Genomic DNA, 144,179 nt, shown 5'->3' on the forward strand with positions numbered 1-144,179 from the left:
GAGGCCCTGCCTAGGGGATGGTGCCACCTACAAACAGCTGGGTCTTCCCACATCAATTAACTTTATTCAGACAGCTCCCCACGGACATGTCCACAGGCCAATCCAATGTAGATAACTCCTCATTGGACTAAGTTGTGTCAAGTTGACAGTTGAGGTTAACTATCACACCTCCTCTGGGCATCAACATCACCCCAGCCAACCCACCTTCCACTCTGAAGTCGGAATGAACTTTTCAAAACTCAAAGAAGATACTATCACCCTCTGCTTGAAAAAATTTTGACAGTTACTTAAAAACAGCTCACTGTGACCTCTACACCTCAGTATGGATGGGCTCCCCAGTAGTTTTCACTTGGAAGTAATTCTGCCTTACAAGGGCTAGTCGGCAACATCTGGAGCCATCCTTGATCGTCACAATGAGTGTAGAGCTACTACTGCATCTAGTGAGCAGACGCCAGGGGCGATGCTAAGTGTCCTACAGTGCACAGGATGGTCCCCAACAACAGAGAATTGTTCTGCCCCCAAATGTCCATAGTGCCAAGATTGAAAATCCACAGCTTAAATTCCCTTCCTTGGAGTGACTCTATTTGACCTTCTTGATCTAAAATTGGTTCCCATCTTCCAAACGTCCTTCCTAGTGCCAGTGACAACCCGCTGTCCACACGGGTGTAGTAAGCACACAGCAGGCTGCAGATGTGTGTGTTCTTAAACCTTGTTGCCTCAGCACCTTTCGCTTCGAGGATGCTTAGGAGGAACAGTGGGGAGAAGATGGAGCAGCGAGGAAACAAAAGGAGGAACCATGATCAAACAGCGTCCCTGGGGTCACTCTCTGTCAGCTTCTCGCAGCCACAACTCCCAGCTCCATTTCACGTGGAAGATCTGCCGATCCCACTTGTGTCCTCTTAGGGAATAAGCTGAGGGCACTCTGGAAACTTTCAAAGCTGGGTGTGGGGGGCTTGGCATGAAGCCGCATATCAGGATAGGCGTTGTTTCTGCCAAAGGAGGACACAAGACCGAGTAAAGCCGTGTCTGTTTTAGTGTCAGCTGCAGCCTCAGCATCTTGCATGGTACCTAGCAAAAGTGCTTGTGAATGAGTGGGTAAGCACCAGAGAACACAAACTCCAGCTTGCAAGTGCAGGGGTACAGGACGCCCACTTCTCCGACAGCCCAGAAACCCTTAATTCTTCATCCAGTCCCAGTTCAGCTCTTGCCCCTATTACCCATGCCCTGCCTTGAAGTTTCTCACACAAAGACGAAGAGATCTATGCTATTCAGTCACCCGAAGGCCTAGCCAACTCTTTCAAAGTTAACCGTCAACCACCAGCGACTTCCTCGGGCTCCCAGCTGGCTGCCTCGGAGCTTTGGGCTGGAGCTGCGAGGCTTCTAAAATGCTGTCCTTCCAGGAAAGACACCTCAAGTGTCACCTTTAAGCCCCAGAGGTCCATATTATCTTATTGGAACACAGAGTCGAGAGGGCTGGGCTCTTTCGGGCACCTTCTGCTTAATCTGCTTAGTTGCTGGGGTTGCAGGGAGCCTCTTTGTGGAATATGCATAGCATTTGTCGTGAGGAATTAAGGAGAGACGGAACTCCAACACACCACCCGGCGTGAATCACCTATCTTCTTTAGGCTGTGAAAAACCTATTGAGTAATTCTCAGGTCTATAACTTTTTTGCTCCCTATGGAGTCTACAAATAACATTGCTATTAAGAAATCCACTATAAATGAACCGCTTCAAATCCCACCTCGCCCTCACCCCCTTCACTCTCCTCTGCCCCCTCCCCAGATCTGCACTTTATTCTCACCAGCCCCACCTAGTGGCACTTCACATATTTTACGACTCCTAAAAAATAAACGTACCTGTCTGTGCTGATCATATTTATCTAGCCTATTCTAAAATAAATATAAATATTTACCAATTCTTTTCAAAATGATGATAATATGCCCATTAAATGTTTAACTTTTATTATTATTATTATTATTATTATTATTATTATTATTATTAGTTTTTCAAGACAGGGTTTCTCTGTATAGCCCTGGCTGTCTTGGAACTCACTCTGTAGACCAGGCTGACTTCAAACTCATGGAGATCCACCTGCCTCTGCCTCCCAAGTGCTGGGATTAAAGGCATGTCCTACCAAGCCATTTAACATATTTTAATGAAAAAAATATTTTCCAAAGCAAAACCAAAACAAAAAATTTCAAAACCTTATGAAGAGTTGTATCATTTGAACTTTTGCATCTCTCTTAGTGATTGGCTTCACAAAATGTCTAAATTTTCACATCCATTTCTGTATTCAGTCTGTTTCAGTGTCTTGTTCTGGTTACAACTTCTGTTTGGCCTACACAGATAGGAAGTTGGAAAAGGCGGAAGTATTTTAATGCCTTTTCAAATAATTGTGTGTATTCTTCTCTGATGCTACATTCAGACTCAGGATGTTATGGCTTCATTCAGAAAGCCTAGCTGAAATGCAGAATTTGAAAGCACGTCTATGAACTTCTTATACCGTGTCATGTTAAAAGCCACTGGTCTATCTTAAACTGTGAGGGGATTTCCCACAGCGTGTTGTGGATGTGTAGATATGTCTTTGCATGGACATGAGAGTGTGCAAGCATGTGTGTATATATGCATGCCTGTGGAGGTCCAAGGTTGATGTTGGAAATCATCCTTGATAACTCTTCCATCATAGTCAGTGAATCAGGGTCTCTCAATCAAACCCAGAGTTTGCTGATCTGGCTAGTCTTGCTAGCTTGCTCCGTGGGATCCCATGTCTCCAGAGAGGAACTATAGGCAGGCTGCTGCATGCACTCAGCATTTATGTGGGATTTACATGGATATTCTAGGGATCCAAACTCACATCCCCACATGCATGTGGCAAGCATTGTCACTGCTAAGTGACCTCTCCAGGCCCTTCTCTAGGTGAATTTTTTGTTGTTTTGTTTTGTTTTTTTTTGAGACAGGGTTTCTCTGTGTAGCTTTATGCCTTTCCTGGAACTCACTTGGTAGCCCAAGCTGGCCTCGAACTCATAGAGATCCACCGGCCTCTTGCCTCCAGAGTGCTGGGGTTAAAGGTTTGCGCCACCACCACCTGGCATGAATTTTTTAATAGATGAGTTTGTAACTTCATTTGCTGTCATTTGCACAATATTGGCTCATTGGTGCACGCAAATACTCTAAATATTGAAACATTACATTACATGGCACCAAAAACTCACATTCATGAATGTGGTTATCAGTCTCAACAACAACAACAAAAAATCCCAAGTATCAAGAAACTTTAATTGTTAAGTTCATGACACATTCTCCAAAATTCTTATTTTTGTGGAAAGGCTTATCTTCTGTTACTGTCAATAAATAGCTGTTTTACTTGAACTGGCAACCTTACTTCATTTTTTTTTTCAAGAAAATACTTGCCAATTATTGGAGCTGGAAAACCCATAGTTTGATTGACAATCATTCTTCTAAGTAAAAAAATAGTGTTCCATGAAAAGCAGCCTTCTGTTCCTTTTACAACTCTGCCCATCCGTGTGCATACCCTCATGCTTCACTACACAGCTTGAGTGTTGACGTGGACTTTCACCACACAGAATGCTTAAAAGATATCCTGGGGGGGAAGGCGGGGGGTGTCGCGAAGTCACTTAGTAGTTTAGGACTTGATTCCTGCTTTGTCCACGACATTCTTAGGTGCAGCTGACATCCCCATTACCTGGTGAGCCTGTGGTGATGCACACGGAAATGCTGCCCCAGTTGAGATCCGTGTCTTGTGCTAAGGACTTTACACACACCCTGTCAGCACACTGAAAAGGGCAAGCCACTTTGAGTGAGATTGGTCAAACAGTTTTATGGGAAGAGGGGTTTCTGATACAGGATCATGATAATTAGTCCAGCACCTATGCACAAAAAAGTGAAGCAAGTCAAAAGCAAGTACATGCTTGTAATCCCAGGGTTGGGGAAGTGGAGACAGGAGGCTCCCCAGGGCTTGTTGGTCAGTCAGTCTCTCCTAATTGGTGAGCTCTAGGTTCATTGAGAGACCCTGTCTCAAAGGAGGTAGACTGTATGGAGTGAATGAAGTCCTGAGTGGGTGTGTGTTGTTGACATGGGCATGGCCACCATTCTCCAGCTCCCTGTGCCATGTTCATGGTCTGAAGACTTCTCCCCTATAGAAACTGCTACAGAGATTAGCTAAACCTGCCTCCTCCTTCAGCTGGATATGGGAACTCTGCCTTCTTGTTTATCTATAGTAATAGCCAGCCCGCCTCCTTGTTCAGCTGTATGCAATGACACTACCTCCCTGCTTGACTATATATAAAAAAACACACTGAGTTTCCAGGATGCTAGGGCTTCTCCATATCAGGGCCCAGACCACCCAATCCTGTGGTTGTGACTGTCCTTTCTTCATTCCCTGGCCACCCCTGGTTGGGGTTGGGGTTTTTCAGTACGCAATCAGTGAGAGGATGTGGCAGTAGATCCTTGGGGATGACACCTGACCGAGTTGTTCTCTGGACCCCATATGCATACATGTAGGCACGCACATCAGATATTCTCAAGCAAGAAAATTAAGTTATTAGAAACATGAATACAGTTTTAAACATGAGAAAAGGGCTAGAGAGAGACAGAAATTATGAGGGGAATTGGGGAGGTAAGTTGGGAGAGCCCCATAGGTCATGGTGAGGAATACAGATCCATTCCTACAGACTTTGGGTGTCATGTGATTATTTTGACTTTTGAACAGAATCATAAGGGCTTTGAGTCACTTTACTTATTTTCCCTGAAATAACCTGCCTTTCCCGATTTATTTCATCAGTATAGAGTATAGTGGCTCCAGATATTGGTGTTTCTTGTACCATGTGAGGTAAAATCCAATTAGTTCTTTTATAAACTGAAGTCTCTTGCTTTTGGGATATTTGTTATTAATCTCTCCCAAAAAATTACTGTAAATTCTTTGTCAATGATCTTTTTTTTTTTCATAATGAGGAAATTTCAGCATTAGTAAAAGATATCTCAATTTTTGCTGGGTCTAGTCCCATTAATTGATGACGAAGTCTCAATTTTCCTTTTAGAATCAATTTAGAAAATTTTTTTACATAGTCTTTAATTTTTTTACTCTGTGTGGCAAAAATATCCATTCTAAAATATTATCTTCTTTCTGCATAAGAATTCCTGTGGGGCCGGGTGGTGGTGGTGCATGTCTTTAATCACTTGGGAGAGCCAGGCAGATCTCTATGAGTTTGAAGCCAGCCTGGTCTACAGAGCAAGATCTAGGACAGGCACCAAACTACAGAGAGAAACCCTGTCTGGAAAAAACAAACAAACAAACAAACAAACAAATTCCTTTGGAAGAATGACTAGAAGGTAAAATAAGCAGAATACAATCAAGCTCTGGATTGAAACAATCCACATGTGCATCTTGTAATTTCTTTTTTACCAAAGCCAATTCTCTCTCAGCCTCAGCTGATAATTTTCTTGGACTATTTAAGTCCTTATCATCTTGTAAGGTTTGAAATAAATTACTTAGCTCTTAAGTTGTTAATCCAATCCTGGGCCATAGCTAGATAATAATCTGTAGGGAAAAGGGGCCAGCTAAAGAAACCCAGCCTGACCCTGGAATCCAGAACCAGTAAAAGAAACACGACCTGGATCTGGAACCCAAGCCAGTGAAAGAAACACTTTATCCCTGAACCCAGAACCAAAGAAACATGCCCTGACTCTGAAACCAGTGCCTAAGAAACACTCTTTGTCCCTAGAATCAGAGCCAGTGAAAGAAATGTGCCCTAGCCTTAGAATTAGAGCCAAAAAAACTATAAAAGGCCAGTGAAAGAAACACAGCTTGGCTCTGAAATCAGAGTCATCTGTGCCCCTGACCAATGAAACTAACCAATCCCTGAGCAGGAAAAACTAACCAATCCCTGGACAGAAAATCTTCTCCCTGAAGAAACTCCTCCCCTAAGAAATCCTATATAAACTACCCTGCCTGTTCAGTTGTAGGCTGTTCTTTCCCACTCCAGTAGAGGCAGCCACTCTTCTGGACTCCTCCTTCCCAAATAAATCTCTTTTTCAAAAGAGTTTGGGTGTGAAGATCTTCATTCACCTGTGCAGAGAAGAACCTTGCTAAGATGTCCCTTAGGGGACTGAGCAGTAAAAAAAACCCAAAAACCAAAAACCTTGCAAAGACATTCCCTTAGGGGACTGAGCAAGGAGGAGCTGAACTGAAGAACCTTGTTGACCCGTCCCTTAGGGGACTGAACAAGGCAGAGCAGAAAAAGTAACAATTCCTTCCACCACAGGAGATTGCTACATTTCTGCAGGGGTTCCCTCTTTAGCAGAGTGAAACAGAAGAAGCAACATCTTGGGCTAGAGAAGAAGCAGAGCTCTACTGGGAAGCCCCTTAAGTGGGAGCTGAGCTTTGCTCAGCTGCAGTGGCTCTCCAGGAGAAGAGCAGGATGGCTATATCCTGTGAGGAGGCCATCCCCCGCTATACCCCAGCTCAAGGTATCGCCTGACTCCTCAAACAGTTAGGTTACCTTTCCCTCCAGAGCTGAGCTGTCCCATTGCAGCTCCAGCTCCCAGAGCTGTTCTAGCAGCTCAAGGTATAGCCTGACTTCCTGAGCTTCCCCACCTCCAGAGTTGTTAACATCCACTTACAATATCTCCGAGCAATTTTTGAAAATCATTGAGTTCATAATTAATCTTTCCCGACTTGTGCTTTCTGTGATTGATTTTTTTCTTCTATGTTATATCCTAGGTGATTAATAGAATCTCTTCTTTATATTTTTTTCAGGAGCAACTTGTAATTTCCAACAACGCAAAATTTTCTTTCTTCTTCAAACATTTTTTCTAAGGTATCTTCATCTGAATCAGCTAGTAAGATATCCATATAACAGTAAATTATAGATTGAGGAAACTGTTTATGAATTATTTTTAATGGCTCTTGTACAAAATACTCACACAAGGTGGGGCTGTTTAACATCTCTTGTGGGAGAATCTTCCACTGATACCTTTTAACAGGCTGAGAATTATTATAAGTAGGTACTGTGAAAACAATTTTTTCTCTATTCTGTTCTTATAAAGGTATAGTAAAAAAAAAAGCAATATTTTAAACTAATCACTATAATAGACAATCCTTTCATTAATAGAGAAGGCAGGGAAATTCCACGCTGTAAAGAGCCATTGGCTGTATTATCTTATTAATAGCTCTAGATCTGTTACCATTCTCCATTTTCCATATTTCTTTTTAATGACAAATACAGGAGAATTTTAAGGACTGGTCGATTCTTCAATACATTGAGCATTTAGCTGCTCTTCTACCAGCTGTTCTAGTCTGTAATTTTCCTGATGTCAAAGGCCATTGTTCTACCCAGACAGGTTTTTCAGTTAACCATTTCAAAGATAAAGCTGTTGGTATCTTTGAAAGATCACCAACTGTTGTGTCCTGCTTATGTACAATCTGAACAGTCTGTGGCTGTTCTTGATAATACCTTTCAATATTTTTCTCGGAAGCATTTACTTTATGGTTTGTTTCTGAGGTTGGAGGAATATTAATCTGTATTTTTCCATTGCCGTAACAGATCATGTCCCCATTAATTCATTGCTATGTAAGCCACATATGGTTTAATCTCCCAATCTGTCCTTCCAGCCCTATACAATTGACCTACTTTGTACTTTGTTTTACCTGAAATTAAGTTCAAATTCCTAGAAGCTGAATATTTACTTCCTGAAGAGGTCAATCTGGATGCCAACCTGGATTCATATTTTGGTGAAATTATTGTTACATCTGTGCCTGTGTCTAGCAAACCTTTAATTACAATGCCATTTATTTGTATCTTTTGTTTTGTTTTATTTGTTTGTTTTTTTGAAGACAGGGTTTCTCTGTGTAGCTTTGTGCCTTTCCTGGAACTCACTTGGTAGCCCAGGCTGGCCTAAAACTCACAGAGATCCGCCTGGCTCTGCCTCCCAAGTGCTGGGATTAAAGGCATGCATCACCACACACACCACCACCACCACCACCACCACCACCACCATCACCACCACTACCACCACCTGGCTTTTTTTTTTGTTTGTTTTTTGTTTATTTGTATCTTTAGTTTTGGTCTTCGATCATTTATAGCAGTTTGCCCAAATATGTGTTTTATGGCCACTCCTGAAATTTATTGAAGCTTTTCTATCATCCAGAGTAGTATGGTCTTTAAAACAGGCATTAGATCTTTTAATTTCTCTGAAGAGGAGTTTCCCCCAATGTCAACAGGGAATGATTGAACCAAACTTGACATTGGGGCCTTGAGAGAGGCCCCCAACACATTTCCTGATGGCAAAGTGTTACCTTGCTTGTCCCTTGTTGTTCTGCATTCATTAGTCCAATGGCAGCCTTTGCTGTACCTTTTATATATGCCAGAAGGATGGGGCCTTCTGTTTGGATCATCCTAGAAAAAACATAGTTTCTAGGAATGCCTTTGCCTACAATTCCTTTTCAGATGGCCTTGTTTACCACAATTAAAACATCTGTTTTTTTTTTTAATTTTTCTTGAAATTTTTAAAAATTACTTCTCCTATCAAAGCAGCATCATAAAGGTGAGACCCAATATCAGTCATATTTCTAATCCATCCATCAGTGTTAATCTTGCCTTTAAAAACCCAATCACCCTTTTAAAGTCTGAATTACCATCTTTAAAAGCCAAAGATTCCATTAATAGTAATCTGACTTCTGGATCTGATACTGTTTTATTTATAGTTGAAATCAATCTTTGTTTAAAAAAAATCAGTGAAGGCTTCTTTTGGGTTTTGTATAATTTTAATAAATGAATCAGACTTTTCTGATTCTTCAACCTTGTCCCAAGCATTTAAAGCTGCTGTATGGCATAGGGCCAAGGTGTGATCATCAAATCTAAACTATCTTTGCAACTCAGCATATGGGCCTTCATTTAGAAACTGATCTTGGGAAATATTAATACCTCTAACCCTATTCATTGTTCTATGATCCAAGCTTCCTCTCTACACCATGCTTACCATTATAACTGAGGACCAGCTTCCAATATTGTTGTAACTAAATCTTTCTAGTCTTGGGGGATAATTCTGTTTTGGGTTGCCCATGAATTTAACATCTGCTTCACATAGGGTGAATACATACTGTATGAAACAACTGCTTCCTTAAATCTCCTCAAATATAACATTTTTACAGGATTCCAGTTAATTTCTGCATAATCTTGAAGCGTGCCTGTCATCTGGTGGTCATTCTTGTATGGTAACTGGATAAACTAAGCTTGGTTTTCTAATAACCTTGGGCTGCCCCTCTTCAGTTTCATCATGCAGTAGTACAGTAGGTTTTGTCTAAATTCCTCTGTCTGTGACTGAGTTTTTTTTTTATTAGTAGGTCTGTCTAAAGCTTGTATCTTATCAGTTGTAAGTCTTTTTAAAGTTTGTATCTTATCAGTCAAATTTTCATATTTGGCACAGTCATCAAACCATTTTTTAAAGGATAAAATATGAATTACCAAACTGATAATAATTATGATCAACATTATATCAATCCCTGCTAAGTTGGTTATCCCTTTAATTTTTTGATTTTCAAAACATCCATTGTGGAACCATACAGCGATCTAAATTTCTATAACATAATATTGCTCTCCATTCTTAGCATGAAAAAGATCTGGTGTCTCACCAAATCTGCTAATGGTGACAGCGTAGACGGTACTGTGTGGGGGTATCCAGCTGTAGGAAGGGCGGGGCTGATGGGGTGTCCAGAGATGATATTTGGCTGTGTGGGCAGGGAGGGCGAGTGCAACAGAATGCCCAGAGCCAAGCTAACTGCATGCCTAGGCAGGGGGGGCACGGTACTGCTCATGCACCATGTGGGGAGAGGGAGTGAGCCACCTGAAAATCGAATCTGGGGAAATAGGTAGGAAAAGCCTGCAGCTGGGACACAGCATTAGAGGGGACAGAGCCTGCTGTGAGCGCAGAAGGCAGCTGCCCAGGGAGTGCAAACCCTGCTGACTGTCATTGTGCCTGGGCAGAGTGCAGGCAATGCATGGTTGAGGTAGGTCTGGGAAGATGGGGGAAAACTGTGGCAGTGATGGATCCTCACCTGCTTTGGTGTGATCTAAGACCATGATTGGATGCCAGATATTGTGGGTTCTTTTATTGTCTTATTAATAAATAAAGCTTGGGGATCAGATGAGGGTATTAACCTGATAGATTCACAGAAGGATGGAGAAAAAGGCTAGCTGCTTTTCCACCTTAGATTGAAAAAGCCTACAAATCTGTCCAAGCCCCTCTTTATGTCTCTCTCAATCTATCTTCATCTGAGTCCACCAGAAAACTCTAGTTCATTCAGTCCACCCCCTGACTCAAGGCCCAACTCCATTGTCTGTCTCAGAGCAACAATACAAACAAGTCTCCAACAGATGTGACCTGTTCCATATTTCCTAGGGCTGATCTTGTGTCCCTCTCCTTTCTTCTAAAGAAGTGCCCAGTGCCTCCCACAACAAGTTGTCCTGACTGGATGGCAGAGGAGGATCTGGGCAAAGCAGTAGATACCTCCCTCGCATACCACCTCACTTCCCTAAGTGAGTGCCAAAACACGTTCCGAACTTCACTTCCTTGTGCCAAAGACGTGTTCTCCAACTTCAGCCAGTTGGGCTAGATTGGGTGGGGACAGAGGGCTCAGAGGATTAGACATCACTCTTGAATGAAACACATTCCAGCCAGGTAAACAGGGTGTGGTAGAGGCCGACCCAGCCCAGCCTCTTTCTGAAGAGCTGTATGCTTAGGTCTGTTGTAAAAGCTTGCTCTCTGCCCATCCAGGCCCTGACATTCCTATGCAGCTGAGGCTTCTAGACTGGCCCAGCACCTCTAGACTGGCCCAGAACTTTCTCTGCTCACATGTCCTCTCTGAGTCCTGCTTGCAGTTTGTGGGTGATTCACATTCTGGCCACCCCTCCTTTGGGAGGAAGGAATAAAGAGGAGGGCTAGGAGGAGCTTCCACCAGGACTGGGGGCGCCCTTGCCGAGCTCTAGTTCTACCTCCTATGAATTAGGCCTTTTCAGTCACCAGGTTACTATTTAGGGCAAGAGGAAGCCTTGAATCTAGAAGTCTGGGTATTCTGGAATATCTGAAAAGAAGTTAGTAACAGAGAAATTATTTCCAAGCTACTTTCTTTGTAATTGCTCTACTGAATAGAAAAAAACTTATATTTATTGTAAAAAAAAAATAAGTTTAGAAAATTCTGAGAGCACTCTAAAATTATCCATGTTACCTTTCTACAAACATCATATTTGGTTCTTTCCAAGTCTTTTTGGTATGCCTATAAAAATATTTTTAAAAAGGTCTGAATATATATATGCATTTTTTTGAAACCGGGTTTCTCTGTGTAGTCCTGGCTGCCCTGGAACTCACTCTATAGACCAGGCTGGCCTAGAACTCAGAGATTCCCCCTGCCTCTGCCTCCCAAGTGTTGGGACTAAAGGTGTGCACCACCACCACCCTGCGAGACCAATTTTGTTTTTAATATTGTTTTTGTTTCAATTATTTGAGACAGAGTTTTATTGTGTAGCTCAGGTTGGGCTCAAACTTGTGAACCTCCAGCCTAAGCCCCGTTTGCTGGGACATAGGCATGTACACCTGGTTTTTGTCCTTGACAGTTCTTATGCCCCGCCTTTTGACTGCCCTTGGACACTTCCCTGTCTCCTCAGCTGTTCTTGAATAATCTTGGTGGTTCTAGAACAATCCAGTCAATGATAAATTAGACTGGAGCCAGGGATGAGCCAGGGTTTATTTTGAGAACAAAGGGAGGCATGAGGATGGCTGCAGGAGTGTAAGCCTATTACTTAAGAAGCTGGAGCAGGAGTCTTGGGAGGGAGGCTTGGGCCACACAGGAGATGATCTCAAAAACCCAAAAGAAACAGAGATTGATATGAGAGGATGCCGCTGCATCCTTTCCTTCCTCCTTCCCCCTCAACCTCACCTTCCTCCCCCAACCCCGTGTGTGTGTGTGGGTGTGTGTGTGTGTGTGTGTGTGTGTGTGTGCGCGCGCGCGCACATATGTATGTGGAGGTCAGAGGACCCTGGGTATTATTTCCCAGGTACCAGTGCCATCTGCCCTCCCCCCTTTTAGACAGAATTTCTCACTGGTTTGGATCTTTCGACCTCACCAAGTAGCCTAGACTGACTGGCCAGTGAGCCCTGCCTATCCCTGCCTTCCCAGCGCTGGCATTACAAGCATACACCACCACGTTCACCTTTTCTTATGTGGGTTCTGGGGGTCAAACTAAGGTCCTCATGCTTGCAAGGTACAACTGAGCTATTCTGTCAGCCTCGCTTCCACCCTTCAGGGCTCTCAGGGACATCTCTAGGAAGTTGTCTGTGAGGCCCCAGCTCAGGCTCCATCCAGTCCATAGTACCCCCCACAGCATCCCATCACAGCACTAACTATACTTTATTAAACAGATTTCTTCGGGCTGGTGAGATGGCTCAGATAATAAGGGGACTTGCTGCCAAACCCGATGACCTAAGTTTGATTCCCCAGAACGCCCCGCCGGAAGGAGTGAAAGGAGCCTTTTCTGTCCCCTGCATGTTAAGCTTCACATCCTTTGCCCCGTACTTACCACCCATCAGCATCCCTCTCTTAAGGCTCCTATGGTCAGTCTGGGGTCTCAAGAGCCCTCAGAGGTCTCTCACCCATGGCTTTTTTTTTTTCCTACAGCATCTTCCTATCACTCCATACTCGTTTCCTATGGGTAACAATTCCCTGGGAACAGCCTGGTTACTTGGACATCTGGTTTAATTAAAGAAAGGATGGGTTAGAACAAGTCACACAGGACCACAGCAAACCAGGAGTAACCATTATGACAGTTTTATTCAAGTCTCTGAGAGCCCTGGTGTTGGGACCAGGCGGAGATCAGCATTACACTGTAATACAGCGGGAGGCTTGGCCGCGGAACCAAGCCTGCCTGGCATCCCTCGTCACCAATGTACAGTACCTCGAAAGAAATGAAAAGAAAAAGCCAAAGGAAAGAACCCGAAAATAGACTTCCTTCAGGACACTTCCATCTTTAAATATTTCTGACGACACACAATAATTTAGATTCCAAAGGAAATGAGGGCTCAATTCGGGACACATGGAGAAGAGGGAGACACTGGCACAGGAAACTTGTCGTTAGATACTGGAGGACAAGACAAACAGGACGTTCACTGTACTTCCTAGACTCACGGGCCCTAAGGGGAGAGAGCCCTAAGGAAGCTTTTGCAGAAAACCAGGGCCCAACCAATGCCTCTCCTGCAACCTGGAAGAGAGCCCCAGACTGCCGTCTGTGGATGGAGCTGTGGCTGCGGACAGATGAGAAGAGAGGGTCAGCGGAAGCAGAACATTAGCGTTCACCACCTCCCTGCTCTGCTGCTGCAGCCGGGTACCAAGGCTCAAGGAGACAGAGGGACAGCGGCGTCATCTCCCTAGAAGACGGGGGCTGGAGTAGGCTTCCAAACTCAAAGAACTGGGGACCCAGGAAAGTGGGGCTACAACGAGGAACACCAGGGAAGCTAGAGCTGGAAACAGGAAAGAGAAACGGAGCCTTAGGTGGTCCTGGGAGCCAGGGCAGCTACAGACATCCCAGTGAGCTCAGAATCCCTGCAGAGGGGAGACACGTGAAGGAGAAAGAGCCTCCTCCATCAGCAAATGAAGTTTGCTGAGCTCTGGGGGCGGGGGGTGGTGGGGGGTGGGGGGGGTGGTGATCACAGGTCAGCCAGGGCACACAATACCTTAGGAAAAGGGTCATTTCAGAACCTACATGGCCCCAGACTGGCCTAACTTCACCTCAAGGCTTTTCAACAGTGGTCTAGAAATGTGCTCCAAGGCTAGCGTCATGTCTTAAACAGATCAGCGACCTGCTTCCCAGCTCTGTGACGCCAGGCAATCAGCATAAACTCTCCATGTCTGTTCACACATCCTTGGATGCAGGCAATACCCACCAACTCTGAGGAGTACTGTAAGACATCATGAAATGTCTGCACATTTGTCCAGACAGAGCCTCCTATGTGGATGATTTACTGGTTTCTTAAGATTTATCATTCAACTCCATACCTGGGCCAGGAAAAACCCATGTCTCATTCTGACAGTAATGAAGAAAATAAAAGTTATGTGCCCGTCATCTCGGCAACTGGGAAATGGAAGCAGGAGGGTCAGAAGTACAAGGTCATCCTGGGCTATACAGCAAGTTCGAAGCCTGTCTGGGCTACATGAGACCCTGCCCAAAGTAATACTACTAATAATAATAATAAAAAATAAAAGCCATAGCAGACATGGCCTTCAAACCGGAGGTAGAATAAATGATTGAGTGAAATGATGATGGAGGGTAACAATGGCAGGAACCTGACACAGGCGTGTGTGTGTGTGTGTGTGTGTGTGTGTGTGTGTGTGTGTGTGTGTGAAGGGACTATTTAGAAGGCTTGCTGGGTAGGGGTAGAGACTGCAAAGCTTAACGTGTGTGGGGGGCAGCAATGACAGAAATCCTCCATTCACTCACTTCTGAGATCTTGGATGAATGACGCTCTTCACTTCTAGAATTCCCAGAGAAGCTGGAGTTAAGAATGTACAGGCTTCTCTCTACATGATCACTTTCCTTCTCCTAGAATACACAAAACCCTGGAAAATGACTTCCAAGAGCTTGAAAGGCAGCCCGAGAACATGAAGGAACATGAAAGAAGGAAAAGTCACCCCAGTTGCAGGGCCAATGTTAAGAACTGGGTGCTTCACCACTGTATTTGAATGCAAGTGCTCCCGGGGGTGACGAGCGGCACTTAGAACGTGCTGTGTGGGGTGGAAACGAGAATAAGACATCACACCTATGTTAAATGTCACAGCCCCATCTGGAGATCCAGGAGACAGGCAGGCAGGGCCTAGACCAGGTTGAGATGAGTGAGGCACTTGTGTCGGATACAAATTTCAAAGGGATGTTAAAAATAAAATAAAATAAAATGTAAAACATCAGCAATCAAAGGCTAAACCATACTTCAATGTCACTTTCTAAAATGCCAAAATTAGTAAAACCACCCATGACATGATCAGTGCTTAGTCTTAAGGCCGTCTTGTGCAGGTAGCAAGGTGGGAAGGATTTCAGGAAGGAGAATAACATAGGACTTTTGAAAGACGGTCTTGAGTGACTGCAAAGCACACCATATCACTTCTGCGGGTCTTCACATGTCAGGGTTTCCCTTACAGCCGTTCTGACCTCTGAGCTTCCACCCGTCCTGCCCTAGTAAGAAAGGCTGGTCTTTGAACACTAGATTTGAATTTCCCACCCAGAGACACCACCTAGCTGTCATGTTCACACCTGGCAATCAAAGGGCATGACAATTAGAAGGGAAGCCAGGGGCAAGGAAACCAGAGCAGCACGGAGCGCCCCCTCAGACAACTCCCCTCAATCACCAGGATCTTCTCTTTCCAACACAAGACTCAAGGGGATGCAGGGACCAAAGCATAAGAAACCAAGAAGGAGCAGTCAGTCCCAGGGCAGAGCTCAAGAGAACCCAGGATCCTGAAAAGGAAGTCTAGGGTTTCCCCAGCAGCTCAGGGAGGCCAGGATGCCTCCAGGGTCCACGACCAGAGACGAGGGACAGAAGGGGCAGTGAATGGAATACCTGGAAACAGTCCACGAAAAAGTAAAAGAAACTCACCTGATCTGCAGAGCCAACCAGGACCCCGGGTCTGGGTTACACTAGTTAGAACCATATTAATTAGCCTTAATCAAACAAGATTCCTGCTGCTGGTTCCCACCCTTCAACTCAGTACCAGAGATGGCCAGCCTCCAAGCAGCAATGCCAGGAAGAGTCCAAGGAGAAGGGCTTTTCTCCTTTTGTGTGCTGACTTTATTATAATCTGTGAACTAGGAAAATAATGTTTTGCCATCTGGAAATGTGTTCCCAACAACAACAACAACTATATCTTGACAAGAAGTAGTGCTCAGGTCAAGCCAAGGACAGTGACAAGAGACACATGACTGAGTCATATGAAATGGCCAGTACTGGCCTTTGACCTCCAATCATACATACATTCATGCTTTTCTCCAAGGGAAGCAATCTTGCATGGTGGAGCTATCTGCACACTGGATGTGGGGCTCTGGCACCACACACTGGAGAGACAGGGTCTTGCTATGTTGCCCCAGATTGACATCACATCTGGAGCTGAAGCAACTGTCCTGCCCCAGTCTGGGTTTCTAAGAATGTATCACTGAACCTAGCTAAGATGGTAGGTTTCACAGTTAGAAGAGTTTTAAATAGGACAGTGAGCATCACCCCCAGCTCACAAAGGGGCTTCTGGGGGCCAGATACTGGCAAATTTATAACTTGAAAATGGACTGCTTAAGTCTCCAGGTTCTTGCCACCCACAACTCCCTGAGGGCCAATCTTAACATCTGCCCCTGAATCTAGTCTGGACAGTCAGTCTTCCCTTAGAGAAAGTCCAGTACTTCAACAGCAAGCAGGACCTGCCTCTCCTCCCAAGCCTTCTAGAGGCAATGAGATGTGTGCTTCTGAACTGTCGGACTGTGCTGTTCTTCACACACCAATCCAAAGGCACATGATCAAATACATACCTGATCGAAAGGTCAGGGTTCTGCATCCATGGTGGGGTACCACTGGACAGATGGACACCTAGGCCCTGAGGTGTCCACTCAACGGCCACCCAGGCTGCAGGGCCCTGCGTTCTTTACGCTGTTAAAAGTAAGCTTGATGTTGATAGGTCTCTGCCTAGCACCCGGCAGGTGCAGCTATGGGGAGTGGGTGGGTGTGGGTGGCAGAGGACAGAAGAGGAAGGGCAAAGGAGAGGAACTTCATGAGTTTCTCACGGGGCAAGAAATGTCGACAACATGGAGCCGAGGGAGGCAAAAGCATGGAGTAAGGGCCAGGTCTAGACAGCCGGCAATGTCTTGTGTCCCTGAGCAATATAGCCTGAGTGTAAAGGGGCTTTGTGAGGAGCCTCAGACTTTGGCACATGATGTCCCATGGGCGAGGGGCCCCTTTCCCAAAGATTCTTCCAGAAGTGGCCCGATTTCAAACTCGTATCAAATGTGACCCTGGGGATGACCCTAAAAGGGCGGGGACAGCTATCCCTATGGTGGCTTTCACCAAGCTCGCTCCCATTTCCTCAGAAAGACACAGACGGCAAGGACACCCAGCCGGCCAGGCTAAGTGGGGGAGGGAATGAGAAACGATGCTGTTGTCACCTGGGCTACATAGTGTGGCAGGAGAGCAAATGCCTGGCCCACGCACTGTGTCAAGCCAACCCCGAATCTCTCCTCTTCCAGAAGCCAAAGGATAAACCCGAGGGAAGATGCCCCAAGGCGAAGGGGGTGAGAGCCGCACTGTCGGCTCCAGCACATTCATCCTGCAAGGGAAGAGGCTGCCCCTCGAGTTGGTAGGGAGCCACGGGGTTCCTCTGCCCTCACAAGGGAAGTATATGAGAGGAAAATATACTTCCTTTTTACAAGGAAACCTGAGAGGGGTCAAGACACAGGACGGAAGTCATGCAAGGAAAGCAGAACAGAGGAGCAGGGCCAACCTGTGCTGTCTCAGAGCCTGGTGGCCAGACTCAATCATCCAAACAGCGTCTGTCTGTCTGTCTGTCTGTCTGTCTGTTTTTGAGACACATGTATCGAATGTAAAGGAAAACGATGTCATCTTGTAAAGGTCAGAAGGAAAAGCTACCCTATTCTGAGTTGTCCAGATGTATGCTATTGTTATTATGACGCCTACCAGACCACAGGGATGTCAAAGAATGCCAAGTTAAGAGCATCCGCCACAGCTTCCTAGAAATAGCAGTAAGGATAATGGAGGCATCTACTCAGTTCCAACTGTATGGATTCCCCAAGGGTAAGCACTGGGAATTGAAGACCTGAGGAGACAGCTAAGATCCTGTTAGCAGCCCCAGGACAGCAGCCGCAGGTTCAGGAACACCCGCTCTAAGCGGAAGGCAAGTCTTTGAGGAAAGGTAGTTGAGAGAAAGGGAGGAGCTGGCTACTGTCACTCGTGGGTTTATTCACAGGGACCAGGCCTGTTCCTAACCATGACCACAGAGGGAGGGAACCCACGTCATACAAGCTGACTTCCTTAACTTTCATCCCATCTCCAGGCTCGCACAAAAAGTGTGGCAGACAGTGGTCCAGCACTGCACAGGTTTGGAGGAACCGAACAGGAAATCCCCCCATCTCAACCCATGCTCATGGCCCTGCTTTCTCTTCTCTCAGGTACCATCATTTCTTTAGCAAAGCCTTCCTCTGTCTGAACATTGGGTGAACAAGAAAAGATCCCACCCATCACTCAATGGCAGGTAGTTATCACACAGTGTATATTCCATCTGCAACACCCCATCTTTCCCAGAAAGATGTCCACAACCAAACACGGACCGGAGAAAAACCCTGCGTGGGGCCGGAGCACGGGCTGGAGCCAGCTGCAGCCCACCTTAAAGCCTTAGTGCAGCCAAGGTGTGCAGATATATTTGCGGCTTGGGAACAGGGGTTTTCAGAGACCCAGAGAGGGGCACAGAGCAGACTATCCAGTCCTCACGAACAAAGCATCATCATTAGGTTGGTTGGGGCTTCTGAGGGGGCTCACAAGCTCTCCTCTCCTATCTGAGGAGTCGGACTGGTGGGGGGGGAGGGGGCAAAAGTAATCTCTTACATCCTCATTTCACAGAACCAAGAGGAAAGATGAGGCTCTACAGCCAAACCCTGGCTGACACCGGCAGCATCGCTTCCCCGTCGAGTCTAGGGGGCTGCGGGGTCACGCCAAAGGCAAATGGGCTCACAAGGAACCGTGGAAACCAACCTCACCCTTCCGTGCCTCAGTTACAGAGACACAGCAGGGATATGAAATCTGTCACCTGTCTGTCCCACGTGTACAGCTCTAACCCATGGGCACCCAGACAGCCAATACGGGAGCCTGCAGACTGACCCCGACACCACGGGGACTGTGACCCCGACCAAGCTGTTACTGTCACGTAAGGGCCAGGGCGCACATACAACACAGGGGGCCCAGAGGAGGTCGACAGAGAAGAAAATATGTGAGAAAGTTTCGACGAAGCTCAGTATTCAAGTTCAGGAAACACATACTAAACCGGTCAGCACTAGCCTCTCTGGTGGGCCTCGCTGTCCAGCTCACATGCAGGGCCCAGCACAACGGCTGTCTGTGCAGAGACAGGTGGCCTTGGTCAGCGCCCATCAGCGGACCACCGAGCACTTGAAGAACTGTATCACGCTGCTGCCTCCATACACCCAGAGTTATTACTAAGGGTTCCGTTTACTTCAAGGGTAGCACAAGGTGCCCAAGTCCGATGAAGAAATCCCCGCTGTTCCACATCCCAAGGTCCAGGACCCACCCCTATATGTTATCCTGACATACTTCGGATATGTCAGTGAGTCACATCGGACCTGCAGGCCACTGATTCCAGGAACTAGAGGAAAGAACAACAGAGTCCCAACAAGACAGGTCCATGCAGGAGCTGTGTCTGACCTCAGACCTGGCATCACTGAGTGCGTCTCCCAAACAGCTATTCCTGAGATGAATATGCTTCTATTCAAACTTGGTGTAGCCATGGCCTGAACCCAAGGGAGTAGATGGAGCCATTCAGCAGGTGTTGACTTCTGCCTCTGTTTCTAAAACCCAAACCGAAACCAAGGAGTGACTCTAGGGCCCTTTCTACCCAACCTGACCGTTTCCCCTGCCTGCCTCCTCTCCTCCCTCCTCACACTCTCAGTTCTCACTGGAATCTGCACAGGTAGGCGGCACCAGGTCTTTCAAGCCCATTGGCCCTCATTAAGGCCAACCTGTCCCCACCAGCTAGCACAAAAGGACTTCGGACACAAGACACTCATCACACACTAAAGGAGACACTGAGTCACGGGAAGACAAGCTAAATCAATCGCAGAACATCAGTACAGAACTCAGGGCTGACAAAGAGACTCCAGGACAGCTCCGGCTGGATGACTCTGCAGTGTCACCCTGAAGGTGAGGAAGACCGGAGGGAGGGTGGGGGACATGCCTTCCTTCACCTACACAGCCAGAGCTGACACAACCCCTCCAGTGAACGTGGAAAAGAGATCCTGCAGGGCAGGAGACCCCCCTGAAGTGGCTGGCCCTGCTTCCATCCCTTCCATCTTCAAAGTGCATTCTGAGTGCAAGGAGGAGGTCTGGATCCCAGGGGGCCTAACTGAGACAGGGCTGTGCCAGCCAGCTCCCTCCATCTCCTCCGGCTTCCCCCTTGCCCACCCTGACCCTTTTCACACTAAGACCAGAACTCCTGCTGGATCTCGTAAGGGGAAGGCCCGTGTGTGTTCAGTTCAGCTCTGCACAGGGGCACAGTGCTATCCTGGCTCTGCCCCTCCGCATCCAGGTCCAGAAGCGTCCGCTCAGCGGGGGGCAGTGGCCCTGCCTGCAAAGGGAGCAGGGCTGGGAGTCCAGGCCGCTCTTCCACAGTGCTGCTGCTGCTGGCAAAGCACGAGTCCAGGTTGCTGGGAGTCTCTGTGCTGGAGCTGTTGGCTGGGGAGGCGCTGCGGGCATGGCTGGGAGACACAAACCACCACGGGTCCAGCCGCTGCCGGTTGGCAGAAGGACGCGGCCGGGGCAGAAACTCCAGGGTCTTGGGTCTCTCTAAGGTGGAGTCCCGCTGTGTGTTCCAGCGCCTCGGAGTTGGGGGGAAGACCACGTTGGGGTCGGGGAGACGGGGGAATTCACCTGGGTCTCGGCTGGGGCTGGGAGTCTTCAACATTCCTGGTCAGGGAGACAACGGGAAAGACATCAGGCAATGGCATCATGTTTCCGGGTGAGATACACACCTTCCCCAGGCTGCCATATGCCTAGGCACGTGGGCCAAAGGAACTAAACTAAAGAGCACCTACTGTGGGTCATGCAGTGTGCTGCAAGGTGCTAGGGATATGGTAGTGAACTAGAAACCAAGTAGCCTTGGGTCAAGTAATAATAACATATGGGGGGGGGGGTCACATGGATAATGAACCAATTTAAAGGCAAAGGTTGGGAAAGGACTTTTAAGATGGTCACTTATGTTTGTAAGTCAAGTTTTATTGGGACATAATCTGGATACACTCCAAGGCTGCTTTCCATTTACAGTAGTATTGCTGAGTAGTTAAAAAAAAAATTGTACAATCCACAAAACCTAAAATATTTACCATCTGGTCCTTTCCCAAAACAGTTTGGGGGTCCCTGGTTTAAGGGAATGCCTGTTGTTCCGTGTTCACCTATGTAATAATCATACGACAGGAAAAGAGCTAGGTAGCAAAAAAAACGTAAAGATGATTCATGCTGTCTTTATTCCCAGAGAGGTCACACACCCGAGTGTAACAAACAAACCTGCAGGAGGAGGAGTCACACAAAATGGTGGGGCACAACTGTCACGCACACTTCAACCTCTCCAGAGGGGTGTGGCCACCTCTGCTTCTCTCACGGGGCTAGGGGATGTTTCTTAGGCAGACTCGGGTCTTTCAGGGAGCAAGGGATCAGGGCAGCAAAGCCCTAGGTTGAAAGCATGAATTCCCAGGAGTCTCTGGGGTCGGATGCAAGGCGAGCTCATGCACGTGGACAGCCACCCGCCGGACATGTCTCCGGGTCTGAAGGGACAGGGGTGATGACTCAGGGAGCGATGGCGAACATAATGGGTGAGTGGCAGCTGACCTTAGGTGTGTCTCTGAGCTCACGCCATAATGGCAGGGCCCAAGCATGCGGCAGAAAACGCCCTTCCTAGGTGTGGTCAAGATTCCTTCCTTGTAGCTGCAGGGTCTTTAGGAATAATAAGCTTGCCGCTGGGACCACTGCCCTGCACCAGAGCAGGGTCTCAGCGTGCCACTGGGTCCATGCTGGCTCTTCCTGCAACTGGCCTGTCTCCTTTCACAATCAGGAGAAGATGCCCATGGTCCACCAGGGCAGAGAGAAGTCAGCCAGCCCTGGACACCCTGCCAATCCCAGATCATATCTCTTGCATGGTTGAGCAAGAAAAGAAATTCAAATTTCTTTGGGCTTATCCAAATCCAGACGTAGAAAGAGAGCCACCTACAAACGTCTTGACTCCCTGGGGGCCACAAAAGAAGCAAAGAGAAAAGAGGAAGTGGCCGCGAACTCACCTGTCCCAGGACTGGGACTCATTCCATTGCTGGAGGGACTCCGACTCGCTAGCGCGGGAGGGCCTCCTGCTGGCTTAAGTGCCCCATCAGAAGGAGTCCGCCTGTGACCACTCGGCTGCGTGGGGGCTGTGAGGGTGACGTGGGTGGGCGTCAGGGACTGGTTGGGGTCTCGCTTGAAGCGCTCCACTCGGACGTTAACAAGAGGGTTGTGGGCGCACGAGGTGAGAGGCGGAGCTTCAACTGGACTGACTGGCATTTCATACACTACGATCTCATCACTGTCAGAGCGCAGCAGGGAGCGGGTCGAGTTGCATTCGGAGATGGAGGAGAGAGAGAGCAGAGTCAAGGAAGCAGAGTGGTCTCCTAGCAACATCATTGGCTCTTCCTTCTTGAAGAGCTTTCGGGAGGGGGGGCTGGTACTCCGACGGGGGCGGCTGGCCCTTTGGAAAAGACCCTCACGTCTCTTCTTCTCTTCCCGGGCTGGTGGCTCAGGCTCCTCTGGCGGAAGCAACGGGCACTTGCCAGCTTCCAGCAAGTCAAACCCTAGGCCCGTGGCTGCCAGAACAGCCCCACAACCAAGCAGAGCCACCTCACAGCGCCGGTGGTGGGTCCCGCTGCGCTTGAGGCTGTTGGTTGGCGTCAGCTGAGGGGTACTGGTGGCTGAGTTGACTGGGGTGGGCTCCTCATGAACTCCATCACTAGAGGGGCCGTCCCCATCCTCGCCACGAGGAAACGGGATACAGAGGTAGGACTGGTTGGGCGAATGCTGTAGGTGACTCTCTCCACTCCCTGGGCCTTCCCCATCTTCATCCTCTGTGAACACCAGATAAATGGCAGAGAAATACAGAATGAAGAGTCCAGTCCTTCTCCCAGCCTGACTCTGTGTCAGAGATACAGGACACGGAACTGGGCATTGAACCAATGGGGCCTGCTCAGTTCTGCCGCACTCAACTGAGACCAACATGGGAAACTTACCTGCATCCCAGGGCCCATTTCTCTACTTGCAGAAAAGGGGATCTGCCTCCTTCATAGGGACTCCTTTGAGTGTGTGTATAATGCCACAGACCACCTTACTCATGCTCGGCAAGTACATTGCCAAGGGGCTATACCTTTAGCCTCATAGGTACTCACTCTAACAAGAACATGCAGTATGCATTCCTACTACACCAGGTAAAAGAAACATTTCAAATATTTTTTGTCCTTAAAACTAGAGGAGCTTTGGATTTCTATCACTATGCTGAGCAACATGTCTTAAAGTTGGTCTGCACAAGAAATGAGAATCCTGTACATGGGTGAAGGGCAATCTGTTCCACTGATGGGCCTATTATGACTTGGAAATCTACAGAGAAAAGAATACCGGGGGAGCTGCCAGAGAACTCAGCCACCGTTCACAGCCAGAGAGTAACACTGGAAAAGCTTGGGAAGGGGAAAGGTCTGCTTCAAGTCCTCATCCTGGCTCACTGCCCTGGGGAGATGATTGCTGGATTCTTGGGGCAGGATAGATTCCAAGGCTATACTACAAGGAAACTATGGTTTACAATAAAATGGAAGGGACAGAAGAGAGGATCAGAGGGAAGGAACAAAACTGAGACAAACCCTACAGAGAATACTAGGAATCCTTAAACAATCCTGGAAGTCTGGTCAAGAATCCTCTAAGGAAACAGGGAGAAAACCAAGACAAAAGCTATACTTACCTATCTCCATAAGGCTGGTGAACCCAGGCAGGGCGGGGCTGCTCCTCGGACCCTTCCCCAGGTTGGGGGCACTGGATGACCACTGTTTGTATCCATCTACCAGGGACTTGAGGCTGAAGAATGAGGAGGAGACTTGTCAGCACTGGCTACTTCTCTCACTCTAGCCTCCACGGGCGTTCGGCAAACGTCTGTCCACTTAATCACACTGAGAAGCCTGGGGAACCAGACAACTCGTCCCGAGCCCACCTACTTCACAGACAAGTGCACATGCTCCAGGAGATGCAAAGCGGTGGTCTAACTCAGCCCCTCACATGCTGTGGAGCCATGGAAAGATCGAGTGAGCAGGCGGGCAAGCGGACAGAGCAAGGACGGAGCTTGCGGAAGGTCTCGTCTGAGCCCTTCTTCAGGGAGAGGCAATGACCCCACAGGATCCGGACACAACGTCACACTCATTACGTTACAAGTACTTCAGTGCAAACACCTGCAGTGCAAAGCAAGCATGGAGCAGATGAACCCGCAGAAATGGCCCGGGCCACTCCACTCATGTTTCTCAGGTTCTCCTTCCACGCTTCTATCTCGCATGCTTAAGCTTCCAAAGCCATTCACTCTTCAAAAGGAAAAAAAAAAAAAATCAAGCAACAAAGCTGCACCAACCCAGTGCACTTGGGACAGACATATATGGGGAAGACACTACGTGGTACTCCAGCCCTCCGTTTATCTGGGCACGGAGACAAAGGATGGCCGCTTTGATTTCAAACCCTGCCATCAGCTCGCTGGGAAGTCTGGCAATTCTCCAGAGATAGAATGGACTCCCCCATCGTCTCCCTTACAAAGGGGGATCTGAGGTCTGGAAGCACTGGTCTTTGCCCTAGAGGGCAATAAAAGGGAGCGTCGAGGAATCGGCACGTTATGGTGGCATTGAAAGCCTAGCCTATCAATCCTAGGGGACTCTGCCTGCTCACCGAAAGCCTGTTCTCTCAGAGCCCCAAGGCACCAGAGGGAGGGAGAAGCCTCAGTTTTCTCCCTGGCCTCAGAACTCTGTTTTAAGCGCTGCCAGGACACTGGTGACTTAAGACACATCCCAGACTCTGCTGGTTTCAAACAGGACACAGAGCTGGAGAGAAGCAAGTGGCTAAACCCATAGCCTGGGCCTCCTGACGGCAATGTTATCACATTTCCTCTAGTACAGGGCCCAAGGAAGCCCAGATCAGCAAATAAAAAAATTGCCAGTGCTCAATGATATATAGCCAAGCGGTCTTCTCTAGAAACAGTATGCAAGGAGCATCCCATCAACTGGGGTGGGTAAACAGAAGGATTTTCCCAAGGTGCACCGGGGTACCGCTCTTAAAAACACAATCAGCTCATCCCTTGCAGTGATGAGGAATGAGAACAAGGAAATGGTAGGGCGGTTGCTACCAAGACAGCTTATGGATGGGTGGAGAGCTGACTCACCCCAAGTGGAAATGTGGAGACTCTGACGGGGTACTTAAGCCATTAGTTTTTTCCCGTCTCTGGGGGGAACTTCAATGAATAAAGAGGATCAGCAAGAGGCAATGGAGACCACCGTCAGCTCACCCTCTCCCATACTCAGACTGCTCAGGCTAGACCAGTCAGGTGGCTTCTCCAATCAGCAAACCCACCCCAGGAAGAGGCTGGATAGCCAGAGGGCACCTGTAAGGGGCTGTGAATCAGAAAATACCCAAGCTGCCTACAGTGAACTATTGTTTCCTACAGGCATGTACTGCTGGATAAAAAGGGGAGATGGGAATTCATTTCGCTGAATTCAAGGTTTTTCTCATTATAAATTTTCTTCAGTCAACAGACACTAAAATTCTATCATGGAGAGATCGCTAACATTTCTGATATCAAAGAGATCTGGACTCAGGTTTGTTAGAATACACTTTCATTTCTTCAATAAGAATTGAGAATAATGAAAAAAGTCAAGGCATGTGCTTCTTAATTGCCTCAAAAGTCTGCAAGGACAAATCTATGTAAGGAGAAAGAAAAGTGTAAAGTTAGCATTTTGTAGTGTAAAAAGAAAGTCAACTTACTATTAAGACCAAACAAACATTAACAAACAAACCCCCAAAACTTTAAGTGAAGCAGAACAACCAGGAAAGTCACTAGAATCCTATCTGAGGAGAGAAAGGGACCTGCAAGAAAGGGTCAGGGGGGATGGTGGTGAGGGAGTAAGAAAAACTGTAATGATCTGTATGTATGAAAATGCTACAGTGAAACACATTGCTTTGTATGTGCACTGAAAAATCAGTGGAAAAATTTTAATTACCAGAATCCATAGCTAGCCTGGTTAACCTCAGAATTATACTAATGTCAGAAATAGCAAATGATTCGGGGTGACTGAGTGTCTCCAAGCCAGGTCACAAAGGACAGACAGACAGCAAGGCTCTTGTCCCTCCTCTGCTCTCCGGAGTGCTGTAGACTTGCTGACCTGCCCTCCAAGGCCTTAAGTTCTGCATTCACACACACAGGACAGGTAGCTTGTCCTCCAAGTGTACATTTTCTATTCAAAGGAGCTTTGTGGTTTCAAAGCCTTACTTGGCAGAGCTGGATCTTTAGAAATCAAATTGCTACTTTTCCCCCCTTGAGCTTAGAAGAGTTTGAATGTGAAATGTTAATATTCAAAAGATTACCAAAGCCAGTTGACAGGTTTGGAGGCCCCGTTCAGTGACCAGTGGGAAGTCACTGAATGCTGATAGGACTACTATCCTCACACTTAGACTAGCCAGGGGTATTCTAGAAGAAATACAAACCATGATGGCCACACTTTGGGTATTAAGTAGATGGCATGGAAGGCAGAGAATCATCATCCCAGCTGATAACTATGTATGTTCACCATGATCCAGCTAATTGATGCACCTCACAAAGAACCCTTACATTCACCCCACAAGCTGGGGACTAGTCTTAGGCCCATTCTGTAGGTGAGAAAACATGAGCTCCCACAGTTAGATGTGGAGCTGAGTCTCATGGCCAGAAGTCTTCCTGGTCTGTGAAAAACTGACACAGAGAATTCGACTCCCAGGTCTCGAGCCTACAAGTGAGGACACAGCACACTTAAGGCACCAAGACCCTTTGCCTGGAAGTGCACTAACATATGTGGTTAGGGGCCCCATAGTACAGTCTAGTGCACTATCAGGGCCGAGTTATGGTGGCTGCCTCCACCTAACAGGTTAACAGGCGGAAGCCCTGCAAACCCTGCTTTTTCTCCCTTTCCTCTGTTTCAGAGGAAAGACTCAGGTTGAAGTAGGCCACTCAGCCCAACTTCCTACATTTCCGTCCTATCTGGGCTATTTGCTGCTTTGAGATCACCTGTAGGGGGCAGCAGACCAGCAGACTGAATCCATTCCTGCCTGCCAGCTGTCTTCGTAAGGTCTGACTGGAAGATAGCTACGTGTACTCATTCATGTATGTACTACTCAAAGTCCAGGGAAGCTTTCATATGTCTCTGTCACCACTCGGACCCAGAAGCCTAAAATGTCATCTGGCCTTTTGTGGAAAGAGCTTGATAATTCCTGCCCTACAAGAGCTGGGAGGCTGGAAAACTCTAGAAAGGTCAGGAAGAGCTTCCTTGCACATTTGTAATTCCAACACTCAGGAAGTGGAGGCAGGGGGATGGAGAGCTTGGGGACAGCTTGGGCTAGTCTATCTTAAAAAAAAAAACAAAAAACCTGTATATTTTCCCAGAAAGTATTAAAATACACATGAGAGAAACAAAGTGTTTCCTATCGTATTTTAAAACGCTGTGCCCGTCTTTAAGTGAGAGAGAAGTTCACATCAGCTGGCTCTTACCCTTCATCTCCTGAGGTGAGCTCTTTCTGCCCAAGTGTTCCTGGTCCCCACGTCCGGCCCTTCTTCTTTGGGAGCCTCTTCTCCTCCTCCTCCCCTTCCTCTTTAGGGGCCACAGAGCTCCGGCCCCAGGTTTTACTGCTTTCACCTGGCGTCACTGTGAATAACAAGGGTTGAGTAAGAGAAGTCTCTCCAAACTGACAGACAGACCACACACACTTGCACACACTGATACACACACACACACACACACACACACACACACACACACACACCCTACACACACACTTATTTTTAAGGAAGTACTATAGTAAAAATAAAACCAGTCTGGGTTTGGCACATGCTAAAGCTTTAACAATATTTCTCAGGACCTAGGCTTTGGACAGCCTCAGCTTGGGAAGTACAGACTGAAAAAGGACAGTGATGCCCAACAGGGCCAACAGTATGGAGGTCCTCAAGGTGGGCACCAATCTGTATCTGTATCATTCCAGTTTCCAAAACTGCTTTGCAGAGATTCACTAAAGCGCCTCCTCTACCCACGAGCCCCTGGGCTGCTATCTGACGGCTGAAAGTGGAGACAGCATTGAACTTAACAGGGGACAAGGGGCAGGAGGGCTGAGGGTCAGCACATGGACCCGCGTGTGTGGACACACTGTTGAGGAAGGCGGCAGACGTTATGGCTAGAGCAAAGCCTGAGTTAGTCGGGGGCCGAGCAGAGCAGGGGCCGAGTGTCCCTGGCGTGGTCTGAAAAGCTGTCTCACACTGGATGGCTCGGAGGCGGGGGATGACGGTGGGGCTTGCTGGAGGGCTCGATCGGCTGCTGATGAGGCTCTTCCTTTTATCCATGGTCGGGGAGGCCTGCACTGTGAACTTGTGCTGGAAATCTGCTTGGGGAGAGATAAATGTGTGCGTTAGGATCATCACCCAGTTGAATTCATTCAAGAGATCCTGGCAGGCAGGCCTGAGGGACAGGCCTCGGTGTCCCGAAAAGCTTTGTTTATCCGGGAAAACGTTCTCTTTCAGAGCCATCTCTTTTTCCCCAAAGGGACACGTGCCAAGATGAACACACACAGATGGCAGTCTTCATACAGCTCCCTATTTAATGGATATAGGCGGAGCGATTACAAACGGGAGCTGCTTTTCAGTGCTTGTCACCTTGCGGATTATTCCAGCAAACGGTACTGGAAATTATGCTTCAGATGGGCTGTCACCATCCGTGCCCTTTGCAGGTACCAAACAGGAAGAAGCCTTTGATGCTGCTCCCAAAGTGCAGGCAGAGCAGGGTATTAAGAACCAGCCCATGGTGGGGATGCAGGGAGGGATTCAATGGAAATGGGGAAATGACCCTAATCCTCACGCACCTCAAAGGTTTTTTTTTTTTAAAGATTTATTTATTCATGATGTATACAGCGATCTGCCTGCATGTATGCCTGCAGGCCAGAAGAGGGCATCAGATCTCATTATAGATGGTTGTGAGCCACCATGTGGGTGCTGGGAATTGAACTCAGGACCTCTGGAAGAACAGCCAGTGCTCTTAACCTCTGAGCCATCTCTCCAGCCCCAACGGTAGTTTTGACACTGCGTGAAGAACATGCAACTTTAGCTCTGAAGTTCTGAGTTTCAGCCTCCTCGTCCGTCAGAGAGGCACTGGGGTCCGCCCACTAAAGACCAAACTCTCCCGCAGATGGGAACAACAGCTTCCTATCTGCATGACTAGTGCACAGCACAGTCCTAGCACAGCCTAGATGCTCCAGAGGCACCAGAAACCTTGCAAAAACAAAACAAAACTACAACAACAACAAACCCTGTGTGACAATGACAGCAGTGTATGCTCCCGTGAGCATAGCCTCTCAATTCAATGACTTAATTCCTTTGTCTGTGCTTAAGCCATCATCCCAAAGCTTAAACATCACCCACAGCCCCTCTGGCTACGCCATGTTTCTCTGCTTCCTTACACTTCTAAGAAACGTGCTACCCAAGGCCTTATAGACTTAGAACACGAAGAACTTATTTAATCTATAGAAATACTCACCTGTCCCCTTGGGCACATTACACTCCACCAAGATCCTAATTCACAGTTTCTTATTTCTTTGCATATCCGCCCCCCCTCCTCCTCCATAACATTACTGAAAATGTACCTTTATGGAGCCAATGTAGTTCTGACTAGCTATATATCAATCTTATAATATGAATTTTTACATATTAGCCTAATGTTAAGTGCACCGAGGGCTAATTATTAAAAGACACAAGACTAACGACTTTGTAAGGTTAAGATTTCTCATATGTGAACACCTCAGAATCCCCTCACCCTGATGATACCCATGCTTCTCCAGCTTTTGCCTCCAGTGAAGTGTGCTCTGTAGACTGCCATGCTTTGAGCAGATTGGGCCTAGTGGGTTTATCATCACTGTATACTCTGCAGTCACTCACAACGAACAGTTCCCCCAGAAAGCCTGCCATCCACTGAGCAAGACGGCCCACTCCAACAGGCTTTGACAGCCATGGTCTGCATTTCCAAGCACAGCCTAACTCCCGCAAACCCCGCCCCCCGCCCCACCCCCGCCCCACCCCCCAGCCCCGCTCTCTTTCCGGCCACCTACCGGAGGGGAGGCTGATGCGGTTGCCATCCTTGAGCTTCAGTCGGCTCTTCCTGAACTTGCCCTTGCGTTTCTTCACCCTGGGCTTTTCCTGGCACAGCTGGTGGATGATGATGTTGAGCTCTCGCTCGAGGATGTCAATCTCCCGCTCAGCCAGTTCCTGTTCCCGGCGTCGCAGCAGCTCCTCCTGGTTCTTCTGCTGGAGTGCCGCCCGCGTCAGCTCCTCTTCCCAGGTGCGGAGCTCCTATAGACAGGGGGAGCCAGCAGAGAGAAGAGGGGCCTCAGTACAGAATGCCTCAGGAGACAACCTACAGAGCTCTCCCATGGTGCCCGGGAGAGAGGATGCCCAACAGTTGGCTGGAAAGTGAACACATGCAAGCCCTGAGTGAAAGGAAAGTACAACACAGCCATATTGTGATTACAGCTGGAGAGGTTAAAGCCATGGAACAAGCCCGGAGACAGGGCTGATCCTTCCTCCAACAGTAGTGATTCCTTATCCCTGGGGAGCATGTCCAAGACCACAGGGAATGTTTGAAACCACAGACTCTTCTGAACCCTGCATGTTCTGTGTGTCTTCCTCTAAAGTAAAATTTAACCTTTAAATTAAGCCCCATAAGAGATTAACAACTAATAACAGAATAATGGTAACAATAGACTACACTAAATCACCAGCGTTACTACTCTTGTCCTTTGGAACCATTATTAAATAAAATCAGGGTTTTCTGAACACAGAATTGCCATATCCCAACAGCCAACAAGAAACCCAAGATCAATATAATATCTAGTTGGGATTGTGTGCACAGTGTCAGAAGGATGACTGTCCCCAGGAAGGGCAGAGCAAGACTGGATCATGATGCTTAGAATAGCGTGCAATTAGCCGGGCGGTGGTGGCCCACGCTTTTAATCCCAGCACTCGGGAGGCAGAGCCAGGCAGATCTCTGTGAGTTCGAGGCCAGCCTGGGCTACAGAATGAGTTCCAGGAAAGACGCAAAGCCATACAGAGAAACCCTGTCTTGAAAAACAAAAAACAAACAAACAAAACAAAACAAAAAAGAATAGCATGCAATTTAAAACATGAAACTGTTTACTTCTGGAATGTTCCATTTAATAGTTTGGGACAGTGGTTGACAGCAGTTAAATCAAGCCACAAGAAGCAAAGCCATGGATGGGAGCGGGGTGGGGAGGATTACTGTGACTACTTATTGACAAGATCCAATTTTAATTTTTCCTACTGGCTTGTGTAATTTATAAATTATGATTTTATCAATCCAAAACAAAGGTAGCCATGAGTGGGTGATTTAGCAGTCTTAACAAAAGCCAGCCCCTTGAGGAGGTTCTCCTAGCTGGGATGAGTAGTAGTGATAGGGACGCCATCAATGGCTCCCCCAGAGGGACCCCTAAAGATTCGCCATTAGCTCCCTCCAGCCACTACTGCATGTTAATGACCTGCCAAGCTAAGCTGTACCGCACTTGGAATCACTATGCTGTGAAGGAGAATAATCTCTTTGATTCAGATCCAGAAGTTATTTTTAAATCATTTGTGTCGGGGTATAACAATGGTTTTGCAAAGAACACAGGGCTTAAGAGTCAGATGGCTTTAATCCCAGCACTCGAGCCAGGCGGATCTCTGTGAGTTCGAGGCCAGCCTGGGCTACCAAGTGAGTTCCAGGAAAGGCGCAAAGCTACACAGAGAAACCCTGTCTCAAAAAACCAAAAAAAAAAAAAAAAAAAAAAAAGTCAGATGGCCCAGGTTCAAGGACCCACTTCCTCATTTACTAGCTCCACGAAGGTGGAAGCCACTGGCCCCCGGCTGTGAGATGGAAACAATCGCACCTGCCCCACATACTACCATACTAGCAGGACAAAGAGGTCTCGTGAGACTTTTCAAGTGAAAACAAAGTGAGAAACAAAATTAGATTATTATCACATTTCTATTTATTTATTCATTTAATCTCCGAGACAGAGTTTACTCTATAGCCCAGGCTTGAAATCACTTTATAACCCTGGCTGGTCTAGAACTTACGATGTACTCCAGTTTGGTCTCGAACTTACAACCCTCCTTCCTCAGCCTCCTGAGGGCTGAGATTCGAGGCCTGTGCCAACATGCTTGGCTATCACACAACTATTAACTCCCCCATAGTTCTATAGCACAGAGTGGGAAGAAAAAAGGAAGTTAGCCAAGACTTCTCAGACCTCTGGATTTAGCCCTGCCCAGACGGCACAGGGCATACAATTGCACAAAAACCCCGTGTGGACACTGGCTGCTAGGATCAGACCACAGAAAAAACAGAGGCGCCACTGGAGGAATGGCCACCAAACCCAGAATCAGACTCCAGCAAGCCAAGTGGTGCCAAAGGCCCCCAGATGATTTCGGTTTGGAACCTTTTCCATAAAAACGGGAAAACTTCCTATCCTGTTTCTGACTGACTCCAAAAGACAACACGAGATGCTCTGCTCGCTCTCCTTCATGGAACCGTCCTCTAGAAGGCCCTGTGGAACCTGGACACCCTTCCAGAACTGTCCATTTTAAGGTAGCAGGACGAAACACTTGCTGGCAGCCGCCCACAGCCGCTCCTGTGCTGTGGACAGTCAAGCCGACCCCAAGGAGGAAGGCACTGGCGTCAGTGGCCGGGCACACTGAGTCCAGAACCCCAGGGAAGCAGTTCTGCTAAGACAAGACATGCCTTTCCCTCTTCTCTACCTTTTCTTTGGCCCTGAGTTGGTCAAACATTTCCTGAATCTCATGTTTCCAGTCATCCTGCAGGCAGTGGAAGGAATCCTTGGGCATCTCAAAGAAACCAGACTCTTCTATGGTCGTGAGCTGGTCCAGGATACTCGTGAAAGATGGCCGTGAGTGGGGGTCGGGGTTCCAGCAGTCTGAACGGAAGAGGGGAAAGTGGAAGTCAGTTGCGCTGTCCTGTACGCTCTTGCTGAGTCAGTGCAAGGGAAGCGAGAACAAAGCTCCTGGCGCCCGACATCGCTGCCAGCTTACCACTCACAAGTGCACCAGGGGTGACTATGACCCTGTTTCCCACACATACACAAGCTGCTGTCCCCGAGAAAAGCATCAGGGTGAGTCAGAAGAGTGCATTCTACCCAGTCGCTGCGTGGCCACCAACACAGTAAGCCCTTTCCCTCCTCACTTGGCTCAGCTTTGCCTGTCTCACAAGTTCTGTTTCCAACTCAGTGATCTGAGAGTCCCTTTCTTCCCTGATGACCTTCAGTTCTACACACAAGATACTCAGGTCTGGGAATAAATGCCACTGTAGCTTATTTTGTATTACATAACGAGATACTGGAATGCAAGATAGCAGGTTTTAGTTACTAATTGCTACAGTCACTGCAGAAAGGAACCTGCTTTGGCAGGGTGTGGCCACTGTCTAGAAACAGCTCTCCCGACTCTTGCCCTGGGTGGCTAATACTCCATCAGCTCCTCTTTCTGCAGCAGACCTCGTGACATGAGGAAATGTCACCTGAGTGCTGTGTAAGGGCACACAGCCACCAGCTCTCCTCGGGCCAGGAGTTCCTTACCTTCCATGAGTTTGGCAAAAGGCTCTGGACATGTAGAAGGAATAGGAAGGGCGAGCTTGTTCATGGCCACTCCATAGGCCACTGCTAAGCCATCAATGCCGCGGAAGGGGACCTCACCAGTCAGCAGCTCCCAAAGCAGCACTCCGTAGCTGGGGAGAGGAACAAGGTAGAAACTACATAAGAAACAACAGCTACTACCTCATCAAAACAGCTACGGAGATTTATCCAGGCATTCCCACATCACCCTCAACCCATAGAACACTAATGGAATACACACACTAACATAAAGGGAAGCCACAAAGCCTACTAGCGAAAAGCAGAGACTCTGGAGCGAGGTACATCTGGTTTAAAGTGTTGGTCCATCATTCCCTACCCTCAAATCCATGGGCAAATCACTCCATTGCTCTGAGCCTGTAATCCCTCCTCTGGAGAGAGCAAATAACACTATTAGACTCACAGTTGCCGGAAAATCAAATGAGTCTTTAAGAGCTTAAATAAGTACTCAATGGCTACAGCAGTTTTATTGTTTCAGACAAGGTCTTACTGTGCAGCTTAGCCTTGGCCTGGAACTCCTAATCCTCCTGTCTCAGCCTCCTGAGGGCTAGGATTACAGGCGTGCACCACCATGATGGATTCTGTTAGTGTTAATGAAATATGCCTGTAGAAGAGACTCTCCCAAACAGAATCTTTCTATTTTTAAGACAACTTTTGTCACAGATACATTTTTATTTTATTTTATTTATTTTTTTAGAAAACCAATGAGCATTTATTTAACATGGATTTTGCTCCTGCAAAAGATTTCTTTAAATGTCTGCTAGTTAATACACATTTCCGACTCCAGATCGGTGCAAATAGGACCTTCATAGAAGCTTCTGTCTAGCTCTGTGAGTAAAGTTCCACAGGGTAGACTGTGTCAGCAGGGTAGAACAGCACACTAGCTGTGAGAACTCAGTGTCTCCCAACCTAGCAAGTCCACAGAAGCGTGTCTTTATCGCCGATGAGTCAGGAAATGTGGAGCACAAAGCATAATGGAAGAATTAGTCTATAGAGTCACAACCAAAGCCACGCAAAACTACACAGCATTCCGTCCTTCTGAGATTAAGTTAGGACAGGACAACGTAAGTCTGTGAGCACCCAGAAAGCAGGCTCTGCTTGTACCTGCCACATGGACCTCAAATTTATCGTAACACTCCTCAGTAGTGTGCAGCTGCAACAAAGGCTGTACTAATTAAATGATGATGATGATGATGATGGATGTGGTGGGGTTTCTTAGTGGTTAAGAGCACTTGCTACTCTTGAATAGAACCCAGAATCAGTTCCAGCACCCACATGGTGGCCAATGACCATCTGTAACTCCAGTTCCAAGGGACCCGACACCCCCTTCTCATCTCCATGGGCACTGGGCATGCACATAGTACACACATATAAATACACACAAAACGGGGCTGGGGAGATGGTTCAGTGGCTAAGCACACTGGCTGTTCTTGCAGAGGATCCTGGTTTGAGTCCCAGCACCCACATGTCAGCTCATCACCATCTCTAACTCCAGTTCCAGGGTATCTAGCACCATATTCTGGGTAATGTGCACCCTCCCACCCCCCATAATAAAGTAAATCTTTAAAAAATAAATAAATAAATACATGCAAAACACTCACACATATAAAATAAAATAAATAAATCTAATTAAAAAATTTTTGTAAAGGCAAAATGATGATGATGATGATGATAATCAGCAACCCTGTATGTATCAAGATACCTTGCTTTTTTTTTTGTTCGAACTTTTCTGTTGCTTTGCGCTTTCCTGGAACTCACTTGTAGCAGGCTGCTCGAATCACAGAGATCTGCTGCTCTGCTCGAGTGTGGATTAGTGCGCACCACCGGCATACCTTGCTTTTTTAAAGGGCCTTGCTATGTAGCCCAGGCTGCTTCAAACTTCCTATCCTGCTCCAGTCTTCTGAGTGCTAGGATTACAGGTGTGCGCCCGCACACTAGACTCTTGTTTTCCTTCATATTTTCATGCAATGCTGGAGACTGAACTTACAGTTTTGCACATGCTAGGCAGGCACTCTGACACTGTGCCGCTCTGCCAAACCTATCATACTTCATTTTTGGTTTGTTTATTTTTTGCTTCTTTGTTTGTTTTCTCTGTGTAGCCCTGGATTTTCCTGGCACTCATTCTGTAGACCAGGCGGGCCTTGAACTCTGAGATCTGCCTGCCTCTGCCTCCTGGAGTGCTGGGACTAAAGGCATGTGCCACCATGCCTGGCACCTTTCCTGATACTCTGCATGTACAGGGAGTATGGCATTTTACAACATCATTCTGAATCCTTGCAAGGATGTAGGCAAGTATGAGCACTACTTGGCAATCGAAGAAAGTGAAATCTTAGATCAGTTTAGTGGTATATATAGATGCCCAGCTCCAGACACTAGAAACAAGGGTAAAAGACATAGGTCTTCCACAGAGAAATTAGTGAGAGGTACAGAAAAAAAAAAAATGAGGACAGGATACAGAGATAAGCCACAACAGACTTACCAGGGCACAAAGAGGAAACTCTAAACCAGACCGGAGTGGGAAAAGCAAATAACCTTTAGCTAATTCCTGACTGCTAAATGACAGAGGAAGTCAGAGCTTTAAGGGTCAGCACATAAAGATGACTGAGCACAGTTTGCTCAAAAACACTCCAGATTATCTAGCACAACTCCAAACAATGCACCAGCCTATGTACCAACGTACTGAGTCTGGGGGCCTACAAATGGCCCCCTGGGGTGGTCCAGCCATCCTGGCTTTACTCTGTTAAGACTTCTAGATACTGTCACTTTCGTTATGAATCTGGACAGGGAATGGGCAGTTGTAAGGCTTGTCTTGTCTCTCCACTGGAGTTAGATTTTAGTGGGCAGCTGATGAGAACAGCCTACCATGGTATCCTATGTTTTAACTGCCATGTAGTTGTTTGCCTTTCTATGATTCCTGAAGAGTGGGGACAATGTTAATAGCTTTGAATTCTCGGGGCCTCTGACTTGGCATAATAGGTGTCTATAGAGGGATAACTGTAGCTCTCATCAAAGAATCTTCTTTTTGCAATAGATGGAGACTATTACAGACATCTGGTCAAAACGCAGAGTAAGTGACTATGGGGTGTCCAAGTGGTCCATCTCCAGTACAACCCCTACACCTGAGACTCAGGGAACATTGTGAAAAAGGAAGCAGAAAAAGTCTAAGAGTCAGAGTCCTGGGACACCTGCTCCTGGATAGTCGTGTGTCCTAGACACAGCAGGGCAGCTACAACCGTGAAATCTCAACAATATGGTTGCCTAAACAAGATATGCATAATGACACCAGTTGACATGCCCAAGTGGATGGGAAACTCTCACTCCTAGATGAAGAGCTAGAGTCAATCCATGTCTGCTGAATGAGGGAGAATTGGTTTTCTTCAGGGACAAGCCCCCAGACAGTTTCCCAATCCCAAGTCGTCAGCCCTAAAAACATGTATATATAAGCAACATTAAATGGACTCAGTAGGTTGTGTGTGTATAAAACAGTAATAATTTAAACAGAGTCATAAATTTGAGAGGGAGTAGGAGGGACATGGGAGGAGCTGAAAAGGGAGAGGGAAGGGTGAAAATGATGTAACTATGGTACTCACGTATGAAGTTCTCAAAAACAAAGGACATATGAGTGTGGTATGGGTATGAGGCAGGTGTGCATGCACGGTGGGTGTGCTGCCATAACCCCTGAACACCATCAAGAATCACGCTATCAGAGTTGAGGATGTGGTTTGGTGATGGAGTATTTGTCTAGTATATACAGACCACAGCTTCCACCCCCAGCAGGGAGCGAGGGAATGAAGGAGGAACGGGAGGACAGGGTGAGAATAAAGAAAAACTATACTTCTGCCAAACCTGGACTGTGACTTACCTAGACTGTAGTCACACTTGGAAGCTTTTACCAAGCAAAGATGATTAGTGTCTGAGCCCTAAGTACAGTGTCTTTCAAAGACCTAAGTATGCCTGGTTTGTGTCCCGGTATCCCTTCTCTGGTGGTTTCCCACCAGGCCTATCTAGGTAGCCAATGAAGAAGTCTCAGGCCACCTGTAAGAGGGAGGAGCCAGGGCGCTACCCCCTGCAGCATCAGCGAGGGAAGCTCTACCCTGCTGGGCTGTTGGTTGTCTGTGATCTGCTCTCCCTGGAGGCATAAGAGTTGAGGAGAGGGAGGATGAGGACGGAGACCCGAGCATGGCGCACCGTAAAAATTAAATACGTGGCACTTGCAGGAGTAAAAGAATCACAAGTCAGTTGAGAACCAGCTTTCTACAAGTTCCTAGACGTGTGTCCACCCTTGCAGGGAGCCCTGTTGGGTCTGAGCCACGGTGGGCCAGCCAATCATTCTGGCAGAGGCTGCCCAAAACACTGGAGCGAGAGTACACAGTTGGTGATGTGTTTCCAGTACATAAGTGTTGCTGTATGAATAGCAATGGACAGGTATTTTCCTCTGGTAAACACAAGAGATCTTTTAGAGCCATTCAGAGCATGCTTGAGTGGAGCGGGGAGCGCCCACATAAAGGAGGCAGTAAACCGTGTCTTCAAGAAAATTCCACAGCATGTGAGCTAAGAATGCTGAAAAGAAGCAGGCATATTAGATTTTCAAGCTGCAGTCATCCACCAGACTGGAACAAGGGCTTATACGTCCTAGGAGCAATTTTATTATTAAAAAAATTTACTTAATTTTTTTAATTATAGGGGGAGGAAATGTGTACTTGTGAGTACAGGTGTCTCCAGAGTCCAAGGGAGAATTATTGGATCCTCTCCAGTTAGTTACGGGCAGTTTTAAGTTGCCCAACGTGGATGCTGCAAACTAAGCTTGGATCCTCTGTAAGAGCAGTATGCACTCTTTGTTGTTGTTGTTGTTAGTTTTTCAAGACAAGGTTTCTCTGTATAACCTTGGCTGTCCTCGAACTAGCTCTGTAGACTAGGCTGGCCTCAAACTCACAGAGCTCTGTCTGCCTCTGCCTCCCAAGTAAATGCTGGGACTAAAGGCATGCGCCACCTCCACCTGGCCAGTATGCACTCTTAACCACTGAACCATTTCTCCAGCCTCTCTGAGGACAATCTAAGCTACAGTCATTGGTTGTGCTGACTAGTTTTATGTCAACTTGACACCAGCTAGAGTCATCAGAGAGGAGGGAGCCTCAATTGAGAAAACGCCTCCATCATATCAGGCTGTAGGTAAGCCTTTAGGGAAATTTCTTAATTAGTGATTGATGGGGGAAGGCCCAGCCCATTGTGGGTGGTGCCATCCCTGGGCAGGTGGTCCTGGGTTCTCTAAGAAAGCAGGCTGAGCAAGCCATGAGGAGCATGCTAGTAAGCAGCACTCCTCCATTGCCTGTGCCTCAGCTCCTGCCTCCAGGTTCCTGCCCTGTTTGAGTTCCTGTCCTGACTTCCTTCCATGATGAACAGTGATGTGGAAGCGTAAGCTGAATAAACCCTCTCATCTCCAAGTTGCTTTCTGTTTCATTGCAGCAACAGAAACCCCAGCTAAAATACTGGCGGACCATGTGACAATATTCAAGTTATTTTCCCCGAAGATGTTTTCAGATGATCTGAAGCTCACCACTCAGCCTGTCCTGTTAGGATGCCTCTCACTACAGCCTCTTCAACTGGCTTTCACCAGCAGTGATTTTAGGGACAAGACCCAAATCTCAGACTTGTTAACAGGGTATTCGGGTAAAAGCTGAAAGAGTCTCCCCCCATGGAAGACAAACAAGCCCCTCCGGTAGCCCTGTCCTTTCCTGACTGCCACTTCTGTCACTCTAAGACCCTAAACCAGGTGCTCACACTCCCTTCCCGCCAAGAACAGGCATGGAACCTGGTGAGTCTGTCCATATTGCAGCAGCAGCAACAGCAGCAACTGAGTAAAGAACAAAACCTGAGAGAAGCGAGGCAGGAGAATACACACGTTATCCTGTAAGGAGAGGGAAGGGAAGGAGAGCATGCCCAGTAGCTGTGACTCAGGGGTCCCTGTTCCCGAGAGAGCTTTAGCTGGACACACATTAGCCAAAGCTGCATTTGGTGTCTTCAGAGCCAAGTGAGAGCAGGTAATGGGACGGGAAGCCATGTACAGGTGAGAACAGGTAATGGGACGGGGAGCTGTGTACAGGTGAGAACAGGTAATGGGACGGGACGGGGGAGCCGTGTACACCATGCAGACTGCCTTCACATCAAAGACAAGCTGCTGGCCATGGATAAGCTTGGCCTCCTTTCTTGCAGACTATAACACAGAAGTAACTGCAGCTCAGATTAAACCACTGGGACAAAGACAGGAAGGGAACCCGGAGGACCTGGGTCTCGCAGGGCACAGCTGTCCTGCCAACCTGGGCTGCCTGAACCACTCCTTGAAGCAGACATACACTTCTCTTATGGAAGCTTCCATATCGATGGGTCTCCTTGTCACACCAGGTTAATTAATACACCAACGGGGCCTAATTAGTATCAGTCTCACCAGTGTGTGGAGAGACACTGTGCGTGTTAAGCCGCAACGGGACTGCTGTTTTCAGAGATCTGTAGCAGTGAACTATCAGGTCAAACATTTGACAAGGAGGAAAACTTACTCCCAAGTAGGTACTTCACTCTGTAACGAACGAACGTACAGCAAGATGAGAATGGATACACAGAGTACAAAAAAACTCTGAAAGAAATTAAACGAATGAGAACGTCTCACATTTATGGATTGAAAAGCACTATCTCTATGATGTCCATAGTCCTCCAAATAATTCACGGGTTAAACACAATTCCTCTGAAAATCCTAGGCGTCCGCTAAGGCGATGGCACCTGTAATCCCAGTGCTTGGGAACACAAAAGCAGAAGGATCTGGAATTCAAGAGCATCTTTGCCTATTTACCTAATCTGAAGCCAGCAGGTGCTATACGAGGTCAGTCTTTACAATAATAATAATAAAGAATCCCAGTTGCTTATTTTGCAAAATTAACAAAACGATGCTAAGATTTATAAAGGATTATGAGGCAGAATTGGAGGACTCTCATTGCTAACTTCAGAACTTACTACAAAGCCGTACGTTAGTCGGGATTAACACAGTGATACTGGCTTACCCGCAGACACAGACATGCTAACAGAGAACTGAGAGCCCAGGAACAAGCCTCCCATGTCTCGTGCCATGTTTGTGGCAGAGATGACAGAGTGTTTCCACGGGAAGGGAACAGTCTCTTCAATGCGTGGTCCCGACACAAGTGAACAGATTCGAAAATATAAAGCTTGGCCTCCACCTCACACCACATGAAAATCAAGTCAACATGGATCAGAAACCCCAGGGTGAGAACCAAGATTATAAAATCCTTAGAAGGAAACAGAGCTAAGAATCTTCACAGCCCTGGCTGAGGCAATGCTTTCTTAGGCTGACATCAAATGTCAGGCGAGAAGAGAAAACTAAGAACCACTTGGGTTTCAAAGTACACTACTGAGAATTATCCAAAAAAACACAGAGTGGAAAAAAATTTAAATCATGTATTAAAATACATGCAATAATAAAAATATTTTAAAACTCAAAAACTAACAAAAGACAAGCCAGTTTTTAATTGGCAAAAGAGTTGAACAGAGAGGTGTCCTGAGAAGATACACAATGCTCAATGAACACATGAGAGACTCAACTTCAACAGTCATTCAGGAAATGCAAATTGAAAATGCAGTGAAACCAGACAGCGGGCAAAGGTGGCGCACGCTGGCACACACCTTTAATCCCAGCACTTGGGAGACAGAGCCAGGCAGATCTCTGTGAGTTCGAGGCCAGCCTGGGCTACAGAGTGAGTTCCAGGACAGGCTCCAAAACTACACAGAAAAACCTGGTCTCGAAAGACAAACAAACAAACAAACAACCCAGTGAAACACTGCCTCACAGACTAGGTACAACTCAAACAGCTGCACCAAGTGACAGATGGAAGCAGAGAAGTTGGTGGAATGGACCCCTGTGATTTCAATGGAGCATCTGTGGACAAAACAATTTTTTAGGCCTTCAAAAAGTTTCACATCTACTTAACTGCATGAAGGCACATGCCCATGTGAGCAGAAAACACATAGTCACAAAAGAATTCGTGCGTCCATGTCCACAGTAGTCTTATTCATAACATCCCCAAAGAGAAAAATCACTATCACATAATGAATGAGCAAGTGAGCAAACATGGCCTGCCTGTATCATGGAATACTAAAAAGCCATAAAAGGGATGCATTTCTAATGAAGCTACCACATGGATGGACTTGTGAGCAGGTTAATTGTGAGAAGTGAGTGGCGGAGGAACACGGATTGTGAGAGTGCACTGATGTGAAATGGCCATGGGAGTCTAACCTGGAGACAGCAAATAGGTCAGATGGGGTTTCTCATGCCTCCTCTTCTGGAAACAGCGATCGCAGTGGGTTAGATGATGGCCTGAACGATATCTGTTGATGTTCTAGAACTTAGAGTCCACAAGTAGACTGGGGTCTCCTCTAGGATCTTTAGGACAGGGCCCTGCTGTACCTGTTTCACACTTTTGGTCTCCAGAGCTATGAAAGAGCAAATCTCCGTGGCTTTAAATCATCTGGTGTGTGGAAACGTGTTACAGCAGTGTAGGAAGCAGGTAACAGTGGTGGACGACGCTCAATTTACTCATGTACTTAAGCTTGTTTAGGTTTTGTTGGGTCTTTGTTTCTGATTTTTTTTTTTTTATGAGACAGAGTCTTGCCTACCCCAGGCTGGCCTCGAATGGCGGAACCTCTGATCCTCCTGCCTCCGACTCTAGAGTACTGGGATCACATACCCACACCACACCCAGTTCTCTGGTGCTGAGGATGGAAATCCAGGGTCCTGTGCACACTACTCTACCTGCTGAGCTACATCCCAGTCCTGAAGCGAGCTTTATAAATGCTAACAAGTACTGACCTACATGCTTTAAAGGGTGTGCTTTATGATATACGAATAATATCTCAAGGAAGTCACTTTAAAGGAAATACACATGTATGGAAACATAAACACACACACACACACACACACACACACACACACACACACACACACACACACGCTTACTCTGTCACGTGATAGGAAGCACCGGTCCTAGGCTGAGGCGCACTGATAACCCGGTCTTTTCTTGTACAGGTGAAGGTGTCACTACTGTCTTTCAGACAGGACAACGTCTATCCTATGGCAGCTCATCCTCTCTCAACGGCAACATGATTTTTTTTTTTTAAAATCTATGTCCTTGTGACCTCTTAGACTGACACTTGCTAGTAGAGACGGCTGGCCATGTCTAATCTGTCACTCCACAGCTCTTAGGGCCTGCTGGGGACCCATCTATTCTCATTTCTAGATGAACGTCCAACATACAGAGTCCTGAGTAGAAGAATAACTAGATAACTGGAGAGGAGAATTTCCAAGTTATCGAGAAAGACAGCACAAAGAGTATCCATTGGCTCAGGAGCTTACAGGGAGGACGCCGGGTTAAGTTCACCCTGAGCTCAGCAGTAGCAGCCTCTGAAGCCCAGCAATGTGGCTGAGCCAAGCTACTGCCCACCGACAGGTCGGAGACTGGAGTACACGGTGCCCCTGGAATCTGCTGACCCCTCCTGAGGAGCCATCTACCGCAGAAAGTGCCTTCGAGACGAAGCGATTGCCACAGCATCCCTCAGCAACACAGAAATCAGTACAGATTTTTCGAGAGGTCCCCCAGACATACTTGGGGTGCCTTGGGCCGATTCAACCTCAATCACAAGTTCTGAAATGTGCAGGCAAGACAGGCCTGTCGGGAACTTGGAGGTGGCAGCTCTGGATCTTACCTCCACACATCACTGCCTTTGGAAAACATGGAGGCACGAATGACTTCGGGTGCCATCCAAGCGTACGTCCCCGCCGCGCTCATCTTGGTGGTCCGGTGCCATTCCCGAGCCAGCCCAAAGTCGGTGATCTTCAGAATCTTGTTACTCAGGTCTCCATTCTCCACTTTCTGCAGGATCAGGACTGACGAAGAGAACAACACAGAAGAAGGCAGATAAGCACTAATCACAGGGTCTCCGCCATCCCCCCGCCACCTCCTGCAGGCTCTGCTCTGCCATCGCGCACAGACGGCAGAGCCGCCATTTTACATCCACCCACAACACGCTCCTTCCACACCGTGTATTTCTGTTGGCATCATCTCAAGTGCCCACAATGCCCTCACAAGGCAGGCATTCCAGGCTGAACATCCCTTACCCAAAAAAACTATTTAGAAGTAGAAGTTTATAAAGGTGCTTCCAAATCCAAAAGGACCCCAAATTCTGAAACTCTTCTGGTCCTACACATTCAGGATTAGGGGTCCTAATTGCCATGTTTGTGTCACAGTTCAGGGCTGGATCCCAGGCAGCCTGATTTGAGAGGCTGCTCTCCTGCCGCAGAGTGACTGACAGAAGAGCTGTGAGTCACACGGACTCTTCTGAGGGGCAGCCACCTGGGTTATACCCCCTCACGGGTCCCAGGGACTGGAGACGCATGTTGGACTTTCAAAGTTTCAGATACAGCGTACAGACAGTTTCTGTGACCCCCTTACAAGCATATCCCACCCACCTTCTGACACGGCGACACTAATATCATCTACAAAGTTCATGTTCGGGAACCATACAACTGAGTTACAAATTATCTATCTATCTATCTATCTATCTATCTATCTATCTATCTGGCAAAAAAAAAAAAACCCCATCCCCACCCACCCCCCAAAATGCATGTTTTAAATAAGTTTACCATTTTGTATTGGGCCACACGTATAGCTACCTTAGACACATGAAGTCCATATGCTGTGGGTTGGACACCCCCGACACTCTTAAGAAAGTCTGCCTATTTGGGCCCTGGAGATTTTGTCATAATCCAGGGAGGGCCCCCCACAACCAAGTGAGAAATGGCTGACGAGCTGGGGAGGGTCAGAGGCACACACATACATGTGCGCACACTCATGATATCCTCAGTGAGCACGCTCAAGGAAGAGGAGCTGGTGTAGGGAGGACTCCAAAGCGCTGCAGTGTGGGAGGCAGTCTGGCTCTCCTAGGGAGGCAGCTGAAGAAGCCGCCTCACCCATATGGTGGTCCCAGCCATAAATGTAACCTGGTGGGAGACAATCTAGCTAAAAATCACCCCAAATGTAGCTGACTAAGGTGCCACACTGTACACTCTGCCAAGTGGGGGACCAGGGAGCTGTCTGGATAAGTGCAGGACAAACCTCCTTGTCCTAAGTGGGATGGCTCAAAAGCTTTGGGTGAGCAAAGCTCTTTAGCCGGACTCAGCCTTGCCTGAATCTGTGTCTGTGGGAGTTCAGAGCAAGAAGGAAGGTTCCCTCTTCACCCTGTGAGGAAGAAGCATGCTGGAGACAGTGTAGCAACTACATTTTAAAAAGGGATTCAGCTGGGCCTGGGGAAACAGTAAAAATAAGTTAACTCTCAGCCCAGAGTGCCAAGCTGACCCAAAAGTTTCTTCTCACTATGCTCCATGGGCCTCTGAAGTAGGCTGTACCGAGACCCTCACTCATACTGCAGACCCCGACAGCAAAGACCCCTCCACAGTTAAAGAACTGAGCCCAGGATGGCAGCACCTGGGTCAACTTAAAGGATGGAAAGGGGTGCTTCAAGACACAGCCACACCCCTCTTCTCCACCCCTACTCCGCCCGCTGGACTGTCACGTCTTGAAGGGACAGGGGCCAAAGAGCTCCAAGTCCTACGTGCTGCTCAGAAAAACAGCAGTATGGCGGGATTACCAGGAGCTACAGAACTGGAGGCTGGAAAGAAAACAACCCCACCCCAGACCTAATGGACTAAGCTTCCCTCCTCCTCCACACCCTCGCTACTCCAGACATATCCCTCCGCACCCTGGCTTCCCCCACCCAGGAGCTTGAGCAGATACAAAACAAGGAAAGAAAAAATTCCTTCCTCTCCATGTTTAGAGAAAAAAAAAAAAAAAAACTTTCCAGAATCTTCCAAGGTAGAAACAACAGGAAAGCAGACATTCAAATAGCCAGGCAACTGACACTAAGGAAATGCCCCATTCCCATTCCAGAGGTCACCAGCCACCGACTGTCCTTAGAGAGAGTGCCTCTCCTACACACTGAGTGAGGTCCAGGCACCTCAAAACCCTGGTGGTAGGAACAGGGTACAACAGGGAGAAAGATGGCGCTTCCTCTTCGTCTGTTTGAGGGCTGAAATGAGATGTAAGGCTGATGGGGCAAGATTCAGCCATGGACTGCCTGCCTGTCTGCATGGAGGAGGACAGCTAGCTACAGGTCAGTTCTACCTGCTCACCGCCATCCCACCCACCTCCGACTGACTCAGCTGACCTCACACACTTGCCCTTTTTGGACTCCACGACCTAGAGTCCTACCCTCATCAACAAGAGGGACTATAATCTGAAACCAGTCTGCTACCTCAGCAGGTGGTAGCAGGCTACCATGTTCTGACGTACTAGTCTACCCAGCACCAGCACTGGTACACTTGCTGTCGGACACTTGTCGGTTGAGATGAACTAGGAAACATACAGTCAAGCACTGTACAGCCAATGATCCAGTAGAGTGCGGCTCCTCCACGGCGCGGCATGGCTGCCACCTGCAATTGGTTCCAGGACATTTTCATCGCCCCAAAGGCAGTCCTGTAACCATGAAGCAGACAGTCTCCATTCCTCTCTCCTCCCAGGCATGAGGAACCACCAATCTGCTTTTGACTTACTGATTGTGAATACTTCATAAGATAGAATGATATGTATGGTATGGTATCTGTCTTACTTCACTTAATGTTTTCAAGGTTAGTCACATTCTAGCTCCATAGAAATACATTCCTGCTATATACATAAATAGGGCAGCTGCTCATTTGGGATCATGCACTGTGTAACTGAACATGGTTGCTTACTAAAATCATCTTTCGGAGTCCTTTAGTCCTCTCCAAGACATAGGGGGATGACTCTCCCTGTTATATCCAGTCAAAAGAGATGTGAAAAGATTAGGTCAGTTGTGTCTGGTTGATGAGGGGTTGGGGGGGGACAGGAGCAGAATCCACACCTCTCATCTCATAGCCTTGTTCTCCACATCTGTGCCATGTGGTCCAGAGACGAGAAAGAAACTCCGTCTTTACGGCTTAACTCAATTTCCTTATGGCCGACTAACTAACTCATCTTCTCTGCCATCCAATGCTACTCCTTCCTCAGCAGCCAAAACCAACTGCACACAATTCAATAGGTCACATGTCCAAATACTCCCTGCTGGGGCATCTAAGTGTCCATCATCTTTTCCTCTAGAATGCCATGGATCTGATTCCCGGAGGATAAAAACCTCATTCTCTTCTAGAATCCATGATACCCTGCTCCAGGAAGCACACACAGGGCCAGGCTCTTGACAAGAACTCCCTCCTGCCTAGCCAGTTACTGACTGAGATGTACCCATGCATTTTCTCTATTGCTTCCCCATGTTAATGCTGCAAAGCGTTGGAGGATGATTATGCAGAGGAGAGCGGAGTCAGAGAAAGGAACACCTCGGCCGGGGGTTCCCCAGTGATACAATGTGGGGTGTGGGCTACAGAAGAAGGGTTAATTTGGAGATTCTGCCTGCAATGGCCACGGCAGTTACTTGGCACCCTCTGGCCAAGATACCCGACAGGATCAACCTAAGGGAGGAAAAATGTACTCAGGTTCTCGGCTTCAGAGGATCTCAGTCCACACAGCGAGGAGGGCACAGTGTTCACTGCAGAGGACTGAGCGGAAGTGGGTCCTGTCCTCATGTCACAGCCCAGAAACGGAGCTACATCTTTTCAAATCCTGCCCCCTTAGTGACCTACTTCTGACAGCCAGGCCCCATGTCCCAAAGGTTCTGTTAGTTTGGAAATGGGCTTTATGGACTAGTTCTCCAGCCTTAGAAATAAAAAAACTGTATTTATTTGTGTGTGTATGTGTGCGTGTGCGTGTCTGTGTGTGTGTGTGTGTGTGTGTGTGTAGAGACATTCATACTACAGCACGCAAGTGCAAGTTGAAGGTCAGCTGCAGGGGTCAGTTCTCTCCTCCCATGATCAAACTCAGGTCATCGGTCTTAGAGGCAAGCCCCTTCACGCTCTAAACCACTCCAATCTCCTTCTCTTTCCTCACCTACCTGCTTTTTTTTTTTTTCATATTCTTTGCTCTTCCTTTCTTTCTGAGCTATGTCGCTCTGTCTCCCGACCCTTCTTCAACTGTGTTTTTACTCCCCATCATGGATTCCTAAGTTGTAAAAGTTCTTTCTCATTTTCTCATTCACTTTTTGGGGAGAGAAGTACAAACTGTTCCCGGGTGGCAGCTGCTTCTGTACGACGGGTCTAACGTCTCCTCCCTGTCTCTTTGTTTTCCAGCACTGTAGCCTCCTGAAGGGCTTTTTCAGCCTCTGCTTTAGTCTCTAGAGGACTTTGCTGAGTCAGGCTCATCCTTGGCTTGCTGATGTGATTCAGCACATAGCTGCGCGTGTGTTCAAAGGGGTGTACCTTAAGTTTTAAAGGGACACACTGAAATATTCACATGTGAATCAACAGGGTGTTGGTGATTCCCTTCAAAAGAATAAAAGGTGGGAATGAGTGGAGGACAGAAGGAAGAAGAGCTATGAGTTGGTAACTGTTGAGGCTGAGTACAAGAGGACTCACGGGGCCATTCTCTTCATATGGGCATGTGTCTTCCACAGGAAGAGGAAGAGGGAAAGAGGGAGGAACAGAGACACACCACAGTGTCGATGCCTCTTTTACCTAAAGGAGAACTACCCCTGAGCCTTAGCAAGGCAGGAGGAAGAAAACAGCAGCAGGCATGGACCCAGGATGTCCCAGCGCCACCCCTGTGAAATCCTCTCCAGGACTCCATTTCTCCACCTGACATTCTCTAAGTCTGTAATTCCCTGAAAGCTTCGTCAGTCTTCCCGGGACTCAGCCAAGCTCTGTCTTGAGATAAGAAGGAAAAACCTAAGGGGAGAGTCAGGGAAGATGACTCGGCATCAGAGGAAAAGCTGAAAGCCCACGCTCTCGCCACCGCAGCCTTTAGGGTGCCCGAGGTGACATCCGAAACATTTCACTCCTGCACCACAATGCCTCCAGGGGAAGATGACGACGAATGATCTAGAACCCCAGCCACAGCCGGGTGCTACAGGTGCCCACAGAGCTGCTGCTAACACGAAGCAGTCCCTCTGCCCTGACTCAGTAGGAGCCCAACAGCAGAGTGGCCAGGGACCACTACCAGGCACAACAGTACAGCCGGGGCCCCCAGCCTCTCCCAGTCCTGGCCCACCGCCCACTCTATCCCTTCAGGCATGGCCAAGGGAGGCCAGACTTGCTTACTGGGCAAATGATTCACTGCCTAGACTCCCCGACTCCAGCAGAGGTGCTGCCTGAGTATGGCACAAGACGCCAGCAGCATCTGGGGCCCTGGTGGGGTGTATGCTGCCAGCAGAGTCTCACCGGGTTCCACCTGCACAGCCAGCAAAGCTGGGCTTCCCCACGGGCATTCAGACCTGCAGAGGGGTGCAGAAAATGGAGTCTTGGGACACTAAAGAACCACCCCCTCTTGGGATACAAGAGGGAATCAAAATGGACAGACGGGTGCAAAGCCAGGAATACTTAATACAAAAATGATCTTTCTCCAGGTCTCAGCTAGAGCAAAGCTGAACTGTAATGGCCTCTCCTGCGTGGACCATACTCGATAAACATGTGTCCTGACCGAATTAAAAAAAAAAAAAGCAAGCCAACACAGAATGCTTCTTTTAAATCTCTTCGGTCACTGGGCTACAAATACTTGTTCTGGGACCTTCCATCAGTCACCTAAGAATCTATACTAATGATTTCTAACTTTTAAAACTATGTCCTTTCTACTTTTGAAGATGTCTGTACAATGCTACCTGTAGTGTGCACTGACTTACAAGAGAAAACATAGCCACGGCTAATGGTTAGGGGGGCCTCAGCGCCAGGTTCTGCACTAAGTGATTTATACCCATCACCATCTTTAACGCTCTCAACAAACAGGAAGGCGGGTGTATTGCCAAGCCTACTTTCAAATACGGAGCCTGGAATTCAAGTAGGCTGGTCCACGGGAAAGGCAGAAGCCAGACAGACATAACAGAGTCCTCAAGCAGGGCTCCAGACTACCGTGCTACAGTGTGCAGCCCTAAGAGCAGACTTACAGGGAGTTTACATTCATCAATACACCACCACCACCTATGCACCTATGGAAACGAGAAGGAGAAATATCCAGGCTTCCCATAGACACATAGAGCTGTTCCCTTCAGGGGAAACCGTTCATTCCAATGCTTTAACCAGAAACTTGGTGAACGGAAGGCAGCCCAGCCCAGCCTCTACGACAGCTCTGCCTTCTCCCACCCATGGGGGCATCCCTAGGCTACCAACTCCAGAGGTGCAAACAAATGAGAGGTAGAGAGAAGGAGGGAGGGAGGGAGGGGGGATCTGAGTAAGGGTTAAAGCGGAGCTTAGAGTCAGCACTGTCAGTGAGAGAAGCCAAACTGAAACCAAAGCAGAAATGGACTGCGGCACTAGCGGTCCTGGCAGCCTGTCATGGAAGGACTGCGATTAATGACAGGAACAGGTCACTGAAAGCTGTGACCCACCGCTGGTCACCTCGGGTGTTCTCTCTCCCTGCACAGTAACAGGATCCGCTTACACACAGTTCCAGAAGGGCACGGCGACTTATAACATGATGCAGTCTCCTTGTTCCAAGGAGAGCCAGTTAACCAATGAGTGGCATACGGCTGAGGGCCTTTGGCCCTTAACCTTCATCCATGCCTATACTGTGTGGCCTGGAAGAGGAGGGTGACAGCTGCCATCTAGGACCATCAAGCCAGGACCATACCCCAGAGGCGGCAGAGCTGGGGATGGAATAGAGATGTTGTACCCGCCCTGTTTTAGGTTTCTATTGTTGTGATAAACACCGTGGCCAAAAGCAAGGCAGGGAGGAAAGGGTTTGTTTCAGCTTACAGCTCACAGGCCCTGATGGAGAGAGTCAGGGCAGGAACCTAGAGGCAGAAACGGAAGCAGAGACCATGGAGGAGTGCTGCTTACTGGCTTGCTTTTCACGTCTTGCTCAAGCTGCTTTCTTATACAACCCAGGACCACCAGCCCCGGGGTGGCACCACCCACAGTAGTGGCCAATCTGATGGAGGCATTTTCTCAACTGACATCCCTCTTCTAAGATGACTCTAGCTTATATCAAGTTGACAAAAACACTAACCACAAAAGTAGTCTCTAAAACATCATGAGTTAGGCCTGCTGTCTACTTGTCTATCTACATTCTGGTCTTCAGAACTTCCACCGGAACATCCCATTAAGCTCTGTATACGGCACCTGCAGCCTACAGCTTCAAACTCTTGCACACTGCTCCCACAAACCAGTTTCAAAGGCCCGAACTAAACAGTCAGGCTCGTGGCGGCTCCAGCTCTGTTTCTCCAGACCGATGTTCATGTGCCGTCACTTTCCTCACTGCTCTGTCAGACCGCCAGACAGAAACAACTCTGGAGGAGGTTTACCCTGGTTGGTGGCTCAGGGGATGCAGCCCATCACAGTGGGAGTACAAGGCTTGGGGCATATAGGATCAGCACTCAGGATGCACAGAGCAAGCCAGGGCAGGAACAGAAGTCGGCGGTAACTCTCTAGCCCGGTACCTGCCATCTGCACTCCATGTCCAAATGGCTCCCCAGCCTCCCCAAACAGCACCACCACCAGCTGAGGACCCTACGTGCAAACACATGAGCCGGCGAGGGACGTTTCACATCCAAACCACGACGGACATGGATCAAAACCCCATGTCTAAACAAAATCTGCATCCCAGTGAACCAGACCCTGATGCAGAGATTTGCAGAGCCCCTTCGTGCTGCCGTGAAGTGAACCAACCTGAAACATATGCTTTCGGCTGTATATTTTTAAAGTATTATGTCACGTTCTATAATAAGTTTTGATATAAATCTTTTTTACTCGAAAAAAAAAAAGGTCTGTACACTGAAAATCCATATGAATCCGGCACCACGCTAAGCACTGGGTGTTGAAAAAGAAATCGAACCAAGACTCATAAAGATGGTTAACCAGCCAGGAAGAAGTCAGAGACCTCTGCTGCCTATTATAAGCCATGTCTATGCTTTGGTTCTCTAGCTTTCCTGTAATTCCTCAGCTCATGAAATCCTCCTGCCTCAGACTCCCAGGTGGCTGGGAATACAGATGCATGCCACTGTGTCTGGCTACATTTCTGTTTCGCCTTAAAGAGATTCTGTAGTGTTGAACTTTACATTTAATTAGACTGTGTTAGCCATGTGAAACAGACACCCAAGCAAGAGTGGCCTGCTTTGTCTTAACCTAGATCATCTTCGCGCTACCGAAAATTCTTTCATCAGGGACAGACATGCACCTTAGTAGTACAGCACTTGTTTAGTGTGCACAAGGCCCTGAGTTCAACCCCAACACCGCAACAACAAAAATGATGTCCAAAAGACACAGTAGAGGGCTGGAGAGATGGCTCAGAGGTGAAGAGCACTGGCTGCTCTTCCAGAGGTCCTGAGTTCAATTCCCAGCAACCACATGGTGGCTCACAACCACTTGTAATGAGATCTGGCGCCCTCTTCTGGCCTGCAGGCATACATGCAGGCAGAACATTGTATACATAATAAATAAATCTTTAAAAAAAAAAAAAAAAAGATAGTAGAGGCTGGTGATTCAGCTCAGTAGCTGAAAGCACTTGGCATCAACATATGAGAGCCTGAGCCTCAACCCCCAGAACCCAGGCAAAGGCAAGATGCATAGTGTTAGCGTGTGTAAGCCTAGTGTTCCTATGGGAGAACGGGAGGCAGAGCAAGGGAGATCCCTAGAGGATCACAGGCCAGCAGACCTAGCCCACACGGCAGGAAAACAACCGTGAGACCCTGTCTCAAAACAGGTGGAAGGAGAAGGCTGACACCTGAGGTTATCCTCTGACACATGCATGCGCACCATGACATGTATGTGCCTGCATCATCCACACACACACATGCAAGCACACACACACTTACAGAAGATACAGTAGGCAATTTAATACTACCTGTAGCTACATTATAATAAAAAAGCAGCGTGCCGAAATAAATGGTTCAACTTAAATTTTAAGGCTATGCTGTCTCCTGTCACATAAAGAAATCACTTGAAAGACATCTGTCACAACACTGGGGAAATCTGCGTTAAGGAGAGTCCAGGTGATGAGTTCTCCTTATGTTCACCCATGCTGTCAAACTCACCCCATTTTGACATGCAGTTATATTATTATCTAAAGTTAAGTCTCTTAGTAATAGTGGTGGCTACTATGTCTCACATGCCTCCTCTACCGCAGGTGCAGTGTGGGAATTCCACATGCCTCCTACCTGATCCACTCTTTCCGGCATCCCTGCAAGCTGCAGAGCATCCCGTTTTACCCACGAGAAAGCTAGGGCTCAAAGTTAAGTGACTTTTCCGTATCTAAGAGAAACAGCCAGGCCTGCAATGTCACTCTGGCTTCTCCATCCGCGCTCCGCTGGCACCCCACCCGGGCCAGATGCTGAGCAGCTGTCTCCACAATACCCTGTGTTTCTCTACAGCACTGGAACCACGTCTTCTTGTCATGGGACAGTCTCAGATCATAGAAAATTGGGCAAGGACCACCTCTAATTCGGTGGTCCTCAACCTTCCTAATGCTGCAACCTTTTAATACAGTTCCTCATGTCGTGGTGACCCCCCAACCATAAAATTATTTCATTGCTACTACATAACTGTAATTTTGCTACTGCTATGAATCATAACATAAATATCTGGTATGTGGGATATCTGATATGCAACCCCCAAAGGGCTCACAACCCACTACTGTTCTAAAGAGACCAGTGCTGGCATCTGTGCTGACCACACCAGCGCTGCAGATGGTTTTCTGTACAACACCGTCCAGGTGACAGGTGTTTTCATTGACATGACAAAGAAAGAAGACCTGTGTTTAGAAGGGAAGAGAATTAGCAGTCGCTACCAAAGCTAATACCAGCTCTTTCCACTGGAACCCTGGGGGTCTTTGCCTAAAAGCAAATTACTTGAGTATTGTTCTGTGTGCCAGCCTTTTTTTTTTTTTAACACTATAGAGGATATTTTATTTTATTTTCCTTCTTTTTATTTCTTCTTTATGTCTTTCACATCATGCAACTCCATCCCATTCTTTTCCACGTCTCTTCATATCCACCCTCTGCCCTTGTAACCTTCCCGACAAAATAAAATAAGAAAAAAAAAAGGGAAAAATCAATCTCATCATGGAACCTGTAATGTGACCCAGTGAGCCACACAGTATACCCTTTTATCTGTCTATCTTTACTGCAAGTGTTCACTGCAGAGTCATTGGTCTGCATCGAGGCCTCTGGCTTCTGCTGCACTGTCGATGCTGAGCCCTCACTGGACTCCTCTTGGATGTCCTGTTGTTGCCCTGTGTCGTGGAGATCCTGAAGCTTTGGGTCTGCAGCTCTGGCCCCTTCACGTGCTCCAGCAGATCACAGATGGGGTGGATGTTGGGGCGGACCAACTCATAACCCTGGTTCTGGGGCCTGGGTAGTTGCAGGGTTGGTCAGCCCACCAGCTCTCCCTTGTCCTCACCACCAGGGTGAGCTCTCCTGCATTACCCTGGCTAGTTCACCCCTTGCAGTGATGAGCAAGGGGCGGGACCAGTTTTCCAGCTTTCAAGTCCTCAGGGTCGGATCCCCCACACCTACACCTTCAGGGTCAGCTCTACTGTGTTGCCCAGGCAAGGCTTAGGGGCCACTCTCCTGAGGGCTGCAGCTGATGAGGGGCAGGGCCAGCTCTCCCATCTGTCTCAGGCATTGAAGGGGACAGCTCTCCATGCTCACAGCTTCAGGGCTGGCTCACCCACACCTCTGCCAATGGGGTAGACTCTACAGTACTGCCCATGTGAGGTGCACGACCTGCTCTCCCGAGTGTTGCAGCTAATGGAGGGCAGGAGCAACTCTCCCATGCTAACAACTTCGGAGCTCTTTGCCAGCCTTTTAGACCCAGGTTAAAAGCAGGTGTTTGGGAACTTCATAAGTATGTAAGATCAAACCAGGACAGCTCTAGCCAGGTGTGGTGGTAAAAGCTTGCTGGTAGACAATTCTCCAGTCATCCAGGCACAATTCAAGACAAATGAACTAAAAACACCAGGGTCCAGACAACAGATTAGCTTGAGAGTTGGAATAACAGTGCCGATAGACAGGACAAACACCTTCTTACTGATAGGAATTCCAACCACGCCCCCATGGTGGTGCATGCCCGGCAGGACACTTAGTCATCTCTGCCTAGTCATTTCCGGGTCATACGTCCTGCGTGCCCCATGCCCCAAGGTTACGCGGTCATGTAGTCGCGCACAGACATGACCGCATGATCTATGCACATGCCTGTATGCGAAGGTGCTGTCCTGGCCTTTATAAGGCGGGGCCCCATGTTCCCCCGGCCTCTTTCTCTTGAGTGTCCTTCCACAGGCCTGACCACATCTATCCCTTTCTCTTTGTCTTGATAAAGCTCTCGTTAGTGGATTCTGTTGTGTATTGTGACTTTTCCTTGGGGGCAAGAGGGCCGCTAAAAACCCATCACTTACACCAGGGGTGACACCGCTAGAGAAGATCTGAGTTTTGCTGTGAGCAGCAGGGCCAGACCCTGCAAACTCCACATGGCGTGCTAAACCTGGCAAATTCAGGCAAACCATCCGAACAGCAGCGCTGTGATGGCCGCCACTGCCGAATCTAAGATGCTCACAAACGCAGGGATGAGAAAGGACAAAGCAGAGGACCCTAGAGACATGTTTGTTCCCACAAGAATGTGACTCTCGTGACCGGAACGTGCAACCTGCAGGCCCAACACAGCTGGCATCCAAACAAACGTCATCAATCCAGGACCTCCAGAACCTTCTCCCATCAGCTCTTCAGACTCTAGGCTATGAGAACTACAAGACAAGACCGACCCATCTCACATTTCCTCTCGGCCTCTCAGGCCCTGTGGCTTCCTCAGTTGCCGTCTCACTACCCTTTCCCATGAAGAACCACTGCCCTCCACCCACCGACAAGTCACCATCCATTACCTGTTCTATTCTAAAATGTTATGTATCTCACCCAGGGACTCTACCCGAGAACAGCAGAAAGGGCCTCGGGAGAGCGGTGACTCACATACAGCACCAAGGCAAAGATCAGGTATCGCGGCTCAGACTTCAGGGCTCCAGCCCCACTGTGTACCAGCAGCCTCAACCAACCCTGAGAGAAACATAACTCACTACCCACCCACCCACCCCACCCCAGGAAGAAACCGCCTTCACTCCCCCACCAGAGAGATTCCAGTTGTCAGGTCCAAGGAGAACTCCATTTCTCCAAATCCTAAAAGGCAGAAGGGACATGTTTATCTGTGGTACCTATTAGCATACCAAGGCACATGCTGACCTCCAGGCTCTCTCAGTATCACCAGTTACACATTTCAAAGTTCATGCTAGCTAGCATCATCCTGGCCCTTCTCACTTCCTCCAGCTCACAGGCTTCCCTCTACACAGTTACTCATTCTCTTTATAACCCTGCTATTTCAGCTGTATACTCTCATTCATAGTCTCTCTGCGCTCTCTCTGCTCTCTCTCTCTCTCTCTCTCTCTCTCTCTCTCTCTCTCTCTCTCTCTCTCTCATCTCTACAATAAAAACCTTCCTTTAACCATACCATAGAGCAGTTGATGATGACATCATCAGTTTACACACCATTCACAGGAAGTAGATTTCCTGTTAGGTCACAGAAATCCAGGATAAATGGTTGAGGTGCCTATTATCACATCAAAGCTGACTGGCCAGCTCTCCCAGCACTTCTCACCACGCCCCTTACCCTAAACACCTCCCTCCCAGGGCCGGGGCTTCTGCTTCCCTTCTCCCAGCCTGATGCCTAGATAACTCAGCAATTTTGGCTACGGCCCTCTCTCGGCCTCTTGGCCCTGGGCCACCTCTCTAGGCTCCTCTCTTGCTCTCCCTCCCCATCTCTCTTCTCATGGCCCGTTTAGTCTGCCAGCTGGGTTCAGCCTGGACTCTTCTGCCTGCTTTCTCCCTACAATACAAACCTTCTCCATACTTTAGGAGCAGCCGTATTCCCTACTTTTATATCACTTTTTCATTCACAGCCCAGCCCAGGACTGTCCTAGTCACCTATACCTCTTTTTGTCATGTAGTATGTTTTGATCGTGTTTTCCCCCCTTCTGAGATGTCTCCGTCAAACCTCTCCCCTCAAGGCTTAGGGATCCATGCTGAAGCGGAGGCAGACAGGTTGAAAGAGCTAGAGGAGGTGGCTGCCTTCAGCCACCCATTCTTATGCCAACAGAAGTGACCAGGTTAGCTGGGCGGAGCCCTGAAGCACAAGGCTCTCCCTCTGCCCAGGGAGTCACCTGCCTAGCAGCACACTGACCCTTAACACACTGAGCTTTGCCCTCGGGAAGTAATGAGTAAAAGAACATCAAGGCCCCACCCTGCCTAACCGCAGTGTCCATTCAGTTCTCCGGGAAGGAGTCACAGCAATAACAGCAGCAGCTACTATTTCTTGCATGCCTTCTACATCCTAGGTGCAGTTTAGGAACTTCACATCCACACTACCTCATCTGCTCCTCTCAGAGACCCTGCAACCTGCATGGCATCCCCATTGTACCCATGAGAAAATGGGGGGAGGGGGGAGCTCAAAGGGGTCTGGGGTTAGCTAAAGCCTCTAAAATACAGTTCCTATCCAAGATCAGAACTAAAACCAAGAGAAAAGTCCACTCAGACAATACTTATATACCTGAGAGTTCACAGGCTTTGGCCACTGGAAGAAGGTCAGCAGTGCGCACAGGAAGAGGAAGGAAGAGGGACCTACAGATGATCGCACACAGGAAAACAGGAAGGAACATCCCCTATTCTCACATGTCCATTCCATTCACACTGGCTATAAGTTCCATCTCCACCACCATCACTACTGTTTCCTGAGCACTTACTCCATGTCAAGCACCTTTACAGAACTTACTCACGTGAACGCCTTGAGAGAAATACCTTCCAAACTGTATTTGCAGATAAAGCAGTGGCATTTATTCCCTAGGTTTCACGAGTAGCAAGTTGTGAAGTGGGATGCCCTTGCCTCTCATGACAGTAGTCTACCTCATCTGCCCGTCTTGTTTGAACACCTACTGTGGAAGGTTCTGGGGAAACTGAAACACAGAGGAAGAAGTGCTTGGGAGGAAGACTGAGTCCCTTTCAGAGCTGTAAAGAAAGGATGAGGCTTGGTCCAGGGAGGAGAATCAAGAGAAAGCCACTCTCGGCTTTCAGAGGAAATCATGTGATTCCAGCCCAAAGGGTAAGGTGAGTGTGAAGACATCCAGGAAGTAGTCCCTTGCAGCTGAAGCAGAACATTCATGAAGAAGAGAGCTCGAACCTGAGGGTGCACACCTGTAATCCCAGCTACTCAGAGGCTGAGGCAAAAGAACCACAAGCTCAAGACCGGCCAGGGTAACTTAGCCTGTGTCAAAATAAAAAAGGGAGAGCAGGGCTGGGGAGACAGCTCAGTGGTGGAGTGTGCAAAGCCCGAGATTCGATCCTTTGGGGGGCAGGAGGTGGGGTGAAGGATGGGAACAGGACCAGAGGACTACAGATCATGCCAAGGAGCTTAGAAGTTACCTGAGAGTGGTGGGAGTTTTTAAGCAGGGAAGAGATATGGTAAGATCTGGATTTCAGTGTAACCACCATGTGAGCAATTAGACGTATTCAACTGAAGAGCAATAGGGAGTGGGAAGGACACAGTGAACAACCTAACTACTGTCTAGATAGAAGACTTCTGGAATGGACACCTTCATCGTTACTTTGACTGGATTCAGAATCACCCAGGAGACACACATCAGGGTGATTGTAAGGGTGTTCCCAGGGAGGGGTAACTGAGAAGACCCACTCTCAATGTGGGCGGAACCATCCCATAGGCCCCGGAGAGTCCTGGACTGGATAAAAATGCCACTCTCCCTGCCACACCCTCCTCAAAGTGAACCAAAATAAATCCTTCCTTCCTTAAGTTGCCTCTGTCAGCCATTTGTCTCAGTGAAGAGAAAAGCAACTAATAAAATGGCTGAGGCAGTATGGGGCTGGTTGGGGATGGACTAAGCAGAGGAAGAGACGGCAATGAATTCATATACAGAGGGCGAGCTTCTCGGGGCTGGGAAGATCACGGGAAGGTTCCAGCATTCTCAACTCAAGTCTGGTATGTGCCATGGAGAGAGAGAGAGACATATAGATAGATAGATGGATAGATAGATGGATAGATAGATAGATAGATAGATAGATAGATAGATAGATAGATAGATAAAACACTAGATGTACAGATGTGGACCAGACCATGAGAAACACATCAAAAAAAAGCATCCCCCATCATCGTGTGCCACGCCTGTGTTTGCCACATGATTCAACAGTGTGACGTAGACATCCATGGCCTTTCTGAGCTGGAGGGCAGGAGACAAGACAGGGAACCGATATATTTATAGGTTGCGATTCGTCAGCCTCGAAAAGTGACTCTGGCCAGCCCCAGCTTCCCATGGGGACTTCCCTTTCATCTCCTCCTTGGCCACTGCACCCCTTCCTGAGGCTCCCATACTGCTGAGAACAAGCTGCTTTGTGATTCAAACAGAAAGGTAGGTGCCAGCACTCCAGCTGAGCCTCCCGGCATGCGTCTCCTCTCTCTCTCTCTCACACATATCCTAAAATATAACTGCTTCAAAAGATGTCAATTTAGACCTCTACCGTCATTGCCATTTCGTATAAATTAAGCCCAGAAAACACAGCTGAGGCTTCAGCCCTAAGCCCAGCGAAACATGGACACCACCAGTGGGAAACAGAGAGCCAGAAGCAGGGTTCTCGGGTGGCCCCTGTCTTAAAGGGGGGCAAAAATCAAACACTTTCCTGTCCTGCTTCCTTTTCTCACCTTATCGGCTCAAACTGACCAGGGGCAGCTCATCTCTTCAGGCCCCGACACACCCAGCTATAAATAGGGTAAGAAGAACCAGGAATGAGGAAGTAGACCGGGACCCTCGAGGGTTTTGTCAGCAGGTTCCTCTTTCCTGTGGCTGCTGCAGAGACTCCCCAGGGTCTCCCTCCAGGCTCCGCTCCCTCAGTGAGCACAGAAGAATGCGTTTTCGTGTTCACACACATCTCCCACCATCCGGGCTTTCCTCCAGTGTGACCTTGACATTTCTGCTGAGGGGGGATCCGTCTTCTCCACTGGCCTCTGCTTAGGCTGGAGGCTTCCTGTAACTATGGAGTGTGTAGAAGCGGTACTGCACCGCTTCTATGTCTACAACAGAAAAGACGGTGCAGTTTCTACCCTGTTCATGGGTACACCTTTGCTTGCAGCCTTGAGCTACCACAGATGGTGCAGAGCTTTGAAAGGGCCAAGCCCATGGTCCTAGTCTTCAAAGCTTCCTGGTCCCGGCACCAGATATATAGGAGACAATCTTCAGAGGGACGGTACCTGTCTCTACCTGTGGCAGCTAAAGCCTAAGACACCAAGAAGTAGGGATGAGACATCCTATTGAACCCTCTACAAATTCCTGACCCAAGGTCCCATGGGCATAATAAAAGGATCTTATTCTGGCTGGTCAATTGAAGCAGTGGTAATGAAAACAGTGGACGACAATCTGTAGCTTCTGGAGAAGCAGCTGCTCTTAGAAATGAACTCTGTAATGAAGAAGCATTTGCTTGGTGCCAGGTATCACGTTAAGAGCTTACACTCATAACTTCGTTTACTTCTCATGACACTGCTGAGTGAAGAGCAGGGTCGTCCTCATTACAGAAAAGGAAACGGGTTCAGAGGCTGAGGGCTTTGCCCAAGGCCAGACTGCTGGATTCAGAACCCACCACACCCCAGAAACAGGCCCCATGAAGACAAGCTGTCTACATACAAGACTTGCCTGTGCAGAAGTATCATGCTCATGTTCAGTACTTCCTGTCTGGTGGCAAAAGATCGATGAACGCTTGGCCCCATCACGGTTGGGGCAAGCCCCCTTCCCTGTTGCCTACCCACCCTCTTACCAATCCCTCCTAAATCTCACCCCATTTTTTAGGACCTAATTCTTCCACCAAGGCCTTGCTCTGAGTTCTCCTTCTGCCTACCCCTAAGCCATAAATTGGCAAACTATTTTGTACTGTGCCACACACGATTTCCTGGTTGTCTGGGATGTGTTTCCGTAGTATGCCTCCAGAGGACGGAAAGAATGTGATGGAAGTAATGCCTGTGCTGTATAGATGACAGATGACACACTGCATTCCCTACAACATCGACACAATAGCAAGCACACCCCATTTTCATGAAGACCTGCCAGGTAATCAAACTGGGTAGGAACCATAACTCACACACGATGCAGACGCTCCAGGCTGTCACCCGCACATCACTCAGGATATGGAGAAGAGAAAGGATCTGAGGGCCAAGGAAGCCATGCCATATACCACAGATACCACAGACCTCCTGGGCAAGAGGCCCAGATCCAAAGGCTCGAAACACTGGGAGGTGCCATTCTGAACCACAGAGTATCTCTAATGGTTGTGGAAAGGTGTGACACACAGAGTAAAACTTCCTTTGAATCATTCTCATCCTCTCCATCCAAGAGCAGGAGGACCAGTCTCAAGCTTTGCTCTCCCGCTATCCTTCCCACTATGCTAATGGAGGCTTTTCTGCCTTTCCCCACATCTCCATACCTACTGAGAAGATGGAACTTGTATATACACCTTTCCAGTCTCCCTCCAAACATAACTACGAGCTCTCATCTCCAATAGGCAGTCGGGGGGGAGGGGCAGGTCAAGAGTGTTATGGCCTGCCCCCCCCCCTTTCTAGAGGAGCAGTCTGCTTCCTGACTGGTGCCATGATCATAAGTAACCACCATGTCCAGCTTGCATGGTTAGGCAAACTCAGAATCGTACTGATTCCTAAGGTGGAGCATCCAGGGCAGAAGAGGATAGTCTATTCTTTTTTTCTCCATGTGGGAACACAGGTAGTCTGAACAAACACACTCAAAAAATTGCTGAGGAAATGTTCAAATGACTTATTCCCTGTCCAGAATGAGTTTCCAGATGAAACTGGGGGGGGGGGGGATAAAGCCAGGAGGGAGGGCAAAACCAATAGAAAGCTACAAGAACCATTCACAGGGACAACAACAGCATGGCAGGATATCCCGAAAGGTACAAGAGTGGCACTCCTCTCCTGGTCGTCACCAACAGGTGTTCCTTGGCCTTAAGGCCCACTCAAGAGAAGGGAAATCATGCCCGGTGCTGGAGACTAGTTAACTAGCTGGGGCTAGTGAGGTTATGGATCTTGGAGGAGAACCGACCACCACCACTTTACTAACCCAGCATAATTTGTAACTGCATTCTAAATATTTACCACAGGTAAATACAGCTCCCTCCACTCACCAAGAAGCTTTTCTTCACAGCCTATGGAGAGCATATTTCAGAAAACCACAACTGGTATCCAGCCCCAAAGCACGCAGCTGCAACACAACTTCTGTGCCTAAAGCTCGGGGACATTTAGGACATTTCTACCTCTACAAAAGGAGGCAGAAAGATTGTGAGAGCCAAAGGACCAAGACGTCTGCTGTGAGACTGCACTCCTAGAGAGGACAAAGAGGCCGTACCTATGATATCTAAAGTAATATGGCTGCCTACACAAGACCTAAGCAACACAACACCAATAGACATGGGAACATGGAAGGGGGAATTCTCATGGGGTCCCATTCCAAACAAAAGAACTACAAACAGTTAGTGACTGCTGAGAGAGAGAATTAGTCTTTCCCAGGATGAGCCCCCCATTGGTTATCCAATACCAAGTGGTCATCCCTGAAACAGATATACCAACAACACTAAGCAGACTCAGCAGGCTTTATTTATATATTCATAGGTGTGTACACATATATACACACATATACAGTTGCTGGAATCATTAAAGAAAAATGAGGCCAGGAACTTGAGGTGGGGCATGGAAGAAGTTGGAGGAAGAAAAGGGAAGGTGGGGAAGCATGCATTTCTATCCTAATTTCAAAACAGATCTTTTTAAAAAGATACACATACAACACACAAATATAGATACCTTAAAGGCTCATAATACTGCTTCTAGAAGCTACTGACTATTAAACAAAAATTATAATACAAGGTATGGCTAAGGAAGTCTTAGAGGCTTCGACCACCCCTCTTGGTAACCCCACGAGAACTGGACAATAAGATCCCGTTGCTTCAGACACCATACACCTTGACTGTAAGATCTAAAGGCGTCAAATTGGAACTGAGGCGGAAACTTCCTCCATGCTGGCTGGCTGTCACAGTGCCAGAAGATACTAGCAGGCTGCTGAGGGAGACAAGGCATCCACAGTCTGACCCAGCTGTGAACCCTGCAAACACAGTAGCAAGCCGACAGCAAGACACGTGCAGCTGTGCAATACTGGCAACAACTGTTACCGGGGTAACCAGTCCCTCTCTGATTGGGTTTGAGGCTACGGGAGGTAACCCATGTGGTGGTATTCTAATTGCACTGAAATGTGATTTTGATTGTGTGTTAATAAATAAAGTTGCCCGGGGTCAGAGCTATTAGAACCATAGCAAGAGCGTGGCGGTGGTGGCGCACGCCTTTAATCCCATAGATCTCTGTGTGTTCAGGGATACAGCCAGCATTGGAGACATATGCCTTTAAGACCTAGAGGGCTGTACATACAGGCAGTGACGAGGCAGTCACATGTTTGGGTTTACAACCAATGAGAAGGCAGAACAAAAACACTATGAAAAGACATACACACAGGAAGTAGCTCTTTTTCAGAGAGCTAGGACCACCGCAGGAGGAAGGGTGAGATTTTAGCTCTGAGCTCTGACCTCTTGGCTTTCTCTTTTACATTGGTTCTGTGTTTCTTATTTAATAAGATGGTTGGTTACATCTACAAACCTATGCTTTTTACTGTATTTATAAATCTAGTGAAAAACAAACAAAGACTGTCTACTAGATATTTATGTTTACACTCCCAGACAAATGCTACCCTTAGAGTTAATCAGTAAGCCCTTCTCCCCCCCAAAGGATTATAGTGAATGCAGAAATGCATGGCTGATCAAGGTGCTCATGAGTGAATGTTGACTGCTTAGTCCTAAGACATTTATATATACACACATATATAACATTTACTTTTATTATTTATGTATAGGATATATATATATACATATATATACATTCGTACATATATATCCTTTTTCTAAGGCTAGGGCACATTGCAGAAGAGGGAACAGAAAGAATTTACGAGCCGTAAGATATGGAGGAGGGCTGTGAAACCCTATCTTCTGGGCAAGACTCAATAGCAATCATGAGCTCACACCAGCTTCAGTTGCCTCACTGGGTCTACAGCCAGTTAGCGTCCACTGCCAACCAAGAACAGACATGAACAGTCAGGTGTGGGTTCGGGAAGGGGTCATCCCTTAAGAATGAACTAGAACAGATTCCGGGACGTGGGGAGTTACTGCCTTCAGCTGTGTACCTACCAGTGAGGCATAACTCCAAGTGAACGGCCACACCAACAACCTTGGTTAAACTCTGGGGTCACAAAATAAACAAGATAGGAATTTGGATAGGGATGGGATGGGATAAAGGAGTGTGGGAAAAGAAAGAACTCATCATGCATTACATACATGTATAAAACTGTCAATAAATACATGTAATTAACTGAAAAGAGGAGAAGGAGAACTGTCTCCTTTTCCCCCAAGAGGGGACACCTTTACTCTCCAGGAAAGTCATGATCGGTGACCTTCCTGTTTCCAGCCTCTCCTCCAGCACACTACATATCAAATAAAGCAACAAAAAGCTTATAAGGAACCCACAATTGGCCAGATTCACAGCTCCTATAACCTAGTCACACCTAAGCTAAAGACTCACATGTAAGAACCCCAGGGCAGAGCCATGCCCAATCAGGAGGAAAGGGGAAGACAACATTTTAAATAAGATTGTCTGACTCATTTTTCCTCAGCATCCAGAGCAGCACGGCTTCAAATGCTCCCTTTCAATCCCACTCAGTGTCTTCCCATAAAGGAACTCCTCCACTGCATGCTCCAATTCCTTCTTAAAGACTGTCTCTGGGGCTGGCTATGTATAGAGCACCTGTGAGGTCCTGGGTTCAAACCCCCCAGAAAGACACAGAGAGAGCGAGAGAGAGACAGAGACAGAGAGAGTCTGCCACACCAGTTTTGCAGGATTACAGTCACTGTCCCGTCTCTCTTCGTGCCACTACCGAAGTTCAGAAGCCCCAGAGTAGTAAGGCCAAGACTCTCCCTGGGAGGCGAGCAGGGGAAACCACTGGGGCTTTCTCTGCTGCCAGCCGGGTGCTATTTCACCAGCAACAGACCCAAATGGAAGCGTTAGGAATGAATGGTGAGGTCAAAATGTCCTCTCATAGTATTAATCTATAAATGTGGGCACCACAGGGCACACTCAGCTCCCCTCCCAGAGGGACAGTCACACTGGTCTGACACCCGACAACACACTCAGCTGTGTTGGCAATGCTCCGAGGGGGGGGCTTCCTCTCTCCCACAACAGAATGATCCCACGGATCTAACAAAGGTGTTCAAACTCTTTTCAATGTTTACGTTAGTTTTCGGGCTAAAAAAAAATTTTTTTTTAATTTTAAAAAGAATTATCTGACATCAACTTACACTTCCTTGGTTTAAATAAAAACAAAACTACAACACAAATTCTAGTGGAAAGAAGAGCCTGATAAAGTGTGAGCATGTATGTTGGTGGGGAGCTGTGTGCAGAAACTATTCTAGTTCAGCAGAAACAGGAACAAAAGCAAAACTGAGATTCGTGTGGTGCTTTTGGAGGAGCCTGGGGCAAGGGGCCTGGGCAGAAGGGGGTGTGAGGGTTTGCATTTTAGGATCATGAGGTCGAAAGGTGGCAGAGGTGCCTAGGAAGGGCTCCTGCAGCTCCTCATGTGGGAAGGATAAACTCCACAAAGGCCCGAAGACCAAGTTTAAAGTCCAGGCCAAACTAAACCATACCTGATTCTGGACCAAAGGTGTGTCCTGACGAGGCTTGACAAGGTTGCCCACTGCAGCACAGAGTAGAGAAACTCCACCCAGGCATCTGAGAGCTCAGGACTTGGATTCTGGTTCTGCCATTCTCTAGCTGCATGTACGCTGCTCTTCAGCAAAGCAGGCAAGCCCCCCGAGCTTCAGTTTTCTCTACTCTAAAATGGGGGAACTGCCATCTGCCTCAGTGCGAAGTGCTTCGGGTAGGCACTGTTTCAAATAAGAAATGTTTCTGTTTGTTTAGGCTTTATTTTTGAGGTTGCTTTGAGATGGGCACCTCATGTAGCCCAGGCTGACCTGGAATTCCCTATGGCTAAGGTGTTATGCCCAGATTGTGGAGACCCCCAAAAGACCACCACGGAGACCGAATCCCCCATGTAAAAGCAAAGAGACTTTATTTCAAGCTCTGGAGCTCGGTCCCTCTGTCTGTCTGATGCAGAGAGCCCTGAGCTCATGTGGGGCAGAGTTTTTATCATAGCAGAGGTTGGGGTGAGGGGATTTCCATGGTCAGGACCCTGATTGACTGACAACTGTCTAGGGGTACCTGTAAAACAAAAACAGGTGTGTGCTAGAATCAAGGGCATCTGGCCACTTATCTAATGGTCAGAATGTTTGGGATGTCAGGTACTTCCTCATCCCTGGGTGGATCCCTGGGTGGTATCAGCTTAAGGCTTTTCCTGGATCTGGGTGTTGCCTGCCAGTAAGCCTGTCACAGAAGCTGTGTCTAGGCCCCTAAGCCTGTCATGGTTGCTGTGTGGTCAAGCTGTTTTGGGGCCCTCCATAGAGGGTGGTCTTGAACTCCTGTCTAGAGCCTCTTTTTTTTTTTTTTTTTTGGCTTTTCAAGACAGGGTTTCTCTGTAGCTTTGGAGCCTGTCCTGGACTAGCTCTGCAGACCAGGCTGGCCTCAAACTCACAGAGATCCACCTGCCTCTGCCTCCTGAGTGCTGGGATTAAAGGTGCGCCACCACCATCCGGCTTAGTCTAGAGCCTCTTGAGTGCTGGGATCATATACATATACCACTACATTTGGCTGTTCAAGTAAAGTCCTAAAGAACCAAATAGAAAACATGATTATTCTTCACCCTCATCTCCAGGCTATTCCACTTGGTGTTGTCTGTGTGACCAATAAGATAAGAAAAATCAAATTAATGTCACATCATCTAAAGGGAACTTCTGTGGGGAAAACCTGCCTCTGCAGTTGGAGTCCACAGCCAACCTCTGGATGTGATGGGTCTCTTCCCTTTTTGCCAGCTGCTGTCCAGGGGGAAAGGCAAGTTGGTCTTATCATTAACTGTAATTAGAAGGGCAGGTCCGTTATGGTACTCAAGAGGGTAACTTTTTTACACAACCGTGTCAACAGCTAAGAGAAAATTACTCCTCTGTCCCAGCATTCCTGTCCCTCTGTGTAGATAGCCAGGAGTCTACTGCCCAATAATTAAAATATTTTTTTTCATAAAAATTATACAACTCATGCCTGGTGGTGGTGGTGGTGGTGGTGGTGGTGGTGGTGGTAGTGGCGCACTCCTTTAATCCCAGCACTCAGGAGACAGAGCCAGGAGGATCTCTGTGAGTTCGAGGCCAGCCTGGTCTATAGAGCAAGATCCAAGACAGACACCAAATCTACAGAGAAATACTGTCTCAAAAAAAGAAAAGAAAATTATACAACCCACAAGAGCAATGAACATTTGACCCTTCAACAGAGCACAATAAAGAAGATGATGAATTTTGTGTTAGTAACCAAGAAGGACACACACACTTCATTCCCCATCGCTGACCTTGGCCTTATGAGGCCTTAGGCGCCCCGATTGCTCGGGTGGTGCATGGATCCTCTTCCCACTACCATCTGCAACACTTTGGACCTAGCTGTGCTCCAGGCAAAGTGACAGATTTTGACGCTGAATGAATGGGGCTGGAGAGATGGCTCAGGTGAGGGGCACTTGTATGAGGAGGGGAGTGGGTCCCTGCAGGTGTCAGACAGAGGAGCAAACAATAGGACGAGATGAGAATGAAAACCCCGTGCAGACTGACTTCATCAACCTGGATCAGTCTTAGGGGAGTCTAATAACAAGTGGTGTATTCTCAATGTATTTAGCCCAGTATAATTTTGAAAAAAAGTTTCCTGGTGTGATACAATCCTCGTTCCACAGGGAAGCACAATTACATTGAAACTCAACTCAGGGTACATGTCCTTTCTTCCAAGAAGATGGGATCTAGTGATAGGCTACCTGAATGAGCTTAAGGCCTAAGGGTCTCTAGCCTAATCTCAGCCATATAGACAGCAGAGAGTTTGTTTGGGCTATTAACCACCTCTGGTCCTGGTTGTGGGAGCTTGGGAGAGCCCCTGGCTATAAGGGTCATTTAGATTACTAGCTGCCTTGGGTCTTTGTTGTGAGAGTTTGATATGGCCTGGCCCCACAGGAAACACAGAGCACCAAGCTGTGAATCACTTCCAATTCTCAGCTGACTGGATGGAAAAACAGGTTTTCTCATCTTTCTCATTGGAAAGACAGTCCTGTGTGCATAACAGTCCTGGTTTCTCTGGAGATCTGGAGCTCAAGAATCCTCATGCTATGCTTCAACAGTTGCTCCTGCAGAGAATTTGAGTTCCGTTTCTAGCACCCATGCTGAGGCTCACAACCATCTGTAACTCCAGTGCCAGAGAAGCCAACGACCTCTCCTGACGTCTGTAGGTACCAGTGTACGAAGGCAAAACTCTCTCTCTCTCTCTCTCTCTCTCTCTCTCTCTCTCTCTCACACACACACACACACACACACACACACACACACACACACACACAATCTTAAAAAATGTTAAAGTATCACTACGGGACTCAGGAATGCCAATTGCATGACTCTGGCAAGTCACTCAGCTTCAGATCACAGCTGTAAGGATCCATAACCTCGACTCCTATCAACAATCACAGAAAGTAAGGAATGATTGGAAACTAAGAATTATCACCATTTTCCCTACATGGTACTTTTCTTCCTCCTGAGATGAATGGGATGGAGAAAGCAGAAACTGTAAGTATTCAGACAGCAAGTATAGTATGACTTAAACAGGAGATGAGGCACACAGACAAGAATAGGAGAACCAAATATAAAGATGCAGACAGTTGGGTCTGCCCACTGAATTCATATCGACATTTTTTGGCCGTTACATTGCTTTACAGGCACATTTACTTGCAAAGATTCACAGATAAAGATTATTAGGATTAGTCACTGACAGTGCCCTGTTGCCTCGATGGCTGAGGGATGTGCGGACACTATGGCCTAGAGGAAACGCTAGGCTTATGACTACATAAGGCAATCCAAGAAACACCTTCCTCAGAGTCCCAGGCTCCCAACAAGTTTATGAAAAGGGAACCAAAAGCAAAGGCTCAAGCCAAGCAGAGTGATGCACGCCTTTAATCCCTGCACTCAGGAGGCAGAGGCAGGCAGATCTCTGTGAGTTAAAAGGCTAGCCTGGTCTACAGAGTGAGTTCCAGGCTAGCCAGGACTACAGACTACAAAGACAGAGAAGTAGGGGGAGGAAGAGGTAGACAAAGGTTCAAAGAGAACCACTGCACCTTGACAGAAGCAGTTGTAATCTACCCAGAGAAGAACTGGGGAAAGATGTGGGGTAAAATTTCCTAAGGACCCTGGAGTCGATGATGCCAAACACCAGGACCCATGCCAGCTGCTACATAATATACACAAAATTGGGCAGGGGGAGCAAGAATGCCTTCGTTGTCAAGAATTCTGATTTAAAAAAATTCTTAAAAGAAAAAAAAACAAAAAAGAATGACAATAAAAAAAAAAAAAAAAAAAAAAAAAAAAAAAAAAAAAAGAAGAAGAAAAAGAAAATAACAAAGATGACAATAAAAAGAACCCTATTGGGATTCTTACATTTTCCTAGAAAAAAAAAATGATCAAAAGGAGACAAAAAGAAAACTTGATTGCAATTTGTTTCTTAGAAATAAACTGGGGGTTTAGGGGGGTTGGAACGTGACTTCTTTTGTATGTTAACTTTTACACTGTCTTTTAGCTGTGTGTGTCATGTCACATTTTGTATTTAAAATCCATAGTGCCTGGAGAGAACACACCCAAGCCCAGAAAGCACACACAAGACAAAAATTCCAGAGGTGCCAGCACAAAGTGTGATCGGAATGCTGGGGAGAAAAGGCAGCAGCCCAGGGACTGACTCTCTTGATGGTCGACGGGAGGAGAGCCCGAGCTCACAGAGTGTCAGGCACACGCTCATCTAGGCAGTCCTAGTCCTCGCTTCCGTCCTGTAAAGTTGGACAGGTGGTGTGGTAACTATTGCTACTTCACATTTGCGGAAATGAAGGCAGCACACAGACCAGGTCCTCTGTACAAGGTCCTCAGCCAGCAGAGCCAGAGGGGACGCAAAGCCAGGCGCAGCTAAGCCCACATGGGCCGTCTCCATGGGAAGATGGGGCTCTCAGAAAAAGAGTGAGTTTAAAGGATGCCCCTGTGTGGAGCACACATGGGAAAACACACAGGACTGGACTCTACAGTGCTTAACACCACAAACACGTCTGGGGGAACCTAGGAGATACTGTGAGCCACAGACTTGGGGAGCGATGTATAAAATAGAGCTGCTATACAGAGATGGAAACAGGCAGACACACTAGACTTCCCTTCCAGAATAAGACGACAAAAATAATGAAAGAAACCGAGAACTTCAGCTCACCCTGACTATGCCCAAATCTTAAGGAAGACTGTAGAACAGGCTTGCATGGGACAGCCAGATGTGAAAGGAGGCATTCTCTTTGACCTCAGCAGCAGACCGCAGTAGAAAAGGAGGGAGGGGACAGCAGAGAAGAAATCCCTGCCTTAGTCTGTAGCATTTCAGTACAATTAGAATACCACCACATTAGTCTTGGAATGCATGTGAATTATCAACTGAGAGTCCAGCAGAGCCAGAAAATGGCCAGCTGTCCCACTCCTTCAGACCAAAGGTCCTAACAGACAAGATGGGTAGCGTTTTCCAGGAAGCCAAATACCCAGGGTTAAGGCTGAGTCCAGAAGAAAGAGGAACCATGGGGCTCTTCCACAGAGGGCCTTGCGCCATCATCAGGAGGTTGTGAGATCTAGCACGTTCTCCAGCTTCCCAGGAAACAAATCTGCTTGTCTGTGAAGGCGAAACTAAAAACTGGGCCAGCTCAGATGGGAGGAGGTGCCTGACTCCAGCAGAGTAATTCACAGTCAAGTCCAACTATATCCTGTGTCCATCTAAAATAATCAGAGATGGTGGCAAGTTTCTCCTATTTCTTGGAAAAAAGGGGGGGGAAAAAAGAACAATTTTCTGAATGTGGTGCCTGGGTGGGGTTCATTCGGCCCATATTATTCCACATCACTGCTGCTGTCTGTATTGTCCACAGTTTTATAGGTGAGATTCCTGGACGGCATTAGGTACTTAAGAAGTGAAAAGATTTGATCTGTCCTTGTTTGGTTTCTGTTGCTGTGAAAAACACTACCGCCAAAAGCAACTTGGGGAGAAGAGGGCTTTGTTTGGCTCCACGTCCCTGTCACAGTCCATCATCCAGGGAAGTCAGAGCAGGAAAGGACTCAAGGCAGGAAGTGAAGCAGAGACCACGGCGGAAGGCTGCTTACTGGCTTGTTCTAGCCACAGCTTGTTCAACCTGCTTTCTTACAGAACCCAGGACCACCTGCCCAGGCGTGGTCCCAGGCTGGGCCCTCCCATGTCTTCATTAATCAAGAAAATGTCCCACAGATGTGCCCGAGGGCCATTCCGATAAAGGCATTTTCTCAATTGAAGTTCCCTCTTCCCAGGCAGCCCTGGCTTGTATCAGGCTGACAAAAAAATTAACCAGGATCTCCCCAGTCTGACTCCCAAGCCATTGTTCTTTCCATCAAAACGTCCAAATCTCCCAAAGAGGGTCCAAATCTTCCCAAGATCTACTGGGAAAGTGGGGGGAAAAGGAAGGAACCTGCAATCCAGCTTAAAATAGGTCTAATTTCTGTTACTCTCACAGCCCCCCCCCACAGGGCCCCAGGTCCTCCTGAAATTATGTTGGTGAGGATACAGAAAAACACAATTAAAACCACACAGATGGTCTTGAGCCATGTGAAGAAGGCCTGTGTTGATTCAGAGTGCAAGAGGCAAGATGAGCCACCCTTTGCTTAGCTCCAAGGACGGAAGTGGCAGACAGCTAACTGTGTCCTGCTTTTAGGATGACAATTGTCCTTGGCCTGTGGTAAGCCCCATCGTGATTCATGTGACCAGAGCATCTTCTGTCTCCGACAGGCCATCTGTCACAGTCTGAGCAGCAATGGGGGTAGAGGAGCATGCACAGGTTCCTGTCAACTGTTTCTCCATTAAACTATGCAGCAAAGGGTCTCTTTCAGGGGACCTAGGTCCCGCAAGGGGCCCTGAAGTGGGGGAATCCGGGCATACTGCAATCTGCTGTGTGGATGCAGATAAACCATGTAGTCACTGCCTGTCCCCAATAACACTGGCATTCACTGTAATCCTGGGAAGGGCCTCAGACACTGTCTTGTCCAAACCTCTCATTTTACAGAGGAAGAATTTGAGGTCTCTAGGGACACTGCAAGGTGCCTTCAACAATATCTAGCCAGTTGATTTCAAGGATGCAATTAATACTCACATTCCTTCTACTATCCCAGGTCACCTCTAAAACAGATGCCCAACTCAAGGTCTCTCTGCTGATGACCACTTGTGACCATCTCTGATCCTTGTACTAATAAAAACGAAACCCTCTCACCCTAACCCTACAGAGGTTCCAGAGTAGACAGGCCCTATGTTAACAACTCTGACTCAGAGGAGCAGAGTAAGGTTCTACAAGAGGCTTCCAGGGACCCACAGGGGACTCCTTGTAAAGAGCTGTGTTCTCTGGGCCTAGGGAAGAGGCTATATTCTTCTGACTGCACTAGACAGCTGATCTCATGGCTCTGTGTCTACAAGCAACCCTGAGCTATACCATAGAGAGAATAAGGTGAAGCACCAAGTTAAGGATAGAAAATTATCCCAGAGATATGAAGGAAAGAAGAGACAGGAGCAGGCTCTTGTCTTACCTATAAACTGTGGACAATACAGACGGCAGCAGTGATGTGGCATAATATGGGCAGAATGAACCCCACCCAGGCACCACGTTCAGTAAATTGTCCTATTTTTTTTTTCCTTTTTCCAAGAAATGGAGAAACTTGCTGCCATCTCTGATTATTTTAGATGGACACAGGATATAGTTGGATCTGTCTTGACAAGACCACAGGCCATCTCATAATGGTGGTCATTATTACTTACTGCCTGTTCTATTTATAGAGGATATAGGGATGAGACTGGAAAATAATATGTTTAACTCTCAGGGCAGTGGCAGCTTGAATTTGAAGAAAGTTTTAAGATCATTTGAAATCAGAGTCCCCAGTCACATCCCAGAAATCTCTCCCATGGTCTTCCACACAAGGTAACCATGGTGGTTTGAAAGAGGCTCACAGGGCACTATTAGGAGGTGTGGCCTCGCTGGGGTAGGTGTGGCCTTGTTGGAGTAGGTGTGGCCTTGTTGGAGTAGGTGTGGCCTTGCTGGAGTAGGTGTGGCCTTGCTGGAGGAAGTGCATCACTGGGGGTGGGCTTTGAGGTCTCAGATGCTCAAGCCAGGCCCAGCATGGCTCACTTTCTCTTCCTGCTGCCTGCTGATCCGGGATGTAGAATCCTCAGCTCCTTCTTCAGCCCTACGACTGCCACATGCAGAAACATTCCCCACCAGGTCGATAATGGACTAAACCTTGAAACTGTAAGCCAGCCCCAATTAAATGTTTTCCTTTGTAAGAGTTATCAGGGTCACAGGGTCACACCAACAGAAACCTAACTAAGTCAGCAACCGTCTGCCTCAACTCCAACACAGGCTTTGTGCGTGCCTAAACGGTGCCCAAGGTCTAGAACTACTCCCTGCCCCAGTGTGAAAATTCCAAAGAGGCCTCTGATGGCTGAGACTGAAGAGGAAAGCAAGCAGGGTTCTAGAGAAACAGAGGCGAGGGTCCCAAGGGTTCACTGTCCCTCCTCAGGCCCAACAGTTCCTCAGCTCTGCTGGTGGCCATTAGGGACTGAAGTAAAAGAATCCAAAGAGAACGCCAATGACACCACTCGCCTTCCCAAGCCACAATCTCACATGGGCCTGGGGGGCTCTCTTTCTGGAATCTTCTCACCCTCTTTTTCTCCCCACTTTCTAGTCATCAGCCGCTCTTCCCTCCTCAGATCACTCTCCTACAAAACGTCCTTAGGCAACCCCATAATGCCCCTGTTGAGGCATGTGCCTTGATCTCACTGACGAAGGTCACCACCACCCTCCTTGTCATTGACAAGCCTTGATTTTAAACGTCTGTGTGAGTTCGTTTTAATCAAGGTCCTTCTCTCTGGCCTCACAGGGAACTCTTGGAGGGCAGGGCCTAACCCTGTGTTCTAGCTTACTGTTATATTCCTGACACCCAAAAAGAGCCAGGGCCTATGGGTATAGCTCAGAGGTAAAGAACTCCCCAGGGTCCAGGCTTCAGTCTCCGGTGCCATCAAAGTAAAAGAGGAGAGGGACAGGGAGGGAGGCTAGGAGGGCTGGTAGGTGGGTTAGCAGGCAGCTCTGTGTAGGAGGGAGCCAGGAAGGACCTGGGAAAGGGAAAGTCAGCACCCCCGCAGGTCCGCCACTGGGCACACCGCTCTTCTTCTGCAGAGTCATGTTCTGCTGGCTTGCAGCTTGCTTCACTCTGGCTCTATTCGATTACGTATGTATTTTGGCTGCAGAAAGTACTTCCCATCAACCGAACACAGTGCTCTGGGACATGCCTGCTAGTCACTCGCTAAACTCAGATACAGCCTCCAGTGACTAAAAGGTAAGTCCAAGGTTTTTACTATTTGTATACTTTTCCCCAGTAAAATCTGAAAATTCTAATATTTTCTAACTCAGGTTAGGCTTGAGTGGCAAGCACATTTACCTGCTGAGCTATCTTGACCGCATGGGGGTGCATTCTTGAGGCATATACAAAGCCACTAGCCTACCTCTCGAGGAAGATGAGGAGCTGGTTCCTGCAGCTGATCCCTTGCTGAATCCCATATCCACTCTGGGATAGTCTGTGGTTTCTTTTTTTTTTTTCTCTTTTCTTTCTTTCTTTTTTTTTGGATTTTTCGAGACAGGATTTCTCTGTGTAGCTTTGGTGCCTGTCCTGGATCTTGAACTGTAGACCAGGCTGGCCTCAAACTCACAGAGATCCACCTGGCTCTGCCTCCTGAGTGCTGGGATTAAAGGCTTGCGCCACCACTGCCAGGCTGTGGTTTCTTATTTTATTCACCTACAGGAAATATGCCTTTTTTCTTTTCTTTTCTTTCTTTCTTTTTCTTTTTTCTTTTTTTTTTTTTTTTTTTTTTTTTTTTTTTTTTTTTTTTTTTTTTTGTATTTTTGCATTTTTTTGGGTAAGGGCTTCTCTGTGTAGCCCTGACTATCCTGGAACTCACTCAGTAGACCTGGCTGGCCTTGAACTCAGAGATCTGCCTGCCTCCGTGCTAGGATTAAAGGCGTGTGCTACTATCACCAGACTTTTAGGCTTTTAAGCTAGTCTTCCTCCTCTTCCTCAGGCAAGTCTGAGGCCACAATGCCCCTGTCCAGGGTGCCTATGCCCATGCCTTACCTGCTCCACCTACAGGCAGGAATGTGACCTGTCAGGAGTCTAGGACCAAAATGCTAGAGTCTAGTGGATCAACCAGCAAACTTACACCCACGGAAAATCCTACAGGAGACTGAGGCGGAGACGGTGGCTAATGTCTGGCCCAGGTACTCCAGAGTGAGAAGATTCTAGGAAGTCAATGTGGGGCCAAGAGGGAAGATGGCAACTGAGTCCTCATCTTCAGCTTCCTGAGCTTGTGGACCCTAAGAGAAGTGGCACAAAACACATGCACACAGGACTGGGCGTGGCGGGTAGGTGAATGTGAACTTGGAGCTGCAAGAGAAGCAGCAGTCAAGTCACACAAGGCAAGCCGAGGTTGGTATGAAGGGCTGGCTGAGTAAGCTCCAAGTCTGTAGGAAGAGCCGAGGCCGGCCAGAACAGACAGGAAGCAAGTCCAGTGACGCTGCAGCGGGAGCTGTCCCAGCAGGTCCTGGCAGCCAGTGGCTGACTCCATGTAGACACTGGACAGCAAGTTAGCCAGGCTGGCACTTAGGAAGACATGGAGACAGGAAGCAGAGACATTCAAGAGTGGGAATGGCTATACTGCTTAATGCTACACACAGGCATCCAGCACAGGCTGCTGGACTCAGAGAGAAAGGGTCAAGGCCCTGGGGAGTACAATGAGGATTAAAAGCAAGCTCTATGCAAGGGAGTTGTGAATGGCATCCTTGGGTAAAAGGAATTTTTACATTTTAAGAAACTATGAGTAATCCAGTTCAAGTAACCATTCATTTGTTCATTCATCCATTCATTCACTATATGCACATAGTGAGGGCCATGGCATGACCCTGGAACCATGCTGGGAGCAAAAGACAGTATGTTCTGGGAGACAGGGACCAGCTCTAGGGAGAAAGCGCCTCTGAAGGAAGACAGAGATGGGCCAGCAAGGACCTCAGGAGAATGTCAAGCTCTCATCTAAAAGGGAGCAGGTCTAACTAGTTCCAAATCAAGTACATTTCCACTCACCTCTGCAAGGACTAAAGAATGAGTTGCCTAGCCTTGCCTACAGAGCTAGTTCAAGGCCAACCTAGACTATAGGAGACTCCACCTTCAAAACTCACAAACATAAACAACCTACTTGAGATCTACTGAAGGCACAGGCAGGAGATAAACCAAACTTGAACACAATTTGGATGCTATGGCTCAGCAAGCAGACTGATACTATTCATAAATATAAGGAAATTAAAAAGCTTTACAAAAGGGCCATACAAAGGAACAGTGAGATACCCTGCTGTCCACAGAATAGCAGTGAGATATCCCACTATCCATAAAGGAACAATGAGATAGCCCGCTGACCACAGAGTAATAATGAGATACCACACTGTCCACAGAGTAACAGTGACATACTCCACTGTCCACACAGTAACAGTGAGATATCCTGCTGTCCACAGAATAACAGTGAGATATACCACTGTCCACACAGTAACAGTGACATACCCTGCTATCCACAGAGTAACAGTGACATACTCCACTGTCCACACAGTAACAGTGAGATATCCTGCTGTCCACAGAATAACAGTGAGATATACCACTGTCCACACAGTAACAGTGACATACCCTGCTATCCACAGAGTAACAGTGAATCCCTGTCCACACAGTAACAGTGAGATATCCTGCTGTCCACAGAATAACAGTGAGATACACCACTGTCCATAAAGGAAACAGTGAGATACCCTGCTGAACAACAGGAGTGGACAAGCACCAGTCTAGAGCCCAGGAACATAAGGAAACTGGCAGGACCAGGAATACAAGCACACACCAAGCAGTGTGTTTATCAGGATACTAAAGGTAGGCATTTAAAAAATTCATAAACACATAGGAAAAAACCAGAAACATTGTTTTAACCTGTGTCTTTTAAGAGAAGGAAAAAAGATATTAAATTAAAATGAAGTAGCAACATTATCTTCCTTTGTAAGTCCATATATTTCCCAAGGCCTTTTCATAGTCATCCCCCACCCACCCCCCACCCACCCCGCCGTGTGTCTTTCTTTTTTAGTTATTTGAGACATAGTTTCTCTATATAGCCCTGGCTGTCCTGAAACTCGCTCTGTAGACCAGGCTGGCCTCGAACTCACAGAGATCCACCTGCCTCTGCCTCCCAAGTACTGGGATTAAAGGCATGTCCCACCACTGCCTGGCTCATTTTACTTTTACTTTGGGCAGGGCTGGGGTTGAACCCAAGGCCTGTACATGCTAGGCAAGCACCCTACCACTGGGCTATATCGCCAACCTCATAATCAAAAAAAAAATAACAACTTTCTTATTACATTATTACATTTACTTTATTCTCTCTCTCTCTCTCTCTCTCTCTCTCTCTCTCTCTCTCTCTCTCTCTCTGTGTGTGTGTGTGTGTGTGTGTGTGTGTGTGTGTCTGTGCGTGTCCAACTTCTGGGAGTCAGTTCTCACCTTTCACCACGTAAATCCCAAGAATTGGATTCAGCTCATCAAGTTTTGCAGCAGGCACCACTACCTTCTAAGCCATCTCACCAGCCATACTTTGCAGCTTTTTATGGCACTATCCAACTGCCATTTTGCTGAATGCCTTCATACCAAACCACCCACCACACAAAATCCTGACCCCACCTACCACCCCCAAAAGATAAGATTTCCCATAACAGATCATCATTCTCCAGTGCCTCTAGTAACAAGTAACTGGTCTTCCCCAGTTTGAAGAAATAGGCTGACACAGACCCGTTTTTATAGGCAGTGGCTTTTTACAAGTACTTTAAAGCCGTGATGTTCAAGTCACTGATGTAATACTATAAAGTAGCACAAGCCATTAGTTTTAAAAGAGGTCTGAGTCTTCCATCTCAGGGCCTGGCTGACTCCCTTGGCTGTCCACAGCAAGGCTGCTGGCTGCTTCTTCTGTGACCTAGGCCCATCTGTGGAACAGACCTTGACTATTAGTGGGGCCCCCTTCCTATTTCTAAGCCCTTTCTTCAGCTAGCATGTTCTGGCCAATTACGGCAAGAACATGACTTTAAACAGGGTCTCTGGGAATCTACTGGGCATGGACTCAGCTGAGGGAGGCAGGTATTTTGTGGCTCTGCTTTCCCTCCTCCTTTAGGCCTGTACCTCAATCAAATAATGGGTACCCTTCATGGCCATCTTGGACCAAAAGGAGACAGTGAGGATGGAAGCCAGGTGCTGGGATGATGGATCTCTGAAATCACTGTGCAGCTGCCCTGAAATCCTCAGACGTCTTTTCAAGGGTAGATGAGGGTATCACTCAGTTGCCGTCACTCTGTCTGTTTTTAGGTGACACAGAGTCCAGTTGACACCCAATGCCAATTACATGCTAGTGAAGGTTACTCTACCGCATACACATCCCACTGCCAGTAAACAGCAAATGACTGAAGCAGGTGACCACGACAATAGAAACATTTCAATCAGCCACTTTTTACTAAGACTTCTTAACTGCTTGATGCCTACCACTGCTTTCTCTTTTCCACATAGTCAGCCACATTCTTTTCTTGACTAGTTCAAACTCAAATGACATATATTTTCCGATATTCTGCCCCCATATGACAGTGACCAAAAAATCCAACCTTCCATAACCCTTAGTAAAAACAAAACAGAAGAGTGTCCCCAGTTTACAAGACATGAAGAAGTCACAATTCCCAAGATGGGAGCAATGAGCAAAGTGGTCGCACACTTTTTCTGAAATGATGGCAAGGAGGCTCACACTGGCATACACAATCCCAGGTAAACACCCACCCACAAACTCCTGCTCACATGTAAGATCCACAACCTATACCAACATCGGCACCAGCAGGATGGTAGGTAGCACATTATGTCTTGACAAAGACCTTTAAGGAGTCCACTCCTTCCCTGAAAGCTCTCCACTTTCAAAGACAGATGGAACCAGAGCCCTGGCTCCTGGAAAAGAGACACGCAGGTTCCTGCCTTCTACAAGCAGTACAACTTGGCAAGGCTATGTCTCCTTCCAAGAGCCTTGTTCTCACAATAGTAATCTTGTAGAAGTTCAAACTTTGTATGTGTAGCTTCAGATTATGGTCAAAGTTTAAACTTGATCAAGGAAATTGTAAACTTTTACACTTCCATTACCCTGGCCCAGATTTCTCAATGGGCCAAATTATATAACATTATTTCACCCTGTCTAGCTCTCTCAGAATAGTAAGAACATAAGAAAAAGTTAAAGAGGATTCAGCTTCTACCTCACATTTTTTTTTTTTAACCAACACATCTGCCTCTTATCCCACCACCCAAAGTAGCCTCTGGGCTGACATTTAGACACTGAAAGTTTCAATTCAGTTAATACATTTAAAGAGCAGAGTTTTGGACAAGGAATGAGAAAACCATAAAGTCACAGCAAAGAGAAAAGGGAGGTAAGATTTTTTCACTCATGAAACTCAATTCTTTCACACCCACTGTTAAAAGTATATACCTAATTGTTCATATTCTCACAAAGAGGAAGTTTTCTATTATTAAAGGGGCAAGGAGTAGACAGAAGGGAATAAATGAAACAAAGGTCATTTTAAAGAAACTGCAAGCAAAGTATAATCTCTCTCTCTATATATATATGTGTGTGTGTGTGTGTTCTTTCTTTCTCTCTCTCTCTATATATATATATATTATATATTTATATATATATATAATGTACATATTCTATCTATCTACCTACCTATCTACCTATCTATCTATCTATGTCTGGTAGGATAGGCCAAATGAAAAACTTGTTCTTAGCTGGGTGGTGGTGGCCCACATTTTTAACCCCAGCACTCGGGAGGCAGAGGCAGGCAGATCTCTGAGTTCGAGGCCAGCCTGGTCTACAGAGCAAGTTCTAGGATAGCCAGAGCTACACAGTGAAACCCCTGTCTCGAAGAAAAGAAAGAAAGAAAAAAGAAACATCCCTTCTCACTAAGGAAAAGAATTGCAAATACTCTCTTCTTTCACATTTTCTGTTTTCCCTACAACAAATCTATCTACACAACTGCAAAATGCATCTTGGAAAGCAGACTCACAACAGCATCCACAGAAAAATAAGCCATGTTAGGCACAGCTCAGATAAAAACAAAGTCTGGCTGGGCGGTGTTTTGCGAGGTGGTGGCGCACGCCTTTGATCCTAGTATTTTGGAGGCAGAGGCAAGTGGATCTCTGAGTTCAAGACCAGCCTGGTCTACAGAGCAATTTCCAAGACAGCTACACACACACACACACACACACACACACACACACAACACAAACAAACAAACAAACAAACAAACAAACAAACAAACAAAAAACCAAGTCTGAAGAACTTCTGGGCTCAAAGCACACAGATGTAGAGAGTAGTCCCAAGAGTCCATGTCACCCCCAAAGTTCTTCACCCGAAATACCCTCCTCTCAGGGACAGGCTACTCCAAACGATCTTAAATACATACATTCTCTGCAGTCAGTCTGGACCAGTGAGAACACCAGGAAGCACATTTCTAGCTGTTCCGCCAGCCCACGTGCAAGACTGAAGTCTCTACCAACTTCTCATTTAATTATACCTAACACTGAGTTTACAGCCCAGTTTATAGATTCCGGGTATTTAATACACAGTTACTTCTCAGTTCCCTGCAATTACACGCTAGTTATGGAATTCATTAATAGCACCCCTGGGCTAACAGGAGGTCTACAACACCACCGGTCAGGTCACGCTCTCCAACTGACACTGCCACCTGTTCTGGGACCCAGTTAAACACACACCTCTTCTTCCGATGGCTGACTTTCCAGTGAGCTGAGACATGGAGATTGAGATGCAGACAGGCTATAGAGGTTTGCCTTCTCTGCTGCTCCAGAAAGGGGATATCCTCTTTTAGGGGATTACATACACATTTCCCACAAGTAGGAAAATAAATCTATTTCTGCATATATCGGTCTCCATTACTGACAACTCTGCCTGCTAATTATCAGTCCACAACCACCCCAGACCCCTCAGGTGCCCCATTCCTCTTTCCTCACACTGCCACTCAATGGCAGAAGGTTTTGACATACGGCTCCACCAGGAACCCACATCTACTAAAGCCACAGAGTGAGGGTGTGGCTGCTCTTCATACCCAGTCCAGCCCAACTCTCCATACTCACTGTTGCTGGACTTAAGGTCACGGTGGATGATGGGGACGATTGCCTCATCATGTAGGTAGTTCATCCCTCTGGCAATCTGCACAGCCCAGTTCACCAGGATGTCTGGGGGAATCCTCTTCCCAGACAACACTCTGTTCAAAGGCCCTCCACGGGCAAACTCCATGACCAAGCAGAGGTTGGGTTCCTTCAGGCACACCCCTCTGAGGGCAATGATGTTCGGGTGCTTCAGCATGGCAAAGAGCTTGGCCTCTTGGCGAACATTCTCTATGGTCTGGCTGATGTCCTCATCAGGGTCATGGCGAGCTGCTTTCACAGCGACCTCATCGCCTACCCAGAAAGCGCGATAAACTTTCCCAAAGCCCCCGATGCCGATGATCTCCTCCAGGGTTAGCTCCGCAAAATCAATCTCTAACACTGAGAAAGAAGAAAACAGGAAGTCAACCATTTCCTTTGAACACCATATAACTAACCACACTTCCACTGGATGGGCAAACACAGCCATGGTAGGAAAGCAGGACCTTCCTGTAAACTCCATATGCAGCAGAGACTGTGGTTAACTTCATGTGCATTATTCTTAGTGACTAGCAAAGAGTAGGCATTTGGTAGGTGTTTACTGCAAAGTAAATCCTACTTGGAGAATCAGGAGACTCTTATACAAGACCACCCCATTTTAACCCAAAGGAATACCGGGGCAACCTTTTTTGAAAATTGCTTAGGTTCATTTGTTCTTGGTGGTGAGAGGCACACAACCCAGGGCTACAGTTTGGTTTGTAAACAGCTTCTGAAATAGCATCAGTAGATAAAGAAGGACAGCAACTCCCGGGGCCAGGGTGAGTGGAAAAGGGACACATGAAGAGAGCCCTAGAGGAAGCGTAGAGGGGGACCTCATCAGACAATGAAGGGGCGGGGTAAAGGGCAATCTGGGCAGAGAGAGGGACAGGAGCAGTCACATGGCACACGCCACTGCAACATCAGGGTACGTGACACCTCAAGGACATTAGGGAGCCCACAGCGGCTGGACTGTTGACTGGGATGAGAGAGAAGACTCCAGCCTTGTTGGGGATAACCAGGTGGTAATAAGCTTCCGAGCAATTCTAAAGGACTTAAAATTACTCTAGAAGCAACATGTACTGTTTGGAAAGGGAGTTTTGTGGTTTAGAAAGGATACCAACTGTGACAGCCATGCAGGGACACAAGGGACCAGGGTGCGGCTCAGTCGATACAGGTGGAGCCCGGCATGCATGAAGCTCAGGGTTCAATCCACAGCACCACATAAAACAGGGTGGCGGCACATGCCAATAATCCTACACTCAAGAGATAGAGACAGAAGAATCACAAGTTCAAGGACAACCAAAGCTCTGTAGCAAGTCTGAGGCTAGCTGGGTCTAAAAGGAGACCCGGTCTCAAAAGGAAGAACCATTAGGGAGGCCCTTGCAGTGACCCAGGCCTGCTGAGCCTCAGAGGTACTGAGCACAGAAAGAACTGAGTCAATGTGAAAGACTTCCAGGAATTGGTTCTATCGGGATCCTAGTTCCTGAGAGGTACAGGAAAGGAGCCTCATGGGAAACATCTCACTCTGGTGGACCTCAGTGCCTCAGGTCCATCCTTGACAGTCACCTCAACCATTGAACCTGCTTCCAAGATCTAGAATCTGAACCTAAGGTATTTGATTATACCTTCAGCACCATTTGGAAAAGGTAACAGTAGCTACCAATGATAATCTATCTTGGGCTAGATAGAATGTTAAGAACTAACTGAGCACAGTGCTGTTTCATGTGTCTCTCCTAAAACCCTGTTCTCTTTGGACTAATTCAGACTCATCCCTCACATTTGAACTTAAACATCCATTCCATAGAGAAACTTCTTCTAACCTCAAGACCAAATGAGGGCAAGCGCCTATCAAACACCTTTGCAGAAAACTATTCCACAAGACTCACCAAGATTATCACTATTTAATTCCTCATTCACTGCCTATCACCTGTGACACTACGACAGCCGCAGGACAGAGATTCTGTCTGCCACCACTGTGTTCATTGTGACAAATATTTAATCGGTGACCAATCAAAGAAATTTACCTAGGTAGGGCAAACAAATTTAGATCTGTTTAAAAGGGGTGGCAAGGGGGTGGGTGGGGTTTCTGGAAGAGAGAATAACCACACACTACCAAAATAAATAAATAAAACAAACAAACCTAGGAAAACAAAGACGTATTTCTAGATTTTGGCAAGAGCAAACTGTTCTTCCCTCTGTGGTCAGCCCCATCACACCCCATTGCTCATTTGGATGCTGATGGGGCTCAAGTTTTTGTTCTTACTTAATCATAATTCTTTTAATCTTCTCCTCTTCTTGTATTTTGCAAAGCAACTGTCAATCTGCATAAGGAAAACTCTCAGGAACTAAGTCAAGTGGACTGTCTTTATGTACACAAGAAGCAGAGCCCATCTTGACCCTCAAAGTTCCACAAGTCTAACCAACCCTTTGGGGATGCAGTGCAGCTTAGTGGCAAAGTACATGCTTAGTATCTGCACAGTCCTGGGGTTAGTCCCTGGTACCATGAAATAAAGAAGAGAGGGGAAAGTTATTGTCTTTTGGGGTGTGTGTGTGGGGGGGGTTCCCTGAAGAACAAATGACATGGCAGAACCTGCAGACTAGCAAACAGCACCCACCCCAACATCCTTCTAGCACCTCACCTTTTAGTTTCAGAGGCTAGATAGCTAAGAAACTACAAGTCCCAGGATCCCTTATGGCAAAGGTATTTACTGGATGTGAACTAAGTGACACACAAGATTTGCAAAACAAAGAGAGATGGAGACCGTTGTTTTTGGCTGCCTGTCCTGGCAAGCATGGCTGTCTGCAGCAGCATGCCAGTGTCCGGTCACTAGCTCTGTAGCTGTGCAAATGGATGTTCCATAGCGAAGTGGCTGCCTGTTCTCCAGGCTGCAGGCACAAGAGGCTACCCCCGAAGCTGCCGTCTCCAACAGCAGCTCCAGATGCTGAACCTCATCTGTGAGAAGCACAGTGCCAACTTGCTGGTGCAGCTCTGCAGTGCCCAGAGCACCCCCCATCAGGGCCTCTTCTCCAAGCCCTCCCAACAATTCTGTAAGCGCCCCATTTCCTGTGCTGAGTCCATTTCTTGCTTAAAATAGCTTCAATGTTTCTGAGTCCTAAAAATGAATCCTGACTAATTACTAACTTTTGTCTGATGTCATCCACACGAATGAGAAAACACGCAGACAGTAAAGAGAGATTAGAAACCTCTTTGAAAGATACATGTCTACCTGGTCTTTGGAGGCAAGGAATGGTCTTTTTATTTTATTTCTCTACCAGAAAAGCTCCATGCCTCTTGAAGGAATTGAATTGATCACTCTATTTCTTCAACTAAGTCTTTGAATTAATTAACTATACTATTTCTCTTATGCGCACCCTCTGTTTCTCAGTTCTGAAGCATACTTGTCAACACACAGTGGGTGTTCAATGTTTAGCTGAGGGTATAAAAAAAGATGGGACTTTGGTCTAGGGTGCTGAAAAGGACAGCTCCTCCAGCAGCTGGGCAGACAGAGGCATGAAATGGAAGGGAAAGGAAGCAGTGACCTCTCTGGGGTAGAGGCTAAGATCTCAGCTTTCCCCTACTAAGTTAAGAAACATAAGGAAGTCAGCCTGCAAGAAAAGTACAGAAAATAGCTTTCCAATAGACAAAGACAACCTGGAGCGGGAGCAAGGACTTTCTTTTTCTTTCCCTACTGAGAAGTCCCTTCCGCCAGGCTTCCAGGGACTAGACCTTCAGCTGCAGAGAGCATGAGGGCTCGCCTTTCCTTCTCTGCTCCAGTCAAGACCTGGTTTTAAGCAAGAATCAGGTCAACTTGCATTCAACACACTTTTAAAAAAATTTTTCTGTGGGAGGCTATTTCTAGGAATATCAACAAAACCTTATTTCATGTTGAAGTCAAGATGTTATTTCTCCAGATTGTATGCTTGGAGACTGACTGAACCAGCCCGCCTTGTGGGCTTAGGGGCAAGGGAATGGTATACTTTGTTAATTTCAAAGTCTTCTATACAGAGCCAGGTGTGTGGTACACAGCTGTTAATCCCAGCACTCGGGAAATAGATGCAGGAGGATCATAAGTTCAAGGATAGTATGGGGTACATAGTGAGATCCTGTTTCAAAAAGAAAGATAAATAAGTGAAGAAAAAAAAAAAAAAAACACTGTGCTAAGGCAGGAGACAGAGATGTGGGGATCACTAGGACTTCTAGCCTCCAATCTAGAGGCTAGTTGAAAACGCTCCAGGTTCAGTTAGAGACCGTCTGAAGGTAATAAGGCAGAGATCTTTAGAGGACACCCAGCATCCTCCATTCATGGGTACATGTGTGCATAGGTACATGCATCTGATGCATCTGCTCACGCACACACACACACACACACACACACACACACACCTTAAACATATCTAAAAATACATTCTTACATTTGTAGTGAATTCAGGAAAATCTTAATTAATAGTACTTAGCAGGGGTGGCGCAATTAATCCAGCATCGGAGCAGAGGCGGATCTCGTGATTCGAGCAGCCTGGCTACAAGTGAGTCCAGAAACCTTAACAGGACCTTAATGCTTTGTTGCAAACAGACTAACACTAGCGTAGAAGAAACTTTTTAATAGGGTGACAAACTGAAGCTTTAAATTTTTCACCTTTTACAAAACAGAGGATGAAAAATCTCTCAGGTTATATTGATTTTTCATCCATGGAGAGCCAACCCCTGGTACCTACAGTAGCAGGATATAAAATGGCTTATAATATCACTAGTGTATTTTTTCTTTGATAAAAGAGTAATTTCCCCTTCTATATTGAATAAAGCTTGAAGCAAAATTTTCGCTTGAAAACAACACTGTAAAACTAAACCTGACTCTCGCTGCTTGCCTAGACATAGGTATTCCATTCGCAATCCTGAACATGTCACATGCTGTAAGTCCCAGAGGGGAAGTTTAAAAGGGTATCTCTGGGGAAGAATTGTCAGTGCCTTTACTATTCCAGATCCTGGGGGGGGGGGGGGGGGGAGGAACGACAAGGTTTTGTCAACCATCTTTATCTTCTGAGTGACACTAACTCAACTGGTGGACAGAGCTCTCCCAGTTGACATTCCTATCTTTTCAAAGCACTGACTACAATTTCGTATTTACTTCACCAGTCTCCCTGTTGTGTTCAGAAGCATCTCCTACCATCCTTTTATCCCTTGGTTCTTAACACAGCAGCCACCACTCACCAGGTACTCAAGAATGAGCTTCTGACTGGAGCTTTGTGAACTATCGAGAATAATGCGGTCCCAAGTAAGGCCAAGCACTTACCAGAACTTTCAATGCCAAGCTCCTCAAGTGAATTCCTTCCCCAAGTACAAGGTCCTCCCATCTGGGTTCCAGACTTAGGAATCCACTCCATCCAAGGTACTGTCTATTCCAATAAGGTGAGTCCTTGTAACATTACAGAGACTCATCTCCCAAGGCAGCACACTGCTGGCATGTCTGGAACTCAGCGGAAAGGTTCTTTTAACCTAAGTCATGTTCACTCCTGACTGCTCTGACAGCCAGGAGCACAAGATGCTGAGGGAACTGAGAGGCTGCTTGTGAACTTCACATAACTTGTACACTGTCACGTTAGCTGTCCCTAAAAACATCACAGAACTCCACCCACAACGGGCTTCAAAACCTCATTCAACGTAAGTTCATTAACCAAGCTCATCTGCAACACCAATAATTCCAAATACCATGCCAGGACCTTTGATTGGCCTATGTCTCCACCAGCGTTGCCTAATATGCCAAAAATATGTAGCACCCAGAAACAATCTAAAGTGACTTGCCACTTCTGGGCATTATACCTATCAAAATGTATAAACAAGAAACTTTGAATGAAAAGGGAACAGATCTAAGAAGAACTAGCGATCTGAGCAATTTGACAGTCAAAGGACCAGAAGGAAAAGAAGAAAAAAAGAAGTTGCAATTGTATTTAAAACTCATCTTAAAGTAATGTAATTGTTCGTGTAAAAATAAGTAACAGAAAGATAACTGTTGCAGATGAAAATGTAAAACTAAGTATCAAAGTTAGCCCTTTGCAGTGACTTAAAAAGTAGGGTGCAAAGTACATAAAACAAGGAACTAACTACCAAGTATGTAGTAAGAATGTCTTCTAACTGGAATTATGGAAACTTTTAAATACTATAAGCTACACTTAGAGAAATTCACATCTTCTAAAATAACCAAGTGATTAAGGAATTATAATGGCAACTTGACTCCTCTGAAAAACAGCAAAGAAAATTTCGTTAGGGGCAGGGAACAGGGGGTTCTTGGGAACCTGATGAAAACCAGGACACAGAGAGAAAGGCCCTGGAAGGGAACCCTGGGCCTGCGGGCCCCCACACCCACCGAGATTTGGCCAATGCCAAATATAGGCAAGGATTATGGCTGAAAAAAAATATGTGTTGTCTGAACGATATGGCTGTAAGGGCCAAGGACTTAGCCACGGTACCTGGTGATCCTGAACTTCCACGAGGGAAAGACGTACTTTCTCTAATTATTTCTCCACTCAGGATTTTGCGCCCTCCCCCCACACATACACACCTTTCCTAACATATTATTTGGTGAGACTCCTCAAGGTACAACTTTGAGATACAGGACGAGAACCCAAGAAACCAACACGAGATTTCAAAGGCACCTGACTCTTGAGTTCGTTCACACATGCTTCCGGGACTTGTGAGCCTGCCCAGGCAGGCGAGAGACACCTCCACTTCTCTCAGGACAAATACCTTTAAGAGGCGGGGACAAGCGACAGAAGAGGTCCGCCAGGTCCTTGGGTGGGGGACTAAGGTTACTGGTGACAGTAACCGCCTGCTCTCCAGAAACCCTTGCTGATCTGGAGGGGCACAAGGAGGGAGGGAAAGGGAGTCTCGTGCTGGGGGCTTCAGGAGTTGCTGTTTGAGCAAGTCAGGTGGAGGTGAAGAAGCCCAGCGTTCCAAGCAGGGCCTGCGGCTCTGGAGCTTCTCGGTGGCACCAGCTAAAGCCCCTGCAGCTCGCGCACCCCGGCCAATCACTCCCCACCCCTGACCTCTCCTGGCCCACCCCAGGCCTCACCCTCCCCTCCCCTCCCCACCGGGCTTCGGTGCCGCCTTCTCCTTACGCTGAATGGGCGGGTAGCAGCTGGGGTCCTCGGCGCCCGGCTGGCAGCGGCTGGAGAAGGCGCTGCGCGGGGTCACGTAGTTGCTGGGGAAGATGCCCACCCGCTGGTTCAGCTGTCCGGTCCACCAGCCTTCGTCGCCGGACACCTGCGAGTCCTTGGACAGCACCTCTACCACATCGCCCAGCCGCAGGGTCAGCTCGTCCTCGCCCGCCGCCTCGTACTCGAATACAGCCGTCCAGTAGGGCAGCGCGGCGTGGGAGCCCAGGTCGGCGGCCACCGCCTCCTCCTCGTCCTCCTCCTCCTCGGCCCCTGTGCCCGTGGCATCCTCCCCCGGCGGGGCGGCAGCGGCGCTCGCCAGGCAGCCGAGAAGCGATCTGGAGGACTCCATGGAGCGGCCGGTCCATAGGGTGCGGGGCGGCCGCCCGCAGGAGCCGCCGCCGCCTATTGTTCATGCGGCTCGGCAGCGCTGGGGGCTCCGCGCCCCCGACGGCCGCCGCAGGTAGGGCCCGGGCAGGCGGGGCGCGCGAGAGCCGCGATCGCCGGGTGCGCACCGCGAGCGCGCACCGCGGACAGGAGAGCGGCGCAGTGCCCGCCGCCTGGCGCCCTCGCGGGCGGCCTCGCCCCTCGGCGGCTCCCACCTGCTCGTGCCGCCCGTGCCCGCCGCCCGCTGGCCGCTCCCTCCCCGCTCCGCCCCGCCCCGCCCCGCGCGCCCCGCCTCCCCGCACGCCCGGGACCACCTGACGCGAGTCTGGCTCCGCCCCAGCCCTGCGGACCCGGGGGCGGGGCCTCCGGGCCAGGCCCGCCCCCCTCGCCAGCCCGTCCTCCCATTGGCCCGCCGCCGCCGTCCGTTTCCTGGGAGAGGCTGAGGCCTCATTGGGTGGCTCCCGAGAAGGTGAGGCAGAACGTGCGATCGGACTGTGGGAGCCGGCTGCGGAGCCTCCTGTCTTTGTCTGCGCCGCTTGGTCCTACCGGCTGCGCCAGTTCCAGGTTCAGATGGCCAAGCTCTTGGGTCTGCTTCGGCCCTGGGGACCAGCTTCCGTCCCCTCCCGCCTCCACGCACACACTCGCACCCCGGAACCTTAGGGCCGGTGATGGAAGAACTCTTCGGATTGCACTGCTGGCCTCGATGAAGACTGCATGCTTCTCTGTGAGAAGAAGTTCCAGGCCATCGTCAGAATTCCGAAAGGGAGGTCACCTAGTGGAGCTTCCGCAGGCTGGGGAAGTCGTGCGGGACCAACTGGTTTGCGCTTGCCTTGTGGAGCTGACTGTATCTTAGGACCCTGGTGATGGCTACATAAATCACACCAAGGACCAAAAAGCAGAGTGAAGACTGGTGTTGCCGCTCTAGGGCAAGGGCCGGCCTATACTAGGTCCTTTTGTTACACTACCCCCCCCACGCCCCCAAGATTAAGAAAGAACAAGATAAGTGGACCTTAACCCATCATACATAACTTTCAAGCTTCCATATTTCAAAACAAGCCAGTAGTGAGGAATCCGGCCTGATATCTACCAACTGTATTACCTTTTTCCAAGGCAGGAATCGATGCGAGTTATTTAGCAAGAGTTAGTTCTTCACTGTTTTGTGTTTTTGAGACAAGGTCTCACTATGTAGCCCAGGCTGGCCTCACGCTCACATTCTTGCTGCCTCAGCTGCCTGAGTACTAGGATTACAGGCATGTGCCACCATGCCCAGCCTAACTATTATTTTGTTTAATTCTAGTTTGAGGTTTATTATTAGGCAAACTGTAGCAATTTGGAAAAATAGCCAGGCAGCTACGTGATCTTGGGCATTTGTTTAACACTTACCGCCGCGTGCTCACCCCTGGAGTGAGGAGCAGAGGGAAAAGTCTCCTGTGTTCTAGGTTGGACATCAGGTGGTTGGCAGGTGACTGTGACTAGACACCGCACAGTCAAGGTCTTAGGAAAGAGATGAGATGGTGCTGTTCAAAAGAGCATCCAGAAGGTCCCAAGGATGGAGTCCCGGAAGTAAATGGCCTAACATGTTCATATATAGGGAGGGTCAGTAAACTGGAAAAGATGTGGATGAGTCCGGTTAGATTCTCTGATATTAAGATGAAACCACTCCACCTGCAAGAGAAAGGGAGATGGAAAAAATAACGTTTTAACAGATTTTTTTTCATGTGTGTGGAAAAGGAATTTTACAAAGTAGATGAAAGAACAAAAAGAATACACTAGAGGGGCTGGAGAGATGGCTCAGTGGTTAAGAGCACTGGCTGCTCTTCCAGAGTTCAGAGGACCAGGGTTCAATTCCCATCACTCACATGGCAGCTCACCAACTATATAACACACACGTATGGGCAGAACACTCACACACATAGAAACTTTGTTTTGTTTTTCAATACAGGGTTTCCTTGTGTATCAGCTTTGGCTGTCCTGGAACTCACTCTGTAGGCTGGTCTCAAACTCACAGAGATCTGGGAATAAAGGCATCTATCATTATGTCTGACTTTTTTTTTTTTTTTTTTTTTTTTTTTTTTTTTTTTTTTTTTTAAGAATTTTTTTTTTTCGGGTTTTTTGAAACAAGGTTTCTCTGTGTAGCTTTGTGCCTTTCCTGGAACTCACTTTGGAGACCAGGCTGGCCTCGAACTCACAGAGATCCCCCTGCCTCTGCCTCCTGAATGCTGGGATTAAAGGCGTGCGCCACTGCCGCCCGGCTTAAAGAATATTTTTAAAAAGAAATACTAGAAAGAAAACTGTTAGCTGTGGGTCTTCAAGTAGTAGGATTATTGAGACTTTTAATTGTCATTTTTGTTCCTCTGTTTACAAATGCCACTTTCCAAGCACCTCTTCTCCCTAAAGCAGGTGAAAACAATCCTTGCTCCCTAAGAATAAGAAAACTAACTCTCTGCACAATTTAAATATTTAATGCTACAGCATGTGCTTAGGATCTCATCAAGAGTCACTCACCAAACATCCCAGCAAGTCACCCTGTAAATATTTGTTGAATGGATAAGTGCTAAGAATTCAAACCAGGGAAGATTCTTCAGACCAGAGTTGGCTGGCAGAGCCTAATGGTAGAAGCAGAAACAGAACTGGTCCCAGAGAGGTGCAGGGTGGAGCGGGAAAGAGGGAAGGACAGAGAGAGGTGGGAAACCGTGGGACAGTGAGCCCATGTTGATGGCACGAAAGGATAAGAGAGCGCTGGAAACCTATTGAGACAGGATTGCAGAGGGCTGTGTAATTATTTGATTCACATTAGTAATTATTTAATTGATCATTTGAAATTATTTAATGACGAAGGTGTTTGCCCTAAGGACGGGAACCGGTCCGACTTGTTCCTCACAGCTTTCCTGGCATCTCAGAATACCTGGCTCATAGCTAGTCACAAAGTCACACTTGATGGCTGACTTGGCTACAAGCCTAGGAAGTCTGGGTTTTATTTAGCAGACCAAGGTTATCACAGGGCCAAGGAAATGGTTCAGTGGGTAGGAATGCTTGCTCCACAAACACGAGGCCCCAAGTTCAGATCCCTAGCATCTGTGTAAAAAGCTAGACTTGGCTGTGTGTGCCTGTAACCCCAGCATTGGAGAACAGACAGGCAGAGGGCAGAGCTCCCTGGCTGGCCAGCCTAGCTGAACCACTAGGAGGTTTTGAGCAAGTCTTTGGGGGTAAAATGACAGGTTTTTTTTGGCACCCTTGGGTTCCTCAGCCTGGGGTTGATGAATGTCACCCAGAAAAGCAACATTTTCTCCACCAACTGGAAAGAATAGAACCAAGCAGGGAGAAGACAAGTGTCACTCAGTGACCCAGTCAGCATTAGACAGATCAGATCGTGGGATATCCTGACTGTATCCTGAAAGACATCTCTACAAGATGTTATTATTGTTTTTTATTAATTATATATTAATTATACGTAATGTGTTTCATTATGACACTTTCATACTTGTATATATTTTTTAATCATCAACCCCCATTACTCTGTCTTGTTCTCCCTCTCACTCCTAACTCGTCCCACCTGACATTCGTGTGTGTGTGTGTGTGTGTGTGTGTGTGTGTGTGTGTGTGTGTGTGTGGTCTCACCAAGCCTCGTTAGAATTATTTATGGGGTCATGGGCACCTTTGCCCTGGCTACCTCACTGAAGAAAATGGCAAGACAAGTTTTTGAAGCTGTTTCCTCATTGGTATAGTAACAGAACATGCTTTTTATGGATGTTATAGAGTCAAACAAGACATGATGCCCAAAGCGGGCTGTTTAGCACCCAGCAGCCATATTTCTTTTTCTTGATTTCCACCCGCAGAAGCACGTTTAGCAACACCTTAGAATGTAGTGGGTCAAAAAAAGAAAAGAAAAGAAAAGAAAAGGGAAAAAAGAATGGAGTGAGTCTTGACTGGGAGCTAACCTACGGTCCTTCTCAAAAAAAAATAATTAATTTAAAATTAAAAATAAGGTGGCCGGTGGTGGCGCATGCCTTTAATCCCAGCACTCCGGAAGCAGAGGCAGGCGAATCTCTGTGAGTTCAAGGCCAGCCTGGTCTATAGAGCGAGACCCAGGAGAGGCACAAAGCTACACAGAGAAACCCTGTCTCGAAAAATAAAACAAAACAAACAAACAAAAAGCTTTCAGGCTTCACTCTATTCATACAGAATTAAAATTAAAAATAAGGAAGGCAGGAAAAAGGAAAGAGATGAAGAGAGAGGGAGGGAGGGAAGGATGAGGGGGCTCGATAAGAGAATGAGGCCTTGAATTTGAGTTCTGATTGACGCTTATAGGCAAGTTAAACCCCTGTATCCCAGATCTCTCATGTGAAATAACATGAGACCTCTGGCCTCCCAGACTGATTAAGGGACATGGTGGATGACTGAGTACTGAGTTTAGCACCTAATTATCGTTATTTATCCTAAACTTCAACTTAGCAAGTGAATGCCACCCTCCCCTTAGTTCAAGGGAACATCTTATTTTAATTTATATTGGCGGATATTCATTGTACGTAGTGATGGGCTTCATAGACCTCTGTATTCAAGTGTAACATTTACCGTGTCCGTCACCCACCCTCTCTTCACTCTTCCCTCCCCTTTAGTTTTCCTTCCCCATCACCCTCCGCCTTCAAGTCATATATGTGTGTGGGCTTAATTATATATAATTAATAACATATATTATATATTATATAATATATTGTATATTAATTATATATATTATATATCATACCATATATATATGGTATGATACAGCTACATAAAATGTAGGTTCTACAAATGAAAACAGACAAATACAGCAACAACATGGCTACATTTGTCTAAGCTTCCCAGCAAATGATGTAAAAATTGTTAGTGTGTGTGTGTGTGTGTGTGTGTGTGTGTGTGTGTGTGTACATGTGGAAGTCGGAGGACAACTTTGTGGAACCTGTTCTCTCCTTCCTCCTTTCTGTGGGTTCCAGGAATCAAACTCAGGCCACTGGGTTTGCATGACAAATGCCTGTGCCTACTGAGCTGTCTCGCCAGCCCTGAAAATGACCTACTTTTGCTGACGGTTAAACTGGACTCTGTCGTGTGCATGTTTCACACTTGGGGTGTCCATTCCCCATTGATGGACATGTAGGCAGATCCGTAGGTAGCTACGGTGAATAAGGCTGCAGTGAACAGGATCGCAGGCTGCCTGGATGGTCCCGTGGCAGCCCTGCTTTCAGCTCTGTGAGGAAACGCCATGCTGATTTCCACAGGGTCTGAGCTAATATACATTCCCGCTAGCAGAGTGTGCTGGGAGAATGTTTTAAACGGGCACTCTGGTGCTTAAATCCCTCCAGCAGACACCCACCACTAACACAGTCAACAATGTGTCCCTCGTCCACACATGCCGTCACCTCGGGGAAGCATCTCCTAGCTCTGAATTCAGAAACTCTGCTTATATGGAATGTGACTTGAAGCGCAGGTTTTGGGGAGAGTGTGCTGCAGGGTGATGGAACGGAAGTTTGGGGCCACACGAACCCTGGCTCAGCTTCCTGGCTAAAGAGGAATGAGTCCAATGAGGTACTTCTCCACCTATTTCACTATTCACAAAAGGCAGGTATAGAAAATTGGGTTTCTGTAGATCAGGGATTCTCAACCTGTGGGTCCTGACTCCCTTGGGGGTCAAATGATGCTTTCACAGGGTCACTTAAGACCATCGGAAAACACAGATATTTACATTATGATTCAAAACAGTAGCAAGATTACAGTTATGAAGTAGCAATGAAAATAATTTTATGGTTGGGGGTCACCACAACATGAGGTGCATTAGGAAGGTTGAGAACCACTGCTGTAGATGAAGCCAGGGGTCTCTGGACAGTACCTATAGATCTCATTGCTACCGATAGCGTGCTCATCCTCATCTGCTGAGAATTAATGCTGCCCGAATCATCAACGTGGTAATAGACCTCCCTTCCTTTCTTCTCCTCTCTCCCACTTGAAGACCTGGGTTCAGGAAAGGAACAGATTACAAGAGATCTGTCTCACTTATTCACTCTCCAGAGAGTCCCGTCTCAATAATGATCAGAGCCTTTAATCAAGGAGTGGGCGTCAAACAGACTCATGACAGAGCCAGCCCCCGGGACAGCTCTCTGTGAAATCAAACACCAGGCTTGCAAGGACTTCACGTAAGCCTTTCAGTCAAATGTGTCCAGTGGAATGGAGAGGGAGGCCAGTAAAGGAGTCACCATTGTAATTAATCATAAAGAAGATATAATGCCTGGGGAAATAATCACATAAAGTGAAAACAAGGTCACACTCTATCATAATTTTAAATTCAATAAATCTAGAGGACATATATTCCTAGTTTTATGGAAATTAATGTTTGTCAATTTTATTGAAAGAAACATATCTGAATGTAAATCACAGCCACCTTCATCTAGATAAGGGGGTTAGAAATAATTATTTTCCTTATCCTGCTTTATTCAGTAGCTTCTACATTAAAATGTACAGATTTTCTAAGTAGAAAAGTATATTAGACTCTGAAAGACACATACCTACATGATCTCGATTACATCTGGATTCTGAAACAGTTCAATTCATGAAATAGTAAATAATAAAAGGTTAGGGGCTGTGAGGATCAGAGCTGGGGGCTGTGAGGATCAGAGCTGGGGCCTGTGAGGATCAGGCTGGGGGCTGTGAGGATCAGGGCTGGGGGCTGGGAGGATGGGGCTGGGGGCTGGGAGGATCAGTGAGATGCTGGTCAAAGCCTGCAAGACTTCTGTTAGAAAGAAGCAAGCGCCGGGCAGTGGTGGCGCACGCCTTTAATCCCAGCACTCGGGAGGCAGAGGCAGTGGATCTGTGAGTTCGAGCAGCTGGTCTACAAGTGAGTTCAGAAAGGCACAAAGCTACACAAAGAAACCCTGTCTCGAAAAACACACACACACACACACACACAACAACACACACACAAAAAAAAAAAAAAAAAAAAGCAAGCAATCTACGGTAAAGCAAAGTGAATATGAACTAATAACAATATGTTTTATACTTGAAAATCGTTGAGTATGTTAACTGTCTTCACCACAAGGGTGTGGGGCAGAACATACATTACTAATCTGATTTAGCCTGTTCACAAATTCTACGCAAAACATATTCATCATCTTAAGTATATAAGTTTTTTGTTAACTAAATTTTTTTTTTTTAAAAAAGGCAGTGGCTGAAGAGAGGGCTCAGAGGTTAAGAGCACATGCTACCATTGAAAACTAGAGCTGGAGTCCCAGAGCCCACATCAGGCGGCTCATAGGTTCACAAGTGCCTGTAACTCTAGCTCCAGGGGAATCTGAAGCCCTCTTTTGGTCATGGCAGGCACTGCACTCTTACACACACACACACACACACACACACACACACACACACACACACACATAATTTATAATAAAATGTAAAAAGAGGCTGGGAATATTGGCACACACCTTTAACCTCAGCACTCGGGAAGCAGAGGCAGACAGATCTCTGAGTTCAAAGCCAGCTTGGTCTACATAGAGAGTTCTAGGACAGCTGGGACTGCATTGGAAGACCCTATCTCAAAATAAACTTATTTAACAAGAGAGGCTACCACCAAAAAGGAATAGTATGCTATTATTATGAAGCATCTAAAAGACATTGAAATGTATACAATATGATCACTAGAGAGTAATGAAAAACATTTTGTGCAATATCACAAATGTATGTAGTATCAAAATCCTACCTTTCTGAGCTAAGTAATAGAATGTAATTTTTCATTTTTCCAAATGTTCCACATAGCTAAAATAACCACGTAATAGTTGTATAAGTAGAATAATGCCCCTCAAAATCACTTTTACTGTTGTGCATATATACTGAAGGCATGGTTAGTTTGTGGGAGAAGGAAAAACACCTAGCAAAGAATGATACTAATAATACTTTAAAAAACAAACAAACAAAATACAGTTATGGTAAAAGCCACTAGTGACTGCAGGCTCACTGGATGTCATATATTGGGTCACAACCTTTTATTACTGATCATTACTCTCAGAGCGGGACAAATGGTTCCAGAATCTTAATACCCCATTCATTCCCTAAGACCTGATGGAGGGAATGTTCTTGGTTGTGCGCACAGATGTGTGGACTGATTTAGCATGGTGTGGCATTGCTCATCTGATGCTAACAGACCTTCCTTTGAGTTTTCAACTTTTCTACCTTGATTTTAAATTGTGTTAGTTGTGGGGGCGCTGGGAGGGCGAGTTTTAGTTTAAACATCAACTTACTGTGTGGTTATGAGATTTAAGCCTTATCTGAAACAACATTCATTTAAAGATTTTTTTAATTGACTATTTAACAAACCAGTATAATCTGATGAATTAGTAAGCCTCACTGTTGTCCCTGTATGTATTTTAGGATGGCCACAACTGTTTCCTAAAGGACCTGGGCCAGCAATACTGTGAGACAATAGTCTAGTGCGCCGCCGTGTGGCGTTTTGGGGTATGGCACCTCTCTGGGTTTTTTGTTTTCTGGTTTTACATTTTAAATTCTACTACTAACTTTAGTAGACACTAGCTGGCGCCCTTTCGGCTTGTTAGAAATCAAGTCCTAGACAGGCACTAAACACTGCTGGAATTGGAACCAAAAATTTTGCCTTTTGGTCAACTGCTCCCAATTTTTCAGCTTAACTTGATTACATCTAGAGGGACATTTAGAGCCAGATACACAAGTTTGCATGTAAAGAAACCAAAGTCCAGGCAGGGTAAATGACTTGCTAAGTATCTACAGCTAATTGGAGGTCCCTCATTTTTTTTTCAATTATTATTTATGTGCTGCTGCACTCATGTGGAGGTCAGGGGACATCCCACAGGAGACAGCTTTGGTTTTTTTTTTTTTGTTGTTGTTGTTGTTTTGTTTTGTTTTTCACTGTGTGCGTTACAGATATCAAACTCAAGTCATCAGGCTTGGTGATGACTGCCTGTACCTGATGAGCCTTCTTGCCAGCTCAGGTCTCTCATTTTTTTTTTATTGTATTCATTCGTTTACTTACCAAACATTTATACACATGAATACAATATATATAAAAACACTTGGGTTTAACAATAGTGAACAAAACTGGCAGAGAGAGAGAGAGAGAGAGAGAGAGAGAGAAGAGAAAGCCAAAACACACAACTCTTAAAGCTCTTGTTCCAAAAGGAGACTCACAAGGTTCCAAAAGGAAACATACAAGGCGCACAGTGTTAGAGAGGATACATGCAAAGCAGCAAAAAAAAAAAAAAAAAAAAAAAAAAAAAAAAAGGTGGCGCAATGGAGGCCATGACATTGTCAGGGTGGCCATAAAAGGCCTCTTGACAAAGGAACCTCCCAATAATACAGACAACAAAGAACTGAGCAAACCAGCTATACGGATGTAGCGGGGAGCCTTCAGGACGTTTGCATGGCTGTAGTAGAAAAATGCACCAGAAATGGGGGGCTAAAACGAGAGCTCAGGGGTCCTGAGGGCTGCAAGATGCTGCGGGGTCCAGTTCATGTGGGGTTTGCAGGTCAAAGGAAGACTTTGGCTACTGCTCTTACCAGGACGGGCCCTTGAAGAGCTTTGAGCAGAGGAATGGCCGTGGTGAAAAGAGTAGGTTCCGTTCCCAGGCACCCAGGAGTGGAAAGCAAAGGCAGGGGGCGGGCTGTGGAGGATGCTGTCGAGGGAAGTGCCTATTAGACCGCAAAGGGACCTTGGCGGGGGACCGAAGACTCTTCAGAGGTATTTCAAGGGCTGAGCAGCCGGCTTTGCTGAGGGATAAGACTGAGGCCAGAAGAGAGACAGGAGTCAAGGATGATACCGAGGTTTTTGGCCAGATCACCTGATAGGCTAGCTCTTAGCCGATAATGGAGAGTAGGGAGGTACCAATCTGGGGGAGAATCTCCACAGTTTAATGTTAGACATGCTAAGTTGGAGGTCACTCACTGTTTAACCCCCAGCTAGAGATGTCAGATAGGTAGTTGATTATGTAGGCGTTCAGCCAAAGGCTGTTTTTGAAGCATAACATTGCAGTCAGGGAAGACACTGGCTTCATAAAACTACCAAGGACAAAACAATGACTAGAAATTTTTCAGGTTCCAAATGATAAAACACTTTGCCTTTTAGTGGGTGGTTTTCCAAACATCTACCCAGTGAAGTGATTGTTTTTTAAAAGTCTCTGCCTCTCCTGGATGAAAAACTTAAGATGTGTCTTAACTTTTCTACTGCTGTGATAAGACACCAAGACCAAGGCAACTTATAAAAGAAAGCATTCATGTGGGGCTTGCAGCTTCAGAAAGTCAGTCTATGACTATCATGGCAGGGGGTATGGCAGTTGGCAGGCACGGTGCTGGAGCAGTAGCTGAGAGCTTATATCCATAAGCATGGGGCAGAGAGACAGAGACAGAGCTAAATGGGAATGGCATAAGCTTTTAAACTTCAAAGCCCACCCCCAATGACACACCTCCTTCAACAAAGCCACACCTCCTAGTCCTTCCCAAACAGTTCCACCAACTAGGGAACAAGTATTCAAATATATGAGCCCATTGAGGGCCATTCTCATTGAAACCATCCCAAAGTGAGTCTCCTAACCCTGGATGGCTTCTTGGGACATTTGTCTGTCCTCTGAGTATCTGTGGCTCAGGTTTTGCAAAGGGTGGGGATGTAAAGGCCTGAAGACCTACATCTCTTCTTTGTTTGCATTTTTTGATGCCCAAGTCAGGCACAGTTGCTTCCAATTGTGTGATTGTCACTCTCCTACTATATTAATTACTCAGGGTAACAAGTGACTTCGAGCTTACTGAGGACCAGGCAGCAGTTAATCGACATGCATACCCTCAGTTAGTCTGAAAAGATAAAATCACTTGCCTGTCAACTACCAGGAGTCTAAACCAGCATTCAGATAGTATTTTTGGTTCAGGAAATGCTTTTACAAATAGGTGCTAATCAGAAGTGTGGGCGCTGGAACCAGGTTGCTGGGACTTCTACATGGTTTAGAAGCCCACATCCAGTCGCCGGTACCTGCTTCTGACTCTAGCTTTTCCCACTTCCAATGTGCCATAGCGTCAATCGCCCCCTCTCCATTCACACGTTGGAGATTGATTCCCAAGGGTCACATGTTAGCTGGCATTCGGAGACGAAGGGTGAGTTAGCTCACTCAGACATTAATGGGTTAACGAGGAAGGGAGTGGCTTTGTTGTAAAAAGCCAGCTCCCTGCCTTCCCCACATGATACCCTGTGCTACCTGGGACTCTGCACAGTCGTCACAAGCCAGAAAAGTCACCAGAGGCGCCTCACTCACCAGGAGCTGCTCAGTCTTCAGAAGCTTGAGCTGACTTAACCTTTATTCTCTCTCAACGTACTAAGCTTGTAGTGTTTGGTTATAGCAGCAAAAACAGGTTACAAATGCATATTCTGGGAGAGTGCTCGCTTTGTCTTAAGCCAAACTTTATCATCCATCTCCTATTATTACCTATCGGCTTTGCCTTGGTGAAAGAAATTGCTGGATTAATAGCAAAAATAATCTTGTGAAGGGCACCCAGTCAACATGCCAGGCCAGTCCCAAACACTTCACATACCTTTCCCATTCACCAAAAAAATCTATACAGCAAGCACGTTTAAAATCTCTTGTTAAAACTGGGGCACAGAGCAATCAAGTATAGGGTGTGGTATGCGCTGGAACCAGAATGGGGACTCAGCAGTTTCTGATCAAAGTCCTAGGGTTTTGGCACAAGAAGCTCAGTCTGTCATAGTTGAGCTCTGTACAAAGATCACCATATACTCTAGAGGCCCCTCTTTCAGGACTTCACATGGATAGGAGGAAGGAGATTACTCTTCAATCTTCCAGCATAACCGCAGCCAGCCTGGATGCCAACAGTGGCACTGTACCTACCAGCCTTACCCCCAGAACTACCCTTCCCTTCTCCCCCCAAACCTGCAAGAGGGTACACTCCAAGCTCAGCCCTCCACTCCCACCTTACAGTCCTCAGTACCTAAAATTCTACCAGTGTGGGGTCAAGCTGGGACCTGGGAGATTTGTCTGGTCCCCAGGCTCCTGACTAGTGATCTTGCCTGCCTCCAGCCCCTCTAGGGAGGTAGATCAGAGTGTGTGGTTATTGTCTTTATGTTTATAGACCCAACACTTCCAAGCCCCAGGACGGGACAAGTCAAGTCTCACTTAAGGGAGACAGTTTCCTCACCCATGAGGCTATGGAAACCTCAGAGGCAGCTGACTGAGTTTAAGTATTGACATGAGAGATCAGCACCCCCTCTTCCTCCTCTTCCTTCTCCTTTTTTCTCCTCCCTGCTTCCCTCCTTCCCTAGAACTGCAGCACACAGCCTGAGCAAGCATCCGCCAAGGCTCTTGCTTCTGCTGCCGGTAGCCTAAAGGACACTGGGCTGAGAAATCTCACTTCGCAAACTTGGATAAATCTAGGTGACGGTTCTGCCCTTCATTTAGGTCACTGGTTGTAAATATATGTTCTCGTCCCTATTAATAACCCACACTCCACACATTTGCCTCCCGTCACTCCAACTAATTCCACGGGGACTCTTCTCTTCCTGCCCCTCCTCCCCGAAGCTGTTTCCACACGGACTGAGGAACAGGAGGAGTAGCTCGTGGGGCTGGGCATGCTGTCCTGCTTCGCTCTCATCTTCTACCTCGAGTTCCTGTACAGGTTCCTAGGGATCTGACGGCAGTTCATTGGCTGAGGCCGGGGGCGTGCGGGTGGTAGGGAGTGGGGGTGTGGGGGTGGGGACAGGGAGGAGAGAGGGAAAATAGAAGATAATACAGTAGCTATTCTGATAAGCCCTCAGCATTACCCACCCCAGCTCCTTCATTTGCTCTGAACACACTGGTCCTGTTTCTCAGAGCTCTGGTTGGTAATCTACGGCAATAGGAGGGTAGAGTTACTCCAAAGGAGGGACTCACTGCCAGTCTGGGCAGGGGGTCTTCTCGGTTGTGAAGCCTTCAGCTTAATCCTCACCTCTCCTAACCCGATTCTGCTTGCTTCTTCCCTGCCTCCTCTTCTCTCCTTTTTACAACAGGACACCAAAAGGGCTGGAAACTTCGAGTGTAAATGCATTCTAACCCAAGAGGCATCTGAGACTAGGACTCAGCATCTGAGGGGAGCAAAGAGAAGTTGAAGCCTCTCTGTGGAGGGCAGAGGACTCCGGAAGATACTGCCCTGACTTGTGTCCCCAGTCGCTGGGGAAGCCTCTCTTTCCCACTGTGGCTGCAGAACAGAGGACTGCACCAGATCATGGCTCAAGGCCTTGCCTAGCTCTGAAAAAAAAAAAAAAAAAAAAAATCAGGGATGAACAATGGACCAGATGATGCCAGCTACCAAGCAAACAAACAAACAAACAAAACAAAACAAAACAAAACAGGAGAGCCTGTGACTTTAAAAAGACTTTTGCTGATGCCCTGAGATCAGACTCCAAATGTGGCCACAGTATCTTCACCCAAAGGCTTACATTGCTCTTAGAACTGCCCTGCTTCCTGCAAACACACCTAATCCTCCTGAGATGTCAGAGACCTTATGGGAAGCTTCCTTAGCTGGGAACCTTGCGGACAGGCTCCACTATGTCTCATCTGTCTGGCTGTACTTCCGGAAACAAAGCACTTAGCACCCTGGACCTCAGCTGATTCACCTGGCAAACAGAAATTCAATTTAACCAGTATGGACTGAGACTGTAGCAGAGGGGTCCAGAGGCAAAGATAAATGAGCTAAGTCTCTTCCCTCAAAAATTTCAAGTCAACAGAATGGAAAGAGTTTTTAAAAAATGGAATCAAGTTGACCTAGAAGGAAGAACTCTACTAAATAGACAGTGCATATGACTCTAATCCCAATGTCTGGGGGCTTAAGCCTGGGAGTTTGAGGCCAGCCTGAGCAACATAGCAAAACCCAGTCTCTCTCTCTCACACACACAGACACACACACACACAGACACACACAGACACACACACACACACACACACACACACACACACACACACACACGAATACCTGCTTTTCCCACTTCTTATGCTTACTCCAAAAATCAGGTAAAAGAAAGACTATCTACCATTTGTAAGGCACTGTACAAATACAAGCAGATACTGTGCCCTTACTGGCTGAGTGCTCTGAACAAATATCTTTACAAAAACAGCTCTTACAGCTGAATCGACAAGGTAACTGAGGCATCCCCCACCCCTCGGGTGCTATCTTGGCCATCAAGTGCACGGGGCTGAATCAAGCTGAGCCCCTGGGAGCCCTTGTTTCTGGGTTTGGAATGGAAATGAAGGAAATCCAGTCTCACTCCAGATGGGATAAAAATCAAAGAATTCCACCCTACAGAGCAGGAGGAGACGAGCAAAGGTTCAGAGAGGAAGGGGAGTAAGAGGCACAGATTTCCTGGATCTGGCTCAGGTCTGCCCCCTACCTGCTAGAAACAGTATCTCCAAAGAGGCTATCCTTCGCTGAAGGTAGCTGCGGTGTGCTCCATGCAGCCCTGACAGAAAGATTTGTAATCAGTTTCTAAACTAGCATGTTGACGCTTATATGGAGCTCAAGTTCAGGGCTGTACCACTCACTCATTCAAGGACTATCTCTGGATGCCAGCTGTGTCCAAGCTTTCCCTGAAGAGGAAAAGATGGATTTACCCTCAATGGTATAAGCCAGCCGCTGGGTGGCAGCCTTCTGGCCAGCTCGTTCTCAAGTTCCCCAAATCATCACTCAGTTGTGCCCTGAGAAACACTTGGCTGGCACTTGGAGCTATAACTTGTGACTGTCCCTGAGGACTTCTGCAGCCTTCCACATCATGTTGCTGCTCTGTCTGTCAGAGGGTAACAGCCTCCCACCACACGCACTTTGGGGTGCTCCCTCATTCTTTTCCTTGTTCTTCAGGCAATGCCCCTGCCCTAACCATGGAGTTAATGTAAGGCTCTTACTGGTCAGGGAGGGAGAGAGGACTGGATACTTAGGAGCACTTGCTGCTCTTCCAGAGGACCCAGGTTCAATTCCTGGCACTCACATTGTGGCTCACAGCTGCCATTAGCTCTGGTTCCAGGGGACCCGATTGTGGGGGTCTCTGTGACCTTAATGGGTTGCAGAGATGAGTTGAGGGAGGCAAAATGGCAGTTAGGCTCAATAGGACTGACTAGTAACTGGTGTTGGTTCAAACTTCCGGAGTTTGACTCCAAGCAGTTTTTTTTAGACATATTTAAGCACAGGACAATTTGGTGAAAACTATTCTGGCGATAATTAACCTTACATGCATAACAAAGCATACAGAGATCTCCTTGAGGAAGAAAGTAAGCTAAATATGATCAAATGTGACTACACTGAAATTCTTTTTCAAGTCCATAAAGATAGGTTCTGTAGACTGACTGAATAAAACAAATTTACAGTAAGGGCCTGGGGGAGGATCCCATGCCAAGAAAAGTCTCTAGCCACACAGACACCAGGGTAGAAAGCATGTCCAATTCCAACCTTCTGGGTGGATAACAGGTTATGCATTCCTTCCCTGAAGGAATAACCCTAGGTGCTTAACATTCCAGGTTTCCCCAAGAGCTTATCTGTGAGCACAAAGACCTCTCTGCCTCTACATCTCCCCAGGTTTTTTTTTTTTGTTTTTTTTTTTTTTTAAGAAATTTAATAGAAGCCAAGGTTGAATGCATGACTTGCATGGCTAGTCTAACTGTTATAGGCAAGCACAACAGAATTATAAGAATAGCTAGCAGAGGACCAACGTTGTGGGGTATTACTCGAACTATGAACAGATGTGTTACATTTATTTATTCTGCATTTGTTTAACAATGTAAAGATGTGTTGCTTTGCCTGCCTAAGGCACCTGATTGGTCTAATAAAAAGCTGAATGGCCAAAAGCTAGGCAGCCAAGGGATAGGCAGGGCTAGTGGGCAGAGAGACTAAGTAGGAGGAGGAATCTACATGAGGGGGGGGCGGGGGAAATGAAGGAAAAGAGAGGGAGACACCGGGAGCCAGGCAGCCTCCAGCCAGCCAGACATGGAGGAAGCAGGAAAGTAGGACATACAGAATGAAAAAAAGGTAAAAAGCCCCGAGGCAAAATGTAGATGAAGAAAAACAGGTTAAATTAAGTTAAAAGAGCTAGTGGGACAAGCCTAAGCTAAGGCCGATCATTCATAATTAAGTCTCCGTGTCATGATTTGGGGGCTGGTGGTCCGGGAAAGACTGCTACAGGCCAAGGAAAGGGAAAAGCCATCTTAATCATGATGGTCACTCAAAGGCCACTTGAGAGATTTCTTTATGCAGATCATCAGTCTGACACATTAAAACAACACATGCCAGGAAGTGAAGTGTTTGGATTCTGCTCTGACAAGCTGAAAATTAACATGTAATATAGTCAGTAAACATAACATCATCATTTTGGGGTCAGTAGTATTGGGTTTGTGTTGTCTCCCCAAGGTCTTGGCTTGATGTCTGCTCAAGTCATTGGCTTATTCTTCTTCCGAGACGTCTCCTCTTGATGGGTTTGTTGTCTATCTTCAGATGCTTCATTTGTCCAGTGGTCTCCAGGATCCTGTCCTGGTCAGATGCATGGGAGAAGAACCATCTGGGACTTCATTTTCTGGAAAGACAGGAGCATAACCTTGCCCGGATGTTAGAAGAGCATCTGGCCCTTTCCATTCATTAGTTTCTAGATCTTTGCATTTAACATACATGCTAGGTTGTGTCCCTTTTAGGGCAAAATGCTTTGGAACAGCAGCAGAAGCATTATTGTTTAAAGTGAAAAAAAAGTAAGCATGGTTAAATGAAGCACAGTATGTGGGGATTTATGTGGGTGTATAAAATAAATCCTTTTATTTTCAAAATTTGCCATCTAAGTATTTGATGGTGTCTTTCCCCAATAGCTTGACATTGTGGATTGTAAGGGATTCCAGTAACATAATATTTTGTAAATTGTAAAATTTCTTACAGCGTTAGCTAGTTATAAGCAGAACCATTATCAGCTTTTAGCTGTAATGGGACTCCTAGGAAAGGAAAGGTGTATAATAAATGATTGATGGCATCCAAGGTTGTTCTGTGAGCAGAAGCAACAATCATATTAGAAAAAAAATCAACGATTATATGCGTATATTTTAAACATCAAAATTCCGAGATATGAGTAATATCTGTGTGCCAAGATTGTAACGTTCAAGGATTAATTCTACCAGCAGGTGGCAGGAGAGTGAAAGAAAAAAAAACGAGCAGCCTTGAATGATTTGTAAGCTTGTTCATGTGGTAAAGAGAATTACACTTGTGACAATTTTGTATTCTGATGAAAAAGCTCATGAGATTTTTAAGAGACCTGGAAAGCAAGAATTGGGGCGAGGAAGGAGCCAGAGCATCGGCTTGAGAACTAGCAGATGTTAATGGACCTGCCATATGAGAATGAGCATGAATATGAGTTATGAAAAAAAAAATGTTGAGATGATTATAGTCTGAAGGGACAGAAATAAGTGTGAGATAGCTTTAGTCATGGGGTAGCGGGGATGGGTTTAAGTCTTGCAGTTTCCAAAAGAGAAACAGTTTGAACACAAATGGAGAGTCAGTTAAAATATTCAACAGCTGAGAAACATCGAACGAAAGCTGATTGATTACAGCGAGTTCAGACCATTGAGCTGTACAACCAGAGTGGGCACAATCTTTTGTGGAGGATGTGGAATTTGTATATAAAACAAAAGCTTCTTGTCCTCTTGAAGAACCATCCGTAAAAGCTTTCAAAGCGATCTCTATAGGATTTTTAGATGTAATTTTAGGTAATGCCCATGGGATATCTTCAAAAATTCTTAAAAGGGAATCTTTTGGATAGTGATTATCTATAGATCCCAAATAACATGCCAATGCTACCTGCCGGTTATTCTCGGTGTGGAACAAATAATCAACCTGCATTTTGTGTAGGGGCATAATGATTTTTATAGGCTCTTTACCAGTAAATTGTTTAAGATGTGTCCTTCCCATCATTAAGTCTGTTATTTCTTGTAAATAAGGAATCACCACTCATTGCTGAGAATTATGCCATGCATAGATTTTTATAACACCTTGTTGACTTATAATTCCAGTAGGTGATGAGGAGGAAGGAAGGATAGGTAGTTGATAAGGAAGTAGGGGAGTCTTTCTATGAGCAACCGCTTTAGCAGTAGCATTATTTAATAAACTAATAACTTGCTCCATTGTGGGTATTATGCTTTTTATAGAGTTTAACTAAGAGTCTCCAGAAAGTAAATTAAAGAGCAGAGCTAAATTTTTGGTAGTATAAGACAGATAAGGACATACCCAATTGACATGGCCCAAAATGTTTCCAGGTTTTTGAGGGTACATTGTTTGGGAAGATTTAAGTTGAGAGAGGATGATGACAAATGTGTTGTTGAGTAATAATATATTTTAAATAATTATAAGATGATTGCTTTTGTATTTTATCTGGAATTATGTTTAAATTTTGTTCTTTTAGTTTTTTTTTTTTTTAACCATGAAAGTTAAGCATTCATTTTAGGCAAGTGTGAGAGGAGAATGTCATCCATACAATGAATAATACCTCAGGAAATTCAGCCAGCACTGGCTTAAGTGCTTTCTGTACATGGTATTGACACATAGTGGGACTATATTTCTTACCCCTTATGATAAAACTTTCCAGTGATGTTGGATCATTGGCCGTGATTGTTTAAAGTAGGACAGAGAATGTAAAACGTTTATTTATCATCAGGATGTAAAGGAAGAGAGAGAAACCAGTCTTTTAAGTCAATATAATAATGTAACATCCTTGAGGAAATCAGACCAGGAATGGGAGCCCTGACTGGAGGGCCGCCATTGTCTTCACGGCAGCATTTATGCCCCTGAGATCACATGACAGTTGAAATTCCTTTTTTGTCTTTTTTCTGAATTACAAAAATAGGGGAATTCCAAGGACTAACTGAAGGCTCTCTATGTCTAAGCTGCAATTGTTCCTGTAGTGGAAGCTGGGCCTGTTTTAATTTTTTTCTCATGAAGGGGCCATTGATCAATCCATCCTGGGTTGATTTCCCCCTTGATTCTGGGGCTAGGCTCCCCTCCATTGGGAGTTTAAAGGCGTATCATCCTTGTCAAATTTGGATCAACGTTGTAGCCCAGTGTTCTCCTTTTGCAAAGGCAAAGGGCCTCAGGCTGCAGGTGGGGATGCTGGATGCCGGATGCCACCTCCACCATTTGACCACCATCAGAGGGTGGGAGCCACCTGGCCCCTGGGCCTGACTCGCCCCCTGCCAAGACATGTCCAGAGGACCCTTCTGGTCCTTCTAAAGGAGAGTCAAACAATACGTTACTGTGGTCCAGATTGCAAAATAATCGACAGGAATTTTATCCCCCCTTTCGTGGGGTCGTTTTACTCCTATGCATCTTCAATTGTCAACATCAATCGTTCCTTGTTCGGGAAACCAAGGACTGAATTTTACAGTCCTTGTAGAAAGCCGCAGAGCTGTTGTTCTGAATATTTTGCTCCCCCAGATCTTAACAGACACCGCAAAATAATTGTGTAAAATGCTTTGCCTCAGAGGACTGAGAAAAACCCACGCTGTTTCCACTTTCCCACTTCAGCTATGACCCCTTGGGTGAGAGGACTGAACTCCGACCCTCCGCTTCTATTTAAAGAAAAAGTTTCCTGCCTTCCCAGAGGGTCAAACGCATGTCGAATGCCAGTTGTGGGGTCTCTGTGATCTTAATGGGCTGTAGAGAGACAGAGCTGTGGGAGGCAAAATGGCAGTTAGACTCAAAAAGGCTCAGTCGTCATGTTGGCTCAAACTTCTGAAGTTTGACTCTGAGTGGTTTATTTCAGACATATTTAAGTACAGGACAATTTGGTGAAAACTATTCTGATGATAATTAACTCAATCTTACGTGTACAACAAAGCATACAGAGATCTCCTTGAGGAAGTAAGCAAGCTAAATACAGATCAAATGTGACTACATGGAAACTCTTTGTCAAGTCCATAAAAATAGGTTCTATAGGCTGACTGAAAGCACGCACACACACGCACACACACACACATACACACACACACACACATTTACAGTAAGGGTCTTGGGGAGGATCGGATGCTGAGAAAGTCTCTAGCCACACAGACAGTGCAAAGGTCACCAGGGTAGAAAGCATGTCCACTTCCAATCTTCTGGGTGGATAACAGGCTATGCAGTCCTTCCCTTGAAGGAATAACCCTGGGTGCTTAACACTCCAGGTTCCTCTAGTGAGCACAAAGACCTCCTCGCCTCCTGAGGCCAATACCTCCAAGGTACCAAGGGCACCAGGCATGCACATGGTACACAGACATATATGCAGGCAAAACACTCAAAAACATAAAATGAAATAAAAATAAACCTTTAACAACAACAGAAAGACCCATACTGGTCAACTAAAATTTCTTTAGAGGGAACCTGAACCAGTTGAGAAGCAAATATGGAGGCCTTTGGATTTGGGCCCCTCCTGTAGCCCCTGAGACAAAGCAGGCCCTTTCCTGGGCTCCGTTATTCCTTTAAATCCAGAGCCATCCCAATGGCCATCACTCAAAAGGTAAGATCACCTGAGACAAATAAGCCAATAAGTTATTTTTAACCAAAGACTCTACATATCAAATAAAAATCCTCACTCACTGGACTTAGTAGTGCATGCCTTTAATCCCAGCACTCAGGAGGTAGAGGCAGGCAGATCTTTATGAGTTCAAGGATATCCTGATCTACAGAGTTCCAGGGCAGCCAGGGCTACACAGAGAAACCCTGTCTTGAAACAAACAAAACAAAACAAACAAACAACCCCACTTGTAAGAAAAGGGTGTAAGAGCCATATTGCATCGTATCCCCTACCCAAGCTGCAGCCACAGTCAGCCTCCTATTTAAGACCCTTTAATGGATCTATATTTACCATGTTTTTAAACTTTTATTTATGGAGATCTACACAAGGCACTTGGCTGAAGGTTGAAGCTTATTTCAGGACAGTGAGTGTGTTATTTGTATGAAGCCCCCCATTAGCCCCCTCTGCACCTGCTCACTCTTCTGCCAAGTCACCTGAGCTCACCTCCAAAGGGAAAGAACCCAGAATTCAAAACTGGACTTAAAAAGCAGGCCCAGGTACAACGGCGTGTGCCCACAGTTCAGGAGGAGGCCAAGGCAGGTGGAACTCAGAAATCCACAGCTCATCTGAGCAATGGAGACTCAGAGAGGGAGAGAGAAGAGACAGCCACTTCTAAACAGGGCATGGCTGTACATGTTTGTAGTTCCAGTACTTGGAGATAGATGGAGCAGAAGTTCAAGGTCATTCATTGTATTGGGGTTCTGGAAAGAAATAGAACTGACAGAATGAACATACATACATACATACACACACACATACATATATAAAATATATAAAAGTATATGAAATAAACACACACATACAATATATATATTATATATATATAATTATATGAAATACACACATGGATTTATGGCCTTTGGTCCAAGTAGTCCACTAATAAAGTCAAGGATCTGGTAGTTGCTCAGTCCACAAGACTGGATGTCTAGGCTATCACAGTGTGATGCTAAAGTCCCAGGGAAGCTCTAGAGAGCTGTGGTTTTCAGTCCACACTGGAATCCTGAAGAAGCGGGTTCTAACTCCAGGGAAGGAATGGCTCAGGGGCAGGATAGGTGAACTTGCCCGTAAGAGTGAGGACAAGCAGGCAAAAAGCAAACGCTCCCTTCTCCCAGGTCCTTTTGTGTGGGCTGCCACCACAGGGTGTGGCCCAGATTTAGGGTGTGTCTTCTGACCTCAAACGATCCGAATTTAGGATGGTCTCCCACCTCAAAAGATCCAGTCAAGAAAAAATCCCTCACAGGTGGGCCAGCTGCTTGGGGGTTAGTTGATTCCAGATGTGGTCAGGCTGACAACCAAGACAGCCATTTTACAGTTCATCTTCAGCTATGTCTGTGACAAAAGGATCCCACCTTGAGGCTGAGGAACACCTTGGTTTCCCCCGGCTGATGGTTTTAAGGTAGGCTGACAACACACAGTGTCACAGCACATACCAGGACAAAACACTCCCTGATAACAGTATCCTGGGCAGTAGGACACACTGTGATAGAGGTCACAACAACACATACCTCACTAACCCCAGGGCCTTGTGGTGAGAAAGCCCGAGAATCAGCCATTGCCACCTCAAGGACACAACGGAATTAGGGGCATATTATTGAGGTGGATTCCATCCTTGGCCACAGTTGTTGAAGCAGGACCAGTAAGGAAGTGAGGGGTCATGCCTGTAATCTCAGCACTCTGGAAGCTGGGGTAGAATAAGCCATAAGTTCCAGGCCAGCCTGAACTACAGAGCCTGTCTCAAGGACAATCAAAAAGCCACATAACCAATGTTTATGGACCTTTCACACTCTACCAGCTGTTGTTCTAAGCAAGGTATGCAGATAGGTCATCTCATCAGGCCTTGTAACACATCTGCATGGGAGTAATTGGTAGGGTGTGGGCTTCTCCTCTGAGCTTTTACTTCCATACCCCACACTCTTCATCAGAGGGAAAAGTCATGGTGTACAGGATGACGTTGGTAGTTGTCTGTTACTGTAACAAATAACCTGAGAGAAATGGTAGAAAGGACAAAGGCTTGCATTGGCTCATAGATACAAAGGTCTTAGTCTATGATTGGCTTGCTGCGTTGGTATGGGGCTCATAGTAATAGGACATCGTGGCAGCAGGAAGGCATGGCAGAGCAGAGCTGCCCACCTCATAGGGAGAGAGGGAATGGAGCTGGGGGTAAGACTCTCTCCCAGTGGTGACCCACTTCTTTCAACTGGGCACCAGCTCCCACGGTCTCCCCATTAACGACATCAAATTATAAATCCTACTGAGGGCAGCGCCTACAGGATGCAATCACTCTTCAGTGAGTGGACCCACCAACTAGCAAGAGACCAACCTTCAAAATGACCTTTCTGGAGGGAAACTTCATATCCAAACCATGACAGGGATGAAGATACACGCCACTCACCATGCCATTACAGCCGGCCAGATTTCAGGCCCTGGCTGTTACAGTGTGGGGGTCATACCTCCAGACTCCTTGGCTCCTGAAAGTCCATCTTGTGTCACTTGTACACATGGTTACTGCTCCAAAGCTCATTCCAGGGCTGGGTGCTAGGTTAGGAGAGCTTTCTAGCCTTAATTCTAACTGCACTGGCCTTTCTAACAAGTGCACTGAGCCAAATTACCATCTTACCAGGTTCTTCTTGTTGTCGATTTAGCTTGTCTTTTGGGAAGTCTAGATGTCCTTTGCTGCCTTCTGGGACCATCCCGGGCATCAGAAAGGATCAAATCATGTTAGACCCCAAGGGAGATGTGGTCCGGTTGTCACTGGATCCACCCCACGGATTGGAAATTCTTGGTCCCCAGTGAATATTTCTCTGTCCCTCTCCCCAAGTCAACCACATACCAGGGAAGAGATCATCCTTAGCTGTGTAACTTGTCCTCCTTGCTGTATTCCCCCAGGGCAGTGGGCTGTCACTCGCCTTAATTCCGTGCAACCCAGGAGCCAATATAGACACTTCTTCAAAACAGGATCTGGGCCCGGCCCAGACAGTACCTCCAAGCAGAAGGCTCCCTCTGATGAAATAATTCCATCTTTACCCCGTTTGAGCCCTTCTGCTCAAGCTTGGCAGCCGAGCAGTAGAATTCATTCAGCATCGATACAGCACCAGTAACCTGCAAGGGTCCTCTGCAGAGCCAGAGAGAGCAAAAGATACGGGCTTCCCTAAGTGGAGAGTATGGAGGCTGCGCAGAGCACATCAATCATAGGATGCCCCAAGATGTCAGGAAGGACAGGAAGAGGGCAGAGGAAAGCAGAGCGGGCATGTGAGGAGAGAGGAGGCAATCACAAGAAGTCTGGAGACTGTCGGCAAGTCCTACTGGCAGAGGCTGACAGTAAGTCTATTTAAGGACAGTCCCAACAAAGAAACCTTATTAGCCAAAGCTATCGAAATAGACACACTTACTATATGTAGCCAGACTTCTCACTCCCACTCAGCTCCATATAGCAACATCCTACGGAAATAATGGTTTTTTTTTTAAATGTACTCTGAGATACATAGTGACATTCTTGTTTGAAAAGTCAACTAGACAGACACAGTGGCACATGACTGTCAGCACAGCACTCTGGAGGCTGAGACAGGAGGATTGTCAAGGGCAGCCTGGGCTACATAGTGAGGCCCAATCAAAACAAAAGAACTGGGGCTGGAGAACTGGCTCAGTGTTTAAGAGTGCTTGTTCTTGGAGAGGAACCTAGTTTAATTCCCAGACTCACATGGTGGCTCACTACAATCTGTAACGTACAATCCCAGGGTTTTCCAATGCCCTCTTCTGACCTCTGCTGGCCCCAGGCACACACAGACATACACGTAGGCAAAACACTCATCACAGAAAATAAATAAATAAATAAATAAATAAATAAATAAATAAATAAATAAATAAATAAATAAATCTTAGCTGGGCCATGGTGGTGCATGCCTTTAATCCTAGCATTTGGGAGGCAAAGGCGGGCAGATCCCTGAGAATTCAAGGCCAGCTTGGTCTATAAAGTGAGTCCTAGGACAGCTGGACCACTTACACAGAGAAACAGTCTAGAAAGATCAGAAAAAAGAAAGAAAAAAACAAAATGAACTAGATCAAGAATAAAAGAAAAGAAAAAAAGGAAAAAAAAGAATAAAAGAAAAGTAAATTAATTGAGGGGGCAAATGGCAAGCAATTTGTCCGTTATGAGAATGAGGCAATGAGAATACCAGATGCAAGTCCTTGGGGCGGGGCCTTCCTGGGAACCTGCTATGATTTCACAAATAGCTGGCCCATAGGAGTTGTGTATGCACCACTGCCTATCGGCCACTCCAAGATGCGCCACTTAGAACAACCACTCTGTAGTTGCTATGGTTCTCTGCTTGCGGCTCACCCGAGTCTCACCCAGCGTCTCTCATGAGTCCGATGTCTTCTGGAGAGACTGGGACAGGATTATCTAAGATGACCTCACTTGCTGGCTTGAGGTCTTGGTGCCTGCTGCCATCAGCTGCTCCTCTTAGCTGATGTCATTCGGTAGCCTAGTTCTGTCTCACACCACGGCAGGAGTAAGTCAAGAGGAACCTTGTGGGAGCGACAAGGTCCCTGTCATTCTCCCAGAACATACTCAGAGGGACAACCCTGTAAGAAGCCATCTGCAGAGCCAAGAAGAGGCCTAGAGCAGGGACTTCGTCAGAATCTTCAACTTTCCAGACTCTAAAACTGAGATCAGTTTCTGTCTGTTAAGCCACTTGGCCTGTGGCATTTTGTTATGGCAGCTTCTTCAGACTACAAAGAGTCCAGGGCTCTGAAGGTGCTAAAATATTTGTGAACATTTGTGAACAAGTTTTTGGGTGGAGATGGACTTTTGTTTCTTCTAGGATATTTACACACACACATACACACACAAATGGGATGACCAGGCTGGATGGCACAGGTGTATTTCTCTTTTAAAGAAACTGAGGAAGCCTTCCAACCTTCCAAAGTAGCTATAGCCATTTCGCATTCCCAGCAGCAAAGAGTGAGGTGGCCCCTCATATCCTGTGGTCATGCTGGCAATCCTGTAGTCGCAGCTCATGCAGGTTTAATTTTCATTTCCCTAATGACTCATGGGTCTGTCAGCTTTTCATGTACTTTTTTTTTGTCATCTTTCTATATTCTTTGGTGAACTATCTGTTCAAACCTTTTGCCCTTCTGTTATTGGTTCAGAGTCAATTAAATGTAAATTTGAACAAATGTTAGCAGGGGAAATGATCCAGAATCTACTGGCTCTCCAGATTCAGCAGGCTCAGGAGACCAGAATTTCTAGAAAGGGGCAACAATCACTGAAACCTTGGAGGGTTGTGAGGACTGAAAAGAAAAGTCGGGTCTGAGGATAAATTCCAGCAGCTTCATACTTTTGTCCCAGTTCATCCCTGTGGCCTCCCTAACCATTTTGTCACCATGAGCACTGACCTCCTCCAGCTCCTCCAGCAGCCCCATCCCTTTGATACTTCTAGCTGGAATTTCCTGGGTCAGGAGTACATCACCTCTACCACTCTTCCGGGAAGTTTGCCAAGACTGTGGGCAGATACAGAGCCACCCATAAAAAGTGTCTAGATAAGATTTGGCCCGAAGTGTTGTTTGGGAGCCCTAAGCAGTGTTCAAAACACAGTCCACTGCAGGGAGGGCCTTGGAAGGGAGGGATGGTGAGGAAGGAATGAGGAGAGACAGGAGCAAGCCTTTGCCACGACACTGAGGGCTCCAGTCAAGGACATTGTGTTCAGCCGTGGATAACACCAGGCTGGAAGGAGGTATCTGGGAAATGATGCAGAGAAGAGCAGAACAAATGATTAAGGACCAGGCAGCTGAGTGATGAGGCTGATTTAATAGAATTCACTGAAGCTCATCCATTTAGCAAAATGTCGCTGAAGCTAATTTTCCATCAGAGCCCGAAAGGAAACACTGGTAAAAAAAAGATAAAAGATCAGGAAAACAGCAAATACAAACGTCAGCTTGTCTGGCAACGCTGAGCAAAAAGACCACGTTTTCCACATTAAGAAGATCAGGCATGAGCTGAACTGTCTGTCTGTGTTGTGACAAGCTTTTGGTGACAGTTTTCCATTCCATCTTTCTCTTTCTCTCTCTCTCTTTTTTTTTTTCTTGTCTTAGTTAGGGTTGCTGTGACAAAACACCATGACCAAAATCAAGTTGGGGAGGGAAGGGTTTATTTGGCTGACACTTCAGCACTGCTGTTCATCACTGAAGGAAGTCAGGACAGGAACTTAAACAGGACAGGATCCCAGAGGCAGGAGCTGATGCAGAGGCCATGGAGGAGTGTTGTTTGCTGGCTTGCTTCCCGTGGCTTGCTCAGCCTGCCTATAGAACCCAGTACCAACAGCCCAGGGATGGCTCCACCCACCATCCCCTCCCCATTGATTACTAACTGAGAAAATGCCTTACAGCTGGATCTTAGGAAGGCATTTCCTCAACTGAAGCTTCCTCTGATGACCAGCTTGTGTCAAGGTGACACATAAAACCAGCCAGTACACTTCTGTTTTTTTGTTTTGTTTTGTTTTTTTGAGATAGGATTTCTCTGTGTAGCCCGGCTGTCCTGGAACTCACTCTGTAGACCGAACTCACAGAGATCTGTCTGCTTCTGCCTCCCAAGTGCTGGGATTAAAGGCATGCACTACCACCACCCAGCTTTTTTCCCCCTCTTCTCTCATACAAGACATCCAGACCACAGATTCCCCTCCCTCCATTCCTCTGTCTCCCCCTTCCCTTTCCCCAGATCCACTGCTCCCCCATTTCCCTCCAGAAAAGAGTAGGCTCCCCGCGATATCAACCCAACACAGCATAACAAGCTACAATAAGACTAGGCACAAACCCTCATATCAAGGATGGACGAAGCAACCCAATAGGAGGAAAGGGGTCCCAAGAGTGGGCAAAAGACCCACTATTAGGCATCCCACAAGAGCACTGAGCTACACAACCATAGCATATATGCAGAGGACCTAGAGCAGACCCATGCAGGCTCCCTGATTGCTGTTTCAGTCTCTGTGAGCCCCTATGAGCCCTGCTTAGTTGATTCTGTCCCAAATTTCTCTTATTCCCACCCTTTCCATTTTAGGTTTAATGAATGTTAAATTACAGGTGAAGCCTCAGATCTCCGAGTTCTTATCTCTGTACAGTTCAGAGAAATCTTTTTGCCTAGGCCCTGTTCTTGAGTCACAGATCCATAGTGTATTTATATTTATGTTCTTTCTGCTCCCTGCAGTTGTATGACTCTGAGGTTTACCCCAATATCGCCAGTTCCTCAAGCCAGGAGCTCAAGAAAGATAATAAATGATCCCAATTCCCCCATCTCAGTGCTGTCTCCCAGAGCATCTGTGATACTTCCTCACTTTTAAAAAAATTATTATTTGTTGGAACCACTCTGGGCCAATCACATCACCTCAGTGAGCACACTTCGGAGATAACGATTTTGTCAATCTGCCAACTTGGACAAGCCAAGTTGGGCATTTCTGTGAGGGTGTTTTTGGATATGCTTTCCATCTAAATTGGTGGACTCTGAATAAGGCAGACTGGTCTCTAGCCTATAGTAGGCCACACCCTATATGTTGGAGGCCCAACTAGAGCAAAAGGCTGCCCCTCCCCTAAGCAAGAGTGATCTCTCCAGCAGACCGCCTTTGAACCTCATTCAGAACGCCAGCTCTCCATCGTTCTACAGCTGCTGCCTTTGGACTCAAACTAAACTCCTCCTTCCTGTATCTCCATTCTGCTTGCCTTTCTCTTTAAACTTTGGAATCATCAGGCCTCCTAAGGTGTGATAAGACAAACACAAGACACTTATATTAGTTCTGTTGATATGTTATTTGAAATATCACTAGCAATGCAGGTAAGCATTTGTTGTGGAATATTATTTTAAGATGTGCTACATTTGTTTATGCTGTGGAACATTTGTTTTAATGATGCAAAGATGTGTTGCATTCCTTTATGTTGCATTTGTTTAACTCTGTGAAGCTGTGTTACTGTGCCTGTCTGAAACACCTGATGGTCTAATAAAGAGCTGAACGGCCAATAGCAAGGCAGGAGAAAGGCAAGCAGGGCTGGCAGGCAGAGGGAATAAATAGAAGAAGTCTGGGAGAAAAGAAAAGAAGAGCAAGAGAACAAGGAGAGGAGGATGCTAGGGGCCAGCCACCGAGCCAGCCAGCCATGGAGTAAGAGTGAAAGTAAGATTACAGGAGTAAGAAAAGGAAAAAAGTCCAGAGGCAAAAGGTAGATGAGATAATTTAAAGTTAAGGAAAGCTGGGCTGGAAATAAACCAAGCTAAGGCTGGGCTTTTTTTTGTTGTTGTTGTTGTTGTTGTTGTTTTGAGACAGGGTTTCTCTGTGTAGCTTTGCGCCTTTCCTGGATCTCACTCTGTAGACCAGGCTGGCCTCAAACTCACAAAGATCCGCCTGGCTCTGCCTCCCGAGTGCTGGGATTAAAGGCGTGCACCACCACCGCCCCGGTCAAGGCTGGGCATTTATAATTAAGGATAAGCCTCCATGTGTGATTTATTTGGGAGCTGGGTGGCAGGCACCCCAAAAGAGCAAAAAAACAAGCAACAACAAGCATTCATTAAAATGTGGTCACATCACACTTTCCACTATTAAGGATCCCAAACTGGGAGCTTTTAGGAGTGTGAAATTATTACATGCTCAGATGTAGGTTGGTATATATAGGGAGTGGTGGGGAGGTAGGGGTGCAGGGAGGGCATATACTCCATGCCACTCAGGTGCAGGCCAGAGGACAATTTTAAAGTCAGTACTCTTTCCACCACATGGGTTCCAGGGATTGAACTCAGGGTGTCATTTTGGCAGCAGGTGCCTTTAACCACCGATCCATCTTGCTGGTCTTTTGCAAGGTGCAAGCTTTTGCAAGCAAATAAGTCAACAGGTTTTTGAGGTATTTTCAATGATACAAAAGGCCATTGATGAGAACACACATAGTTCAACTTTCTCTGAACTTAGTTAATTAAAATGTGTCTCAGCTTTAGTAGAGTCATTAAAATTGGTCTCTTTCTATTTAATCATTTCTCTCACAGCTAAAAGACCTTATTTGAAAAGAGACCCCAGGCTGGAGAGATGGCTCAGCGGTTAAGAGCACTGGCTGTTCTTCCAAAGGTCCTGAGTTCAATTCCCAGCAACCACATGGTGGCTCACAACCATCTACAATGAGATCTGATGCCCTCTCCTAGCCTGCAGGCAAAACATGCAGGCAGAATACTGTATACATAATAACTAAATAAATCTTTTAAAAAAAGAAAAGAAAAGAGACCCCAAGGCCGGGCGTGGTGGCACATGCCTTTAATCCCAATACTCAGGAGTCAGAGGCAGGTGGATCTCTGTGAGTTCGAGGCCAGCCTTGTACAGAGCTAGATCCAGGAGAGGCACCAAAAAACCAAAAAAAAAAAAAAAAAAAAAAAAAAAAGAAAGAAAGAAAGAAAAAGAGAAAGAGACAGACCTTGGTGCCAATTTAGCATGGAGATAGTAGCCTTGCCAAAAAGGTATTTATAAGATAAGAGAGTATCCACCTCCTCATCAGAATGCTTTGGTAAGTGTCTGTCCTTTTACATGTGATACTGGACACATTCTCTACAAAGACCTATTTACTGTGGCTTGCAAGCTGTCACACTCAGTGGCCGACGATGGTCATTTATTGAGCGCCGGCTGTGTGCATAGTAAAAGCGTGAGTGCACAGATCCTTTGTTCTCACAACAATTCTGTCAGGTAGTATGTTGTAGCCAACCCATGCTTCTTGTCCCTTTAGAACTTCCTCAGTGGCCAGAGTGTCTCTGTCACTCACGGAGGCCCCTGATGTCAATGAAGTGACCCAGGTGACAGGAAAGACCAGCCATGCAGTTGGAGAGTTGGAGCTTTGGGCTTGTGGTAAGAGTCACTCTGGGGAAATAGAGCTGGCGAGCGGGGTGGAAGTTGAGTTTCATTGTGCGACTCGTCCAGTCGTGACTGCAAAGTGCAGCAGAAGTAGAAACTCTGCACGCCATCCCGAATGTGCAGTCTCGGACCTCCGAAGGTAGACCGTCACTCACGCCTGGTTAGCGCTTGGAGAGCAGGAACTCTGGACAGTGACGTTCAGTTGCATTTCCTAGTTGAGGCTCCACTGCTGTGGACTGGATGTAACATCCTTCCAAAATGCATGGATTGGGGCCCAAATTGTCTGTATAGCTGGTATCTAATACCACTGAATTGTATACTTTAAAACTGGGAACATGGTTGATTCCATTCATGTATAGCACATCTTTTTTAAAAAAAAGTCCCAACTATTGATCTGCGCATGCGAATGAATCACAGGTACAGCCTACTGAGTGAAAGATGACAAAGTTACAAGGCCACAGGCTGTGCCATGCCATTGGCATGGCAGGCTTATAAGAGTATACCGTTTGGCCCTGGTGCTGGGGCAAGGGCTGATTATAAAGAGCTGCTGGGGAGTTTGGAAGAGTGATGACCCTTGCCTGCAACAAGGCTCGAGAGGCTGTATACTTTTGTTAAAACTCATAGAACTGTACAACAAATAAAATGACTTTTACTATGAATACATGTCTCTGTAAATAAATCTGTCCTATACATTTTCTATAGCTATAACAGAAGACTGAGACTAAATGATTTTTTTGGGGGGGGGAGAGTGTTTTTGAGACAGGGTTTCTCTGTGTAGTTTTGGTGCCAGTCCTGGAACTCACTCTGTAGACCAGGCTGGCCTCAAACTCACAGAGATCTGCCTGGCTCTGCCCCCGCCCCCCCCCCCAGTGCTGGGAATAAAGGCGTGCACCACTGCTGCCCAGCAATGATTTATTTTTTTAAAGGCTTATTTGGCTTATAGTTCCAGAGGCTGGAAGTCAAAGGACATGTTGTCACATCCACTTGACTTCCGGTAAGGACCTTGTGATGCTCAGCTTAAGGTAGGAAGAGAAAAGACAGGCAGAAGCTGGTGAAGGAGGGGAAAGGTGGTAGCTAACTCATCTACAGGAGGAGAGTATTGGTCCAGTTTTGAAGGCTCCATTCCCATGATCCAAACACATCCCGTAGACTCTACCTCCCAACACTGCTGCACCAGGAGAAAGACTGCAAACATACACGCTACTGGGTGGGTGGTGGGTGATAGTTAGCTTTAATTGTTAATCTGACACAACCTAGAATCCCCTGAGAAGAGAGCCTCAGTGAGGGAGTGTCTGCATTGGGATGACTGTGGGCGTGTCTGTGGGGAAGGTCCCACCCACTCTGGATGGCGCCATTCCTTAGGCAAGGGGTCCCCTACTGTGTAAGGTTGGAACCATGGAGCCGGACACAGCAAGCAGGTGCGCATGCGTGCATTTCTTTCTCTCTGCTCCTGACTGTGAATGTGACATGACTGGCTGTTTGAAGTCCCTGCTTTGAGTTCGCCACGATGATGAACTCTAACCTGGACCTGCAAACTGAAATAAAGCCTTCTCTCTCACAAGTTGCTTTTTGTCTGTTTTTTTTTTTTTTTTTTTTTCCCTATCACAGCAATAGAAATGAAACTAGGACAGGAGGACACTCACACAATAGCAAAGTGATGCCTTAATAAAAAAACTCTGTGTGTGTATGTGTGTGTGTGTGTGTGTGTGTGTGTGTGAGAGAGAGAGAGAGAGAGAGAGAGAGAGAGAGAGAGAGAGAGATGAAACTAGGACAGGAGGACACTCATACAATAGCAAAGTGACACCTTAATAAAAATCTGTGTGTGCATCTGTGTGTGTGTGTGTGTGTGTGTGTGTGTGTGTGTGTGAGAGAGAGAGAGAGAGAGAGAGAGAGAGAGAGAGAGAAGAGAGAGAGAGAGAGATGAAACTAGGACAGGAGGACACTCATACAATAGCAAAGTGACACCTTAATAAAAACCTGTGTGTGCATCTGTGTGTGTGTGTGTGTGTGTGTGTGTGTGTGTGAGAGAGAGAGAGAGAGAGAGAGAGAGAGAGAGAGAGAGAGAGATGAAACTAGGACAGGAGGACACTCATACAATAGCAAAGTGACACCTTAATAAAAACCTGTGTGTGCATCTGTGTGTGTGTGTGTGTGTGTGTGTGTGTGATGAAAAACAGGAAAAATAAATAGCAAGTGAACCTTAATTGTGTGTGCATCTGTCTGAGTGTGTGTGTGTGTGTGTGTGTGTGTGTGTGTGTGTGGGCGCATGTGTGTGTGTATATAGGGGATGGCTTAGTGAGTTGAAGTGCTTGCTGCACAAGCCTGATGACCTGAGCTCACTCCCTAGATGCCACAGTGGAAGGAAGAAGAGACTTCCCTCTCCCCTTGACCTCTGACCTCCACAATAAAGACACACGCAAACGAGACACACACACACACACTAAAACCCAAAAGCAAAACAAAACAGTAGTGCAGGCAGAGAGACCCCGGCCTCTGAAACACTACACTTATCCTCCACAGCAATGTGTTAGTTAACATGAGGGAAACTGAAAAATCAAAATACACGGACACAGTATCTCCAGATGAAAAACCCAGACTGTCACTGCAGTTCTCTTGTCCCTCCTGGCTGTCCTCACCTGCCTTGGTCCCCGCTTAGCCAAGTGTGTCGAGTCTCTTCTCTACATCGTCACCCATCCCGAGGATGTCAAGGCCTGTGCCGTGGTGGCATCTCTGGCTCCCCCTGACTCTCTTCACGATGAAGATGCCAGGGTAGACCTGACTTCATCCAGAGGCTGGAGAAGGGGCCTCCTTCCCCATCGGCTCTCTGCCCACTAAGCTTGGGCCTTGACTCTAGTAGTCATGGTGGCATATAGCACAAGGCCCTGTGATACTGTTAGGGACCCAGGAAACACTTTCCATTTCTTTCAAAATCAGAAGAAAAACATCCACTTTAGGGTAAAAAAAAAAGGGGGGGGGCTTAATAAGTACTATATCTCAGATATTGACTGCTTTCCCAAGGCCTAGGTGTTAAAGGTTTGTTACCCACGGAGTTATGAGGGTGGGATGGAACCTTTAGGAGGTGGGGTATGATGGGAGGTCCTTGGGTCACTGGAACATGCCCTTGAAGAGGAGAGTGAGGCTCTAGCCTGTTCCCTGATGCATGGCATGAAAGGTTTCGTTTCACCACACACTCTCACAGTATTGGTTGGTTTTTTGTTGACATGATACAAACCAAGACATATCTGGGAAGAGGGAATCATAACTGAGAAATTGCCTCCATAAGACTAACTTGTAGGCAAGCCTGTAGACGTTTACTTGATCAATGATTGATGTGGGAGGCCTCAGCCCATCTGGCAATGCCACCCCAAAGGCAGATGGTCCTGGATGATGTAAGAAAGCAGGTTGAGCAAGCCATGAGGAGTGAGCCAGTAAGCAGCACCCGTCCATGGCCTCAGCCTCAGTGTCTGACTCCAGATTTCTGCCTTGAGTTCCTCCCTGTCTTCCTTCAATGGCAGACTGTGTGTGATGTAGAGGTGGAAGTGAAATAAATCCTTTCCTCTCTGAGTTGCTTTTGGTCTTGGTATTTTATCACAGCAATAGGAACCCTAAGGCATTCGTTATGACAGGCTGCCTAACCTCAAGCTGAAAGACCATGGACTAGCATGCCCAAAATTGTGAGTCCAAAGTGGATCTTTCATTTTCATAATTTGATGACCCCAGGTACTTGTTATAGTAACTGGAAGTTGACTGAATATTATATAACATTAATGTATTCACCTTTATACCAATGTGGTTGTAAAATACATGTTGAAAACTATTTTGTCTATATAAAAAAAAAAGGACTCAAAAAGTCAAAAGTACCCCAGGTTCTTTTAAAATCACAGGGTAGCTCTTCCTGAAGCAGCTTTCTGTGTATCTGTAGCTTACAAAAGCTCTCTGGAATAACTAGGTCAGCTTTTAGCTGTCTACCACTTAGCCAGAGGGGACCAAGCCAGATCAGACAGTGCAGCTCTGGCCTCTTCTTCCTGTCCCTTCATACCCCCTCCTTCACCACAGTTCCTCTAGACTTCTCGGGTTGCAAAGCAAAACTCAAGCCAGCAAACAAACGACCATCCCCAGCAGTCGTGGCTTTCCGCTGTAATGTCTGTGTACCCACCTCCTTCTAGCCCAATCTCAAACCCCAAGGGCCTGAGTGTGCAGCGTTTTCCTTTGATTCTCCCAATCCCGAAAATGATGCTATCAGCGCTAATACCTACACCCTTTCTCTCCCAGCTCAAAGCTAAAAACTAGTCATTTTTTCCAAGTAGCCTGACCTAGCTGCTTGGGACCACTATGTAGAGAAGCCTGGAGAAGCATGTAAGGCTTGCATTTTCCTAGAATTAGAGAGAGAGAGAGAGAGAGAGAGAGAGAGAGAGAGAGAGAGAGAGAGAGAGAGAGAGAGAGTTGGTTCTCCTTATGTCAGATGGAGATCCAAGAACTGATCATGGAGAGACTCAAGGCAGAGTCAAAACAGAGGCAGGTGTGAAGAGATAAATAGGTTCCCCTATCCCCAGGAAGGGCAGCGACAGGCCGCGTGATGGGTCCTGGGAGAAGTTGATGGGAAATGGGGCAAGCAGATGGAGTTCTTTCCTGCTCAGGATGGTAGCCACCAATTCTATAGCTGCGAAGACTATACCAGAGAGGTTCCTCCATCACACTCAACACTTCACGTGACCTGGGGGAGGACCAGCAGTGGGCAAGTGAGACACCGTCTTACTCACTCTTCTTTCTGCTGTGACAAAATCCTAGGCAGAAGCAGTGTAGGAGAAAGGATTTATTTTGGCTCATCCCATAGGGGAAGGCACGATGGAGTTTGAGGAGCAATGAGGATGGGACTCCTCAAACCTTAACAGATCAGGATGCAGCGGAGAGGATGCTAGCTAACAGCTCCATTTCTCCTTTCCCCCTTTTCTTTTAGCCTGAGATCCCAGCGCATGGGGTGATGTCACCCACATTTGGGCAGGTTTTTCCCTTCTCAGTTAATCCTCTCTGGAAAGACCTTTACAAACACACTCAAAGGTATTCCTCATTAACACGCTAGGTGTTTCCTAATCCAATCAAGTTGACAATTAACCATCGCCGGTAACTATGTGCAACTTTGGATCAGGAGCTCCAACAACTGCACCAGAATGTCAGGCTCTCCTAATAGAAGGCACCATATGGAGATGCAATGGTCCTTGGCCTTCTCAAGAAGGGTTCCATGTATTGTCCATTCTCATATGTAAAGAATAACTTGGATACATAAAACATGAAAACCTTCATCGAGTTCTGGTGACTTTTTAAACCATTAGTCACTGAACACAGGGCAAATCCATTGACTCTGAAAGTCAGAGTACAAGCACACTCCATCTGAAGAGCCAAAGCCTTGTCCTAAATTACTAAAATCTAGCAGGGGACTGACTGTACAGGACAAGGCAGGGAGGAGACATTTCTCCATCCTTTTCACCCATTGATGAAAGTCTACTGTGATTAATAAGACCAGCCATAGGTCAAGGATGATCCGGGAATTTAGAGCGCTGGTTCCAACTGGTTCTATGACTGAGTCATGTTACTCTTTGAGCTTTGGTCTCCACGCTGGAGACGGAAAGGCTGCATTGGATTTCATCTACTGCCATTGTATTATCTTCCTGGGTCTAGTTCACAAAATACCCATAAACTGGGTGGCTTAGCTAGCAGATATTATATTGTACCTTGTACTTCTGGAGGTTCCAAGTCTGAAATCAAGATGTTGGTAGGGTTGGTCTCTCCTGAGGGCCTTGAAAATCTGTTCCTTGCATTCTTCTGGTTCCTGTAGTCTTGGGAAATCCTTAGCTTATTTATTTTCTTTTCCCTATGGCTTCATGTTCTTTTTTTTGTAAAGACACCATTTGTATAGCAGTAGTGCCAGCCTGATGATCTCATCATGACCTAGTTATCTAGAAAGACTCTATTTTCATTACCTTTTATTTTATGTGTACAGGTATTTTTGATTGCATGTATGTGTGTGTACCATGTGTGTGCAGTGCCCACAAAGGCCAGAAAAGGATGTTGGATTCTTTGGGACTGGAATTGCAAGTGGTTGTGAGCTACCATATGGGTACTTGGAACCAAACCTGGCTCCTCTGGAAGAGCAGCCAGTGCTCTTAGCCACTGAGCCATCTCTCCAGTCCCAAATATATCCTTTTCAAATATGGAGATATTCATAGGTTTTTGGGATTGATACTTAAGCATCTTTTTTCCCCACTGAGATGGGGTTTCTCTGTGTAGTCCTAACTGTCCTGGAGCTTGCTCTGTAGACCAGACTGGTCTGGAACTCAGAGATCTACCTGCCTCTGCCTCTCCATTGCTGGGATTAAAGATGTGTGCCACCACTGCCTAATGAAACTTCAACATCATTCAACTGAAATATTAATTTTCTTTTAAAAAAATAAGAGAGGAAACACAAGAATCTACAAGTACATTGAAATACCTATAAGAGGAAGGGCTGTGAGTAAGAACCACCTCTGCGGCCGGGCGGTGGTGGCGCACACCTTTAATCCCAGCACTCGGGAGGCAGAGCTAGGCGGATCTCTGTGAGTTCGAGGCCAGCTTGGGCTACCAAGTGAGTTCCAGGAAAGGCGCAAAGCTACACAGAGAAACCCTGTCTGGAAAAACAAACAAACAAACAAACAAACAAACAAACAAAAAAGAACCACCTTTGCCTACTTGCATGAACTGTTCTTCACAAAGGCACCAGTAGAGCAGTGGTTCTCAACCTGTGGGTTGTGACCCCTTGGGGTCAATCAACCCTTTCATAGGGGTCAGTCACATATCAGGTATCCTGCATATCAAATATTTATATTGCAATTCATAATAGTAGCAAAATTACAGTTATGCAGTAGCAACGAAATGATTTTATAGTGGGGGTCACCACAGCATGGGGGAGAGTATCAAAGGGTCACAGCGTTAGGAAGGTTGAGGACCACTGCTGTCCAGGGAGACTGCTCCTGAGCATCTCTCACAATGCCAGGAACGCAAATCCAGGAGTGCAGAGGCAGGCACATGTGGGTCTATGTGTCCTGTGCATGTAGACAACCAGCGACATTAAACCCACACTTTCATACCAGAGAAGACAAAATGAGCGCCTTGTTCATTCACCAACTGGCTCCTTCTGGCCATACAGACCTCACCTTTATTTTGCTCACTGGGTGAAAGTGGAAATCACATTAGCTCACAAATTCTCCCCCCACTCTACCTCCAATCACCCCCCCCCCCCCCGCGCTACTCCTAGCAATAAAGGGTGAGCCTTTTGTGAGCTATATGTGCAGCCCAGAACCCAGAGAACATCCTGGGCCGTGAGCAAAGGTCAGTTCCCCTCTGCCTCTGCCTCTGCCTTGCCCCTGGATTTTAGCCTGCCTCTTTGGCTCAGTACCGTGTGAATTTGTCACATCTGCCCCCTGCCTTACCCACATGATCTCTGAGGAGAAAAGCAGCATCTTTGGTGAGTAGCAACCTGTATAACAATGAAAAAAACTTCCTCCCTGGGTGACTGGGGACAGATGGGAGCCAAACCATTTCCTCCAGTCCCTGAGCATTGTTCCTCTCCAGTGACTTCTACAACCCAGAAAGGGTTTCAGATGACAGGAAAACAATCCCTCCAACCATTTTCACCCTTTTGTTTTTCTCTCTGGAGGAAAGAGAAAAAACAATCCTTGAAACACTGCCAGGTACAGCATCCCCAAGCGTGTGTGGATGGAGGTGTGAGTTCAGTGGTCCATTTCATTGGAAGAAAGGAAAGAGAAAATAAGAGACTTTTAAAATGATGGAATCGGACACGGAGAGACATCCGGGTGAGTGGAGTAAAGGGACAACATTAAAGGGACGAACAAAAGCATTGCTTTGAGTGGCTGAGATGTGTCCTCTCACCTGCTAAGCTCGCCTGCCCCTCGGTGTGTGCCGGAAAGCCGGTCTAGTTCAATATTTTGTGGGGGCCATTCTCAGTCGACCCTAACCTAATAAAACATTGCGATGTATAAAGATGATACTGCATAATGAGGATGCTACTAAACAAATAATTTACTCTTGTAATGTGTGACCTTACTTAATATACTTATACTTAAATGGTGTGTCAATTTAACATGTTTTTTTTTTTTTTTTCATTTGCCTTCTCTGAGAGCCCCGCTAGCTTTATTCATTTATTCATTTCCTGCTATGTCCGGGCAACTGGTTTTTATGGGTGGAATACCTTCTGCTTGGGGCTAACTGCAAGCATCCCCAAGATGAGAGAGTAGAAAGAATGACATGTTTATCACCGTGTCCATCCCTGATGGGTCACCGTGGTTGACGGCTTCTCCCTACTGAAGACCACAACTTCAGTAGGGATGGGGGTATATCTCTACTCTCCTCCTCACCCGACATGTGCTGGGTTGACACAGGTACACCCTTCTCTTCCAACCTTACCAGCGCTTCTATAAAAATCAGTACTCACACCCTCTTAGTAAGCTGTGCAGTATGAGTGTACTCTGTCTTGTCAGGAGGTACCCTGCTTGTTATAACACATGGAGATCTCTTAAAGTGTCCTCTGCTTGGAAGATCTGGTCTCCTTGAAGTCTTGCATGGTTCTGTGCACAGACCAAACATTTGTAATTCATACGGCCGATGATTTGGGGAAACACTTTCACTTGGTCTGGCCCCTCTTTTCAAAGTCAAGCTTCCAGACCCATGTAGGGAATCATACAAGAGTCTACCCATTCACACAGAGATTGAAGTCTCATACACCAGTCTATCGTTCACACATGAGACTAACAATGCTTGATCATTATTGTTGCCCAATACCTTCAACTGAGTGAAATTTTGCTACTTAGGGTGAGTAGTGAGAGGAAATAGAATCAGTAGGTGGTTTGGAGCCTAACTGTCCCAGACTCGTTTCTCAGATATGCTACTTACAAGTTGGGTCCCATGGGGAAAGCCAATGAAAGCTCCCAAGAACCACTTTCGTTATATAAAAATGTGAATTGCAGCATTGCCACACCTCTTCCTTCCGCTCCGTCATTATCAGTGTGGTCAACTTGGAGTCCTTTGTTCTTTGTGAATGCAGAGGTTGGTGGTAGGATGAACCAGGTTCCTAAGGAATAGTAGATAGAGGGTTGGGGATTTAGCTCAGTGGTAGAGCGCTTGCCTAGCAAGCACAAGGCCCTGGGTTCAATCCTGAGCTCAAAAAAAAAAAAAAAAAAAAAAAAAAAAAAAAAAAAAAAAAAAAAAAAGAAAGAAAGAAAGAAAGGAATAGTAGATAGAAAGGTATGGTGTGGTGGTCTGAATGAGAATGGCCCCCTTAGGCTCACATATTTGAGGGCTTGGTTCCTAGCTGGTAGACTGTTTTGGGAAGGATTTGGAGGTGTGGCTGTGTCAGAGGATATGTGTCTGCCTTTGAGGTTTAAAAAGCCCACACCAGCCTTAATCTCTTGCTCTTATCTTTAACTCCAACTTTTGGATAAGATGTAAGCTCTCAGCTACTGCTCCAGTGCCATGCCTGCCTGCCTGCTGCCATGCTCTCTGCCGTGATGGCCATAGACTCACCCTCTGAAACTCTAAGCAAGCTCCAATTAAATGTTTTCTTTTATTTCTTGCCCTTCTTATGGTGTCTCTTCACAACAATAGAAAAGTGACTAAGACAAAGAGGAAACACCAGAAAAACGCAAATATTGGTTATAGGAGGTATGGTCAGTAGTTACATATGATTTGGGGAGAGGTGGAGGTGGCAAAAGAATGATACCCAATGAGGCCAAAAGAAAAAAACAAAAAAACAGGAAGAAAAATACAAAGTGAGAGAGATGGGATAATCCAGTACTGCTTGTCCCAAGCAATGGTGGCGTAGTAGAAGTCCTCCCGGGGAGAGCTGGGCTGAAGGAAAACAGTTGTTCAGAGCAGAAACTAGGCCACTAAGTAAAGAATGTATTCAAGAGAGAAACGTAGGAAGTGACCACAACTCCTTCCTCCCTCTGGTTGAGTGGTTCGTGGTAATTCATAAGTTCCAGTGAAAGGGCAATTTAAAGCTTCCCAACTCTACCAACCAAGGGAGGGTCATAGTGCAGAACTCCAGGCCAAGTTGCTTTACTGTTACTGTTTGCTTTCTAGATAAAGGCTGAGTGGGGTGACAAAGAGGTATCCAGGCATCCCAGCAAGGCAGACTTGTGTAGACAAAAAGACTCCCCCAGGGAAGAGGAGAGGGGTGTTTCATCAGACGCTTGGCTCAGTGTCATCAGCATGCTGGGGCTCAGTGTGTTTTTTCAGGCAATGGGCCAAACCTTTATGCCTGCCTAGATGTTGCAAAGACTCACCACAGGATGGCTGGGATTATGGCATCCTCTTCAAAGGGTTGCTATGAACTGCTCCAAAGAGACAAACATGCACACAGTACCTAGCACTCAGCATATAGTTGGCAGTGCACACATGTTCTTATTTTATAGGGATTTACAACCTGTGTACAATTGAGACTGAATTTTTTTTTTTTAATTTGGAGCATCATTATGGTTGACATTCTGCTAGTTGTCATACCAACTGTGTCAATGGCTCCAAAAGGGTTGTTTTCCACCTTCTCCCCCTCATGGTGCCTTGCATCCACGACAGATATGAAGGGGACCTAACAACAATCATTATACCAAATGGCACAATGGAGTTACAGTACACAAACATGTAAGTTGTTTGAATTCAACTATATGCTCAGCAAAAGAAAATCCAGATGAATATATACATGTAGATATAACCCCCCATTCCTACAATATGGCCCTTAAATTCAAGCCAACAGCTTCATCTGGTTCTCAACCAAAGAAACAGCCTAGGCCATCTGTTAAACTTCAGAGGGAAAGCGGGTTGTGCTGAATTTACTGAGATGGCACAGAATGCATAAAATGGTGTGATCTGTACCATGTGGGGGAGAGAAGGGCTTTCAGTGAACCTTCTTCTATACATAAGTATTGCCATCACGTTATCTTTAGAAACCAGACTCCACGCTTGGTTTCACATTGGTCCGTGTACACTCGCCTGTGTGTGTTTCAACTTGACAGACTCCGAGGGTCTGTGAAGAACGACTTTCAGCAAAACCTTGTGTGACGCTAAGGCTGATGAAAGGGCTGTTTGCACAGCCTTGTAATGTAAGGTTGTCTGTGTGATCTTGCTCCATTACAATCAATTCCCTCTGCCAATGATTTCCAATGGTTTAGTGAAAAACAAACCACTTACTGGTTCTCTATGACCCATTGGGACCTCTGCTCAGATCTAGGGATACCAGGGTGAGTGAATAAGGCTTGATAGTGGATCTCCTTGTAGAGCTGACATCTTAAGTGGGTCATCGGAAACACTGATCAGTTGGACAAGAATTCACACAGTCACCATTTATGTCAATAAATATTAACATTAAAAACCAACCACATGATAAGGTATGTCAGAGGTGTTGGAATAACAAGTTCAAAAAAATAGAAAACCCTCTAGTAGGAGATTTATGAAAGGTATATGAGTATGTAAACTATGTAGTAGGGACTTAGAAATCTCAAGGGGGAAAACATTAATTCAAAATGGAGATTTTTGGGACTGGAGAGAAGACAGCTTAGCTCTTAAGATACTTGGTACCCTTGCAGCAGACCCGGGTTCAGTTCCCAGCATCCATATCAAGTGACTCACAATTGCCTATAACTCTAGTTCAGGGGACATGACATCTTTTTCTGGCCACCACAGACACAGATGCATCCATGCAGGCACTCACACAAACACATAAAAATAAAATTAAAATTAGAATGAGATTACAGATAGTATAAGAACGGCTTATTTCAGACAGGAAGGGCCAAGAGCCTTCCTTGAAATGGAGACCTGTTTTCTTCTTCTTCTTCTTCTTCTTCTTCTTCTTCTTCTTCTTCTTCTTCTTCTTCTTCTTCTTCTTCTTCTTCTTCCTTTCCTTCTTCTTCCTTTTCTTCTTCTTTGTTTGTTAAGACAGGCTATGTAAGCAAGAGCTATATATCCCAGGCTGGCCTGAATTCGTGATCATCCTGCCTCATGCACCCTAGTACTGGGACTACAGGCTTGGACTACTATCAGTCAGAAGGTGTCTTATGAGTACAGACCTGAAAGAAGTGGTTGCTTTAGCCCCGTGGATATCTAGAGGAAGGGCATTCAGGAAAAGAAGGTGGTTGGTGGAAATCCTGACATCCTTAGCACGGAGGGACTGTGTCACCAAGGTTGGGTGATTGCAGATTCAAAGAGAGAGAGGGCAAGAGAGAGAGAGAGAGAGAGAGAGAGAGAGAGAGAGAGAGAGAGAGAGAGAGAGAGAGAGCACTCTTTTGGGACTGTAAAAGGAGAAGACCGAGGGAGTTTAAGCAAGGGATCATATAATCTGTCCCATGTATTAATGCCATCACTTTCACGGCCAGAAGCCAAGGGAAGGAGTCAAGAATCTAAGGAGAAGGTTGTCACAATAACCCTGACAAAATGTGACTGTGCTCAGGCAAATGGGGTGGTAAGAAGTGGGTGAGCTATGGATATGTTTTGAAAGTGAAGTAAACAGGCCTTATTAATAAATTAAAAATGAGCAAGGAAAGAAAAGGATTACAGGTACCATCAAGGTTGTATCTGAGCAAGAGGAGAGACGCCACTGCCACTGAGGAACAGAGGGGCTGGTTCCAGAGGCAGAGTGAACTGGGCGGGGCCTTCATTAGCCTAAATTGCCGACGGTGGACAGTCTAGTGGACTGCTGCATAGGTGGGCTGGGGTTCAGAGATGTGAACTGGAAGGCCACAAGACTAGAGGTAGTATTTAGAGGTATGAGCCTGGATGAACCCCAAGAGACAGAGCACAGAGACGAAAGCCCAAGATTGAATGGGGGGCGTAGCACATAAGGGGTGGGATGAGAAACCAATGAAATAATGCTGGGAAGGACTGGCTGGGAAGGTAGAAGTAAAAACACAAGGCTTTCCCAAAGCCAAGAGTAGAAAGCCCATCAAAAAGGAGAGATTGATTAACTGTCAAGTTTTCATTAGTTCTACTTGGAAACGCCTGGGGTTCCAAGAAAGTGTGTCATGGATGACTCGATTTAGATTGAAGACCCAGGCAACTGACATTTAAGTTGGACGTTAAAGGATGAAGCCCAGTGACCTTCACCTACCTGGTCCTCTTCCTTACTTCATCCCAGTGGTGTCGCAGGTCAGCTAGACATGCAGTCTGCCCGTAGATATGTAAGTGACCATCTCCATCACACCTACTACCTCAGGGAGCTGGGCAAGGAGGAAGCTTGGACGACAGGCATGAACAAGGATGCAAGCTCAGAATGGCTTCAGTGGGACAGGGGAAACAGCCACTCCCATCCGGGCAGGTTGGCAAGTACCTGGGAGGCGGCGGGGGTGGGGGGGGGGGGGGGGGTGGAGGGTGGGGTAGGGTGGAGGGTGGGGGTGGGGCGGGGAGCAAAGCAAAACCATCTTAAAACTAAAACTCCAGGAGAAGAAAAAGAAAACACTCACCCCCTTTCAACCCGGCAGTCATTTGAATGATTTCTGGCAATACGCATGTATTTGCCCCCAGAACCTCCCTCAGGGGCTCCTGCTCTTTGGTTGACACCCTTGCAGATGCAGCCAGCTGTGAGCCTATCTAGGCGCTACCAGTAGTCGTGGTCACTATCTGGATCGGGTATTTCCATATTCTTAATGTTTTATTCAATAATGGAATAGATTACTGAATTTATTTTATTGTAAAGTAACACAGAAAGTATACTTAAAGCGAAGCACTAGAAAAGACCAGAACAAAGCTACAAGGGAGTAATGAGCATATGAATGACAATACACAAAGGTCCCCGGTCTCATTTTGAGGTCTGGGGATAGGACTGGTTTGGGTGGTTCTATTTTGATTGATAGATTAGGCCATGCAACCTTTCTCTATATGTTCTTTCCCATGACATACACATAGGCATAAGATGGTAAATAGGGAGTTCTTCCTAAAAGTTCACTTAATGATATAGTTTTGTCTTATTGCCCATCCATCCCAAGCCAGTTCAGACCAGCTAGGCCTTTCCATCTTTCTATCTGCAGGTGATTAAGATTGAGTAGGATCTGTTTAACTGTCGTTAGGGAAGGTTCTTCCATTACTTATAGAGGTGTGTATGTGTGTAGCTCAGTGCATGTGTGTGTGTGTGTGTGTGTGTGTGTGTGTGTGTGTGTGTGTGTGTGTTGGGAAGCTCAGTGCAAGTTGTGTGTGGAATGTCTGGTGTTGCTGGGCTCATTGTCTAGAGAGGAGTGTGTGCTCAGCCCACATAGGTAAGGAGTCTCTGTCAAGTACATTATCACTATAAGAGGGTTGCATACAACCCAAGCCAAGCAGGACCCAAAGTTGCTAAACTATTACTTATGCTTGCCAACTTCATAGGTACTGCAAAGTAGACCCTATTTTTTCTAGATAAGAGACAAAAAAGTCAAGAGAGGAGAGAATACCTCATGGTAAGTTACATGAGATAAACTGATACAGAAACTCTGCACCCATGGCTACTATTTTAAGGAAAGTATGCCCAGGTGCTTCTTGCTATTCAGACCCCCAGGGGAGTCAAATCAATGACCCTGACACAGATGGCTGGATTAGGGACTCGGTAATAAGTTGTCCTGTGACCAGGACAACCAAGTTCGAGGGAGCCAAAGACATATTCTGCAAAGAGGAACACTCTAGATTGAACCATGTCAAGGTGGTTCATCAGTCCCCTTTGGAAAAGCTTACATACAAAGAGAAGCAAGAACTTGAATGGTTCCACATCCACGTTCAAAGCACCAAGAAGCTGAACCAACCCAAATATTCATCAATGGGTAAACAAGTAAATAAAAAGAGGTCTATACATATAACGAAATATTATTCAGGTTTAAAAGTAGGAAAATCCTATAGCATGCCCTAATAAGGTTGAACCTTGAGGACATTAAGCTAAATGAAGTGAGTCACTGTGTGTGTGTATGTGTGTGCTGAGTGTGCAGGTACATGTGTACATGTCTAACTAGCCAGTTTGCTCCAGGAATCCCATCTCTGCCTTTCAAGGTTGGAATTGCAGGCAGGCCACCACATCCATCCAGCATTTACATGGGTTCTAAGGGTGTGAACTCCGGCCCTCACAGTGAGCCACAAGCACTTAACTGTTGAGCCATCTCCCCAGGCTCAAGGCAGCAACCCCTAAAGCCATTAAACCAAGCAGAGCTTGCACTGGGGTTGAAGGATTTGTTGCTTCACATTTGGTTTTGTTTTCTTTCTTTTTTATATGTGTGAGCACATATGTGGGTGCTTGTGTGGGTGTGGGTGAACACGAGCTCTCTAAGAAGAACTGGGACATTTAAGACAGGGACAGAGCTCTGGGTGTAGCTCTGTGATAGAGCACAGGTCCACCATGTGCAAGGTCCTGGCCTTGGATCCCAGTGACCCCTATACACACACACACACACACACACACACACACACACACACACACACACGACCCAGGACAGAGAGCGTAGCATTCTTTTTGACAGTTTCTCGAGTGCTGTGGAACCTATCATTTACCCACTGGTTTTCCATGAATTCTGCAATGATGTCTTGATCTCTTCATCTCTATGTACAAATACCTAACAGAAGGCAGTTTAAGGGAGTGGCAGGCTTCTGTGACTCACAGCTGAGAGGAATATAGTTGATAGGCTAGGAAGGCATGGCAGCCAGTGGCTTTGTCCTTGATGCGAATTGGAAGCAGTGAGAGAAGAAAGTCAATGCTCATCTGGAATTCTCCTTTTATCCAGTCTGGGCCCCCCAACCCAAAGGTTGACACCACTCATGTGCAAGCAAGTCTTTTTTCCTCAGGTAATCCTCCCAGAAATGTCTTCACAGAGACACCAAGAAATAAGTCTCCTAAGTAATTCCAAATTCAACCAAGTTGTGGAAGATCGTTGCCTATCGGCTGTGTATTCTTCACTAACAAACAACATGGCGGCACCCATTCAAACAACGGCATATACTTCCTGTTGTGTTGTTCCCTCCAAAGGTGGTGGGTTTGCTCCACTTCAACCTCTTCCAACCTCATCACCTTCAGAGGCACTTACAGGTGGCTGGTCAGGGGCAGGAGAGCAGCTGTAGCTCTACAATGAAAGTAGGGTCGCCACCTTCTGGAGCCAAAGCCACAGTCTTGATCTCACCCGAAACTGCACTAACAACTGAGCACACCAGGCCAAGATGAAGTCAGAAATAGCTGAGGGTTTCTTTACACAGAACGGAACATTTGCTCTTCTGCTTGCATATGTCCCACATATGTGTTCCTCTCGGCTGGTTTTGTGCATTTTCCATCTCTGTCTTAATTATATTCATATAGCATCCTTTAAATACTTTAGAATGAAGAAAAGCAGAGAGACTGAAATGGTTCTATTCCATTCCTCAGTAGAAGGTTTAATTCTATGTGCTTCCATCCTGCCTGCTTTCTAGCATCTCTAACTCTGGGATACAGCAAGGAAGATGTGGTACAGAGGATGAAGATGTGGTACAGTTAAATGAGAGTGAATAGAGAAGAAAAGACGAGACTGGGATAAAGTGCTTGCCCCACAAGTGTGGAGTTTTGGATTCCCAGAACCCATATGAAAGTCAGACAAACATGGCCGCCACCCATAAAACCAGCATTTGAGAGGCAAAGATGGGTGTGGTGGTGGTTTGAAAAAAAATGGCCCCCAAAGGGATTGGCACTATTAGGAGGTATGGCCTTGTTGGAGTAAGTGTGGTCTTGTTGGAGGATATATGTCATGTTGGAGGCAGGCTTTGAGGTCTCCTATATGCTCAAGTCACACCCGGTGAGTCAGTTTACTTCCTGTTGCCTTTGGATCAAGATATAAGAACTTTCAGCTCCAGCACCATGTCTGACTGCACACCACCATGTCCCAACATGATGATCATGGACTAAACCTCTGAACTGTATGCCACATCAATTAAATGTTTTCCTTTATAAGAGTTGCTATGATCATGGTGTCTCTTCACAGCAACAGAAACCCTAACTAAGACAATGGGATTCTCAGGACAGGATGGACATAGACTCTCTAGAATCTGCAAGCTCTGTGTTTAGCAAGAGATCCTGTCTCAATAAATAAAGTAGAAAGCAATTGACTAAGACAACTGTCAACTTTAGGCCTCCATATGCACACGTACCCTGCACACACACACACACACACACACACACACACACACACACACACACTCACACACACACACACACTACACATTACACATGCAATAACAAATAAGAAAGTTTAGGCAGCCACTATTGGTGTTGATTCACATTACTTTAAACATCTCATAAGAAGCCAGGAAGATAGACATAATTGTTAGTATGATTTAATAGTGAAAAACAGAACTCAACCCTCAGATGCTACATTCTTAATTTCTTGTAGATGACTGTCTGTTATTTTAGCTCCCTGCATTTTCTCTTTCTCTGTCTTTGAAGCACTGCTTAGACTAGTACTACCTAACAGGCATGCATTCTGTAAGCCCTACTGATCCAGCAGTAGATTTGCATAGGAAGGACTCTCAGGCCAGCAGTGATTGCAGGATCTGTGGCAATGAGACTTTTGGATGACATGCTTTGTTGTTTTCTGCTTGTCTCGAACGGTCAGGCATTGAGAACCAACCCTGAACAAGGGTGGCCCCCATACACAGTTTCCTCCGTAATGAGTCCAGAAGTATCCACATAATGGGTCCTACCACAGATCCAAGGTGGCCTCTCGGATGGCCTAGTCCCATCCCCATCCCAGAGATAGGGTCTGAGTTAGGCAGCCAGCCCTAGGCTGACTGGGCCAGTGAGTTGCAAACATGGTGTTGTGTTTGGATGTAACATGTCTCCCATAAGGCTCACATGTGTGAACACTTAGCTGGTGGTGGTTGAGAAGGCTATGAACACTTTAGGAGGAGGCAAAGGCTTGATGGAGTCACTGGGAGTTGCCTTGAGGTTTTATAGCCCAGCCTCACTTCTTGTTCTCTTTTTCCTCACTGCAACATGAGCATCCGGCTTGTGTTCCTGTCACCACACCATCTCTGCCATGATGGACTGTATCCCCGGTGGAACTATGAGCCAGAATAAACCTTTCTCCCCCAGGCTGCTTTAGTTGGGTATTTCATCATAGTAACATGTGAAATAACCAAAGTATATGAGTTTTTTTCTAGGCACTTCTGTCAAATATGTTTACTTGCCTTTAAGAAAGGGTCATGGGAGAATCTTATTCAGCCATAAAGAATAATAAAAACAAAAAACATCTGTGTCATTTGCAAGTAAATACATGGAACTAGAGATAATCATGTTAAGCAAAATAAGCCAGTCTTAAAAAGACAAATATCACATATCTTTCTCAATGTGGAACGAAGATTTTTTTTTAAAAAAAGCTAAGATACAATGTAAAAGAGGGGATGTTCAGGAAAAGGAGAAGGACGGGCTGGAGGCAGAGTGGGACCAGGAAGAGTAAAGGGAGGTTGAATATAATAAAAACGTGTAGAAATGTCATAGTAAAAAATTATGCAGAGCCGGGCGGTGGTGGCACACGCCTTTAATCCCAGCACTCGGGAGGCAGAGGCAGGCGGATCTCTGTGAGTTCAAGGCCAGCCTGGGCTACCAAGTGAGCTCCAGGAAAGGCACAAAGCTACACAGAGAAACCCTGTCTCGAAAAACCAAAAAAAAAAAAAAAAAAATGCAGTGATGGCACATGCCTTTAATCCCTCAGGAGGCAGAGGCAGGTGGATCTCTATGAGTTTGAGGCCAGCCTGGTCTACAAAGTGAGTTCTGGGACAGGCTGTTACACAGAGAAACCCTGTCTTGAAAAACAAAACAAAACAAAAAACCTATTTTGTGCTGGAAATACATACTGATAGATGATGAATGGAGAAACAAACAAACACAAAGCCCTAGGGCTCCATTAGGAGGGGAGAATTAACCTTGTAACTAATAGCAGCCTTCCAAATCTCAGGAGGCTTTCCTCAGGATGAAACAGCATTGGGATAGCACAGCAGAAAGCTAAGAAAGGGTCCTTGGCATAAATGTTTTGTGGGTAACAAATCACTTTGATAGGCTTTGAACCCTGTGCCACAGAAGGAAGTTGATGCTCATTGCTGTAAGCTTGATCAAAAGCCAATGGCTGGGAGATCATGGATCTAGAGGGGAGCCTAGTACAATGTTGTTTTGCTAGATGGTCATGCTGTCCGTCTTAGGATTTCTATTGCTGAGATAAAACACTATGACCAAAAGCAACTTAGGGAAGAAAAGGTTTATTTTATTTAAAAAAATTTCAAGTCATGTTTGACCATGGAGGAAGCAAGGGCAAGAAATCAAGGCAGGAACCTGGAGGCAGGAACTCAAGCCGAAGCTATGGTACAACACTGCTTGCTCCCGTGGGTGGCTGAGACTCCTTCCAGCTGCTCAGGAGTAGCATCTGCTCTACTGCACTGGCCCCACCACATCAAGCATGAATGAAGAAAATGCCCTCTGAACATGTATATAGGCAATATGATGGAGGCACTTTTCTCAGTTGAGGCTCCATTTCCTAGACAACCCTAACTTGTGTCAAGTTGACAAACAGTCAAGCTGCCTTCTAAATATTTATTTTGATACCTCCAAATGTGTGCTACTCACAACCTTCATCCGAGAAGGTTCTCTTTATCAGAGGCAGTGGTTAAGGCAGAGACCCATGATCAGTCAAAGTGCCGGGGATAAGTTTTTGTGAGTGCTCAGCTCTAAATAGGACATCTATATCCAACCCTCCCCCAAAGCTGAGGGAATATGAGAAAGAAAGGCAGAAAAAAATATAAGCTTTAGAAGAGGAGGAGGAGGAGGGCTATGAAATGCTGTCTTATGGCAGTGGTGTGCGCATTGCCCTTATGAACTCATAGCAGCTGTGACCATCTGCACACGACACGAACAAGATCAAGCCAGTCAGTATTCTAAGAAGGATGGAATAAGGACTCTGAGGCCCGACCCCTAGCAGAAGAGCTACTAAGCATTTTTCCTTGAGCATGTGGTCACTGGTTGGCTGACCATGTTCCAGTGGATGGCCACAGACCCCTGTACATACAGGCAGCACTAATTTGCACTCACTGGGACCTAAAAACGGAGGATGGAGATGAGATGAAATTAGGAGGGGGATGTGTTGGATTGTGTGCTTGTTAGGTTTTTTTTTTTTTTTTTTTTTTTTTTTTTTTTGTTTTTCAAGACAGGGTTTCTCTGTGTAGCTTTGCGCTTTTGGACTCATGGTAGCAGGCTGCTCGAATCACAGAGATCGCTGGTCTGCTCCCGAGTGCTGGATAAGCGCCCCCCCCCTGCTTGTTAGGTTTTGTTTTGTCAGTTTAACACAAGCTAGTGTCATTTTGGAAGAAGGACCTTTAGTTGATACATTTTCTCTAGCAGATTGACTATAGGCAATTCTGTGGGGCATTCGAATATTATATATATATATGGAAAAGGATGCTGGATACACCAAACTCTCCCCTCCCCAGACTTCCTGTATTTAAGTCAATTAATTAATTTATGATGGTATCTAGTTTTGAGATTATGTTGGATTATCTGTTACCTTTGTTTTCAAATATTCTGCTGATAGAGACTGAGTACACATGGCCTGATTTTATCTCTAGGGTGGTTCACTTGTTCCAGCTATTCTTCCTCTCTGTGTCTCTGACAGCTGTTCCCCTGAATGAGTCTCTCACCATGGCTCCCTGGCTGTCAAAGCCCAGACAGACAGGACTCAATGCCTATGAACTCTTAGCCAGCCAGCCAGCCAGCTGTCGTATCAATGAATTTATATCGAGCACTTACTGAGAGGAAGACATTTTGTTAGAGACTGTAAGATTATCAAAAGGGAGAAAAAGAAACCACACAAATCCAAAAACACATATAGCTCTGAAAGGGGAGAAAAAATATTTATATCGTTTCCTATGATGAAATATGTGAAATGATTGTTACTAGAGAAATCAGGATAAAATACCACAGCATAACAACAAAGACACTATGTCCAGTTGGGAAGATTAGGGCCATTTCTGTAGAGAAGATGAATTTTGTAACCCCTTTTGGATAATATAAAACTGTTGCAGAGAAAATGGGAGAATTAGCATTCTTGGCAGAGTGGGGCTGAAGCTAAGGCCTAGCAGAAGAATGAAGCAAATCATGAAGAATGGATGGAAGACATGTTGGCTGGGCTATGGGCCTGGAAGTCGGAAGGGTCATGGAAGCCAGATGGGGAGGAGGTGGTTATAGTTGTGGGTCAAAGCATCATTCTGGGAGCAGCAGGATGGATCAGGGCAGTCGGATATTGATTATTCTGAAAGAACAGGGAAAGTATTCCAAAGAGAGCACAGCAGGAACAGAGAAGTATCTGGGGCAGGTTTTCATGAGCTAGGGCGGGAAATGTATATAATCCTCTTTGTGAGGCAGGTAGGTCTAGAAAGAGGGACAACACACACGCACACACACACACACACACACACACACGCACACACACACGCACACACACATGCACACACACACATATGAACACACATGCACACACACCAGCTCATCTGTTTGAATATTTAGCCTCCAACTGTTTGAGGTGACTATAAAACCTTTAAGATGCGAGGCTTGGCTGGGTGGAAGTAGTTCACTGGGGGCCGACCTGCTTCCTCTCTTCCCTCACCTCTTGGTTTCCTAGTCTTCTGAGATGTGAGGAGTCCCGGTCACACACTCCAGCTGCCGTGAATTCTGCCACCCCTTCCCTGCCATGATGGGCTCTACTCAAGCAATGAACCCAAATCAATCTTCCATCTCTTTAGGAGCTTCAGCCAATAATTTCTTCATAGCAATGAGCACAGTGATTGTTGCAGATGGTTGATTTTAGGTAGGTCCCACATAACTAGGTTAAGAAATACCTAGAAACCAAGGAACTCTGTTTAGGGTACAAGTGTGGAGTTATCTCCAGAGGAGATTAGCAGGTGAGTCTGGATAGGCTAGGTAGGGAAGACCTACCTGTGGTGAAGGTAGACACCCCAAGAGAACAGAGACTGAAGGTGACCTGAATGCCTCGGACCGGCTCATGTTCACCTTGGCCATCAGAACCCAAGCTTGCCAGCCTTTGGGCTTCAGGACAGTCTTGAAGACCCTTTTGCAGGTACTCGGGCTTTAGGCTTCAAACCAAGAGTTACACTATTGCTTTCCCTCCTTTGGATACCTCTGGCTTGGACTGAGACAGGTTACCAGTACCCCAGGCAATGAGCCCATAGATGACTTCTCAGTCCCCTGTCCTGTACTAGACCATTCCTTAATAAATTTCCTCTCAAAATATCTGTGTATTTTGTTGGTTCTAGTTCTCTGGAGAACCCTGACTAAAGCAGGGTCTGGGAGCTTCAGGCTATGCCCTGTGGGTTAGGCACACATACTATTTTTTTGTTTTGTTTTTTTTGAGGCAAGGTTTCTCAGTGTAGCGCTGGCTGTCCTGGAACTCACTCTGTAGACCAGGCTGGCCTTGAACTCAAGAGATCCACCTGCCTCGGCCTCCCGAGTGCTAGGGTTAAAGGTGTGTGCAGATACTCTTGTGGGCAGTGAGATTAGGAAACTTCAGGCTCAGGATGTGTAGACCAACATGAAATAGGCGAGTGTCACATGTACCCAGGAGTCAGACAGATGGAGATGGTGCCATCCTGAGAAGGACAGAAGATAACTCAACTGACTGGGCAGTGGCCTTAAAGGCCTAGGTAAAGGGTCAGGAACAATGGTAAGGACAGCAGTTGAAATGTAGAGACAGAGTGGAACCCAGGTCTCAAAATCAAGGAGTCTCGGGTTTGAATTCAAGGCTATTTTATCTGCTGTGTAAGCTCGGGCAAGGCACTTTTAGCCTCTCTGGGCCCTCAGTTTTCCATGACTAAAAAGGAGCATAATGCCTATTTCCTGGAGTTAGTACAAGGACTGTAAATAATGCATAAGCAGTGCCTGGCACTTGGGACATTCTGTAAAGGAGCCCTGTTGTCATTATCCAGCATCATCTTTGTTACTTAAATTGAGTCATAGGGATCACGTTGGCCCAGACAGAGACGATAATAAAGTAAGCCGAAGGAACATTGCTGAGAACAGAGCAGCCAGGAGGGAGAGCCGAGGGACCTCTCCAGAACAGATCAGAGATGCCACAGCATTAGTCATTTGAAATTGTCATCCTCAGTGTCTGCTCTAATGCTCGGTGAGACAATTATTATTGCCACTGCTTTCTCCAGCATCAAAACAAAACAAAAGGGCTGGGCGGCGGCGGCGGCACACGGCTTTAATCCCAGCACTCAGGAGGCCGAGGCAGGCGGATCTCTGAGTTTGAGGCCAACTTCATCTACAGAGTGGGTTCCAGGACGGTCAGAGCTTCACAGGGAATCCCTGTATCGAACAAACAAACAAACAAACAAACAAACAAACAAACAAAAAACCCCTAAAAAACAGAATCTCAGATGTCTGTGCAACCAGCCACACGGCTTGACTGCCCCTAAAATAGCCATCCATCTTCTCTGTGAGGAATCTGTCACTGAAGTTCAGGGACACATACCAGCTGCCCAGGCGTTCTGACAGCCTTCTCCGTGGTTTAAGGACAGAACTCATTAGCTGTAAGTGAGGTCAGGTCCAGTAGAGTTAAAGCTGACAGGGGACACGGGGGGGGGGGCGCGGGGGTACAGGTGCTTATGAGAGCAGTACATGAGTGGCCCTATCTGGTGTTAGGGAAGGTCTTCGGGTAGAACACTAAGGTGACAGCCTTCTGCGGTCCCCGAGGAGTCAGTATCAGTCTGTCCCCTGTTGAGGATGGTGATGAGAGCTTTCAAGCTCCCAACTGGTGTAGTTTGCCGATTCCTTTGATGTTTAACTAACCTTGCTACTAGTGCCCAACCCAATAACAACTGCATTTATTAAGTTATCAAGCCTTCACTCAAGGCTAGGTTAAAAATCAACCAAAACGAACTGCCCTGTTGAATCCTCCTCTTCACATTCCCATTATGCTCAGTTTTGCTTGCTCTATTTTATAAGTTCAGCAAGGTCCAGCAATGTGTCTCTTCAGTCACACAGCTAATGAAACTGGTGAGCCAGGCTAGAAACTCAGATTTTGCTGAATCTAGATCTTCAGCTCTCACATAGACACTATCTGTTTGTCTCATTCTTTAACACGTATGAAGGTCTTCGGGAACGCTCTTAGAATGAAGGTTTTGATTCAGTACATCCAGATGGGGACTGAGGTGTACCATTTCTGATGAATTACTAGTCCTGGTGGATGCTGATGACCCATGGCCCATACTTTGAGTAGCAAGGGACCTGTCTGGTAGGTTTGGCCCACAGTAATTGGTAGGCTTCTCTTTGAAGAAGGATTTGGTCTCTTAGACAAAAGTTTTTTTTTTCTAACCCCCCCCCCAAAAAAAAAAAACCCCAAACACTTACAGTGGCTAGGAATGTAGTTCAGGGGTAGGGTGCTTGCCTAGGATGTGTGAGGTGTTGGACCCCAAGCACAGAGGAGGGGAAGGAGGAGGAGGGGGAGGAGGAGAAGGAGGAGGAGGAAGGGGAAGAGGAGAAGGAGAAGCCATTTATAAATTGTGGA

At 46.6% G+C, this 144,179-nt stretch overlaps 1 protein-coding gene across 1 annotated transcript; it reads right to left on the reverse strand.

Annotated features, from left to right (window-relative positions):
* Window positions 1-12,822: 12,822 nt before the first annotated feature.
* Map3k9 (mitogen-activated protein kinase kinase kinase 9) lies at window positions 12,823-89,404 on the reverse strand. The gene is given in 13 exon segments (XM_028877449.2): window positions 12,823-20,742; window positions 22,107-22,919; window positions 23,801-23,913; window positions 25,253-25,321; window positions 27,608-27,761; window positions 28,366-28,488; window positions 30,205-30,445; window positions 32,903-33,078; window positions 33,733-33,881; window positions 43,549-43,729; window positions 81,571-81,984; window positions 88,732-88,976; window positions 88,978-89,404. Coding segments are annotated over 13 exon segments (3,369 nt in total). The 5' UTR covers window positions 89,184-89,404; the 3' UTR covers window positions 12,823-20,257.
* Between the last annotated feature and the right edge of the window lie 54,775 nt (window positions 89,405-144,179).

The sequence above is a fragment of the Peromyscus leucopus genome, chromosome 14, assembly GCF_004664715.2.
Source record: "Peromyscus leucopus breed LL Stock chromosome 14, UCI_PerLeu_2.1, whole genome shotgun sequence".
Lineage (NCBI taxonomy): Eukaryota > Metazoa > Chordata > Mammalia > Rodentia > Cricetidae > Peromyscus > Peromyscus leucopus.